Genomic DNA, 119,999 nt, shown 5'->3' with positions numbered 1-119,999 from the left:
ATTGGGAAGGGAGGCATGACGTGGAGGGGTCGGGCTGCAGGGAGGAAGGAAGGTGTGCTCTCGTGGCAGCGGCTCAGCCTTTCCTCTGTCGTCGTCGTGAAGAATTCCGCTCTGTCTCTAACAGTGCAGACCAACTCACCAAACCAGAACCTCATGTGAGCCTCCCCCACACTCAGGAAGGCCATCTAGAAGCGAGACTGGGGGGCAGCAGAGATATAATTCTGCCCACCTCCAGCAGCCCATCAACCAGTATTCCTTACACCTATTTACTCTACTTCTCCCCACAAGAAGTGCTGGGAATAGAACATTCTCCATCTCACATTTCCAGGAAGGTATGGGTACTCTATGGAGACTGATGTCTAGGCAACTACAACGGCCCTGCCTTTGATTCAGCCCTTCAGGGAGCTGCTGTGGGACCATTTAGCCAATCCACAATAGGAATATTGGAAAAACCATGCCATTTAACCTGATTCTCAGTTCCAAAATCTTCAAAATTCGGTATGATAGTGCCCACCAGCAGGGCTGTTTTGAGGGCTAAGTGAGATACAGTGCCAGGCTTACGGTAGGTGCTCAGTAAACATTGGTTCCTTCCTACTTCCATCCCACATCCCTTAAAAAAAGATGAGTTGGTAAGTTTATTTCCTCCAGACTACTTGGCCAGCAACCAAGATATACTGCCCCATGTGGGCAGGGCCAACTTGGTTCAGGCCTGCTGACCCATCTGTCACTCCCCATTCTGTTAGATTTGTGACAAAATGTGGCACAGCTGCTTTGATGTAGGAGCATTTTGATATGGCTTGAAACACCATCATTTTTTTTTTTAACCATAAGAAACATTACTAAATACTGTGAGGAGCAGTTTTAGGTGCAGAGGGAAAGGCTGAATCTCATTTCTGAATCCTGGACACAGGGCCCTTACAGAGTGAGCTAAACCAGTGGTCGGCAAACTGCGGCTCACGAGCCACATGCGGCTCTCGAGCCGCGGTTTGCCGCTCTGTTGACTAATGAGTTTGCCGACCACTGAGCTAAACCAATGGTGGAGGCAGAGGCTAGAAACAGGAATTCACGGACAGGCATTCACACCAATTTTACTTGGATCCTCACCCAAGGATATTTTTACCCATTGATTTTTAGAGTGAAAGGGAGGGAAGGAGAGAGGAAGAGAGAGGCGGGGGGGGGGGGCGGTTTGGGGGATGAGAGAGAATGAGAGAGATTGGTTGCCTCCCACATGCACCTTGTCCAAAGCCAGGGATCGAACCTGCAACCCAGGTACATGCCCTTGACCGGGAATCCAACCGGTGACTGGTAGGTCCTAAGGCCACACTCTAATCACTGAGCCAAAACAGACAGGGCTTATCTGGATCTTAAGGGCGGAATTATGCCAGGATTTTTAGACCAAAGATTCCAAATCCCAAGTACTCAGGAGCAGTTTTATATTTCAAATAGAATCTCTGCCACAAAAGAGAGATGTCTGAGGAAATATGTGAGGGTGGAGAGCCCATGAAAGAGAAGGAAGGACTAGTGGTCAATAGACTCAGGGGCTCTTGTCTGGGGAAGGAGTGAAGGGTTGAAATCGAGACCGGATGAAAACGTATGAGGGTGGAGAGAGTATGTGGGACAGAGAGGGTAGGAGAGAGGGTGGGAAGACATGATGGTGAAGAGAAACCTAAGGAGGATGAAGGTTGAAGAAAGGGGAGAGTGTTTGGGGGCAGAGAAATGGAGAAAACAGGTGGAACGTGAAATGAAGGAGAAGAGATTTTAGTTTATGGCATAAAAACTGTCCTTAGACAAGCACAAGAGGCTCCCTCAACTTGGGTTATCACTTAATCTCTGAATGTCAAGGTAACATTTTGCAAATGGCTGTAGGTAAGAAGGGAAATGCTTCACCAGAGACCATGCCCCTGGGGCACAGGTTTCTCTTTTTTCTCCCCACATGCACTGAACACAGTGATAGTGCAAGTACTCGGCTAGTGATACAGGTGCCGATACATACCACACAAGAGCCATTCTCAGATTTAACATCTGACTCTGTGAGCTGCCCTTGGGGATCATTCTGGACAGGGATGATCAGTCCCTTCATCAGAGGGTAATTGTTAAGAATAGATAAGATTGCTATTACTCTATATGCCCTTATTTACTTGCCTATAAACTTCGGAAGCAAATCTCTTAAGTATTGAACTGATGATCTATAAAACTATATCTCAAATGAAGCTGTGAATTGAGAATTTGTGAAGCTTTTGGAATATATTTCTCTTGAATTGGTGATTACAGCTCCTGTGCAAAGCAAAATATGGCTATTTCTTTCATGTAGGATTGAAATACTGTTTCTGTTTTTAAAGAGGTGTTATGATGTAGTGTTTAAGGGCATAGATTTTGGAGCCAGCTGCAAAATTCTAATCCTAGCTCTACCAATACTAAGGGTGTAACCCTAGGAAATTTACCTAATCTTCCCCTACCCCGCCCCCATCATCTGTGGAATGGAGATGATAATATAATTGTGAGGATTAAATTAGTTGATAAGTTCCAAGCATTTAGCACAGTGCCTAGCATATATTACATAATTTTTTAAAGTTCAGAATTTATGAAATTAAGTATTAGTGGAACAAAACTTTCATACAGTTCAAGTTTAAAAAATTAAACACATACCACCATCAAGTAGTGTGTGTGTGTGTGTGTGTGTGTGTGTATATGTGTGTATGTATGCATTTTATTATCTGATAATAAAGATAAAAATAATTATGAAAATTTGAACATGAAATAATATAATTTCAGCTTTAAAAACAGGAAACATTAAAAAACAAAATGCTCCACTAGTATCATTGTTCACTTATTTTGTGCAAAGTTTCCCATTGCTGAAAAGGATTTTACTCTATACTGCTTGGGGAACAGTAAAAAAAAAAAAATAGTTATAAGCTATTTCCAAACATTTTCCTCTGAATCCATCTTCAAATTATACAATTTTTAGTTGTCTTATATCTTTTTAAAAAATATTTTAAGGAAAAAGTCTTTGTGTACTTTTTCAGTGTCTTCAATCACTTTATTGACTCTGAGTTACATTTTTTGTCTGAATTGTTTTTATCTTCATTGCTTTTTTCAAGTATAGCTGGAGATTTTAACACGACGTTATCTATATCAATTTTAATAGTGTAATGCTCACATTCTGCTTGTTCAAAAGTCTTGAATACTAAGACTCATTCTTGCAAGCGAGTCTTTATCAATTATTTTTTCTCTTCTTGAACATTACAGAATATATAGAAGAAGGTTTATTTACCCAATTTGTTAAGCAACGTAGTGTCTAACTTTCTAAATACTTCTCAAGATGTCAATGCTTCAGATTTAAAAACACTATGATGGCCCACCCACCCTCCCCTGCCTTCCCTCTGAGATTCCACAGTCTATTCCATGCTTCTATGTCTCTGGATCTATTTTGTTCATCAGTTTATTTGGTTCACTAGATTCCACATATGGGTGAGATCACGTGATTTGTCTTTCTCTGACTGGCTTATTTTGCTTACCATAATACTCTCCAGGTCCCTCCATGCTGTCTCAAAGGATATCAGTTTTTCTTGCAGGTGAAGCAAGATGTCCTTCAGGGCCGGTTGCCCTGCCCTGTCAACACTGCTGCTCAGCTGGGAGCATATGCCATCCTGTCTGAACTTGGAGATTATGATCCATATAGACATACTGCAGGATATGTGTCAGAATACCAGTTTGTTCCTGATCAGAAGCCATAGAAAGAATTCATAAAACTCTAATGGGTCAGGCTCCTTCTGAAGCAGAGCTGAATTACTTGAGGACTGCAAAATCCCTGGAGATGTGCGGTGTTGACCATCATCCCGTCTACGGAGAAAACAAACCTGAGTATTTCTTAGGATTAACTCCAGTTGGTGTTGTTGTCTACAGGAATAAAAAGCAAGTCGGGGAGTATTTCTGGCCTGGGATTACAAAGGTTCACTTCAAGGAGACACGGTTTGAACTCAGAGTACTGGGAAAAGAGTGCAATGCAACGTCATTCTTTTTTGAAGCGCGGAGTAAAACTGCTTGCAAGCATCTTAGGAAGTGTATAAACATCATACATATTTTTGAATGCCAGAGAATGAATCAAACTCATTGTTAAGAAAACTCAGCAAGTTTGGATCCATGAGTTATAAGCACCAGTGGAGTGGCAGGACAGCATTGCAAATGAGTCGAGATCTTTCTATTTGACTTTGCCGGCCAGATCAGAAGGTGGCAAGAAGCTGAAGCAAGACTTCTCCTAAGAGAATAGGCACAGACACAGCCAGCTGGATCTAACAGCATAAATGGGGTAACTGCAAACATGGGAAATGGGGGAAATGAAGGAACAACTAAAATCACTGCACCTTCACCAATAAAAAGCTTTAAGAAAGCAAAGAATGAAAATAGCCCTGATACCCAAAGAAGCAAACCTCATGCGCCACGGGAAGAAAATGGCCCCCAGAGTGGACACTCCATCTCTCCCAATGACCGCACGAAGTCCCCAAGGTTCCCCTGCGCCCGACAGCGACTCTGTACAGCCAACAAGGAGAAGGAAAGCCCGTAACAGTGGTGAAGACTTAGATCTAAAAGGGGAGGAGGTCACGCCCGCGCTGTCACACAAACCGTGGTAGTGAATCAGAAACCTCAAATAGAGAACACCGGAAAACGAGAAGCAGAATACGGCCGGAGAAGGATGTGGTGCAGTGGTCGGCAAACTCATTAGTCAACAGAGCCAAATATCAACAGTACAACGATTGAAATTTCTTTTGAGAGCCGAAAACCGACTTCTGCGCATGGGCCACGAACTTTCAATTGCACTGTACGTGTGCGCCTGCACGTGGTATTTTGTGGAAGAGCCACACTCAAGGGGCCAAAGAGCCGCATGTGGCTCACGAGCCGCAGTTTGCCAACCACTGATGTGGTGGATTCAGCGCCTCAGTGGGAAGCTGTGTTAAGGAGACGAAAGGAAAAAACAACAACAGGCGATCCAGACACAGATCTCGCTGGAGAAGCCCTGATAGCCAAGCAAAAGAAGAGCTAGGGAAGCATATTCAGAAGGAACGTGTGAATCCGTCTAGGAGGTTGTCAGGAGAACAATGAAGAGATTCCACACACTAAAATAGAGACTCAAGGTGACCCGATCCCGTCAGACACTCTCATTCTCCGAGGAGTTACCGCCGCCGCAGGTCCCAGTGTTCAGATGGAGAGAGAGCGGTCCGTTCTGTCGGAAGTGAACTCAAAAACGGATTTTGTACCCCCACTCCCTGTGACCCACTCTTCAGATGCTTAGGGTTCTGGTGGCTCCACAGTTCGTCAGAGAAGAAATGGGTCAAAAGATAGCCTGATTGAAGAAAAATCTCAGACAAGCAATCTGGCTGGAAAACATAGCAAAAACAATTAAAAACTATCCAAGCTTTCCTGCCTCAAGATAGAGACTTGATCCCAGTGAAGGGCTCGGGATGCGGGTTCAGAGGGGGTGTGCTGCCTTTACTTTGAAACTGTGAATTGTAATTATTCAAGTATCTTGGACCTGCAAGTGTTTCTTCAGAAGAAAATAATTGAGTCTGTTGCTTCTTTTAAAGGTTCCACTACAGTGTATTTGTGCTGAAGGGCCTTTTTATTTGGTAACTGGAAGGAAAGTCGTCTTGTAAAAACTCGTTCTTTGGATGCCATATCCACCACCCAAACCAGATGCTTCTGGACATCTGGACTGCAGCTGGCCAGCTGTGCAATAGTACAAGTGGGATGAAGCGTTCTCCCCTTCTAGGTGACCTCCACCTGTGCAGATGCATAATGGAGGCCACATCACTTTCACACTGTAGATACTTTTATTCATATACGTGTTCTTTGTAATGCTGTATTTTGTGGCATGAAGTGCCACTATTATTTACAAATGTAAAGTTTTGTTTGAAAGCGTTGCTTTTAATTTCTAGTGTCCTTGCCTTGTTTTCAGGGCGGGTGGGGGAGAGAGGCTATATGTGGATTTCAGTCTATAAATTCATGACCACCCTAAAAAAATAAAAATGAAATAAAAAAAACTATGATGGCAGCATTGTGCCAACAAAAATCCTGGAATGTTAGTACATCAGAACATCAATACATGGGATTGCAATCTATACTCTTGAGTGTCAAAGATCTGCTCTACTTGTTGAGATCAGTAAAGGAGAGTCTCGCATGGCTCAGATGGCTGTCAGACCTTCCTCTTTGTTTCTGCCTCTCTGCAGCCAGCTGTTCTGACAGCCCTGCAAGCTGCTGAAAATGAATCCTGTTCACGGATTCAAATTTCATTAGGTTTCCTGCTTTTCAGCTTACTCTCCTCATGCACGCAGTATGCCACCCCAAAATGTGACACTAGGGAGAGCAATTATGCTCCAGATGTCTAACTAGACCAAGGTCAGTAAACTACGTTCTCACTCACAGTTGTGGGTTCGTAGAGGCAAAAATCAACGATCACAGATAAGTTGAAAAGTAGCCCAAAACTACCCGTCATGAAATTTTTTTTTAGAGTGAAATATAAAATATCCAACTTAGGGTGTTTTTAAACCTTTATTTACTGAACACTGTTCAACACGTGACAATTATTAGTATTCAGTTTCATAGTATGGCCAGTTTTCAGAAAGAAAGTAGCACAGGACAAAAAACCAAAGAGAAGGGAAAAGAGAGACGGCATGAGAGAAGACGTGGGAAAGACATCGGCTGGGGGAGGAAGGTGGTAATACAATAGTCAGAATCTGAGAGGGGAAAAGGGAGGCAACGTCAAGAATGGTTCTTCACTTTTTTCTCATCACACCCTCTTTGAGAAAATGAGAAACTACAGGGCTTTCCCCATAAAGTGGACATGTTTTTATTATATTCAAGGGATCCATGAACTACAGGTTAAGAACGCCTGGTCCAAGCAGGGCTACAGAAAAGTGGAAGCAAAGGGAAAGATGCAGAGAAACAGAAAGGAAGAGAGATGGATAGAAAGAGCCACAGGGAAGAAAGGGGGCAGCAGAGAGAAGGGCTGACATCAGTTCCCACCCCTTCTCACCCAGGCTAACTCTGGGCTAAACTTTGAAGATGAGCATTCCTCAGTGCTGTTTAATCTCCCCTCCCATCTTTTCTCTCATCCAAATGTACTCCACTCATTAAAAGGGAGCAGTATGGTCTTAAAACTTATTGATACGAACCATTCTAGAGTAACATCAAGAGGAAATCCACGCAGCTGAGCAGTGTTATCTTAACAGGTCCTTCCCTTCTCAAGGCTCCTGACTCTCCTTAGTTCAATGAAGGGATCCACATAGATGAAAACATTTTTCAGTCAGTACAGTGCCAGCTCAGAAGTTGTCCAGGGGTCAGGGGAAGTCCCAGGTGTCATGGATAGTAGCAGGAGCAAAGGTTGCCACACAAGCTGAGGGTTTTCTCCCTTCCAGTACCTGTGGGCTATAGGAGCAGGGAAGGAATGAAAGGGACCTCCCTTTTCTGGGGGAGGGAGGAATCTCCCTTTCTGCACTTGTGTATAATGTGGTTTGCAACCATCAACCTAAAGCAGTGGTCGGCAAACTGCGGCTCTCGAGCCACATGCGGTTCGCGAGCCGCGGTTTGCCGCTGTTGACTAATGAGTTTGCTGACCACTGGATAGGGGCTTAATCACAAGGAACAACAACAGCCTGTAATTATTGGAATCGAGAGTCTAGGTCAGTGGTCAGCGAGCCGCGGTTTGCCGACCACTGACCTAAAGTATCTAAATCTGATCTTTGCTCTAGGCCTCTTCCCTTTCTTTGGAGTGTCAGTTGGGGACAGCCTAGGAAAACATTTTAAAGTTCAGCTCTATAAATTCCTACTTATTTTCCAACTTAAGTTTTAACTCCAAGTATATACACTTGACTCTAGGGCTTTCATTCTAGAGTTCTTACCAAGAGATGAAGAGCTACAAGATTTCTCTTGTACTGTAGGGGGTTTGAAGCGGGGATAATAAAAGAAATGAAGTTTCTGGATTAGGCCAGCCCCTTTACAGGAATAGTGATTCCTGTGACATAATATTCTCAACCTCGTGCTGTTTTCTTAGGGGTTATATTTCCTAAGCGTCTGGGGGCTGGGGGTAAGAATTGCTCAAAAGAACAGAAGCTTTCATTTGGATGACTTAGAGCAAACAATGACCCCATTCAAGGGATCAGGGTGGGATGGGCAGGAGTAATGCAATTGAGGAAGAAAGGAATAGATCAAGTGTGAAAATTCTGTGCCCAACAGCCTCCACAAGCTTCCTTCCAGCTAATCTGACCCTTTTCAACGAGAAGCATGAACTAAATTGTTGCTTTGATGATCTTTCCCACTTTTTTCCACTGAGGTGAACATGGAAGCCGTATGGCATCTATTCATTTGCAGCCCTACAAGAGCAGGCTCTGGGCCAAACGTGAATAATGAGCTCCTCCCCTGGAGTCAGTCAACAAGTGATGCTCGTTAGTAAAGCTGACTCAAAACTGGCCGTCACCTCCCTAGAGTTGTACTGCGCCCACGAGGGTAGCTGGCAGGTGTCTGCATACTTCCCATGTGCCCACCCCATGGCACAGGCAAGCAGCTGCTGAGCAAGGCATTCTGGGGCAAAGGGGAAGGGAAAACAACTAGAAAAGTATTCAAAATAACTCATCATCCCCTGCTTATTTGTCCATCTGTCATACAGAGGATTTACTGTTGCCTAGGGCCGGGTCGGCAAACTGAGGCTCTCGAGCCACATGCGGCTCTTTGGCCTCTTGAGTGTGGCTCTTCCACAAAGTACCACGGCCTGGGCGTCTATTTTGAAGAAGTGGTGTTAGAAGAAGTTTAAATTTTAAAAATTTGGCTCTCAAAAGAAATTTCAATCGTTGTACTGTTGATATTTGGCTCTGTTGATTAATGAGTTTGCCGACCACTGGCCTAGGGCAGTAAGATGTTTTTCCAAGTGTGGTCCTTGGACCACAGGCATGAGAATCACGTGTGCTTTTAAATTCAGATTCCTGGGTCCTACCTCACACCTACTGAATCTAAATCTCTGAGGAGTGGGCCTGAGAATCGTTTTTTCCATACTATCCTTCCCTCTCCACCCCCAGGTGATTTTTATACAAAAGAAAATTTGAGAATCTCTGTTCTAGAGAATACACTCTTCTCTGAAAGTCAGGGGAATTAGCTTCCTAGTCCCAACTTTCCTTTCAGCTTAGCGAGCTTCCTTTTTATCATGTCTTGGGTTGGATCAGGAGTCATCAAAATATTTTAAGATAATTATAGATTTACATGCAGTTTTAAGAAATAATACCCATACTCAGTTTCCCTCAATGGTAACAAATTTTGTAACTAGAGTAAAATATCAAATCCAAGAAAGAAATTGGCATAGATACAATCCATCTATTTTATTCAGATTTCACCAGTTTTACACTCCTTCATTTGTGTGTGTGTAGTTCTGTGCAATTTTATCACTTATAGATTTGTGTGACCATCACAATTAAGATATAGAATGATTCAGTAATTTCCTTTCTTTCCTCTTTTCTACCTTCCTTTTCTCTTTTCTTTTTTTCTACTTTACTTTTCTCCTTTCTCTTTCTTTTCTCATCCATTGATTTTCCATTGATTTTTAGAGAGAGTGGGAGGGAGGGAAGAGAGATGTCCATTGGTCGCCTCCTGCACCCCTAGGGATGAAACCCAAAACCCAGGTATGTGCCCTTGACCAGGAATCAAACCTATGACCCTTCTGTGCATGGGTGGATGCTCTATCCACTGCGCAACACCAGCCAGGGCTGATTTAGTAATTTTAAAAATGGGAGTTCAACCTAGGTGCTTCAAGAGATGCTATAGTGAAGAGAGAAAGAGAAGGGTAAGTGGGATTTTAGGCACTTTCTCTTTAAACAGTCTGTCTTTATCTGTTTATATTCTGAGACTTACTATACTGATGAAAGAATCCCATAGCTAAAAAGCCTTTGGTTTAGTCCAATATTTTCATTTATAGATGAAGAAACTGTATGCACGTGTATCTATATGCTCCAGCGCATACACTGATTTATTACTCAATCTGCTAATGATCAACATTGATCTACAAAGTTAGCTAATGATCAACATAACATAAACCACTCAGAAATTCCCCCCTTCCCTTCAAATGTAAACTCCTTAAATTTAGCAACATATAACAATAAGTTAGGACCTTTTCCCACCTTAATTGTTAGGAGATACTTTGAGGTTCATTGCCTGGCACATAGTCATCAATCAGTGCCTCCAGGAAATACTGGACTTTCATTGGCAAACAGAGTTTGAATAATTGATGAAAATGTATATATACATCTCTTCATTTCCTTTTAATGATTAAAGAGATTGTTGTAAAAAAAAAGTGTCCCATTCTTCTATGATAAACATAACAGAAGTGTAATGTACAGAATATAGTGTACACTGTATTCTTCACTGGTTTTATAGCATCTGGAGAAACATATTCAGTTCTGTGGAAAATTTTAATAGGAATATTCGCAACTGGAGTCTTTGGAAGGTAACTACTGGGTCTAAAAGGAAGTCATGAGAGAATAGAAAAATAAGACAGGAATTGGAGAATGGGACATATTTTGCCCATAGAAAAAATTTGGATGAAATAGCATAGTTTTTCTCAAATGTTTAGAAAATAATACTGTGAAGGAATTACTGTATATCTGTGGGGCAATACCAATGGGTGAAGGTAACAAAGAAATACATTTGCCACTCAATATATGAAAAGCGTTTATATAATCAGCTGCCTCAAAATGGAATGGAAGGCCTTACAGAGCAGTGAGCTTCCTATTACTGAAATCATTCAAGCAGAGGCTTATAAAAGATGGTTCCGAAGAATTTTTATACTGGGTTAAAGATTGAACCATATGATTTCTAAGGTATCTTCCGACTAAAAACTGCATGATCCAGGCAAGAAACTCTAATAGTTTAAATCCTGGTCTGCCTTCTTATGTAAACAAAACAAGAAAAACAAAAACACCCAAAACTGATTTGCTTATGTGAGTAGGCTTTCCTTTTGAGAAATTGATATACTTTAATGTATTCTTTTTTTTTTTCCTTTCATGCTTAAAGGCGAATGTATTCAGTTCCTTTTCATGCAGCACATAGTCAAGTATCTATGTGCTTGTTATTCCTTTTCCAAATCAAGTTTGGGACAAACTTGAGGATCCACTCATCCTCCAAGGTGAGCCATCTTGCACTATGTTTTAGGAAATATCTTATATAGGGAGAAAGGAACATTCTTGCTGACCTACGTATTAGTCAGGTGGGGAGTGTACAGGGAGGAGAGCTAATGCCTACTATCTCTTCCGGTGTTGTTGGAGGCTCACAGTAGGGCCGTTATCAGTTTGTACCAACAAACGCCTTATAGAAGCCATTCAGATACGCCACAGCAGGGAGGAAGGCACAGAAGAGGAGGAAGAGGAGACTTGATGTCCTAAGATGAAGAGGCTAGTAGGTGGAAAGCCCAGGAATAACGGAAACGAAGTTGTCCTCCTTAGGATGACATGCCAAGCAGAAAGCCTCCGAGAAATCCACCAGCCAACAGAATGTTCGTCTTCACAAACAACGCGATCTCCTCAGCTTTGCTTTTCACCTCCATAGGTATGTGGGTGCTCCTTTGGGCCTTCAGATGTTCCTTGGCTTTCTTCATGTCCTTCTCTACTTGTTGCCAGTCAATTTTGATGTACTCAGCATGGTTTGCAAGCTGAAGGAGAAAAAACCCTCCTCCCACAGCTGTTGCAGCCAACTTTCCAACTTTCTGGAATATGAAGCCGGTGCACCATCCAGTGACACCTCCGATTAGCAGCTGGGTTGCCACGCTGCACTTTTCAGCCGAGAGCCCAGATTCATGCTCGAAAAGCTTGTGCCACCATCGCTGCTTTTTAGCCAGCTCTGCAAGGTCCAGTGAGTCAAAATGTCCCTGACTGGACGCGGATATTTCAGCGAGCTGGTCTTGCGATGACACCCGCGAAGGCTGGGCGCTGGCCTGTGGGTCAGATGTTTCCATTCCCACGGCCGCAGTGGAAGAGGGCGGACTGCGCTGGCGGCAGCCACTTCCCCCCGCCCCTACCCATGCGTGCAACTGCGTCACAAGGCTCCCGGGGCTGTATCCAATGGAGTCATGTTTTGCAGCAGATATTCACGGAGCCCCTATTATGTGTCTAGTACTGAGGATACGTGTTATGTACAGAGGATGTGACAACGTACAGAGAAGGGTCTTAACCTATATTGACAAAGTAAGTGTGAAAGAGCCATGATACAAGATGGTGTGTGTTTGTATACTATGTTCCAGATTAATGTGAATCCTATGTTATGAATCAAGTGATTATTACAAGAATATCCTAATTTAAAAGTAGCAGTCTAATATATTAAAGTCTAGAAGGTGATTTTAAAAAGTTTTTTTTTATTGATTTCAGAGAGGAAGGGAGAAGGAGAGAGAGAGAAACATCAAGGATGAGAGAGAATAATTGATTGGCTGCCTCTTGCACACCCCTACTGGGGATGGAACCTGCAACATGGGCATGTGCCCCAACCTGAATCCAACCATGACCTCCTGGTTCATAGGTCAAGGCTCAACCACTGAGCAACACTGGTCCAGGTAGAAGATGATTTAAAAAATTATATTCAATCAGGTACTAATGACAAAACAGAGAACAAATTATTTTATTTTATTAAAAATTTCCAGTTTATAACCAAAATATACAACAACTACATTTAAAATCAGTTTTTACACTCACAGTTAAAGTGCTAAGTAAAAACATTTACAAAAACCGACAGTAGTCTACTGTAAACAAAATAAATCTACAAGAGCAGAGTGCAAAGCACATCCAGCTAATGTAAAAATACAGTTCATGCTCTAATCAAGTGCACTTGCCCTATACACATCTCAACAATAGTAACTTTCCCACTCACTTGGAAATGAATGAACAATTTTCAATACACAAAAGAGAAACATGAAGAACTAATGCCACAAAATACAAGTCTTTAGCATAAACACGTTCTAACTAGATGTTTATATAAAGCAAGATTAAAATTTTAGAATCAATTTTAGAATTGCCTTGTCAATTTAATTCAAAACAGGTTTGGAAACTAAATTGCTAACTGCCAGCTATTTAAAAATAATAGTTTTAAAAGGAAAATAATGAAAAAAGGAATAACTTTTCTACCTTTATATCTCTTGAAAAAAGAGAAGGTGGTAGTCATTCTTGATGACAGTAAAATGAAGACTTTTTTTTTTACGAGAATGGACAGTGTTCACCTGTAAACTTAATATCAATGAGTAGAGCTGGAAGACAGGCCAAGCTGGAAGGTTGGCTAAGACTGAAACACAGGCCATCTCAGGAGAATAGTGTGGATGATGGATACCTAGGATGCTCTGGACACAACCTTAAACTGAAAAAAAAACAGGATCAGCATGGCACTGACTTCATAGAACCCATAATTACAAGTGACTAGCTCCCTTCCTCAAGATCACTGAAAACATACAGCACTTTCAGACATTGCATGGGTTTGGGGAAGAGGGGCAGATTCCTAAGTTAGGTCATTTAATATCTCTTGCCTCACAATAGTCCCATCCACACTAGTGAGACTATTTCCACTTTTGTCTTAAAGCTTAATATTCTATTAACTGATAGTAATTTGCACTGGCACTAATGTATTTGTTCTATTTATTTATTTATTTTAAATCTTTATTGTTGAATAATGTGTTTGTTCTTAAATGCAGATTTCTCTTTAAGACAGAAGTAAAAGGGCTATAGTCACCAACACTTTAATATTAATAAGTTAAAGCAAATTTCCTTCTTCCTAACACTTTGAGATAAGTTATACTTTGGAAGTATTGATAAGGAATACTGGAAATAAAAGGCAGCCCTGTCCGTGTGGCTCAGTGGTTGAGCGTTAACCAGGAGGTCACGGTTCGACTCCCGGTCAGGGCACATGCCTGGGTTGTGGGCTTGATCCCCAATAGGGGCCGTGCAGGAGGCAGCCAATCGATTATTTCACATCATTGATGTTTCTATCCCTCTCTCCATCTCCCTTCCTATCTCTGAAATCAATAAAAACATTTTTTTAAAAAGGCAGATAGTAATATCTTGGGGACTGCAAAAGGAGCAGGTATGTACCTGGGAACTACGAAGAAGTGTACCAAGCAGTTATTGAGAGATCAAAATAAGCTTTCTCCACTATAAAAGTTTATCCAAAACTAAGACACCAGATTAATACTGGAATGTACTAGATCAACTCTTGTTAGCTAACCTGTTACCCTTATTATTCATAATATTATTTATATGAGGAGCTGTAACAACATCTGAATTTGGAAAAACTCAATTTACAACCTTTTAGATCATAGCTGTAACTAAAATTGGAGATTTCATGTGTAGAAGTTTCATATTTTTATACGTTTTTATACTCACTTTTATTCTTATCACCTGAACTCTCTCTATATAAAAGCCTAAGCAACTGTTTGACTGGTAGCTAGATGTGCACTGACCACCAGGGGGCAGATGCTCCAACCGGTAGGTTAGCTTGCTGCTGGGGTCCAGCCGTACTGGGCAAGATGAGCCAGACACGCCCTGGAGCCCTCCCACTGTCCCTCCACGGCCCTGATTGTGCACAGGTGGGGTCCCTCGGCCTGGCCTGTGCCCTCTTGCAATCTGGGACCCCTCGGGGATGTCGGAGAGCCAGTTTCAGCCCGATCCCCGCAGGCCAGGCCAAAGGATCCCACTGGTGCACTGGGCCTCTAGTATAGGTATAAAAATCTTTAAATGGCATTTTGAGGGAAACTTGTTGGCTATGTAACACAGTAGTTTTATCTTCAAACGCCTACCAAGAAGATAAAATTCTATAATTAGCAAAATTTGAGTCCATATTAGATATGAGGTGGGGGAGTCTTTTTGCCTTTAAATGATATTTACAGACTAATCCTTTATATATGACAATATCTAGGTTATGAAAGAACTACACATTGACTTAATGAAAGCTTATGCAATTTAAGTATTCCCAAAAGATATTTGCTTCAATTACTGAAGTCTTTTTAGTAAAATATCTTTGAAAACTGGACAATTTAACAACAAAACAAAGCTTTTCTTGGTAGCCCTGCGGTTATCTGTAGTTTGAGAGTCTCCTTCATAAAGCCTCTGATAGGCTGATAAGAAGAGTTGGGATGGGAAGTCAATATATCTGTTCTAAAAGATCTTTTGTTTGGTTCTTCCTTAAATATCTATAATAATAAAAGAATATGCAAAATGACCAAATGACCAAACAGCAGAATGACCATCTGGACGACCATGCTATGACACGCACTGGCGCCAGGCCAGCCAAGGCGGGTGCGATGTGATTGGCCCCATGATTGTCCCGCAGAGGGAGGCCCAGGCCACTGGCCGGCGGGGCAATCGATCAGGGACGGGGGGGGGGGGGCGGGGGGCTCTGCAATTGCCCCAAAGAGGGAGGTCCAGGCCACCCTCTGTGCAGTGATTGACCACGGAGCCCCAGCCGGGTGGGCAGGGCCTCTCTCTGATGGGTGATCAATCACAGAGCCCCGTGATCGCCCCAAAGAGGGAGGCCCAGGCTACCCAGCTGGAAGTGCTATGGCAGGTCCTTCCTCTGCAGGGTGATCGATCTGGAGGCCCTGCTATTGATCACCCCACAGAGGGAGGCCCAGGCCAGCCAAGTGATTGCACCCCATGCCTGTTGCCTGCAGAGGGAGGCGACTGGTGGCGAGGAGGGGGACCAGCGCCACACAGATGGCAAGCAGTGGCAGCGGTGGGGGCAGGGCCAGCTACCGGCAGCTACGGGAAGGAAAGCCCCAATAGGCCCTGATTGCCAGCCAGGCCTAAGGACCCTACATGAGGGGTCTCAGATTGTGAGAGGGTGCAGGCTGGGCTGAGGGACTGGGCCTCCTATATAACAAAAGGCTAATATGCAAATCGACCGAATGTTGGAATGACCGGTCGCTATGACGCACACTGACCACCAGGGGGCAGACAATGCAGGAGCTGCCTCCTAGTGGTCAGTGCGCTCCCACAGGGGGAGCGCTGCTCAGCCAGAAGCCGGGCTCACAGCTGGTGAGTGCAGGGGCGATGGCCTCTCCCACTTCCACGGCAGCTCTAAGGATGTCCGACTGCCAGCTTAGGCCCATGGGGAATGGGCCTAAGCTGGCAGTCGGACATCTCCTGAGGGCTCCTGGACTGTGAGAGGTCGTAGGCCAGGCTGAGGGTGCCCCCTCCAGTGCACAAATTTCGTGCACCGGGCCTCTAGTATATTATAAAATGCTAACATTTGATCACTTTTGACCAACAAAACTGGCAATTTCATATAGTTCAGAATAACATTATCCAACTATGACCACACAGTAAAAATCAGCTTGGCCTGATTCTCAGAAAACACAACAAAACAGTTTATGTACAGGAATTATCTGTTGAGATGACCATGATAACTTAACATATACAACACTGTATAAATGTTAAGACAAAGCAAAACAAAAAAGGCTTAAAAAATAGAGTAGAAAAGTATGGCAGGCATTTAATTAATACACATATAATGCTTTTTAGATTTTGTGACATTTGTGATTTTATCAGCTTTTAAAATTTTGTTATATTCTCTAAATAAATATCCATGTTTCTATCTTTAAAAAAAGCTCACATTATGTAAATGTGAGCTTTGGGTCTTGCATATTACAGAAAGTGAAATAACTGATAACTATTAACTGTAGAGACATAAATTTATATAAATAATCTCCCAATTTCACTATCAGATTAAAGTACAGCAAAATAAGTATTTTTTAATTAAAAATGTTTAAATGAGAAGAAACAGCTTCTATAGCTTTTTCAATTAACAAAAAATAAGACAATTTAATAGATTTTCAGTGTCAAATTAACTTTTCTTTTTATGGCTGGGGGAGGGTGGTGATATCTTTATCATGCCAAAATAAACTTCAATGAAAAAAAAGAAAACTCTCAAAAATAAATTTCGGCATCTATATAATAAAAGTCTAAAAGACCATTAAGGCCGGTCGCTATGATGCACACTGACCACCAGAGGGCAGATGCTCAATACAGGAGCTGGGGAAGCACCACTCAGCCAGAAGCTGGGCTCACAGCTGGCAAGCACAGCGGCAGTGGTGGGAGCCTCTCCCACCTCCGCAGCAGCGCTAAGGAAGGAGCAGCAAAACAAGTGGTAAGAAACAGCGAGCAGGCGGGCAGTAAGAAGCAAGGGGTCCCAGACTGCGAGAGGGTTCAGGCCAGGCTGAGGTACATGAATTTCATGCACCAGGCCTCTAGTTTGAAAATAAAAGCATAGAAGTTGTTTGAAGTTGGTATTAAAGATGTGTGAAATGGGATTATTCTAGTGAAGTAAAAAAAAAAAAAAAAGATAAAGAATTCAATTTACTCTGATAACTCACAGCTAAGGTAGAAATAGCATCTGATAACAAGAGAACTTCCAGACTAGTATTTTTATATCAAGAGTCCTTTTTATGATAAAAAAAATAATTTTAAGCTCACATATAAATAAAATACATTATTTTCAAGTACATCATTTTCACTTCAACTCAATGTAAAGAACTACTGTGTTGTTCTTTCATTTCCTATTAAATGTTTCTGCTCATCAGTGTAGTTTGGGGGGAAGTTATCTGAGGCAGGAATAAGGGAGTGAAGGAAGACATTTATAAATTTTCTTTTCAAAACTGGGGAGGGGAAAAGTATAGAAATAGAAAAATTGTGGATGGCCAATATAAATTAAAACATTCTGGGATTATCTGCTTTATCTTATAGAATATCCCATTATCAAAACCCAGAAAATATTCAAAGAAATGTTTGGACATCAGGTTCAAGTTTAACAAATGTAATAAAACATGCAGAGCCAGATAATTGAAAATAAAGATTAATTTTTAAACAGGCAATCAAAATAACATTGTAATATAGGCATGTAACATAGGCATGAGAGCACCTGGGAAATCTGATTTAATTTCTGGAAGCCAGGAGAGCTGCCTGATTCAGTGATCTGACCAAGGCACAGAATTATATAACCAAAGAAATCACACCAGAAAACAGTTCACCTTCCTATATCAACTTTCCATTATTCTTTTCTACCCATCAGACCACAAACCCAATAATCAGACTCAATAACTAGCAAATATATAGACCAAAGTGTTCAAGAGATTGAGATGAGCTAATGCAGACAATTAGAACAAAGACAATGATCTTTAAAAGTAACAGAAACCTCCTTGGCCTGGTTCTCAGAAAACACAAATCTAAAAAAGAGAATTCTGCAGAGAGCTAAAGAGGCTTTATGGAAACATCTGCACAGCCAGAAAAAAATTAAAAATAACAAATCACAATTATCTCTAATAATATTTTAAAGCAGGATATATACGTGTTCATGGCAATTCAGCAACTGTATTCACTCAATGAATCTAAGAATACAGCTTAAGAATAATTATCGAACAGAAAAGTTTCAATCTACTCTGAAATTCCTTTTACATTTTATATTTTAATGTTTGTAAACCCGATAGCTTTTTTCTTTTGTTAATCCTCACCTAAGGATATTTTTTCCATTAATTAAAAAAAATACTTTTAGTGATTTCAGAGAAGGGAGAGGGAGAGATAGAAACATCAATGATGAGAGAAAATCTTTGATTGGCTGCCTCCTTCACACCCTATACTTCACAGCCTGAACTGTGATCTCCTGGTTCATAGATTGACACTTAATCACTAATCCAAACTGGCAAGGGCACTGATAGCTTTTTAATTGGCTATATGGGCCAGTATTATCACTGTGTGGTTTATTCAAAGTTTAGGCTAACTAGCTAGAGATTTATATTTAAGAGAACAAAAACCACAACATTATATATGTCACTTTTTTCTGTATGTAAGTTTGAGGTGCTTATATTGGTGCTTTAGGAGAATTTTTACATAAAGCTTACATGTAAGCTTTCTTTCACTTTTATTATCTGTAATACAATTTTCCTCCTTTAAAATTACTTAAAATCATGAATGGGAAAGAAAGTTAATAACATATCTGAATCCTATCAATTTAAGAATAAATTGCATTAACAGTACAGGTTAATCCAGTAAATATAGTTCATGGAAAGAAAAAAAGCAAGCCCAGATAATGATTATAAAATGGTCAAGAAACAACCATATTAGAGACGGGTGGAATTTGAGACTACCTAATCTAATGGCCTTGTTTCTTTCATTTACAAATGAGAAAACCAAAGTTCCAAGAGGTAAAAATCCAAAGTTACACAGTTCATTTAGAAGAGAGACAAACCTAAAAATCAAGTTGCCTGACTCAAAATTCAGTGGTACTCAAAAATAACATAATGCCTTTTTACTAAGCATTTAAAAAACTGCCAATTTAGAAAACAGAAATTATTTAACTATATAGTTTTATTCTTTTAAGTCAGTAAGTACAACACACACACAAAAAATAGTTGCAAGTTAGTAATATAAACAAGCTGACTTATATAACAAAAACCCCAGGTCAATAGTAAAAATAATAATAATATAGTTCACCCTATTGCAGAAAATATAAAATAAAGAGCTTGAAAAATATCAGTCTTATAAATACTAACTAGGGGCCCAGTGCACAAATTCGTGCACCTTGAAAGGAACTGTGGGCCTAGAGGCTGCAGTGGGCACAGGGGCAATCTCGGCCCATCCTCTGTGCCCCCGCCAGTCCCTCCCACCACAGCCCCCTAGTCCCCTGTCTGCTGACAGCCCTGCTCCTGCCGCCACTGCTCCCATGCGCTAACGGCACCAGCCCCAGTTGTTCTGCACCATCAGCGGGTGCGAGTGGCAGCTGCTGCCCCAATCATCCCTCAGGAGCAGGGGGAGGTGGAGAAGCCCTCAGGTGCGATCGGGGCCAGCAGCCGTTGCTTGCACCTGATGACAGTGCCGAGTGATCGGGGCTGGCGCTGGGCACTGGCAGCAGGTACAAGCAGTGGCTCTAACCCTGGCAGCAGGTGCAAGCGCTTGACAGGACCATGGCACATGGGAGCAAAGAATTTTCAGTAACCACCACAGGCTCGCCCCAATGACAGTGACCAGTGCCCCAACTTGTCTGGCGCCCCTGCTCATCTGCTCCACCATCCCGCTGCAGCTGATGCCCGCCATGTTCCACACACGCCCCCTGGTGGTCAGCGCATGTCAGAGCGACTGGTTGTTCAGTTGTTCGGTTGTTCCACTGTTTGGTCTATTTGCATATTAGGGTTTTATATATATAGATGTTACTAGTGAATGGTAATTACCAAAATTATGGAACTCTGAGTTCTCAAAATCTAAATTACAATATAAAAAAACCTTGTTTTTGTATTAAGTTAAACTGGTGACAGTGGCCAATAGAATAGGAATAAATTATGAGCAATGTTATCATACCTTGAAAAATGTCTAAGAAAGGACACAATAAATTTCTAAGATAGGTGATTCTTTAAAAAAACAATAATCTGCCCTAACCGGTTCAGCTCAGTGGATAGAGCATCGGCCTGTGGACTGAAGGGTCCCAGGTTCGATTCCGGTCAAGGGCATGTACCTTGGTTGCGGGCACATTCCCAGTAGAGGGTGTGCAGGAAGCAGCTGATCGATGTTTCTCTCTCATCAATGTTTCTAACTCTCTATCCCTCTCCCTTCCTCTCTGTAAAAAAAAAAAAATCAATAAAGTATATTTAAAAAATAATAATCTGAAGACACTTATCCTTCAATGTGTTTAAATAGATTGAACTACTCTTAAAGGAAGTAATGTACTGGTATAGTATCTGGCTAAAACATAAGTGAAACTTTCTTTTATCTTTATAGCAACAAAATTTTACTAATTAGAGAGAAATCAGAGAATAAGAAATAGGCTTATTAACTAATTATATTAAATTTTTATGTATCAACAAAAATAGTAATGTCTACAAAGATGGCTAGGCAGACCTTAACATTTCCCCCTAGATTTTGAATCCTGAGAGAAAATTATAATCCTATATGAATTTGGCTATAAAAGAAATCAAGGATTAAAGTTAAATTAGGAAAAAACTCTAGGAAACTGATTATAGTTATATGGGAGGTAAAGGATGCTTGATCTTCCTATTCCTTTCCCAAAACTCATATAACTGGAACAAAAGAGAAGGGTAGAGAATTAAATTATGAGATGTCACCATTATTTTTTCATATAAAATAAGAATAAGAATAATGTATAAAATTATACAGCTACTAAGAAACATAGCTGAATTAAATGTAAACACTTTATCTCATTTTAATCAGTTGTAAAAAGGGATAAAAGAAATGTAAAAGAATCATGAGTTCCTTTGTAAGTCTTGATTTTATAAAGTTATCTTTTGTCTGCTTATGAGGAAAAAAATGGAGAAATTCTTACCTTTTATGCAGGTTTAAAAAATTATGTATACAAACATAGAAACAATTAAGACAATACCTTACAATTTAAAGTTTTGCAGTGATGAAAACCAATAACTTAATCACTTTTAAAAACTTGTTCTTAATCAGAAAGAAAGGCACATGAAAGTCCTCAAAGAAAACAAGTTATAAGGCTTACACTTCTTATATTTTTCTTACAATTTCAGTGAAGCCAAGCAACTTTATATAATTCCATATCAAAGATAACATATACTGGAGATCGCTAATTTCTGTTGGAAGGGACTTACAAATTCATCATATAAAATTTGAGAGCATACTGTAGTATTTTAGAGAGCCAACACAATTTAAGGACAGAGCTACTCTTGAAAAAGAATCTCATTTTTAAAAGGATAATTGGATTGCTGATTTAAACACTGTACCGAATGAATACTGGTCTAATTGCCTACTTTGTTGTTACTGCTATATACCACTGAAAACCATATCCTTATTTTCTACAACCCCTAAATTCTAACAGAAACATATAAGTAGATCAATTTATAGATTACAGAGCATTATAATACATGTTATCTCATTTGATCCTCACACATTCTGTGAGGTAAGTTGGGACCAAAAATTGCCTTATCCTCATTTTACACTGAAGACATTGAGACTAAGAGAAGTTAAATGACCTGTGCACTTCACACCATAATTATGGGTCTTTGAATTCCAAGGCCAGTGGAATTTTCATTACACTATACTATGTAATTCATCCAAGTATGATAATATATATAAATGTACCTTTGGCATGTCAAAAGCGGTATAAATATCACCAGAGTGAAATTTTGGTATATTAATGTTTTCTAAGTTTTAGCCAATGATCCTCTATTTTATAAAAAAAATTTAAGTCGTTCATTTTATTTCATGGGGCTATAGCCTAAATCAAGATAGTTACAATTTCAGTTATTTCCAACTATTATCACAAAGAAACTAATGAGGTAGGTTAAAATGTTGAAAAAATTTTCTAATTTGATGAGATTTTTAAAATGTTGAAAAAATTTTCTAATTTGAAGAGATTCTTAGATTTCTAAATCTGCTTTAAGAAGAAGCAGAAAGAGAAAATTATTACTAATAAAGGTTTGCTTAAGTATTTATCACCCAACTAATACACAAAGATCTAATTTCACATAAAACCAAAAAGAACCTAAATACTTCTAAGAATAGCTCTCACCATTAAAAATGAATATAAAGTGTTGGTACAGGTTTGTATATATATATTTCTTTAGGTTAAGTAGTAATATGAACTGTTACTATAGGGGAAATATGCTTCATTTGGTATAATTTTCTTGTTTTTTATTACTTGCTACATGTTATTTTGGTAAAGTAGACTTAATTTCACTTAGTTTAAGTTCAGATCCTTCAAGTTTTTTTTGAAGTGAGACTCACTGTTAGAGTAAAAGTAAGTTGTATGACATGTTATTCATTTATTAAAAAATTTACTCTGTACTAATCCCTGTGCTAGTTATTGAATTATTAATCAATTATTCTTTGAAGCTATTATTTTGAGCTTAATATTGTCTTAGATCTGTTAATTACTGAATAAATTAAATACAATATTGGTGAAATCAAAGTACTTTTTGAAAACCTTTTGATTATATTTAACATTTGAGAGAGTACTATTATTTTCTCAGCTGTCAACTGAACGAACAAAACATTAAACATTATCATGTGCCAATCACAACACAAATTAAACATATGGTAAGAAAGCTGTCCAGACTTGCTCAAATTGGTTTAAACTAGTTGAAACTTGAAATGCTGTTTGCTACATATAGTTCTTCAACTGTCTTTGAAAAACAAATTAATTTGGAGCACTAGTTTGATAAACAACATGGCCCAAACTAAATATTGTTATCCAAACAATGAGTTAACAATATTAAATACATTTTGTGGTGCAAAATTAAGATATTGGAAGTATCTTAATGTCAATAGAAGCCAAGCTTCTTTGGAGTTTAGAATATTTTTCTGAACTGAAATGTCAACATAGCATTTACATATATATCAACAGTTTAATAGAGAAGATATAAATGAATACATAAAATCAAGAAGCAAAAACTAATATTTTCATAGTGTTCAATTAACTGTCTATACTTGGCCATTTGTACAAGAAAACCAATTAACATTTTGGCAATTGATAATATAATGCAGATGGCGATGACTGACAACATCTTTGAGCTCAAACTGGTAACTTCTATTTAACTTCTTATTTTTGTTTCTGAATGCTTGTGTTGGTCCTCTCATGCTGTTCTCAGGAGAGATTCTCAGACAAAAGCCTCATGAATTGTTCATTTATTTATAAATAAGTTGTAAATTTGGCCTTCAAAGAAGTTTACTAGATGTCAGTTATGAGGGAATTTACACTGTCTTGAGCACTTACTCCAATTCCAAGGAGAAAGACAATGAAGACAAAGGGGAAAAAATTACATTTTGGGCCAAATGTTCAAATATATCTTGTGAAGAATTAATAATAAAAATATTAACATGTACTTTGGAAAAAAACATGATATATAAATTATTACCAGAAAACTGACTTTTGTGTCTGATAAAAGCTACTTTTTCAACACCTAATTCTTTGTTACTTTTTGTTTTTAAAAAAAGAGTAAAAGTACACATGAACCAAACACATGTCAAGCAATGTATGATAGGAGCCCTCAAATAAATCTCTTAAGTCCTCAATAATCTTAATCCCTTATATTTTAGTTTTCAAAGAGTTTTCATATGATTTTTCATTTGATCCCCTATTTGACAACTTTGTGAGGTAGGTATTTATCTTTTATCTTCATTTACAAACAAGGGAACTAAAGCTCAGAGAAGTTGACTTTTTAAAGGTCAAAAGCCAGTAAATGACAAAGCCAAGCCTCTCTGGAGTTTAGAATATTTTCTAAGGTGTCATTCTTGGATTACCTGCATAAGAATCACCAATGGTATATTTATAACTACAGATTTTAAATTCTTATCATCTTTGAGTTACAGAATGAGAATTTTTGGGAGTGGGGTCAGCATTCCACATTTTATAATGAACAAATAAAGTGGAAAACAATTTTGTATCAGATAATGATGTAAAATATTGAGTCCACCTAGATTTTCACGTGATATAATGAGACGCCATCAGATCATCATCAGGGGCAAATCAGTTTAAAACAGCCTGCAGCCTGGCTACAGATTAGAATCACCTGGAAAACTTATTTAAAAACCTATCAATTCTCATCTGAATGAGAGGAATGCTTGGGCATCAGAGGTTCCCCAAATGATTCTTACCTCTAGTTGGGGTTGAAGACATGCTTATTTAAAATGTTTTTCTATACAATACACCTAGCATTTTCCAAAAATTTTCTTTCCCTTCTGATCAATTTCAAGCCTAATACAGTTACCAGTTTTTATTGTAAATTATTTAAACGTTACAAGACAAAATGTCAAAAAATTTTGAGTTGATATTTTTAAGATTACAAGGTACTTCACAGCAAGACTAATCATGCTTCATTTAGTTACAGTGATTTTTCAGATATCCCATATAAATCACCACTTTGGACCTAGGTTATATATATTTCAGCTGTAAACAAGACTTATCCAGAATCTGAATACAAGGGAGGGGGCAAAGCTGTAGCCTATTTGCTACTGGGCAATGCAAGTACAGACAATCAACTCATTGATAGGAGGGGCTGGATGCCAAGATCTGGTGGCTTTGGCAAGATCACATCTCAGTGCAGAAAAATACAACAATGAATACAGAGAAAACATTTTGTCATTTTATAATTGTGGTTACCACATAAAAACCTTATAATGTGTGATGCTTATCTTATTACATGCCTCCATGGAACAGATCTGAACATAAAGTTCTCTACGAATTAATATTACTACATGGGAAAATATGGCTACAAATTATTTTTTCCATCATGCATATGGATAAGTTATAAAAACACTGCAAGTAAAAGGAATATTTACAAAAGTAATAAAAACAATTCACTTATAGGGAAAAAAATGGCCAGTGATACTCCTAATCCTGTATCTCTCTGGATGAAATTTATTTTGATAGAATTTTGAAAGAGCCTTCAATACTCTAATCAGATTCTTCTGTTGATCTTATATTCTATTAGTTAAAATACCCTTGCTGATTTATCAAATTCTCTTACAGTTTAAAACCACAGTTCTTTTTCACTTATGGAAATAAAACTACAAAATCCTACCATTCATCCGAGAAATAAACCTTGCATAGAAAATTCTTTAATTCTGAAATTTTGTTTTATTAACAGAATGACCAGAATGTTATCTCACAACTAGTTGATATTATATATGAAAGTTCACTACAAAGCAGTCACCACACATTTAGGATTTTTTGTAAATATAAAATAGTGGGTTTATAAAAATGCTTACCAGACAAATAATTCTCTCTTCATTACCTAGAAATAAGAATTATTTATGTGACAATATATTTAAGACGCCTGGATATTACAAGTTTGATGCAATATAAAAAGCAAAAATTTACTTTTCCAATGGACACAATCTGCACCTGACTGAACGCATGATAACAGTGAGTTACAGCAGTCAGTCATGCTAAAGGCAAAGAATAAAATCTGCTTTATAAACGGCACAAAATTTCCACCTTAGACAGGATAAATTAAGCACTGGTTCCATCTTCTTCAATAACTCGGTTCATGCTGGTGCCATGTGTGATGTGAGTCATAGGATTATTACTGAGATCCCGGATGCTGCTATGTCGTGACTGTTCATTGAGACGATGAGAACTACTGTGCCTGGAGTGATCTGTTAGTCGTGACATGCTGCCATGAGGTAGTCTCTCTTCCATTCCTCTGTAACTGCAGGGAGTATACCTAGTACAGGAGAGTTTATTTTGAAGCAAGTAATAGAACACACTAGAAAAATAACACTAAATTTTGCATGAAAATGCTGCACTAAATGAAATAATTAGGAAACCAACAAGTGAAAAAGTAACAACCACCTTTGATGATTTACAGCAATTTCATTAACACTAGAATTATTCATATGGCTAACCAAAAAAAAAGGAAGAAAATATACTCATTAGATTCAGAATTAAGGTCCTATTCTTTGCAAAAGGACAGAAGTTAAGGTTAATTTTTCCCATTCAAATAAGTTATGGGTTATGGGGTGAGTTCAGGAAGAGGAGAAAAACAATGGAGGAAAGATGGCACTGATCTCGGGAGTGCAGAAAATTGGCTATAATAAGAAGTACAGCAACTCAAATTTACTAAAAGATTAGGAAGAGGGAGCATATGAAATTATAGGAGAAATTAGTGTAACCAAAAAGGAAAAAAAAAAAAAGATGAATGAACTGGCAAGCAACAATGACAGTATGTGCTGACAGCTTCTTTCCAGATAGCCCAGTTAACAATTAAATTAACTACTGTAAATGGTGTTAATCATTTTTCCTCGGAGCTGTGAGGATACTACGCTATTTCATAGAAGGTACATCTACTTAAATATACATAACAACATCCTAATACACTATGACTTATATTCCTGCTAAAGCAAATTCTCTCAGTACCCTGAACAAAGATGCAGCTTTTGAATATGCCAACTGGGCTACACTGCTTATGGTGGACAGTCTTCTCTTCCATCATTGTCCTTATCTTGAAAGCAGCAATGGGGAGCTGTTAAATTTTCTTTCGTTCCAATCCTGACTCACTGAGCCCCCATCAGAGATAAGAATACTCACACTCAGATGTACACCTTTTTGTAAAAAGTATTTAATTTAGGATAACAAATCTCAAAGAAAACTTAACTGAATATAATTTATAACTTTAACATACTAAATTTTAAGTAATGTTTCTAAAAATAAAAAAGAATATAGCAGGCCATTTCTTTTTTAAATAGTCATCAAAATAACTAATCATATGCAGCTGAAGACCTACTGGGTGTCAAAGCATTCATTTATCATTCCTTCATAATTATAACAAATTTCATGACTCAATATGAACCATTTATAAAATTTAAAGATTTTTAAAACTATGACTTTACTGATTTTAGAAAGAGGAAAAGAGAGATAGAAACATCAATGATGAGAGGCTCATCAGTTGGCTGCTTCTTGTACACCCCCCCACTGGGTATCAAGCCCACAACCCAGACATGTGCCCTGACCAGTAATCCAATAGAGACGTGGTTCATGGGTTGATGCTGAAACACTGAAGCACATTGTCTAGACTAAAATGTAAAGATTTTAAAGACTGATTCATGAACTTCTGAGGAGATCTAGTTTGACAGCGTGCTTATTAAATAGTTTTCATTAGATCACAGATTTTGAAAATTGAAAAGTCCTTTTAAAATTATAAAAGAAAGTATATCTTTTGTTTCCAGTTTTAAATTTGACTTGCATGTTTTGATAAAATAATTAGTGTTAATTGAAAATATTTCAGAATGAGCTTGTTATTCTATTATTATTTTGCAAAACAATTATTGCCCTAAACTGAATGAAAGATTTTTCCAAATTTGATCTGCCAGCTAATTTGAAGCTCTTTCACCTCTCATAACGTCATAAGTATTGTTTAAAATAAACATGGCAAATAAATCAAATGAAAAAAAAATCTGCTTCAGTTCAAGGAATGATATCAGAGTAATTAAAAAAACACCAAATCACTACTTAAAAATATGAATTGGATATGTTCTTAAATGAAACCTAAGTATTTTAGTTATGAATATGAATCAAAGAATATATTTTTCATAGGAAAAGTTACTATATTGAGTTATCATGTCTATTTATTGAAGTAAAATATATGGCTATCCACAAAATTCTATAATATAAACAACCCACCCATGGATAATTAGAAATCAACTACACAGAAAAATAAATTTAATTATAGTATTTAATCTCAATTGTATATGTGGGACTTACCAAGTTTATTTATATTTTGTCAATTATTTAAACCACGGTGACCATCTAACGTACAATATGAAAATGTACATTAATCTTAATATAAGCATAGGCAAAAACAATTAGGATGGTTAATTTGCTGAAAAGATAATATGGTGTAGTCCAAAGTCAAAATGAAAAAAAACTTGAAGATGATTTACTCTCTTTGATTCTCTATACCAGGGGTCCTCAAACTTTTTAAACAGGGGGCCAGTTCACTGTCCCTCAGACGGTCGGAGGGCCGGACTATAGTTTAAAAAAAACTATGAACAAATTCCTATGCACACTGCACATATCTTATTTTGAAGTAAAAAAACAAAATGGCAAAAACACCCGCATGTGGCCCGCGGGCTGTAGTTTGAGGACGCCTGCTCTATACAATGAATAATTCAATTCATTGTAATTTCACTAGCATCTCATTATGCATTCCCTAACTATCCCTTGTAGTCACCTACTACTCACTCATTATAATTCAAATAAATATGGCAAATGAATCAAATGGAAAAAAATTTTTACCTACCTACTCATCCACTTGCTTTTTTACCCATCTTCTCATCTAATCACCTATTACTTATTCTTTGAAGTTGATTTACATGTGTAAGGTATTTGCCTCAGTGTATTTATTTTGCATAGCACTGAGATCAATTATCCATCAAGGAGTCTGGACTAGAGTGAGTATTGTGAAGTGTGTGTGTGTTTGTTTATGTGTGTGTTATTTCATAACCAAGAAACCACAAGATGATGAGAAAAAGATGACCAAAAGATAATGTTAACAAGTAAACTTAAATGCTGACTGATGGCCCTAGACTCTCGATTCCAATAATTACAGGCTGTTGTTCTTTGTGATTAAGCCCCTATCCCAGTGGTCGGCAAACTCATTAGTCAACAGAGCGGCAAACGGCGGCTCACAAGCCGCATGTGGCTCGCAAGCCGCATGTGGCTCGTGAGCCGCAGTTTGCCGACCACTGCCCTAGCCGGTTTGGCTCAGTGGATAAGAGTATCGGCCTGCAGACTGAAGGGTCCCAAGTTCAATTCCAGTCAAGGGCACATGCCTGGGTTGTGGGCTGGATCCCCAGTAGGGAGCGTGCAGGAGGCAGCCGATCAATGATTCTCTCTCATCACTGATGTTTCTATCTTTCCCTCTCCCTTCCTCTCTGAAATCAATAAAAAATATATTTAAAAAAAAAAAACCTGATTGATGCAAAAAGAAATTTCCATGAAATGGCTTTTGGAATTATGATAATCCCTGTTTAGAGTTTTAGGTTTAATGTGGTCTGAGGTGCTAGGTATGCAGAGAGGCTCACAATATGAGTGTTCTTGCACCACATTATAGAACAACCTTAGTAGGCCACCATTATAGTTTTGGGCCCCAAATTTCTGGTAAATGCTCACAGTATTTCTAAAATCATTTGTCTCAATATACTTGTGTGTGTATGCGTGTACAGCTGAGGAAAGACAATTGTATTGAAATAGGTCATGCCAAAAGAATTATTAAAAAGTAATTAACTGGCCGAAACCGGTTTGGCTCAGTGGATAGAGCGTCAGCCTGCGGACTCAAAGGTCCCGGGTTCAATTCCGGTCAAGGGCATGTACCTTGGTTGCGGGCACATCCCCAGTAGGGGGTGTGCAAGAGGCAGCTGATCGATATATCTCTCACTGATGTTTCTAACTCTCTATCCCTCTCTCTTCCTCTCTGTAAAGAATCAATAAAATAAAAATAAATAAATAAATAAATAAATAAATAAATAAGTAATTAACTGCCATGGTGATTCCATGACACTATATTTTTATGGATTCCCTCATATGTGTATAGTATAAGCACTTTCTCTGAATCATATGCTGGCTATTCTTATATTATTACTAGAGGCCCGGTGCATGAAATTCGTGCGCGAAGGGAGGGGGGTGTCCCTCAGCCCAGCCTGCACCCTCTCCAATATGGGACCACTTGAGGGATGTCCGAATGCCCGTTTAGGCCTGGGATCGGGCCTAAATGGGCAGTCGGACATCCCTCTCACAATCCAGGACTGCTGGCTCCCAACTGCTCACCTGCCTGCCTTCCTGATTGCCCCTAACCGCTTCTGCCTGCCAGTCTGTTCACCCCCTAACCACTCCAGCCTGTTTGATGCCTAACTGCTCCCCTGCCAGCCTGTTTGCCCCTAACTGCCCTCCCCTGCAGGCCTGATAACCCCTAACTGCCCTCCCCTGCAGGCCTGGTCCCCCCCAACTGCTCTCCCCTGCAGGCCTGGTCGCCTCCAACTTCCCTCCTCTGCCGGCTTGGTCACCCCTAACTGCCCTCACTTGCAGGCTTGATCGCCCCCAACTACCCTCCCTTGCAGGCCTGGTCCCTCCTAACTGCCCTCTCCTGCTGGCCATCTTGTGGTGGCCATCTTGTGTCCACATGGGGGCAGGATCTTTGACCACATGGGGGCGGCCATCTTGTGTGTTGGAGTGATGGTCAATCTGCATATTACTCTTTCATCAGATAGGATAGAGGCCTGGTGCATGGGTGGGGGCCAGCTGGTTTGCCCTGAAGGATGTCCCAGATCAGGGTGGGAGTTCCCTTGGGGCGTGGGGCGGCCTGGGTGAGGGGCCTGTGGTGGTTTGCAGGCCGGCCATGCTCCCTGGCGGCCCAAGCGGAGGCCCTGGAATCTGGGGTTTATTTATCTTCTACAATTGAAACTTTGTAGCCTGGAGCGGAGCCAAGCCTTCTGCTTACTCCATGGCGGCAGCCATTTCTGTTGGAATTTATGTATCTTCTATAATTGAAACTTTGTAGCCTTAAGCAGAGGCCTGGGCCGGCAAGGTGTGTGAAACGCTTGGCTTCCTCCATCGCCAGGGGCAACCCTAGCCTCCTGCTCTTTCACGCTCCGTGGCTGCCGCCATTTCTGTTTGGATTTATGTATCTTCTATCATTGAAACTTTGTAGCCTTGAGTGGAGGCCTAGGCAGGCAAGGGCAGGTGGAAAGCTTGGCTTCCTCCACTGCCGGGGAAACCCAAGCCTCCCTCCTGCTCTTTGTGGCCGTAGCCACCTTGGTTGGGTTTATTTGCCTATTCGCTCCTGATTGGCTGGTGGGCGTGGCTTGTGTGTAGCAGAGTGATGGTTAATTTGCATATTATTCTTTTATTAGATAGGATTACTGTAAGATCTTGTTCTTGATCTGTTCTTTTTTAAATTATGACTTAAGGGCTTCTCACAATTTTAATTACCAATTCCTTATATTAATGATTATAAACTTCCTTATCGAAGCTTCAGTTCCACTCAGATTACAGAGGCTGAAATTCCCTATGCTTAATTACCTTCAGAAATTCTCTATTCAGTATGAACTTATCTTTTGTTACCATTCATTCACTCTATTTATCTCCTCTAAGATACTTTCATGGGCCAATCTGATCTTTCCCTTTTCTGAAGTTCTACAACATCAATCATCTATAGCATTCACTGTTTTAATAATATGCTGGCTTGCACTATTACTTAATTGGTTCTTATGTATATATCTTATCTTCCCTAAAAGGTCATATGCTCCTAGAATGCAGAAATTATACTTTAACTTTCTTCTATATATCTCTATATACGGAATACCACATGCATATGCATAAGCACTGTACTAAAAATAACTGTCCAATCCTTATTGAAAAGGAGGAGGCTAGCCGAAACCGGTTTGGCTCAGTGGATAGAGCGTCGGCCTGCAGACTGAAAGGTCCCAGGTTCGATTCCGGTCAAGGGCATGTACCAGTAGGGGGTGTGCAGGAGGCAGCTGATCGATGTTTCTCTCTCATCGATGTTTCTAACTCTCTATCCCTCTCTCCCTTCCTCTCTGTAAAAAAAAATCAATAAAATATATTTTAAAAAAAGAAAAGAAAAGGAGGAGGCTAATAATATCAAATGTTATATAATGCTGACAGTTATTTCATGGAGGATGGTGTTGACAAAATGTATTCTAATTCCCTCCCTCTTTATGAGTGTCTATACATTTTGACAACACCTATACACACACCCGTATATCTTAAGATAGGACCCCTAAATTACTGTAGAAAATTCCCAACTGAGCTTACTTAAAATCTTCTCGCCTAGGTGCTGCCAAAGTGATCATTCTCAAATACAAAGCTGATTTTATCACCACAGTTACCCACACATGCATACTATGCAGTAGCCATACTCCAGTACCTAACTCCTTCTGTTCTCCTTGCCTCTGCATATATATTCTTTCCCTGTCTTTAATTTCCAAGTGCTTCCCCTGAATCATATTCAAAGTAGCAGTACAATGTTGTTTGTGAAGTTTCCTCTGACTCCCCATGATAATTTGATGGTTTTCTTCTCTGGGATCCTAAAGCACCTTGTATATAATTTTTTAAAATATATTTTATTGATTTTTTTTTTTTACAAAGAGGAAGGGAGAGGGATAGAGATTTAGAAACATAAAGGACAGAGAAACATCGATCAGCTGCCTCCTGCACACCCCCTACTGGGGATGTGCCCGAAACCAAGGTACATGCCCTTGACCTGAATTGAACCTGGGACCCTTCAGTCTGCAGGCTGTCGCTCTATCCTCTGAGCCAAACCGGTCAAGGCTATAATTTCATTATACACAAGGAAAAAATAGATAAAATATAGAAAATATATCATAGTCAAAAAAAGACTGCTGCTTTTTAAAAACAGAGTAGCTGACCCTTAGAAGGCAAAAGATCTTCTGAGAAGTCTCAATCTAAAAAGAAAATATAGAAATTATATCCTACACTAGAACAGAGAAGACTGAGAGAAAGGCTAAGGTAAGATCGAAAAGATATTAGACAGTTATAAAAACAGATGTTTTAAAGTTACCATAGAATGCTTTCCATTTTAGGCATAAGAATTTTCATTCTTTCAGTTTCCCAAACTAGAAATTGTTAAAAAAAAAAAAAAAAAAACCAACAAAACACAAACATTTGATATAGTTCTCTCTAGTTGCTATTAATCCATCATCATTCCTATTTTATAATTTCTTCTTTCTAAATATTTTTCAGATCAGTTCTTTCTCTCTTTCCACTGCCACTACTTTCCCATTAATCTTCATCATCTCTTAACTGAATTATTGCAAAGCTCCTTACAAGTGTCTACTCATTGGCAAATTTAACAAGAAAATACATCCCCTTCTCTCATTCTCTCTGTGAAGTTTCTCTGATTCTGTGCCCTTCTTATTTTTGTAAGTAAAAATTGACTGGAATATAGTCATTCCCATCTTGACTACATATTATATATGGCTGCTTTCATGCTACAATAGCACAAATGAATAGTTACAACAGAGATTGGATAACCCACGAAGCCTAAAATATTTACTATGTGGCTCTTTATAGAAAAAGTTTGAGAACCTCTGGACTATACAGTCTTCCCTTGGTATCCACCCAGGATTAGTTCTAGGACCCCTGCAGATACTGAAATCCATGGATGCTTATCTTTATATAAAACTAGAGGCCCGGTGCACGCATTCGTGCACCGGTGGGGTCCCTCGGCCTGGCCTGTGGGGATCGGGCCGAAACTGGCAGCCCAACATCCCCCAAGGGGTCCTGGAGTGCGAGAAGTCGCAAGCCAGGCCGAGGGACCCCACTGGTGTCCGTGCACAGGGCCTCCAACATCCCGAGGGGTCCCAGATTGCAAGGGGGCCAAGGCCAGGCCGAGGGACCCCATCGGTGCACGAATCTGTGCACCAGGCCTCTAGTATGCATATAAGATCTTTGGTCAATCTCTTTCTGCCTTCCCCCTCCCCCCTTTCCTCTGAGATTCATCAGTCTGTTCCATGTTTCCATGCCTGTGGTTTCCACTCCTGCATTGAGCATCTGCCCCCTGGTGGTCAGTGCATATCATAGCTACCAGCCAGTCAGCCAGTTGGCCGGTTGCTTAGGCTTTTATATATATAGATGGTATATTTGCATATAGCCTATACACACACCCCTATATATTTTAAATCACCCTTATATACTTTAAATCAGGGGTCACCAAAAGGTGGTCTGCAGACCACTGGTGGTCCGTTAGGTCTGAAAGGTTGGCGACTGCTGCTTTAAATCATCTCTAGATTACTTATAATATCTAACACAATGTAAATGCAATGTAAGTAGTTTTTTACTGTACTGTTTAGGAAATAATGACAAGAAGAAAAGTCTGTACATTTTTAAGACAGACACAACCACCATAAGTCAAACTACATTGTACACATCAGCAACAAAGTAACACTTTCCCCCCAATATTTTCCATACCCATTTGGTTGAATTTCTGAATGCAAAACCCATAGATATGAAGGGCCAACTGTACCATCATACTTATATTTTACTTTAATTGTTCACTTACAATAATAACAGAAGTTAATATCAGGCACTTACTAAGACAGGCACTGTTCTAAGCAATTGGATATATTATTTCATTAATTTTTTTTACAACAGTCCTAAAGGATATTATTATTATTTCCATTTTACAGATGTGAAAACTGAAGTTTATCATTCCAGATCCCATGTTGTAAACCACAACACTAATAGTGACTATACTATTATTCTTAAAAACTGTGAGCTTATTAAAAACATAGATTATGCCTATATCATCTTTGTATTCCCAGAACAGTAGCTGATATAGTAGGTATTCCACAACTGTTTGCTAAATTAATCTTACGAACATAACCACTTTCATCCTGCCTTCTCCCTACTCAATACCCTTTGATGATTCCATATTTTTTACTGCAGCAAGTCTAAGCTTTAAACTCCTCTGACTGGCTTTATATTGGACCATAATATTGGACAACTGTTCCTAGCAAAGTTCAAAAAAATTAACAATGTTCAACTTCTATTTCAGAATTGGCTACTCTTTCTTAAGCTGTGTAACTCAACTCTAATTCAGCACATGAAATAAACTAAGCTAGCAATAAACTCACCTGCCATCACGAGATCTGTGGAGGCTGCCGTGATAGCTGCTCACTTTGCTGTGGACACTCCCTGCTTTGCTTCTCTGATCATCCACCATAGCCAGCTGAGTTGAAGAAGCATGTGTGGATGTTCCTTGAGTGGACGTCCCTCTTGATTTCCTTATAATAGGAGTATTTGGATCCCTCAGAAGGGATTGAGCAAAATCAGGTTCTTGGAGTACTTGTCGGCTCTCATTCACTATCCTAGACAACAAAATACTAAGTTTAAGATAAACATTCCTATAGAGTAACAAACAATACTTTTGTGACGCACTGACGTTATTCTTTAAATTAATTGATGTCCACATAATGTCTTTAGAACAGATATAACATTGTTAACAGAGGAAAGAGTATAACAAAAATTCATGTGAATCAGCCCAACTGGCATGGCTCAGTGGTTGAGCAACGACCTATGAAACAGGAGATCACGGTTCAATTCCAGGTCAAGGCACATGCCTGGGTTGTGGGCTCGAGCCCCAGTGTGAGGTGTGTAGGAGGCAGCCAATTAATGGTGCTCTCTCATCACTGATGTTTCTGTCTCTCTCTCCCTCTCCCTTCCTCTTTGAAATCAATAAAAATACATTAAAAAAAAATTTGTGTCAATCTGTTCACAAAAGTGATAGAAAGAGATCTGTGCTAAATAAGAAAATAAAAATTTTAGTTTCAACTCTATCAATAAATATGTGATCTTAGGCAAGTCACTACCTCCTTTCCTTTTCCTCATCTATAAAATGAAGTTATATTAATCATTTCTAAAAAGTCTCTTTCAGCTAAAGAATTTTATGATTTGCAAGGGCACTGAAATATTACAAAGATATTACTATAAAATAGAGGAATTGTTTTATTGCATTGTTTATGGAAGTAATGGAGGCTTCAGATACATTTTTTAATTTGTAAGAGCAGTTGTTTTAAGGCTACAACTTAATTTCCTGATAGAAGCAGTTGTCTAATGCTGGAATAAACGTGAGTGGTCATAATTAGAACAAAAACGTGAAAAATTACTTTAAGTAAATTTTGACTGGAATATAGTCATTCCCAAACTAGAAATTGTTAAAAAAAAAAACAACTTTTTTTTTATATATACAAACATATAATTCTCAGATATATTAAAGGCTTAAGGAAAAAAACTAAGGAGATAAATTATTGTCAAGAGCAAAAGTTTTTAAAACTTTTGAAAGTGGTAAAAGCAAATGTTTATGATGATGAACAAAGCAGTATTTAAATTAATAAAAGAGCCAATTAAATTGTTGCAAAGATCTGTGTCTCAGTTTATGTAAATCAGTGACTTGAGAGTCAGGATTCAAGTTAAAATTAGGTTAAAATTTTCATTAAAAAACAACCTCAAATATGTAAAGATTGGATCATACAGTGAGAAAGTGCATATATTCTCTTTTCAAATTACAAAAGCATTGTTGTTGTTTTTAGAACTTGGATAGAAGGGCTAAAGGAAAACTGACATTTGATAAGTACCTGCATTGTGCCAAGTATTTTAAATACATCCTTCTTTGAGCCTTTAAAATTTTTTTATTTAAAATTGATTTTTAGAGAGAAAGGAGGAGAGAGAGAAACATCAATGTGAGAGCGAAACATCAGTAGCTTCCTCCTATATGCCCCTGCCCCAGGGATCGAGGCATGAAACCAGGGCATGTACCTTGACCAGGAATCAAACCTGCAGCAACCTTTTGGTGCATGGGACAACGCCCAACCAACTGAGCCACAATGGCCAGGACTACCTTTTTTTCCTCAATATATTTTTATTGATTTCAGAGAGGAAGGGAGAGGAAGATAAAGACAGAAACATCAATGATGAGGGAGAATCATTGACTGGCTGCCTCCTGCACACCCCTGGGGATGTGCCCTGACTGGGAATCGAACTGTGACCTCCTGGTTCATAGGCTGATGCTCAACCACTGAGCCATGCCGACTGGGCGAGGGCTATCCTTCTTAATAATGTTTTTGTTATGGAGACAAATGTCCTGAGAGAATATTTCTAAGAGGATATTAGATATCTATTAAGAATAAACATTGTGGTCCCCATTTTATAGATGAAAAACTGAGGTTTGAAGGGATCAATGGACTTTTCACAACAAAACCAGTAGTCAGGGATCAAACTTAAGTTTAAGTGGCTTAGAAACCAATCATAAAGTAATGATAAAACAATAGTTACATAATCCTGAAAACAGAATGTCAAAAACTAAATAGAAGAGTAAGTCAAAAATAGCACTGTCCTAGCTTGGAGGATCACAATGACTTTGTTGAGGAGGTATCCATGATTGCAGAAAACCAAGTAAAAGGATCCTTGGGTACTTTTATCAGTTTGAAAAAGATTCTGGCCCAACCAGGATCTCCCAATAACTAGAATGATTCCTCATAAGGGCAGGTTGGGTGTAGCTCTATGTGGAATTTCCAATACAACTCCATACAGAATTATTTGTCTACTAGAGGCCTGGTGCACAAATTCGTGCAAGGGTGGGGTCAGGCTGGCTTGCCCCGATAGAGGCCAACTGGGCCAGGCCAGCTGGGGGGATGGGACAGGGGAGGTTAGCTGGCCAGCCCTGCCCCTGATCAGGGTGTATGGGGCCAATCAGGGGCGTGGCTGGCCAGGTGGAGGGGCCCCAGGTGGTTGGTGGGCCAGCCCCACCCCCTGGTGGAGGGGACAATTTGCATATTACCCTTTTTTTTATTTTTTTATTTTATTGATTTTTTTACAGAGAGGAAGGGAGAGAGATAGAGAGCCAGAAACATCGATGAGAGAGAAACATCGACCAGCTGCCTCCTGCACACCCCCTACTGGGGATGTGCCCGCAACCAATGTACATGCCCTTGACCGGAATCGAACCTGTGACCTTTCAGTCCGCAGACCGACGCTCTATCCACTGAGCCAAACCGGTTTCGGCGCATATTACCCTTTTATTATATAGGATGATCCAGAGGTGACCAGGAATGTTTCATTCAAGCCCCTTCCTCAGCTTTATGTTGTACTGTGATTAAAATATATTTAAAATGTTCAATACACAGATAAATCACAGTAAATCCTACAAAGAAGACTCCATGAAAGCAGGAACTTGTCCTCTTTTGTTTCCTATTGAATCCCTGGCATCCCAAAATAGTTCATGGCACATAGTAAGCATTTAATAAAGACTTCTTAAAGAATGAATTAATGCCTAGAAAATATATTTTTATAGTTGTTGTTGAATGCATCTTTCCCCTTCTTCCCCTCTCTATCCTATGAAACTGTATTTAAAGTAGAAATACATTATCTGATATCACTAGTATCAGTCTCAGAATGATAAGAAAAAAATATATTTTAAATGTGATTATTTTATTTCAATTTAAACTGTTTAAGATAAACTACTAATTACTAATATTTTAGAAAATACAGATTTTTGTTATTGAGGCACTTTAAGTTGCATAGTGAAAGTACATTAGCCCATACAATGCACAACATTTTAAATACAATCTTAAGAGTATCTCCCAAAACCCACTTTCCATGGACCCTATCCATAAATTATTCTACTAATTTAGAATTCAGATATGATATTCATATAAGATTCTGAGTAAAAAATTTAAAATAATTTGTTCCTTTGTGAATACTGAAGAAACTTGTTTTATTTAATGAACTAAAGGCTCAAAAAAATTAAAGATTCTTTAAATATGCCCTCAAAAGACTGCTTCGGCAAGTCTTACCATTACCATGATATTCTAATATGCAGTGTGGCCAAGTATGAATTGAATTAAAATACTTTCTTAAACATATTTTATGTTATCTAATGATATATTTTTTTTCTATATTGGCTTTAATGTGTACTATATCAGAATGGAATAGCATGCTATCTCTTTAAATCATTTATGGTTTACTTGGAAGAACAATTTGAAATGGAAACCTAATCTAATACCTGTGTGACTTAGGCCAAGGCACTTAACCTCTCTGTGTCTGTTTTCTCATCTGTAACACAAAGATTATAATACATACCAACCTTCAAAGGATATCAAGAGCATAAAATAAGGATGTATGTAAAAGCATTAATTTGTTTTTAATTTTAAGAAAAATTATAATTTGGATTTTTAAAAATAAAGATTGACCTTCCCTCATATCTTAGTAAGGAAGAGAAGATTTTAGCTTTTTTGAAAAATTGATTTGAGAGAGAAGGAGGGAGAGGGAAAGAGAGAAACATAAATTTATTGTTCTACTTATTTATGTATTCACTGATTGATTCTTGTATGTATCCTGACTGGAGATTGAACATGCAACCTTGGTGTACTGGGATGACACCCTACTCAATTGAGCTACCCAGCCAGGGCCACATTTTTAGCTTTTTATATTATTTTTTAAATGTTTTTTTTATTGATTTTAGAGAGAGAGAGAAACATCAGTTGGCTGCCTCCTGCATGCCCCCTCCCCTCCGCCCCGCACCCCCAACTGGGGAGAGAGCCCATACCTGGGCATGTGTCTTGATCGGAAATCCAACCCCTGACTGGGAATTTAACCAGCGACTTTTTGGTGCACAGGACAATGCTCAATCAACTGAGCCACACCAAGTTTTTAGTTTTTAATTAAGACATGCTACTATGCCAGTCTTAACTGATGGCAGCTGAAGTTATAATCCAAATTATTTTAATATAAGCAATACAAAAAAATTTACATGAATGTGAACATTGTGATAATTTACTTCAACTTACTCTTTTTTTCTACGACCATGAAAAAAACTGGCCCATTCAAAGCATGTCTTTTTGCTTCCAACCCAAAATATGGAGGGAATACCAACTATGAGAGCCATCAGGTATTTCATCAGAAAGAGAATCAGGTCTGGACGACTCATTTGAGTGACCTACAAGAAGGGAAAGAAAAATATCTTAAATAAATAAAAAGAATTATTTATTAAAGGCCATTATAAAAATATTTAAAATAAACAACAGTTAAAATAATTCTACATTTTGATGTTTTCACTTATATAATTCTATACTTAATTTTCTGGTTATATGGAAAGATACACTCCCAAAAATTTGACAATAAATTTATAATATATATTTTGAGTCCTATATTTTTCTAATTAGCTCACACTGGCTATCTTCTAAAGAAAAATAGTATTAATGTCCAAATAAACCCTGAATAGGAATAGAGGCTCAAGTAAAACCCATACTGGCCAATTTTACTAGTCTTATCATTGGCCATCACAATATAAAACAATATGATCTTTAATATGCTCTTCCATCTACCTACTTCATTCTTTATTCTGTTCTTTTCAAGCTTCCTCTTTAACCTATGAGTTACTTATAAGTGCATTTTCTAGTTTCTAGTCAGATTAGTTTTTCAAAAATTTATTTTTATTGCTGGTTTCAAGTTTAATTATTATGGTAAGAGAATCTGGTCTATAGATTCTGGTTACCTTAAATTTTGGAGACTTCTTTTATGATTTAGGATACAGTTTTCTAAGTATTCCTTGTGTGGTAAAAAATAACACATATTCTCTATTTGCTGGGCACACAATTTTCTACATGTATTAGATCAACTTAATCAGTTGTGTTCAAATTTTCCCTATATTCTTGACCAATTTTCTGTTTACCTACCCATTTTAATACATGTATGCTAAAATCTCTCACATAACTGTGAACTCATCAGTTTTCCTTCTAATCTTGTCAAGTTTTTATTTTCAAGCCTATGTGAGGTGTTAGGTAAATTCAATAATGCTCTAGCTGCTTATTTTGCTTTATGAATACTCTTCACTTTACACTGTATTTTATCTGACATTAATACTGTCACATCAGCTTTTCTTCCATGTTCAAATAGCTCTAGCTTTCTGCCTATCTGTCCTAGTTCTGTCCTCTGGAGCTAAGAAGAATAGAGCAATCACTCCAGAAGACCAAGTCGAGTCAATGAGATACACTGTCAGAAGCAAAACTTAAAAACACAGGGTAAGTACTGGGAACAAAGAGACAACAAGACTATCCAAAAAATCCAAGAGAATCAACTGAAAAAAACAAACAGAAACAATCAAAAGGTTCAGTAACTTAAGTTGTACAAGATTAATATAGAAAAATAAAAATTTTCCATATATAAATAACCAGGTAAGAAAAATAATGAAAACCATTTAATTTATAATCTTAACAAAAACTATAAGACACCTTGGAATAAACCTAATAAGAAAATGATAAAACCTTATTGAAGGACACAGAAAAACTGAAGTAAACAGAGAAATATTCCAAATTTCTACATGTAAAGACTCAATGTTTTAAAGATGTCAATTTAATTATCCCCCCAAATAATCCTATAAACTTGATATTAATCTGAAAAGATCAATAGGATTTTTCACAAGATGTAAAAAGTTAGCAGAAAGAGTAAAAGGGTGGGTAGCCACCCACAAGCCAAGAAGAGAGGCCTCAGAGAAATCAACCATGCTGGCACCTTGATCTTGTGCTGGCACCTTGATCTTGGAGTTCCAACCTCCATAACTGTTGTTTAAGCTACCCAGTCTATGGTATCTTGTTTTGGCAGTCCTAGCAAACTAATACTTCCATAGTAACAACAAAAGGTATAAAACACCTAGGAATAAATTTAATAAGAATAATGAGTGGTGTATTAGAAAAAGCTTTAAAATGCTTATAAAAAATGTTTGTGGATAACTAGAATCAACATAAAAAAATGCAAATTCAATCCTAACCAGTTTGGCTCAGTGGATAGAGCGTCGGCCTGTGGACTGAAAGGTCCTAGGTTTGGTTCCGGTCAAGGGCATGTACCTTGGTTGTGGGCATATCCCGAGTAGGAGGTGTGCTGAGGCAGCTGATCGATGTTTCTCTCTCATCGATGTTTCTAACTCTCTCTCTTTCTCCCTTCCTCTCTGTAAAAAGTCAATAAAATATTTAAAAAATGCAAATTGTCCTTGATTTAGTCATTAAATTTAACACAATTCCAATAAAAATGCCAACAGTCATCTGGGAATTAAACAAGATGATTCTAAAGTTCATATAGAAAAACAAACATTACTACAGAAAAATGCTGAAAGAGAAGAGAAATATATCAATAAGCTATAATAAAACTGTATAATTCTGGGGCATAGAAGTCTTAGTATTGTATGTGATATTTCAAACTATTAAAAAAATGAATTATTCAATAAATAGATTCTAGATAGGCATCTAGAAAAAAAAAATTTTTCCCCTTTCCAAGGTAATTTTATTTTTGAGGAACTTCATACTGCACATTTTCAAAGAGTCACATAAGAAAGCAAAAATGTTATCCTCCCCTATCTATACTAATAAAAGGGTAATATGCTAATTAGACCAGATAGACCTGACATCTTCTGGATGTCCTTCCTGACAAAGCCAGGGCCCAGGTGCCTGCGGCTGGCAGGGTCCTGGGTGCCTGCCCGGGCGAAGCTGCCCAGGGTTCCCGGGTGCCTGCAGCCAGCCAAAGGGAAGCCTGGGTCCTGGGTGTGGGGGCCAAGGCAGAGGCAGTTAGGGGCAATCAGGAAGGCAGGGGAGCAGTTAGGGGCCATCAGACAGGCAGGTGAGTGGTTAGGGGCGATCAGGCAGGCAGGCAGAGGTGGTTAGGGGTGATCAGGCAGGCAGGTGAGTGGTTAGGGGCGATCAGGCAGGCAGGTGAGCAGTTAGGGGCATCAGGCAGGCAGGCAGAGTGGTTAGGGGCAACAGGCAGGCAGGCGAGCGGTTAGGGATGATCAGGCAGGCAGGCAGGCAGAAGGGTTAGGGGCAACCAAGCAGAGGGGTTAGGGGCGATCAGGCAGGCAGGCGTGTGGTTAGGGGTGATCAGGAAGGCAGGCAGGCAGAGGCGGGAAGGGGCGATCAGGCAGGCAGGCGAACAGTTAGGGGTATCAGGCAGGCAGAGTGGTTAGAGGTCATCAGACAGGCAGGCAGAGGCAGTTAGGGGTGATCAGGCAAGCAGTTAGGGGTATCAGGCAGAGTGGTTAGAGGTCATCAGACAGGCAGGCAGGGATGGTTAGGGGCGATCAGGCAGGCAGGCACATAGTTAGGGGTGACCAGGCAGGCAGGCGAGCGGTTAGGGGTGATCAGGCAGGCAGGCGAGCGGTTAGGGGCGATCAGGCAGGCAGGCGAGCGGTTAGGGGCGACCAAGCAGGCAGGTGAGAAGTTAGGGGCAACCAGGCAGGCAGGCAGGCAGAGGGGTTAGGGGCGATCAGGCAGGCGAGTGGTTAGGAGCCAGTGGTCCTGGATTGCGAGAGGGTGTAGGCTAGGCTAAGGGACACCCCCTACCCATGCACAAATTTCGTGCACTGGGCCTCTAGTTCCAGAAATAAGAGCATAAAATTTCTTTTTAAATCATGATACTTAGAAGTTTAGCATCTAAATGAACAAAACAAAAAAAAGGGGGCGGGAGGCATTTACTGTATATTTCAGATTGCTTTTGTTAGGTTTCTCCTCAGGTGGGATTAATATTTCTTCTTTCAATTCATATTACCAAAACAGTAAAAACCTGGGAAAAAATATAAACCTATTGATCACATACCATATTTCACACTAAGATGAATTCCTACCAGATAAAAAATTCAAATGTAAAAAAAACACACACCCACAAACAAAAAGAAGCCATGAAGTTCAAGATGAAAGCTTCTCTCAGGGTAGAGAATAATTGTCTAGCTATGACACAAAATCTAAAAGCCATAAAAGTAGAGATAAATAAATCTATCATAAAAGTGAAGATACAAAAATAAAATACCAACATTTCATATGGCCATAATTTCCATAACAACCAAAAGACAATAAAAAAGCAGGCATAAAGTTGTTGCAAACATTATGACAGATAAAGGGCTAATTTTAATAAAGAACTACAAATAAGAAAAAATCCACCATCTACAGAACAATAGGTTAAAGTATATGGATAGTTTATAGAAATTTAAATACAAATATGAGCTCAACTTCACTCAGTCTTTAAAAAATTATAATTACATAATAATTTTATTTTTTAGCCTATCAGATAGGTAAGATCCAAAAGTCTGATAGCACACTGTATTAGCAAATGTGTGGAGAAATAGACTCTTGCATATTGCAGATGAAAATACAAATTCATGCAACCTTTATAAAAGATAATTTGGCAATATTTATCAAAATTTTGCCATTTGTGAAATTATTTTATGTCAATTATATCTTAATAAAAGTCATACCCTTTGATCAAGCAACTATTTTTAAGGATTTATGCTATAGTTATATATTCATATATATAGGTGAAATGATGTATGTACACAGATTGTTTGCAATAATAGTAAAATATCAGAAACAATGTGGTTTATCCAATCAGTATCATAAAAAATACTGAGGAAGTCTTTTCTCTTTAGATACTGATTTACAAGATAAATTATTAAATGACAAAAAAAGGGGGAGAAGTATGTATAGTAACTACCATTTGAGTAAAAAAGAGGGGGGAAAGGAATATACTTGCTTATATATGCATAAGCATTGTTCTCTCCTTCCCACCCTCCTTTCATGCAGCCTGTCCATGTAGCGTGGGATTGCACACATCTTGTGGTTTCAGAGCAGTATGACTTCATACTAGAGGCTGGCTTCTCCCAGAGCAAGCATTCTAAGAAAATTTGGCAAAAGCTGCAAAACTTCTTAAGACTTAGCCTCAGTCTTAAGACAGCCTTAGAAGAATCACTTCTGCTCACTGTACTAATCAAAAGTCATTGAGCCAGCCCTAGCTGGTTTGGCTCAGTGGATAGAGCATCCGCCTGCAGACTAAAGGGTCCTGGGTTAGATTCCAGTCAGGGGCACATGCCCAGGTTGTGGGCTCTATCCCAGTAGGGGGCGTGCAGGCGGCAGCTAATTGGTGATGCTCTCTCATCATTGATGTTTCTATCTCTCCCCTCTCCCTTCCTCTCTCAAATGAATAAAAAATATATATATTTTTAAAAAGTCATTGAGCCAGACCAATTCAAGGAAAGGTACTACATAAGACCAAGAAACGTGATTCATTGGCTAGAGGCAGGAGGGTGCATGTTTCCAGAGTAGCTACCAAAATACTACAAAAATATACAGAAAAATGTAAATAGTGTGATGGGAGGTATGTTTTTCTTCTGAGCATGCTTTACAGTAACATTTTCCTGACATTTAGGAATATTTTAAAGTAGAGAAAATTATATGTATACTAGAGGCCTCGTGCACTGGGGGGTAGGGGGGTCCCTCAGCGCGGCCTGCGCCCTCTTGCAGTCTGCGAGCCCTCGGGTGAAGTCCGACTGATGGCTTAGGGGAAGTGGGCCTAAGCCATTAGTTGGACATCCTTAGTGCTGCCGAGGAGGTGAGAGAGGCTCCTGCCACCAATGAATGCTGCGCTCGCCAGCCGTGAGCTGGCTTCTGGCTGAGCAGCGCTCCCCCGCTCCCCCGGTGGTTGTGCCACTATTCGGTTGATTTGCATATTTCCCTTTTATTATATAGGATAATCAACATTTACAAAACATTTAACCAGGAAAACTTTTACTGTATTAATGGAATGACAAAAGTTTGTGTGATATGTGATACAATGTAAATGGATTATAGCAGGTACCAATAAATGTTCTACAAATGAATTGCTCCAATAAGTTAACAAAAATTATACTGAGTGGGTGTGTGACTCAATGGTTGAGTGTTGACCCAGGAACCAAGAGGTCACGGTTCAATTCCAGGTCAGGGCACATGCCCGGGTTGCCAGCTTGATCCTCCCTGCAGGCAGCAGCCGATCAATAATTCACATCATTGATCTTTCTGTCTCTCCCTCTCCCTTCCTCTCTAAAATAATTACAAAGATATTTTTTAAAAACTAAAACAATTATATTGCTATTTAATATATAGTATACAGTGAATATCATAAGTATCTAAAGCAAGCTAAATAAATGATCAACTAGGTAAAAGAACATTATGATAAATTATAAATGAATCAATGCCCAGGACTTATATTCTGCATTTACACACACACACACACACACACACACACACACACACACACACACACACACACAATCTTGTGACTACCTTACAATCTCTGTTATGGCACATTAGTTCTTAAGGCAGATTTTCACATTAAGTTAAGAAAGAACAAATAGCCCTGGGCGGTGTGGCTCAATTGGTTATTGCGTTGTCCCGTAAGCCAAAAGATCATGGGTTTGATCCCAACTGGGGGTGGGGGGGGAGGGAGGAGTGTGGAGGCAACCGATAGATGTTTCTCTCTCCCCCTCCATGTGCATCCTCCTGCCTCTAGCAGACAGAAATGGATGATTCTTTCCCTCTCCCTCTCTCTAAAGTCAGTAAAAAACATAAAAACGAAAAATGCAAAAAAATATATGCAGCATATCTAATGGGTTGAAACATATAAAGTACTTAGAACTGTGCCTGACACCTAACAAATACTCAAACATGTGGTGCATGGAGCTACTGTCCCAAAAGATACTATTAAAAGATAATCCATAATAAGATATTGTTGTAAAATAAAATTTTAATATTATAATCCTTCCTTGGAGATTCACATGCACATTCATAAATGAAAGGCTCTGAGAAGTCCTGAAATATGGAACTGTTTATCTTTGTTTATCCCACTGTTTGCTATGCTGCTATATACTTAAATTTCCCCATCTGAAAATTAAGGGGTTAGAACAGTGGTTCCCAACGTGGGGCACACGCCCCATAGGGGGGCAATTTGATTTTTAAAGGGGGCGATTCAAGAATGAGTTACTAACACAGTGAATTTTTTGCATTTCTTATGGTTCTAGGGGCCGCATATACAGTATATAAATATATATTGTGACATATTTATGCATTTCAGTTCTCTATTATGTTTTTAAACTTTATAATTTCTTAGTGATTTCTTCCTCAGTACTTCAACTGTTCTTTTATTTTTCTCTTTCATGGATGCCATGTTCTTTGGAAGCTTGTTTAGACCAAGTTAATGGCCTTTTAGGCTTCCTCCATGTGAATAGGAGTCCACTTTTTGAATAATAAGAATTCTATGTCATGGGGGTGGAGGGGCATCAAGATTTTAGAGATGCTTAGGTGGGGCATGGCCAAAAAAAGGTTGTGAACCACTGCGTTAGAATATTTAAATTCTAAGGTATATCCTAATAGCCTATGACCCTAATAATCTTGAAACATTTTCTAGGGGAATTAGAGATGAGTTTTTATTATATCAAATTTTGTTCCAAAAGTTCTTCTATTTTCCATGATTTTAAAATCCATCTTACCAGTTAAAGTACACGTTAACCATGATTGTACACATTATTTTTGGCTCACAAAAAAACAACAACACACAACAAAAATCCACAGTAAGTTCCTATAAAAGTGGATGGAGATAAGGGGAAGAATGTGACCATTGAGAAGCATGCTTCAAATCATGTCTGCTTATCCTACCTAATAAAAGGGAAGTATGCAAATAACCATCACTCCGCTATGCCCACGATTGGGCCGGTGGGAGGCTGGGGGCGGGACTCGGGGTGGCTGATTGGGCTGGCGGGAGGAGCCGGGGGCGGGGACTCACGAGGCCCCGCCTCTGTTCCTCTCGCCGGCCCCAATGGCCGGCGCTGCGGGAGGAGCCATGGGGCCAGCAGAAGGCGCCAGTGGTGGAACTCGGGGTGGCCGATTGCGTGGCTGCCGGCACCAGTTTTCCGCCAGCACCAGTTTTCCTCTGGCCACCCGCTGATCAGAGCGCTAGCGGGAGGCGCTCCGATCGGCGGTGGCCAGAGGAAAACTGGTGCTGGCGGAAAACTGGTGCCAGCAGCCAGGTGAAGGAAGGTCTATTGCATGAAACTTCGTGCAATGGGCTTCTAGTACTCAATAAATAGTGTTAACACAATGACTGAAGAAAATTATTTGTAAATATAAAGACATAGCTTACATAAACTTAGATAATGTAGCTTAATGAAGACAAGAGGCCAAGAACCTAAAAATTAAAACTAGTAAAACTATAATCAAAGAAGTATAGTGGGTGATTTAACTAGAGTTGAGCAAAGAATTAGAGGTATTGTGTGATGTGAAAAGAGCATTGGCCTAAAAATAAACAATGTTACCTTAGTCAAATCACATATAAAACAGGGGGCTTGAATTTAGTGACCTTGGGGCTGCGGTCAGTTGACTAATCATCTACAGTCTAAAATACTCTTCTTCAGAGATATTACACAATCTAACCCCCTTATTTACATATGTGGAATCAGTCTGGGGAAAACAGTTTGCTCAAGGTCACATAGCTAATTAATTCAGTCACTTAAATAGTGCCTATATGTCCTGATATAAGAGCTATACCAGTAAATAAGTCAAAAAATTCCCTGCCCATTTGTGCTTACATTCTAGGGAGGGGTAAGGAAAGGAATCAGTATGGAATGCTGTCAATAAACAAGGAAATAAAGAAATCTTGTAATTTCAGGTAGTAATAAACTCAGAACTAAAGCAGGCTAGGGCATAGCGTTTAGTATGTGGTATGGTGTATGGGGCATGTATTTCAGGTCAAAGTAGTTAAAAAAGGCCTCTCCAAAGACATGACATTTAAGCAGAAATTTGGAGTATATTCCGTGGTAAGAGTACTTCAAGTGGAAGGAACAGAAACAACCATTGTTATCTCTGAAGAAGAATAATAAGGAGACAAGGATGGCTAGAGCTGAGTACAAAAGGAGGAGAATTGTTGAAAATAAGCCAAAGTAGACAGGGGCCAAATTTTACAGAGGTGGGCAAAAGTAGGTTTATAGTTATTCATATGAAAAAAACATGCAGTTATGATTATTACAGCTTTATTTACTCAAAGGAATGTCATAATGCAACTGTAAACCTACTTTTGCTCATCCCTATATATGACCCTGCAGGCAATAGTAAAAATTATGTTTTTTTATTCTAAAGGTAGTAGGGATCTGTTAGAGGGTTTTGTTTGAAGAAGCAACATGATCTCATTTTTTTTTTTAAGATCACCCTGGCTACTGTGTTAAAAATAAATTGTAAAGGAACACAAATAGAAAAGCAAGCAGATGAACTGGAAGGCCACAGCTTGAACTAAGGTAGAAATAGAGATGGTGAGAAGTTGATGAATTATGTGTAATGAGACATGTGAGAAAGAAGACTCATGGATGGCTCCAAATTTGGATCTGAGCCAACTTGTGAATGATGGTGTTTACATAATGGGGAAGAACGGGAGACAGGATGTAGGAAGAAGGTTTAAGGAGAAAAATGAAGTTCTATTTTAGATTTTAAGTTGGAAATGCCTTGTAGACTTCCAAATTAAAATACCATGTAAATAAATAATGTCTGGAACTCAGAAACAAAGCTGTGCTATTTAGTCTAAAACATGGGAATAAAAGATTATCCGGGGGGGGGGGGGGGGAAGAGAGCCTAGGTGAGAAACCATATCTTGTTGCTTCTATAGTGTTTTAAACTGCATTGCATTTTCTTTCATAAATTAGAAATACTGCCTATATAACAGAAGTGCTTGAATTAAAGAGGAGTGCTTAAAACAAGATCAGCAATAATACCAACAATCAAAGCCTTCTATTTGGCAAGAGTGTAAAAAGAATTAGAAAACAGAGGGATGGAACAGTTTGTATTATAAAGTTCTGGTCAAAGCCAAAATTCCAGGGTAACCAAGTCAGCACCTGCCCGTGGTAGAGATACAGTGAGAAAGCAACTCACGCAACACCTGTTTTGTGAACATGCCATTTAGGCAAAGAGTACTGGAGCAGAGGACTAAGCCACTGGGGAAAAACAGTCAACCTTGCTATAAGAAAAGGTTTCCCTTATAAATGAAGGAAAAAAAGAGGAAGGAGAATGAATTATCTATTTATAAATTATATAAGAACCCCCCCACCCCCGCAAACAAATTCAGTCAGTTCTGATTTAAAACAGGATATATACTAGGTATAAAGGCAAAGCTCACTAAAGGAAAATATTTAAATAAAGGAATACGATGTTCAGTTTTTATTTTACAATAACCTTATAATGAACTAAAAGCCTATATTTTTTGAGGAACCCCCCCCACACACACACTAAATATCTTAGGTCTTTGTATAATTAAAATGGACAAGTGAGAAACTTTAAAACTCTTATAATTATCCTTTACAAACACTATATTCCTATTAATGTTAAAATATATCACAGTAACAATGGAAAAATCTCACCTGATATAGTTCTCTGATCTATTTACTGGGAACTGTAGGGAACCCAGGCAGAGAAGGGAGACTACCAGTACTCACTGTAAGCCCTACGTCTTACTGTCGTTCCCTACAATGGTCGGGCTAGCTGTGAACAGCCTACATTCACCATCTTCTAAACAACTGATCTCCACTAACATCACTAATTTTATTCAACAGAATTTTGCAATATGACTTTATTCAACCACAATATGGAAAATATTTCTCATGTTTTACTCTTCCAATTTAGATCCAGAATTCATCAAAGACCCTGGGGTTTGAAAATTCTTTTTAATTAAATAGAAAAATTATTCATGCTAAAAGAGAAAAAGCATTGTGAAAAAAGAAACCCACCAAGGGCATATTTATGGTTATTGTGGTGGCCTACATTTAATTCTTGTTTCTGAGACTTTGGCTTTGAATCAGGTTGGCAGAGTTCTTGGCTTCTTTCCCTATCAAGTAGAATCTATACTTTACTAATGGAGACACATATTGCATTAGGTTTACTTTCATTTTAAAAGATAGATTCATTACAAAATGTTAGCTTATACTGAGCCTGTGGTCATCAAAGTCACATAAAAATAATTGATCAGTCTGTGACAGTAGTTCTAGAATGGAGGTCTGTCATGTTGGTAAGTAACAGTAGTTCTAGAATGGAGGTCTTCTGATTCCATATTTTGTGCACTTATTTCACTACAATGCTTTATTTGCCTTTACTTTTATTCTCTTTTGAAAAGTCCTACTTGACCTACTATAATGCTATTATAATTATAAGACAATGATAGGAGATTAAGCAAAGACAGAAAACAGACCATAGAAAAGAACAGCAAAATAAGTTCACATATGGAAACTTGATATATGAGGCAGCATTATAGTTCACTGGAAAAAGGAAAGTCTAGTCTTTAAATAATGCTAACTATATAGCTACATATTTTAAAAATAGTATCTCATCCTCACACCAGACATAATAAATTATATAGATTAAAAACCCACACCTGAAAAGCAAAACTTTAAAACTGCAAAAGAGTATTTTTTTATGACCCTGGGGTACATATTTCTTAAATAACATATAATTTATAAAAATAAGAAAAAGATGGGTAAATAATATATATTAAAATTTTAAACTTCTGCGGATTAAAGGGCATGATTTAAAAAGTGAAAAGCCAAGCTAAATATCTATAATGCATAAAACAAAGAATTATAATCCAGAATATGTGTCTGTAAATAAGCAATTTACAGAAATTGAAATAGCTAATAAACATAAGAAGTTCAATCTCACCAGTAATCAGGAAAATACAAATTTATATAGCAATGAGGACTGCGAATACAATTGGCAAAAATTAAAAAATCTGATGACACCAACTGATGATGAGGATGTAGAACAATGAGAACTCTCTGTTCGTTCATATGGGGTTCTAAATTGGTTAAACAACTTGCAATTTGGCAACATCTAGTAAAGTTGAAGATTCACATGTTATGACCCAACATTTCCTTTCCGTTTTTACGCATATATTATAGAGAAACTCATGTTGACACACAAAAGTATTCATAGCAGCATTATTTCTAAGAGAGGAAAAAAAAGGTATAATCTAAATATCCATTGAGAGTAAAACAAACAAATGTGATATATCCATACAATACTGAACAGCAGAGAAAGCAAATAAACTTTACACATATTACCACAGACAAATCTCACAAACATAATAAATGACAAAAGCAAGCTGCAAAAATATATATATAACTTTGACACTATAAAGTTTTAAAATACTTAAACTAACATATATTATTTAGGAAAATATATGAATAAATATATAAACATACAAAAACAACAAATCCGGGATGATAGTTTAGAAGGCAAATTAGATCACAAAGGAGGAACTGGTGTTTTGTGTGTTTTCTTTATTAAATGGATGGTACATCTATTGATGTTCAATGTACAGCATCATTCTTTATTCATATCTATATGTCAGAAATATTTATAATCTTTTAAAAAGAAAGGACAAAAAGAAAGTGAAGGCTCCTATAATTACAATATAGTTTGTTCCTCTCAGGGAGGCAACAGTTTTGGAAATAAAGCAAAAAAGTAATTTGCTTCTTTAACTAGATATAATTCATTCCTAGTTCTATATCTGTCTATTTTCCTTTTGCTAAGTTTATCGTCTTTCATCATTGGTCCACTAATTTATTTGCAACCCTGTAAAAAGAAGTATAGTAAACAGGGATTTCAATTCCCACACTTTTCTTTATTGTTAGAGGAAATCATAAAATAAGAACTCCACATTTGCAAATAATCTCATTTTCTTTTCCAAACACATAGAGATTACCTTCTTACAATAATTCTTTTTTTCTTTTTTTTTTTATTAAGGTATTATATGTGTACATATCTTACCATTGAATTCTTTTTTAAATTCAAGAATGGCAATGAGGCTCCCCAGGGTGACTTAGTAGTTGAGCATTGACTTATGAACCAGGAGGTCATGGTTCAACTCCCAGTCAGAGCACATGCCCAGGTTGCAGGCCCTATCCCCAGTAGGGGGCAGGTGGGAGGCAGCTGGTGAATGATTCTCATAATTGATATTACCATTTCTCCCACTCCCTTCCTCTCTGAAATCAATAAAAATATATTTTATAAAGACAAACTAGAAAAACCATTAAAAAAAAAAAAGAATGGCATGAGGAATGTTAAGCAATTTAGATTCTAATTAACATTACCAATGACTGGTTTGCTCATTTGTTGATTATAGCCATTCTGAGAGGTATGAGATGGTATCTCATTGTTGTTTTGATTTGCATCTCTCAGATGATCAGTGACTTTGAGCACGTTTTTATATGTCTCTTGGCCTTCTGTATGTCCACTTTCGAAAAGTGTCTATTTACGTCCTTTGCCCATTTTTGATTGGATTGTTTATCTTCCTTTTGTTAAGATGTATGAGTTCCCTATAAATTTTGGAGATTAGGCCCTTATCGGATATAACATTGGCAGATATGTTCTCCCATGCAGTGGGCTTTCTTGCTTTGTTAATGACTTCTTTTGCTGTGCAGAAGCTTTTTTTTCTGATGTAGTCCCATTTTCTCCTTAGTTTCATTGCCCTAGGAGCTGTATCAGTGAAGATATTACTACCTTATATGTCTGATATTTTGATGCCTAGGGATTCTTAAAAGATTTTTATGGTTTCCCATCTTACATTTAAGTCCTTTAAGCATTTTGAGTTTATTTTTGTGTATAAGTGTAAGTTGGTGGTCTAGTTTCATTTTTTTGCATGTATCTGTCCAATTTTCCCAGCACCATTTATTGAAGAGACTGTCTTGACTCCATTGTATGCTCTTGCCTCCTTTGTCAAATATTAATTGAGTATAATGGCTTGGGTCAATTTCTGGATTCTCTGTTCTGTTCCATTGGTCTATATGTCTGTTCTTGTGCCAGTACTAGGCAGTTTTGAGAACAGTGGCTTTGTAATATAGCTTGATATCTGTTATTGTGATTCCTCCAACTTTGTTCTTCTTTCTCAAGATTGCTATGGCTACTAAGGGTATTTTTTTATTCTATATGAATTTTTGGAGAGTTTGTTCCAGGTCTGTGAAATTGCATTAAATCTATAGATTGCTTTAGGTAGTATGGACATTTTAATGATGTTGATTCTACTAATCCACGAACATGGTATATTCTTCCATTTGTTTAGGTCTTCCTCTATTTCTTTTTTCAATGTCCTATAGTTTTCCAAGTATAGGTCTTTTACCTCCTTAGTTTATTCCTAGGTATCTTATTTTTTTTTTTTTGTGCAATGGTAAATGGGATTGCATTTTTTATGTTTCTCTTTCTGAGAGTTCATTATCTATCTATATAAAAGCCTAAGCAACAGAATCACCGAACAATTGGTCGACTGGTCACTATGATGCACATTGACTACCAAGGGGCAGACGCTTCATGCAGGAGCTGCCCCCTGGTGGTCAGTCAGCTGACCAACGGGAGCCAGGTGCAGCAGGATTGGGATGAGTGGGAGCAGCAGGCAGGACCAGCAGTCTGATATCCCCCGAGGGGTCAGAGATTGCAAGAGGGCGCAGGCCAGGCCAAGGGACCTCACCAGTGCATGAATCCGTGCACCTGGCCTCTAGTTGGTGTATAAAAAAGCCATAAATTTCTGGGTGTTAATTTTGTATTCTGCTTCATGGCCGAATTCATTTATTAAATCTAGTTTTTTTTTTTTTTTATGGAGTCTTTAGGGTTTCCTATGTACAATATCATGTCATCTGTGAATAATGATAGTTTTACTACTTTTCCAATTTGGATGCCATTTCTTCTTCTTGTCTGAGTGATATGGCTAGCACTTCCAGTACTATGTTGAACAGAAGTGGTGAGAGTGGGCATCCCTGTCTTGTTCCTGTTCTTAGGGGAAATGGTTTTAGTGTTTGCCCATTCAGTAGGTTTGTCATATAAGACTTTCATTATGTTGATGTATGATCCCTCTATTCCCACTTTGCTGAGGGTTTTTATCAAGAAAGGGTGTTGGATTTTGTCAAATGTTTTTTCTGCATCAATTAATATGATTATGTGGTTTTTACCTCTCAATTTGTTTATGTGATATATCACGTTCATTGGTTTATGGATATTGTACCATTTCTGCATCCCTGGAATAAATCCCACTTGGTCTTGGTGTATGATCTTTCTAATGTAATGCTAGATCCAATTTGCTAGAATTTTGTTGAGGATTTTAGCATCTATATTCATCAGAGATACTGGCCTGTAATTCTCTTTCTTTGTAGTGTCTTTATCTGGTTTTGGGATTAGGGTAATGCTGGCTTCATACAAAGAACTTGGACATGTTCCTTCCTCTTGAATTTTTTGGACTAGTCTGAGGAGGATAGGTTTTTGTTCTTTGAATTTTGATAAAACTCCCCCATGAGGCCGCTTGGCCCAGGGCTTTTGTTTGCTGACTTTTTTTTTTATTACTGCTTCAATTTCCTCCATAGTTATTGGTCTATTCATATTTTTTTTATTCTTCCTGATTGAGTTTTGGAAGGTCGTATTTTTCTAGGAATATGTCCATTTCTTCTAGGTTGACCAGTTTGTTGGAATAGTTGTTCATAGTATTTTTTAGCAATCCTTTGTATTTCGGTGGGGTCTGTTGTTATTTCTCCTCTTTCATTTCTGATTTTGTTTATTTGTGTCCTCTCTCTCTGCTTCTTGGTGAGCCTGGCTAGAGGTTCCTCAATCTTATTTATCCTTTCAAAGAACCAGCTCTTGGTTTTATTGATCTTTTGTATTGTTTTTTGGGTCTCTATGTCATTTATTTCCACTCTGATCTTTATTATTTCCTTCCTTTTGCTCACACTGGGCTTTTCTTGTTGCTCTCTTTCTAATTCTTTAAGTTGTAGAGTCAGATAATTTATTACTAGTTTTTTTGTGTGTTTTTTTGAGATAGGCCTGTAATGAACTTCCCTCTCAGGGCTGCTTTCACTGTGTCCCATAGATTTTGGATTGTTGTGTTTTCATTGTCATTTGTTTCCAGGATGTTTTTTTAATTTATTCTTTGATCTCTTTGGCAACCCAATCATTGTTTAATAACAGCTATTTAGCCTCCAAGTGTTTGAATTTTTTTGATTTTTATTGTAGTTTATTTCTATTATGCCATTGTGATCTGAGAAGAATCTTAATATGATTTCAATATTCTTGAATTTGAAGAGACTTTGCCTATGTCCCAATATGTGGTCTATCTTTTAAAGTGTCCATGTGCACTTGAGAATGTATATTCTGTAGCTTTGAAATGTTCTGAAGATGTCAATTAAGTCCATCTGATCTAGTGAGTTGTTTAGGATTGCTGTTTCTTTGCTGATTTTTTGTCTAGAGGATTTATCCAGTGATGTCAATGGGGTATTAAAGTCCCCTACTATAATTGTATTGCTGTCAATTTCTCCCTTGATTTCTTCCACAAGTTTTTTTTATGTATTTGGTCGCTCCTGCATTGGATGCATATATGTTTACCAGAGTTATATTCTCTTGTATCTATCCTTTTAGTATTAAGTGGCCTTTCTTCTCTCTTGTTATGGCCTTCACTTTGAGGTCTATTTTGTAAGATATAAGTATTGCTACCCCAGTTTTTTTTTTTTTTTCATTTCCATTTTTCTGAAAAATATTTTTCCATCCCTTCACTTACAGACTGTTTGAGTCCCTTGTTCTGAGGTGGGTCTCTTGTAGACAGCATAAAAATGGGTCATTTTTTAAAATCCATTCAGCCACTCTATGTCTTTTGATTGGAACATTTAGTCCATTTACGTTTTAGGTTATTGATAGGTACTTTTGTTTGTAGCCATTTTTATTCTTTATGCCTGTGTTCCTTCTTACCTTTCTATTTCTTTTTACAATAGCTTCTCTAGCATTTCTTGCATTGCTGGCTTGGTAGTGATAAATCCCCTTAGTTTTTTGTTTGTTTGCAAAGCTCCTGATTTCTCCTTCAATTTTGAATGATAGCCTTGCTGGATAGAGTATACTTGGATTCAGTCCCTTGCTTTGCATCACTTTGTATACTTCATTCCATTCCCTTCTGGCCTGATGTGTTTCTGTTGAGAAATCATTTATTATTTCTAATGGGAGATCCTTAGTAGGTAACTCTCTCTCTCTCTTGCAGTCTTTAAGATTCTCTCTTAGTCATTTATGTTTGCCATTGTAATTACGACGTGCCTTGGTCTGGGTCTTTTTGGGTTCATCTTGTTTGGGACTCTGTGCCTATGTGACTTTTTCTTCCCCAAATCAGTAAGTTTTCTGTCATTATTTCTTCAAATAGATTTTATAATCCTTGGTCCTCTTCTTGTCCTTCTGGCACCCTTATTATACATGTTACTTTGTTTCATGTTGTCCCAATGATCCCTTAGGCTCTCCTCTTGCTTTCTAATTTTTTTCTCCAATTGCTGTTCAGATTGGGTGTGTTTTTCTGCCCTGTCTTCAACTCACTAATTCGGCCCTCCGCTTCTTCTAGTCTACTGTTCAACCTCCCATTGTGTTTTTTATTGTAGCTATATCATTCTTGATTTCCGCTTGATTCTTACATAAGTTGATTTTCTCAGCCATTCGGTTTATGAACTCTATGACCCTTCCTCTGAATTATTTTTTCTGACATATTGCACGCCGCCATTTCATTTAGTTCCTTTTCTGGCGATACCTCCTTCTTTGAGGGTTGCCTCCCCATTTTTGCTCTCACCGAAGGGTCCAGGTGCTGGGTCACACAGGGCCTGTGGCTACAACGGTGGGTCAGTGGGAGGGTTGCACACCCTGAGAGTCACCGGAGAGCCCAGGCACTGAAGGCTAACCTTCTTACATCACCTAATAATCTCTCATTGCAGGCAGCCCCAGGAAGGACATGACCTCAGACAAGGAAGCTCTCTGTGGCTGAAAGATGTCTGCTGGATACACCTCAGCAGCTGAGCAGCAAGTCTTTCTTTGTTGGAGTTCTGGCAGTGCATCACCATGTCTACCACAAGTTTCACACGGTATAGATTTCTGGTTGAAGAGTGTGGTTTTTTTCCTCAGTATTTTAAAGATACTATCATACTGTCTTCTGGTTTTCATAGTTGTTGTTGAAGACTCTGCTGTCATTGTAACTGTTGGTCTTTTATAATGATCTGTCCTCTCTTTGAGACTGATTTCAAGACTTTTGTCCTTGGCATTATACAGTTTCATCGAAGTGTACATTTCTGTTTATTTATCCTGCTAGGTGTATATAATGCCTCCTTGATCTGCAGATTCAAGTGTCTAGCAGTTTTGGAAAATTTGTGGCCATTATGTCTTTAAATACTGTCTCTCCTACATAATAAACACCATTATAATAACTACTGGTATAGAAGGGAACTATGCAGCTATTCCAGAAAATAGCCTCTAGCCCAAGCATCCAACATGAACTGGCCATCAGTTTATTTTTTTATTAGTCCTAGGAAGTTAACTTCTAACCTAGTAAGCCAGCTAATCTTAAAGTCAGTTATTTTGAGCATAACTGGTATGTTATTGCACTCTCTAATATCTCAAGGCACTTAAGTCTCACCTCCTGGTTCTACCTCTGGTAGAAAGGTATTTCAATTGGGCCAAGAACAAATTAGAGTCCTCAGAAATGATAAATAAGCCATTGTCCAATAGATGGACATTTTGTAGTAGGAAAAGGATTGGGTGAAAACTCTAATAATCCTCTTCCTCTTTTTTCCCTTGCTAATGTGTCCCTTGCATTGGAAGGGCTAGTAGAATTAGGAAGAGGCCTGGAAGAAAAGAAGCATGGAAAAGGCTGCCTTATGAAGGCTCAGTTTTAAGCCTTAGGGGAGAAAAGTAATTTTCAGATCATCACTCACTATCTCCGATTATGGTGCAATTAAGGCTCAGATAGGGCCAAGACCAGAAGTAGACCTAGGACAAAAATTTATAAAGCAGACAATCTGGCCTTTCTCTTGCTAAAAGGGGCAAGAGGAACTCCTCTAGACAGACAGATACACAGACACACACCTTTGAAATAAATAGCACTGTATGCAGCTAGTCAAGGATTTGGACTTCACAATTTTAGCTACCATTCTCTTTCCATCAGATATGCAAAATATACTATAATGTTCACATAGGAACATGTATTTGCATGCAATGCTATACATGCTTTATTTGTGGCAAATTTAAGACCTCACTTATTTTTATTTTTCCATAGTTACCCTTAGGGATTAATGTGCTATATTTTATTTGAGGATAAAGATGATACAACATTTAAGAAATTGTTAAAGTAATTGTCTGGTCACTTTTTATTATTTATTTATTTTATTATTATTATTTTTTAGTCTGGTCACTTTTAAACCTTAGGACTTCAGCAAATTTTTTTTCTACCCAATTTAAAAAGACATACTTTAAGTTGGCAATGAAGAATATTCTTTGGGCCTGTGTGGTGTGGCTCAGTGGTTGAACGACAACCCAGGAACCAAAAGGTCCCCAGTTCAATTCCCAGTCAGAGCACATGCCCAGGCTGCAAGCTTGATCCCCAGAGTGGGGGGCAAGCAGGAGGCAGCTGATCGATGTTTCCACCTCTCTATCCCTTCCTCTTGCTCTCAAATCAATAAAAACATATTTTAAAAAAGAATATTAATTAGAAGTGCTGGAAAAATAAATGTACTCTCCAAAATTAATCTTTGTATACTTACTAAATAACTTTGTAGTTTTAGCTGTAGTATAACCAATATCATATTCTTTAAGGTGTTTTTACTAGGTTTCTCCATATTTTTTAAAGAAACAGAGGTAAAACCCCATAAAATAATTGTGCTTTAGTCACAGAATAAATAAACTTCCATATTTATTTTCTTCTACTAGACTATAAACTCCTGTAGGATAGGAGCTGTATCTTATTCACTCCTGCTTTCTCAGCAATTGTCAATATTCCATAATGGTAGATATATAATAAATGGCTGTTGCATTAATAGATTAATTTTATAAAGAAAGAAAAAAATCTGTTTGAGAAAAGTTTCTAGATTCATTTGATATTAGACCTGAGAAGAACCTTAGAGATTATTCAGTTCAACCCCCTAATTTTAGAGATAAATAAACTTTAGAGTGACTAGTCTAAAGACAAAGCTAGTTAGGGATACAGCCAGGACTAGGTTGCATCTCCCAAATACTCCTCCTATGTTTTTTGGGTAAGAGGTGTAAAGTGGTGGTAAGAATGTAAGCTTTGGAATCAGAAAGATAATTCATATCCCAGCTCTCACTTAATGTTTGAATTTGAATAAGTTGTATAATTAAGAGACTCCATTTCTACATTTGAAAAATTGAGTACAATTTAACTTACTAGGCTATAGTGAAAATTAAGGGAGATAATGTATATAAATTTGCTGAGTACAGAACATGGTACATAGTAAATACTTAATAACTAGAAGCCTCTATGATTATTACATTATTTTGCTTCTATTTTACTATTCCCATAAACTACTGAAATTATTTCCTTTAATTTGTGCAGTAATGACTACAAAACAATTGGAAAAAAGATTTATTGGCAAATTTTTATTATAGTGATGTACTAGAATTTATTTTTATTTTTTATTGTAGCAATATAATAGTACTAGACTGTACTGAATATTTTTAATACCATTATGCAAATAGTGTAAAACAATGATCCTCAAAAATAGTAGTAAGAATGAAACTGACAATTCATATGGGACAGAAAAAAATGGCACAGACAGGCCATCAACTATTAAATTTTCAAAGATTATATAGAATAATGCCTGCTGTAGATCAGGATTGACAAACTACAGCATGTAGACCAAATCTGATGCAATTGTTTTTGTAAAATCAAACTTTATTGGAACAATTCCATTTGTTTACATATTGTTTATGATTACTTCTGTATTATATCAGCAGAGTTGAATAGCTACAGCAAAAACCATATGCAGGCAAAGCCTAAAATATTTACTATATGACCTTTGACAAACTTTTCTGTGCCCTGCTGCAGATCATGGCAAGTACATTGAAAATATTTTTTCTAAAATGTGTAAACCATTTGTACACCCCAGATACATTTGCAACTAAGATTTAAAATTCAACTTATAACTTAGGCTTTTCTGTTAAACAGAGGTCAGAATAATAGTAACTTGTATGTTTTAATGTATTTATCCAACAGTGCCATTTCACAGCATTTTACAACCTGTACATAATGGTATTAATAGTTTTCTATAAATTTCTTTAATGTTCTTTTATAATACAATATTTTCCTATAAAATGAGATTTAGAATATTTTTTCAGGGATTTCTTACTCTTTTTCCCTATTATAGACACTAAACAATTTTGAGGAAAAATTAATTTGGTACTAGGAAGTCACAGGCAGGATATTTACCATTTAAATATTAGTAGTGCTACATATTTATACAGAAATATTCACTGTCCCTAATGTTGGAAGTGTAAAATATACCTATTTCCCCCAGGGTCCTTACATAAACAATGATGATTCCTTTTGAAATTGCCTGGTAAAGAGAAACATCATTACCAGAAGTTGAAGCTAATATCACGGTTAAATTTGACGTTATTCTGCTAGTTTTGTATTTTTCTGAATCAAGACTCGATAAACAACAGATGGGTTGCCTTGTGTGGCTGAAAGACTACAAATAATGATTTTTGTTTGTTTTCTATAAAAATATATATTTTTTAGAATTCTCCAAATGGTTCTAATGTGAACTCCATAGTCTTAGCTAAGTTGCTTGTATTACAGTAACACATTTCTACTACTGAAACATAGGGTCTAGTATCAAAATTTATTGGGATATATAGCATTGCATTAGATGTATGAAAGAGGTGAAAAAAATGAAGGGGCACTTTAGGAAAGAATATGTGCACTTTTGAAAGTAAATATTTAAACAAAAAAATTATGATTCTAGTTCAGAATATAGGGTTAATATATTCCTTCCTCAAGCTTCAAGAAATATGTAGTTATGGCAATAAAATACTGAAATTTTCCTTTCTGTAAGGCACTCTAGTAAGAGGTTTAAATTTATTATCTCCTTTAATCTTCATAGCCACCCAAGAGGTAACAATTTCAAATGTTACAAATTACTATATGTAACATATAATTTCCTGCATTTTACATGAGGAAACCAGGCTCAGAATGTTAGAGACAGGACATAAACCTAGCCTGTCTGCCTTTGAATACCATGTATGTATGTATGTATGTATGTATGTATGTATGTGTATTTTAGAGAGGGAGGGAAGAAGGGAGGGAGGGAGGGAGGAAGGGAGGGAGGGAGAGAGAAGGAGGGAGGGAGAAGAAGGGAGGGAGGGAGAAGGAGGGAGGGAGAGAGGGGGTAAGAGAAAAGGAGGGAGAGAAACATTGATGTGAGAGAGAAACATCCATCAACCGTCTCCTGTACACACCCCAACAGGGGATTGAACCTGAAACCCAGGCATGTGCCCTGACTGGGAATAAAACCCACGACCCTTTGGTGTAAGGGATGATGCTCCAACAAACTGTGCCACAGTGACCAGGGCTAAAGCCCATGTTTTTTTTTAACCAATACTATGTATATTATATTGAAATGCTTTTCTAGAAATAACAACCTTTGAGGCTTGTAACTTTCATAAAATGCTTTGAGCCTCTTAAAAGGCAATAAATAGAGGAAATTATTTTTAAAGAAAAAACTGCAACAAAACACCGAAGTACCTAGAAAATTACTAATGTTAAAATAGTATATCAGATGGAAGTATATTCTAGGAATAAACTGTACTGATTTTAAATAGTAAAATAGATATTCTGATAACTAGGGCTAATTTCATAATTCTGGGTTTAGGCATTAAATATTGCTTGTTCAAGTATTATTTAATACACATTTTAAAAAAGTGTTCTTGCTAGAATTAGTTAGTATAAAGTATTTTTAAAATATTTTTATTGATTTTAGAGAGGAAGGGAGAGGGAGAGAATCATCAATGATGAGAGAGAATCATTGATCCGCTGCCTCCTGTACGCTCCCCACTGGGGATCAAGCCTGCAACCCGGGCATATGCCCTTGACCGGAATCTAATCTGGGACCCTTCAGTCCGCAGGCCATTGCTCTATCCACTGAGCCAAACCAGCCAGAGCTAGTATAAGTATTTTAAAATCTAAGCAATAAATTTCTATTTATAGCAAGGATATTATTTTAAATATTTTTAACTCCTTTATACAATCCCATTTTTCTTCAAATTATGGACTTAAATTCATGCCATTTGCATTAAACACAACTGACATTTTGAAACATGTGATCAACTACTTCCCAAACTGATTTTTCAAATATTTGAAACCTGCAGTAATATAAGAAATGACTATAAAGCAACCTCTATAAGCAAAATATTCAAATATTATTCTTTAAGTCACCTAGCAGGCTACTCTAAAGAAAACATCATTGCTCAATACATTTTAAAACATCTCAGAGCCTGCTAAGTATTCTTTTAGGCAAGCTCAGAGATAGTAAGTCTGTTCAATTATGTGTGGATATTATTTCAAATAGGAATTTAATACCTCTGGTACTCAATTCACAAGTCTATGTAAGATTCTTCTCAGTGAAATTGTGAATGAAAACTAGTACTAAAATTCTAATATCAAAATGTTAAAAAACCAAAGTAGGACAAATATATGATATCACTTAAATGAGGTACCCAGAGTAGTACAGGCATACCTCATTTTATTGCACTGCTTTATTGCACTTTACAGATAATGCGTTTTTCACAAATGGAAGGAAAGACCCTTCACCTGCAAAAAGATTATTACTATTTGAAGGCCCAGGTTAGCATTTTTTTGCAATAAATAAATAAATTTTTCATTAAGGTATGTATATATTTTTTATACACAATGCTACTGCACACTTTATAGTATAGTGTAAAAGTAATTTTTATATGCACAGGTAAACCAAAAAATTCCTGTGATACTTGCAGTGGTCTGGTCTGGAAATGAACCTGCAATATCTCCGAGGTATGCCTGTAGTCAAATTCATAGACACATTAAGTAATGATGGCTGCCAGGGGCTGGGAGGCAGGTAGGAAAGGGGAGTTATTGATTAATGGGTAAAGTTTCAGTTTAGAAATATGAAAAAATTTCTGGAGATGGATGGTGCTGATAGCTGCACAAAATGTAAATGTACTTTATGCCACAGAACTGTACACTTAAAAATGATAAATTTTGTTACTATTTCTGGGGGGATATTTTACCACAGTTCAAAAGAAAAAGAAAAAGAACCCTAGATGACTGGCTCTATAATTTGTCAGTAGGCTCTAGTTTGGGTGGGCTATACTTAGCTGACCCCTCAGTTAATGTTACTCTATGGCATGTCATATTTCTTTCTGCTTTAACTTCCTCCCTTTAGAGTGGCAAGAATGAAGCCATACTATCAATATCATAAGGTTGTTGTAGGTATCAAATAAAATCACAGATTTACTCACAATGAACTTTATACAAATAAGAACAGTTCATATTTACAACACTATCTTTTTTGAACAAGTCAGATTTAACTCAATATCTGTTACTTAAGAAGGAAAAGCAAGAGTCACAAGGGAGTTCATGGAATTCATACACAGAATAAAGCTTTAATCATACTTGCACTAATCTTCCAAAACAACCTCTGAACTTTTATGCTGAAGAAAAAGTTAATACTAATTCTGGGAAAGAAAAATACTGCAGGGAATAAAAATGCAAGTATGGAATATCAATCTATGAGGTGTTAATGTGAAAAGCACCCTCTTCCATTAGGATTGGGAAAACTTTTCTATGAAGGAAGAAAGGCCAGAGATTTTCCCAACTTGAATGAATAAAAGGTTCTACAAAATAGAACCAGAGTCATAGAAGCATCAAACAGACCGTCCAACCTATGAAGGAACGTGGGGAGTGAGGGGGTAAGAGATCAACCAAAGGACTTGTGTGCATGCATATGAGCAAAACCAATGGACACAGAAATGGGGAGGAGGAGGGCACATGCTAGGGGATGGAAGCAGCTGAGGAGAGGTCAATGGGGGTAAAAGGAGACTTAAGAAGTACTTTAAACAATAAAGAATTTAAATTTTAAAAAATACACAAATTGTAAATAACTTAGCTACAGATAATCTTTAAAAAAATAAATAAAATAAATAAAGTTGTTTGGAGCTACCAGGTAAGTATGAAAAACTGAATGAGTGACCAACATCCTATCTAATAATAGACAAATATGCAAATTGACCATACCTCCGACACACCCACAAGCCACACCCACCATCCAATCAGAGCGAGTATGCAAATTAACCCAAACCAAGATGGCTACAGCCACAGAGAGCAAGGTTTCCTAGGTAACAGAGGAAGCCAAGCTTTCCGCCTGCCCTTGCCAGGCCTAAGCCTCCACTCAAGCTACAAAGTTTCAATTATAGAAGGTAAACAAATTTAAACAAATGGCGGCAGAATGGAGCTTGAGAGAGCAGGCCAGGGTTGCCGCCAGCAACAGGGGAAGCAAAGCTTTCTGCACACCCTGGCCGGGCTCACCCGCTTAAGGCAACAAAGTTTCAATTATAACCCCAACACAAATGGCTGCCGGCCTCGGAGGGCCCCAGGCTTGGCTCTGCTCCAGGCTACAAAGTTTCAATTGTAGAAGGAAAATAAATTCCAGCTACCAGGGCCTCTGCTTGGGTTGTCAGGGGGCGTGGCTGGCCTGCAAACCACCACAGGCCCCTTGCTCAGGCCACCCCACACCCCAAGGGAACCCCCACCTGATCCGGGACGCCCTTCAGGGCAAACCAGCTGGCCCCCACCCCTATACCAGGCCTCTATCCTATCTAATAAAAGAGTAATATGCAGATTGCTCATCACTGCAACACACAATATAGCTGCCCCCATGTGGTCAAAGATCCTGCCCCCATGTGGACACAAGATGGCCACCACAGATGGCCAGCAGGAGAGGGCAGTTGGGAGGCACCCGGCCTGCAAGGGAGGGCAGTTGAGAAGGATCAGGCCTGCAAGGGAGGGCAGTTGAGAGGGACCAGGCCTGCAAGGGAGGGCAGTTGGAGGTGATCAACCCTGAAGGAGAGGGCAGTTAGGAGTGACCAGGCCGGCAGAGGAGGGAAGTTGGGGGCAAACAGGCTGGCAGCAGAGTGGTTAGGGGGTGATCAGGCTGGCAGGCAGAAGCGGTTAGGGGCAATCAGGAAGGCAGGCAAGCAAGCAGTTGGGAGCCAGCAGTCCTGGATTGTGAGAGGGATGTCCCATATTGGAGAGGGTGCAGACTGGCTGAGGGACAACCCCCCTCCGTGCACGAATTTCGTGCACTGGGCCTCTAGTGGTTAATAATAGTTTCTTGGCCATAGCTGGTTTGGCTCAGTGGATAGAGCATCGGCCTGAGGACAAAAGGGTCCCGAGTTTGATTCTAGGTTAGGGCATATGCCCGGGTTGTGGGCTTGATCCCCAGTGGGGGACGTGAAGGAGGCAGCCAATCAATGATTCTCTCTCATCATTGATTTTTCTATCTTTCCCTCTCCCTTCCTCTCTGAAATCAATAAAAAAATATATATTTTAAGAAATAATATTTTTTGGTTAAATTTTAAATAATAAAAACACTTAAAAAACCAGGAAATAGTTACAATGCATGAGTTGAATTTTCAAGTATCTAGAAAAACAAAGTATAGTTTACCACTGAACAACACAGGTTTGAACTGAGTGGGTCCATTTATATGCAGATTTCTTACAATAAATATACAGCCAGCCCTCTGTATCCCTGAGTTTCACAACTGAGTTTTATAACCGTAGACTTAACCAACTGCTAACTGTATGTATGCATTGTTTTGGGGGAGTCAAAAGTCATATGAAGGTTTTCAACTGTGTGGGGGCTGGCACCCCTAACCTCCACATTGTTCAAGCGTCAACTGTAATTCTAAAGAAAAGCAGCAGGCAGAAAGTAAGGTAAGAACAGAAATAACTGAATTAAAATTATAATCCTCTGGTAAGATTGATCAAGGGAGAAAAAAATTAGAACATACATTAGGAACCAAAATAGGAAATAGTAACAATTTTCAAAATTGAAACATGTGAATAACCTAATACCAATTTATTTGAAATATTTTTCTAGAAAACTATAAATTCTCAAAAATGCCTCAAGAAGAAATAAGACCTGAATAAAACATTACTATTAAAGAAATTGAAATGGTAGTTTAAAAAACCTAGTGATTCCCAAAACGTCTCTCACCTTACTTCTACAATACTATGACAGAATTTTTACAGGATATACTAACCCTTTCAAAGAGCAGAGAACCCTAGTTATTATGGAAACTGTTTCAGAGAAACAAACCTCACTTTATGAAGCTATTATAATCTCAACACCCAAACTAGACAGGGACAGTACAGAAAAGTAACAATTATCATCATCTATCTCATTTATGAGTGTACAGTTGTCTCCCCTTATCTGTGGTTTCACTTACCTGTAGAGCCACAGTCCAAAAATATGAAATAGAAAATTCCAGAAATAAACAATTTATAAATTTTAAATGACACACTGTTCTGAGTAGCATGATAAAATCTAGCACTGTCCTGCTCCTGCCTGCCCAGGACATGAATCATTCTTTTGTCCAGCATCTCCACACTATATAATACCTGCCCTTTAGTCACTCAATAGCCATCTTGGTTATCAGATCAACTATCTCAGTATCACAGTGTTTGTGTTCAAGTAGCTCTTATTTTACTTAATAATGGCCCCAATGGGCCAGAGTAGTGATGCTGACAATTCAGATGTGCCTAAGAGAAGATGTAAAGTACTTTCTTTCCATGAAAAGTTGAATAATTGTTATAATTATTCTATTTTATTAGTAGTTATTATCATTAATCTCTTACTGATACCAACTTATAAATTAAACTTTATCATAGACTAGAGGCCCGGTGCACAAATTTGTGCATGGGTGGGGGTTCCTTGGCCTGGCCTGCGATCGGGGCCGATCAGGGCTGATCGGGGCGGCCTGGGGAGGCTGGCTGTGGGAGCACACTGACCACCAGGGGGAAGCTCCTGCATTGAGCGTCTGCCCTCTGGTGGTCAGTGCGCATCATGGCAACCGGTCATAAAGGTCACTTAGGCTTTTATATATATAGATGTGTATTTAGAGGGGAAAACATAGTATATACAGGGTTCAGAACTATCTGTGGTTTCAAACCTCCACTGGAGTCTTGGAATGTATCCCCTGTGGATAATGGGGGACTACTATAGATGCAAAAATTTTAAATAAAACATAAGAACTGGAAAACAAGTAAGAGACAAAGCTATCCTTATTTTCAAACAATAGAATTTCTACAAAGAATATCTAAGAGAATCTAAACACAATTAGAACTAATAAAAGTTCACAGGGATGCTCAATATAAGATCAACACACAAAAATCAATCAATGGCATTCTTGTACACCAGCGATAACCAATTTAAAATGTAACAGAGAAAATATCTTATTCACAACTGCAACAAAAACAAGGTACCCAGAAATGAATGAACATATAAACAAAAAGATATGAAAAACTCAGTATACAAAAATGGCAATTTCCCCCGGATTCATTTAAAATAAAAAACAAGTTCAATCCCAACAGTGTTTTTTTATGAATAAATTGCTGGTAAAAATCACACAGAAAAGTGCCAAGATGGCTACAATAATTTTGAAGAAGAAGGTAGGGGTAATGTGGAACTGACACAAGGTCATAAAAACCAATAAAACGAAAGAGTCTAAAAATGAGACTTGTATATGACAGAGGTTGCATTACAATTCAGAAGGGCTATGTGATAAATGGTGCAGAAAGCATATTGCTTATTCATATGGAAAAATAAAATCATGTTACAACACAAAAACAAACATATTTCAAGGGATTAGAGATATAATAAAAAATTCAAATTTTAGCCCTAGCTGGTTTGGCTCAGTGGATAGAGCATCAACATGTGGACTGAAGGGTGGTAGGTTCGATTCTGGTCAAGGACATGTACCTTGGTTGCAAGCTTAATCCCCAGTCCTGTTCAGGGCACATGTAGAAGGCAACTAATCTCTCACATAGATGTTTCTTTCTCTCTGTCTCTCTCCCTCCCTACCACTCTCTCTAAAGATCCATGGAAAAATATCCTTAGGTGAAGAATAACAAAACAGAAAAAATTTCAAATTTTAAAACTGCTAGAAAAAATATAGCAGACCACATTTATGACTTTAGAAACAGGAAAGGATTTTTTTAAAACACAAAATGCAAAGAAAACACAAGTTAAAAGACAAGCTACAGAGCAGGATAAGATATCTGCAATAAAAATAAATGGCAAAGAATTAATGTCAAGAATATTTAAACTATAACAACAAAAGGCAAATACCCAACAGAGCTATGGACAAAGGTTACAAATAGGCAAATCACAGAAGAGAAACCCAATAAACATACAAAAACACGCTCAACCTCATCAAACTCATACTGTACTGAGTGTAAAATTAAAATAACTACTTGAGTTGAAGATGTCTTATAATGCAACAATTTCACATTTTGGTGTATATCCCATGGAAATTCTTATTCATGTACAAGGAAGACAGGTATTACAAAAATATTCATTGCAAAATGGATAACAAAAAATCCCAAAAAACAAAAAAACCTGGAAACTATATGCCCAGAATATAGTTTCAGAATAATGAGTGAATAAATTGCAGTATATTTCTACATTAGACTACTAGAGTTAAAATAAACACATATCAACATTTATATTCTTAAAAAGATAAAGTTGAGTGAAAAAGCAACCTACAGATTTACCTCATTCATATGAATTTTTAAAACTTGCAAAACAGCAAGTTTTATAGATACATATCCAGCCACAATATAAAAATATTAGGAAGAGCCCTAGCTGTTTTTTTTCTCAGTGATTAGAGCATCAGCCCGAGCACTGAAGGGTCCTGGGTTCGATTCCGGTCAAGGGCATGTACCTTGGTTGCAGGCTTGATCCCTGGTCCCATTCAGGGCACGTGCAGGAGGCAACCACTCTCACATCTATATTTCTCTCTGTCTCTCCCCCTCTCTTCCACATTCTCTAAAAGTCAATGAAAAAAAAAATCTTCAAGTGAGGATTAATAAATATATATATTTACATATATATATTAGGAAAAATGATAAATATCACATTTATGAGAAGGGTTACCTCTGGGAAGGGAGAAGGAAGGGGAATGGGAATATGAAAGGGAACGGAAAGGTTCATCAATTTTGTCTTTAATAATAGCCAGCCAGCCAGCCAGATAGATAAAATGTAATATTAAATTTCAACATTATGAGTACATGGGTGTTTGTTATTTTCTATACCTCTATATAGTTAAAATATTAACATAATCTTCCTTAAAAGGAAACATTAAAGAAAAATAAACTACAATATTAACATAAATACGTATCAAAAACAGATGTATAGCATAATATTTACATACTATCCTATATAATGAAAGCCTAATATGCTAAGTGCCCAGTCATCCGTTCAACCAATCAAAGCATAATATGCTAATGATACGCTAAGGCTGCTCAACCGCTCGCACTGACCACAGAGGCAGGAAGTCGATCCGTTGACTAGTTGCTATGATGTGCACTGACCACCAGGGGGCAGACAGTCATTGGGACATTCCCTGAGGGCTCCCGGACTGCGAGAGGGTGCAGGCCGAGCTGAGGGGACCTCCCCACGCCCCCAAGTGCACAAATTTTGTGCACCGGGCCTCTAGTATAGTATAAAACAAAAGTTTTTCATAGCTACATTCACATTGGTAATTGTATAGACTTTCATGGGAATGACACTCCAAATTCAGGATGATGGTTAAGTCTGGGCAGGGAATAAGAGACATAGGACTGGGTAAAGGTACCCAGGAAGTTTCAGTCAAATTTGTAGTATGATTTCTCTGAAAAGTCTAAAGCAAATATGGTTTGCTAAAGCTTAGTACTGGATGGCTTAAAAAACCTATTATTTATATATATGAATGTATGTAAATAGCAAGAGCAGCAACAAAAAATGAAGAAAATGAACAATAAAACTAACATTTGAGCACTTATATAGTAGGTACTTTTCTAAGTGTCTGCATGTATGTTAAAAACAAACCTAGGAGATAAATTCTATTACTATTTATATCTAATACTATTACTATTAGATTCTATTATTCATTTTACAGATGGGGAACTGAAGCAGAGAGGAGTGAAGCTGGTCTAAGGTTATAAAGCTAATAAATAATGAAAGTAACCAAGAAGTCAGGATTCCTGCTTCAGAGTTTACAGCTTAATAACTATGCTATTGTTATTATATCATTCTCTATTCTTTTCAGTATGTTGGAAATACAACATTTCTGTAAGTTGGAAAAAGAATTTTAACCTATGACTACAAAGGAATGTACTGTATGTGCGCGCACATACACACACATATATCTGTGTAGCTTAAACTGTTTCTGAAGATGCTAAAAGAATTCTAGAAATGTCTTAAAAATAGCAGCATCCCAACTACTCTAATTTACATATTTGAGGTTTGGGTTTTTAAAAAATATATATTTTTACTGATTTCAGAGAGCAAGGGAGAGCAAAAGAGAGATAGAAACATCAATGATGAGAGAGAATCATTGATTGGCTGCCTCCTGCACGATCCCCACTGGGGATCGAGCCTGCAACCTGAGCATGTGCCCTTGACCGAAATTGAACCTGGGACCCTTCATTCTGCAGGCCAGCACTCTATCCACTAAGCCATACCGGCCAGGGCAAGGTTTGGTATTTTTTAGATCATTTTTTCATAGTTAAACTTTGTTTTTTTAATAACCCTAAGATAATATATATTTGGAATCTTAGATAACTTATATGGGGAAGCATATGATGTAATTCGATCACCTTCTTCTCTCATTGGGGGCAAAATTAGATTATTTTCAGGACTGAAAATTCATATTAAGAGTTGTTAAGTAATTCTGTTAAGAAATATAATACAATTTCAATTAGTCATTCTTTCGGTCTCTTTGAGTTTTTTAAAAGCTAGTAGCTAATATTTATACAATAAAAATGTAATTTTGTATAGAACTATTTACACAACAAAATAAAAGGGGAATTGGCATTTTAATTCATCAAATATTTATGAGCTTTGACTATGTACTAATCACACATTCCTTATTCCCAGTACCACTGTTACCATTTTTGTTGTTGTTGTTGTTAATCCTCACCCAAGGATATCTTACCATTGACTTTTAGAGAGAGTGCAGGGGAGTGGGAGAGATAGAAACATCAATGTGAGAGAGACACATAGACTGATTGCCTCCTGCGCGTGTACTGACTGAGACCAAGGATCAAGCCTAAAACCAAGGTACATACCCTTGACCAGACTCAAACCCGGGACTCTTCAGTACAAGGGCCAACATGCTATCCACTGAGCCAAACTGGTTAGGACCGTTACTATTTCTTATGTCTCTTCTCAATCTATACACCCACATTCTCAATGGTATTATCTACTAACCTACAGAATATGCATTAAAAATATGATAACACAAAAAATATGAAAGCAAAAGAATTTCTTGCTTTCAAAGAGTTCACCATCTAGCAGGAGAAATAGACAAGTAAAATACGTAAGTACTTTAAGAAAGACATTTAAAAGGTATTAGAGAAACATAAGGGTTGGGATAGATTGAAAGGTGGCTGGTGCACTTCTGAGAATAGGAAACCTGGAACATGATGAACAGGAGATAACTTTCAAGAAAACTTGTCTTAAAAGGAAGAAGAGAGGGTAATAGCTAGTGGCATAGTTCCAGAGAAGGTTTTAAGATGAGAGAAATACTTAGCATCAACTCCTCTGAATTACTTTCCTTGTTCCACTTCTCTCCTAGGACCTAAAACCCAGATGAGTGTGAGCAAGTTACTATACATTTCTAAGCCTCAAAGGAGACAGATGCTTAAGAACTTTATAGAGGGAACCTGAAAATGATCTCTAAAATTCTATGATTCTATTATTATGATTATCTAATCTCTTTAAACTAAAAAGTAAATCACAAAATATTCAGTATGCAAAAGAGAAAACAGACCAACTAAGAAATGAACTGGTTTGTACAACTGAATTCTAAAAAACAATTAATTCCTATTTTGAACATCAGTAAAATTTCTACAAAAAGACGGTACCTTTTTACCAGAGTTGGTAAAGTGCTTCTTCCCCTCAAACCTGCAGTTTTAAAGAATCAACAAGCAACTATTTTGTAATAACAGACGTAAATTGCTTCAAAGCCCATACCTTAAAGTGGTAAAAGTCATATTTCAAAAGGAAGATGTTTATAGAAACACATGTATGCCATTCTTATTACAATATATTTGTTCATTATGTTCTGCTTTAAAACTTTAATATACAAGTTGAAGGTTCATGAAGTTTTTTAAAGCCCCAGCTAAGATTAGCTCTTCATAGTAATATGCCTTCTTTTCACTATTACACAAAATTTAGAACAAGGTTTCCCTTACCTGATATGGACATGGAATGTGATATTCTCTGCAGCGTTCTTGTATCCATGTTGTTTCCCAGATGCCACGGTAAGCTTGCTCATAAAAATAGCATCCAATTACAACCAAGAGTGGTACCAGATAAAGAATGCTGAAAACACCAATCCGGATCATAAACTTCACCAATTTATCTTGGTTCTCCTTTTCTAATGGAATCTCAATTCGAACTCTGTTTAGGGATATAATGCCAGCTAAAAGGAGTGAAACCCCAACTACCACATATAGGCAGAGGGGTGCAAGAACAAAGTATCTCAATGCATCAACATCGTAGAGGCCAACAAAACACACGCCACTGATATTGTCACCTTCAATTTTATTCATCGCTAAAAGGATGATAGTTAGAGTTCCAGGGATGCCCCATGCACTGGCGTGAAACAGCAATGCTTTCTTCTCAATAGCTTCACTACCCCACTTTGGCACAGCTGCCAAGAACCATGTGATGGTAAGAATTACCCACCAAACGCTGCCAGCCATAGTAAAAAAATAAAGTACCATAAAAAGCATGGTACAAGCTTTATTATGAGATCCTTGTGTCACTGTGGAAGCCTTATACTGTGCAGGGCTAGATGCATTGCAGGCTACTCGGTCCTCAAGCAAAAACCCAATGAAGAAAATTAATGATACCATCATGTAGCAGACTGCATAAAATATAATAGGTCTTTCAGGATAACGAAATCTTGTGACATCAATCAAAAAAGTTAAAAAAGTAAACAACGTGGCAGAGAGGCAAATGATTGAGATCAATCCTATGAAATATCGAGCAAATGAAAGTTCTTCTCTCCTAAAGTACATATTTGGACAAGGAGGTGAACAATCACGCACGTGCAAAAAAGAATAACCAAGATCAGGATCAATTTTCAACTCCCGGGGACACCAAAAACCATAGTCCCTCTGCACTGCCACTGGGGCTCCTTCAGTAGGATCTCCAGCTAAATTCAGATCCACAAGTCGAGGGTATGGCTCATCACAATCTGGGAACCTATAAAATACAAGATGAGAACCATTTTACTTACTGGGAAATCACTGCCACTTAACAATTTGGATTTCCAAAATTAGCACCTGTGACCTTACTATTTATCCTTATGTACGTAGAGCACATTACAATAAGTAGAAATAAACGGTAACATATTCTGTTTGGTTCACAGAACTAGATTTTCCATAGTTGACCAAAAATGATAATGTTTCACACTTAATTTTGTCTTGGCTTTAAAAACAGTACTCTTGCCGGTTTCATGGGTTCGATTCCCAGTCAAGGGCATATACTAAGGTTGCAAGTTCCTTAGCCCTGGTAGGGGCTTGAACAGGAGGCAGCCAATTGATGTGTCTCTCTTGTGTCGATATGTCTGTCTGTCTGTCTGTCTGTCTGTCTCTCTCTCTCTCTCTCCCTGCCATCTCCCTCTCAGTCTCTCTAGAATTCTTGGGTGAGGATTAAAACAACAACGAAAACAGTATTCTTTCTTAAAATGGTCAAGCATAGCCATCCAAAAAAGGTATATGCCCAGCCAACATGGCTCAGTGGTTTAGTATTACTGGTTAATTCCTGATCTGGGCACATGCCTGGGTTGCAGGCTCAATCCCCAGTGTGGGGCGTGCAGTGGGCAACTGATCGATGACTTTCTCTCATCACTGATGTTTCTCTCTCTCTCTTCCTCTCCCTTCCTCTCTGAAATCAATAAAAAAGATATATATTTTAAAAGGTATATATAAAAACTATTTAGAACACAGTTTAGAGCATTTAAAAATATAAACATATATATAAAACAAGTAAAATAAATAAATATAAGTATATAGTTCCAACAGAATAGAAGCTAGAAGTTAGTTTGGTCTAACTACAGTATAGTCTTCAATTTACCCTATATTCACATAGAACTTACTTAAACATAAGAGTTAAAAATATTCCCTAAATGCATGTTCCAAGGTATTTTGAGTTAGATTAACATTAAAAATCCTTATAAGTGGCTTATATACTAGTTTATATGCATCAAATAGTTTCCAAGGAACTATCACTTATATTTGCCAAATGCATGCATAACCTTATGCTGTAGTGGATTAATCTTTTATTTTTTGATACAAACCATTTTCTTCACAGGGGTTGGAATTAGAAAGCTAAAGATTTTAGTGTTTTCCCCTCATTTTACAGTCATTCTCTGCTTATCATATTGGTTAATTAAAGGCCTCCTAAGGTCTCTAATTTCAACTATTTCCTTCCTACCATCCCTAATTTCTCTCCAATCCATTGCATTCTCTAATCCAGTTATTCTCAAACTTTAAAGTGCATGAGAAAACTTAAGATCCTTTTAAAATGTAAATTCTGTCCCCACCACCACAAATCATATTACAATATACTCTTTTGTTAGGGCCCAAGAAATCTGCATTTTAACAATTTTCCAGATCCACAAACTTGAGAGTGTCATAGCCTCAGGACAGAGAAAATAGGGCAGACATACATACATGACTAACAGTACCATTCTTATGACCTTCCTGCATCTTCAATTTTCTTGCCAGTAGCAGTTGCTAAGTCCTCAGACTCTTACTAACTAAATGTTTACTAGTTTATATGCATCAAATAGTTTCCAAGGAACTATCATTTATATTGTTTGACAAATGCATGCATAACCTTATGCTGTAGTGTATTAATCTTTTATTTTTTGATACAAACCATTTTCTTCACAGGGCTTGGAATTATAAAGACAGAAACTTACTGCATTCAGGCATTTATTGGAATCCTGAAGTATGCCAGGGGTTTAACATAAACAGACAAAAGAACAGGATCTCTATCCTTCAGTCTAAAAGGAGCTACATACTGGTAAAGACAACACAAAAGACAGCAGTGTGATACATGAAGCAATCAAAATCTATATAAAGTATAAAATGATATAGAGAAGGATTAATTAGGAGAAGAGGTTATAAAAGACTTCACAGGGTAAGTCTCTGAACATAAAATTTTGAATCAGTATTTGCCAGTATTGGAAGTAAGCCAAACAGTGTTCTAGCAAGAAATGCAAACAAAAGCATACAGATGTGAACAGGGTGTGTTTAGTACTACTGGAGCATGAGGTGTGCATGACTTGTGACAGGGATGAGATTGGAGAGGTAAGCATGTTGCAGAAGAGTGTGTGTGTGTGTGTGTGTGTGTGTGTGTGTGTGTGTGTACGAAACTGATAAAATTTAAAACCATGTAAAGTAATACTATGTATTTTTATGGATGTATTTGTATATATCTAACTGCCAATTCAACACATACCTGCCCTTCACTCAAAACCAAACTCTTGATTTTCACTCCTTAGATTTCTCCATCTCCATAAACGATAATTTCATTCTAGCTGCCTAGGCCAAAAGCTTTGGGGTCATCTTCTCTCTCATTTACACTTCAGAATCTACCAGCAAATCCTGTCATTCTACTTAGTGATATTCCAGAATCTGACCACTTCTCTTTTTCTCCACTGCTGCCCCCCAGTTTGACATCAGTGCCTCATCCCTGGACTTCCAATTAATCTCCACTTCCACACAGCAGCCACTCCTGTGCTCATGATCATGTTTCTTCTGTTCAAAATCCTCTAATGGCTTCCCTTCTCAGAGACAAATTCAAATTCCTATTAGAGCTACAAAACTACCTCCCCAGTACTTTTTTGATCTTATTTAATCTTTCCGTTCTTCCTCCCTCACTTAGCTCCAGCCTCTTTGATCTCTTTGTTCTCTGAATATGCCAAGCATTCTTTCACTTCAGAACCTTTGAACTTGTTCCTCTGTTTCTTCTGCCTGGAGTATTCTTTCCTAGATATCTGTATTTGTTCTCGCACTTTACTTAGGTCCCTGTTCCAATGCCTCCTTATCAAAAAGGCCTTCCCCAATGCCTCCACAGACAACAGAGCTTCTACTTCCCTGTATCGTATCACTATCACCTAACTCCACTCTTTTTTAAAATTTATCTTTATTGTTGAAAGTATTTTTCCCCCATTGACCCTCATCAACTTGTGCCCCCACCCCCAGGCCTTCACCACCACACTACTGTCTATATCCATGGGTTATGCATATATGCATATAAATTCTTTGGTTAATCTGTTCTCACCCACCCAACCACCCTGCCTTCCCTCTGAGATTCATCAGTCTGTTCCATACTTCTATGTCTCTGATCTCTACTCTTTCTTAATAGCATTTGTTGACATTATCTATTTATCTCCCACCACTAGAATTTTAGCTCCATAAGAAAAGAGATGTTTTGTTTACTGTTCATCTTCAACACAGAATAGTGCCCACACACAGAGCACATCCACTTACTATTTGTTAAATTAATTATTGTTGAATAAATATATTCATATAACCCTACCCCAAGTAATTAGAAAGGTGACTAAGAGCAGTGTGGAAGACAGAAGGAGCTGGGCAAAAATGGGGACAGAGATACCAGTTGAGCCAGAACTGAAACAATTTAAGGCAGTGAGAATGTGACAGCTATGAAATTAGTTAGATACAGCAATGGGATTTATAACTGATTAAATGTGGAAGTTAAGGTCAATAAAGTTGGAAGATGACTTCTAGGCAATAAAAAAATAATCTAGGAATAAAGTAAATTTGGACATGTTGAAACTGAGTTATCTGAGACAAAATCAGGCCAGCATTTCCAATGGCTCTGGATATGCAGACCTAGAATTTTGTAGGAAGACATCAAAGCTACAAGATTTAGATTTAATAGTCATCAGTATATGAATAAAAGTTCAAATCAGTAAGATGATATTATCTGGGAAAAGCACGTAGAATCAAAGAGAAAAGGAAAAGAACTCTGAGAAGCACCAGTATTTAATAGTCAGAAAGCAGTAAAGGATCCAATAAAGAAAATTGAGAAGGATTGGTCCGAGATGTAACAGACTACAGCAGTACACATATAATGGCCTAACTGGTTTTCAGGAGAGGACAGGTTGAGGTTAAGGGGAATAAGGGTCAAATACAGAATAAAAGTGAAATACGGGTTTGAAATGAATTATATAGATTTAGCTTAGGTGCTTAGGGGGATGAACACAAATTTCCCTACTAGCCAAAGACAAACAGCAAATAGAATTGCTATGGTTTGAATCATTAAATAATAGCACAGGTGCCCTAACCGGTTTGGCTCAGTGGATAGAGCATCGGCCTGCGGACTGAAGGGTCCCAGGTTTGATTCCAGTCAAAGGCATGTACCTTGATTGCGGGCACATCCCCAGTAGATGGTGTGTAGGAGGCAGCTGATCAATGTTTCTCTCTCATTGATGTTTCTAACTCTCTATTCCTCTCCCTTCCTCTCTGTAAAAAATCAATAAAATATATTTAAAAAAATAATAGCACAGGTAATTTATAAGACATTGGTTGAATCAATCAGTTTGGGGATCTGAGCAAATATAGTGGAAGAAATAAACTAAAAATGCTAGCAAACGTGTTATTTCAAGTGATGGACCACAAAGCTTAAACTAAGTAAGGAAATAATTACGATCAGGAATGGGTCTATTGGGAGAGTAAAAAAAAAAACCACAAAAGTCTAGGGGTGTCCATGAAGCAAAGATGGGTACAGTAGAAACAAAAATATGAGAGATGTGGAAGAATGAAGAGTTGTTATGAAAGATCAGCCTGCCAGGATTTAAGCTTTCAGAGTTAGGCAATCCCAGGCAATAGTGAGGACATAAAATAGATTTAATCTTATCAAAATAAAGAAATAAAGATCATGATGAGATTTCTATACTTGTATATAAATTTTTAACATAAAAAGACCACTAAACAATGAGAGTTAGATACAAAAAACAAAATAGGATTCTGGTCCAGTCAAAAAATTTACAAACTTCTAAAGAGGGACTATAAACACAATCAGGTATTTGAGGAGAGAGTGGATAAGAAAGCAAAATGTCAGTGAATTGACTACAAGAAATTAATGTTTTATTTCTTACATTTTCCATCTCTCAAATGAGAATAAACCACCTGCTTTTTACCTACCTCCAAGGACTACTGTCAGATGATAAACAAATTTAATTTTAAATATGAAGGTGACAATGTTCACTGTAGCATTGCTCATAATAGCAAAATCCTGGAAATAACCCAAATGACCATCCTTTGGAGATGACTAAATAACTATAGGATATTAATACAACTGGCCATTATATAGCAACTAAAGGGAATGAACCAGACCTAAAGATATAAAAATAGGTACATGTAAAAAAATATAATGTTGCTTATGGATATGTATATATGTAGTAAGAGTATAAAAACAAAACATAGGAATGATTAACAACAAATTTAACATGATTACTTCATCTCTGGGGAGGAAAGAAGGTAATGAAATCAAGGCAGGTACCAAGGAAGGAATTTTCAACTTCATTTAACTCGTTTTTTTGTGTGTTTTTTTCTTAAAAAGAAAAAATCAGCCCAGCCGGTGTGGCTCAGTGATTGACCTATAAACCAGGAGATCATGGTTCGATTCCCAGTCAGGACACATGCCCGGGTTGTGGGCTCGATCCCCAGTGTGGGGCATGTAGAAGGCAGCCGACCAATGATTCTCTCTCATCACTGATGTTTCTATCTCTCCCTCTCCCTTCTTTTCTGAAATTAAAAAAAAAAAGTATATATTTTTAAATTAAGACTAATATATATGTACTTAAAAAAGTTTTTAAAAACTGATGAACAAGACAAGTAATTTTTAAATATATTGCAACATAAGTAATGATCCATAAAAATATGATTTTCGCACCTACTGCATTCCATATCTTCAGGCCAAGGAACACCAAACATCTCCATAAGCTTTGAACATTCGCTGTAAGCCCGCTGACACAGTCTACGACAGGGAAGTGTGACACGTCCATATTCCATACAAATAGGAGCATAGAGTGCACAAAGAAATGGCCGGAAATCCCGAGAACAATCCAGGTTCACCATAGGGTGGAATGGCTAGGAAAAAGTTAAAATTGAACCATTAGAGAAAGATCTATATATAAATTAAAGTTTTCTATATATAATATTGCAATATTCAATTTTTTGTTTAAAAAAATTCTGAAAGTTATTAAATTTTTTGAAGGAGGATTTTTGTTTTTTTTGAACAAACCAGCTTAGCCCTACCCCTAGAGATTCTGATTTGGTTAAGTCTAAGATGTATTCCAGAATCTATATGAATATTTTAATTGCTATTGGTGATATTAATGTAGAGACAATCCTGAGAACCAATAATAACAATATGCTCCATTTTATAAAGAAAAAAAACACAAAAAAAGATATATGTTAAATGCTCAAAAGAGTGGTTATTACTTGGTGATGAGATTACAAGAAATGTTAATATTCTTCCTTTTATGTATTTCAATTTCTATATTTTCTTCAATTAATGTGTATCAACAGGAGAGAAGACAAGAAGTGCAAAGGAAGGAGAGAGGAGGAAGAGAAGTAAACTAGTTATTTTGAGGGAGAGAAGTAGGGAAAAGATCTCTCACGTTTTCTCATACTTCCTTGTTCTTTTTACATTAAAAATTAAATATAAAACAAAAGAGAGTTCTTCAAACTCTGAAATCACTTGATGTAAACAGAGCTAACTATAAGCTGATATTAAGAAAGCAAAAAGGAATAAATAGTGGCTCCAAACAGAAAACCATATTAAATCATCATTATAACCACAGGAATAGATCAAATATCCCAAGAAGTGTACATCTGGGCTTTTTTTCTTAATATATATATTTCTATTGATTTCAGAGAGGGAGGGAGAGAAAGATAGAAACATCAATGATGAGAGAGAATCACTGATCGGCTGTCTCCTGCATGCCCCACACTGGTGATGGAGCCTGCCACCCGGGCATGTGCCCTGACCGGAATCGAACCAACCTCCTGGTTCATAGGTCGATATGCTCAACCACTGAGACACGCTGGTTGGGCTGGGCTTTTTTTAAAGATATATTTTTATTGATTTCAGAGAGGAAGGGAGGAGAGATAGAAACATCAATGCTGAGAATCTTTGATTGGCTACCTTCTGCACACTCCACTCTGGGGATAGAGACTGAAACTCGGGCATGTGCCCTTGACCGGAATGGAACCCGGGACCCTTCAGTCAGCAGAATGCCACTCTAGCCACTGAACCTAACTAGCTAGGGCACAAATGGACTTTTGAAAAATATTTTTTCACTTGTTTACATAATAGTTTAAGAGTCATTATTGATTTTGAATTAATAACAAATATTCTAACTATCAGGCCTATTGAGTAAGAATCAATTTATTACACTGATAAATATTTACAAGAGATCTTCTATACACAATACAGTCAGAAAAGCAAGAATAACTTAAAGAAACTGATGTCAAAGAAGTTAACTGTAGAACAGTAGACAGGGATGTTGGCTTTCATTACTCTTATTCAACACTAGTGGCCCGGTGCACGAAATTTGTGCACATTAAAAGGGAATTAATTAGAGGAAATATTTTAATATTGCTATTTGCCCTTTCTCTATAATAGAAGTGTCCGGCCGGCCCCACCCCCATTGGGCAACACCAAGACTTGGCCGGCCCCACCGCCATCAAGCCCTGCCGGGCGGGGGACACAGCCTCATGTCCTGGCGCTAAGGGTGCAACCTCAGGTCCCCTGGCCCTGGCCGGCACCACACAGCCTCACCCAGACCCACCGCGCCACGGGACCCATCAATGCACCTACTGGTGACCAGTCGTTTGGTCGTTACAGATGAAAATAAAGTCATGCACTTAAGCATGCAGATTCATTTTCAAAGCCTTATTTGTCTACGTTCTCTAAATTGCAAAATAAATAAGATCTTCAGCCAGACAGCATCATAATGCCAACTTCTTTATATAATGACACTTACCATTCTCTCCACGCAGTATGCTCCATTTGAATGGATTAAATGTAAGTGACTCATATGAAAGCACTGCTGCTTGTTCTTAATAGAGGAAGCATTAGCTCATTACCTAAGGCCATAAAGTGGTTTAAATGGCATATAATGACTTGAAGAACAGAAGGAAAAATAACAACAACAAAAACACACACACAAAAAACAACATTCAGTGCTGTGGACAGCAGAATCATCTCCCTTTCCCTTTGTGTTTTCTGCTTTTCCCATGAACCTATTTGTGCTCTGCCTCAAAATTAACATAGAAGACAAAATCAGATGCTGTAATCTGCATTTTATAGTGCCATTTGAGTACAAAGAGGTGTTTTTCAATTTTTACTTTTTTTTTTTTTTTTTTTAAATCAATGCAGCTCAAACCTGCTCCCAACATTCCAGGAGCCAGGCCAACATGGCTGTGTGGACAAACCTTTGCTAGGTGCTGGGACAGGGAACACGCCAGGTGTTGCTGGAAACAAATCAGCTTTCCTCTCTACATAGGAGTCTTTTCATTATAAAATGCAAAGCAGCAGCCATTTTCCATTACCCCCATCCCCAGCCCTCCTCGCCCAGGGGTGGCGTAGGAAGGGGCTGGAAGGATATTTACTCTCAGCTCTTTGATTTCTCTTATTTAACTGAGCTCAGTGACAACTGCTTCTCTAAGCGCAATGCCAGCCACCTCAGGGCTAGCCGCACCTGGAAGGCAAGTGGCAGAGCTGACCGGGAGCTTTGACCAAGCCCAAGTGTGAGGGTCACAAGCAACCTCGGCAGGCGGGCTGCTCCTGAAGACTCTAGGCCCCTCCCAGATCCGACCCCAGCTCCCTCCTCTCCCCTTTTCAACCACAGGCGCCACCGCCATGGTCTGCCCCAAGGCTTGGTGTGCAGACGGTCAGGGTTGCAGGTTCAAGACGCTCCGCCTCCTCCTGGCACTTTGAGCCATAAGCGCTGGCAGGGACCTTTCCACACAGTCTTGGTCTTTGGTCACTGCTGAGGTTTTCTGGACTCTCTAGACCAGGGACAGCCAGGACCTTTGCCTCTGACCAACACCGTGCCTGCAGCCTGCCTGGGGTACCCCCAGCCCCGGGAAAGCGTGGGGGCGTGGTCGGCCTGGGTGAGGGGCTGTGGGGGAGTGGGAGGTTGGCTAGCCGCCCCACTCTCAATTGGGGTGGGAGAGGCTGATCAGGGGTGGGGTCAGGGGAGGGGCTGGGCAGGGCAGCCATCTTGTGATGGTGTTGCAGTGTGAGGGTAAATTTGCATATTACCTCTTTATTATATAGGATAGTACTGGAAGTCCTAGCCACAATGATCAGACAAGAAGAAAAAAGTAAAAGGCATCCAAATTGGAAAGGAGGAAGTAAAACTCTCATTATTCGCAGAAGATATGATATTGTTCATAGAAAATCCTAAGATTCCACCAAAAACTGGTAGATTTAATAAATGAATTCGGCAATGTAGTAGAATACAAAATTAACACCCAAAAATCGATGGCTTTTTTACACACCAATAATGAATTCTCAGAAAGAGAATCTAAACAAACAATCCCATTTACCATTGCAAAAAAATAAAAATTAAAAAAAATAAGATACTTAGGCATAAACTTAACCAAGGAGGTAAAAGATTGTACTCGGCAAACTACAGGACATTGAAAAAAGAGCTAGAGAAAAATAATAACAAGTGGAAGAATATACCACGTTCATGGATTGGTAGAATTAACATCATAAACATCATTTACTACCCAAAGTAATCTACAGATTCAATGCAATTCCTATTAAACTACCAACGGCATATTTCACAGATCTAGAACAAATACTCGAGATCCAAAAAAGACCCCGAATAGCCCAGCAATCTTGAAAAAGAACAACAAAGTTGAAGGAATCACAATACAGATATCAAGTTATACTATAAAGCCACTGTAATCAAACAGCCTAGGACTGACACAAAAACATACATATAGATCAATGGAACAGAACAGAGACCCCAGAAATCAACCCAAGCCATTATGCTCAATTAATATTTGACAAAGAAGGCAAGAACATGCATTGAGTCAAAAAAGTCTCTTCAATAAATGGTCTCTTCAATAAAATTGGACAGATACATGCAAAAAAAATGAAACTAGACCACCAACTTACACCATACACAAGAATAAACTCAAAATGGATAAAGAACTTAAATAAAAGTTGTGAAACTATAAAAATCCTAAAATAAACCATAGGCAGCAAAATCTCAGATATCTCTCATAGCAATATGTTTACAGATACATCTCCTAAGGCAAAGGAAACTAAGGAGAAAATAAGCAAATGGGACTACACCGAAATAAAAAGCTTCTGCACAGCAAAAGAAACCATCAACAAAATTAAAAGGGAGCCCACTGTATGGGAGAACGTATTTACCAATGATACATCTGATAAAGGGTTAATATCCAAAATATATAAGGAACTCATACAATTTAACAAAAGGAAGACAAACAACCCAATTAAAAAATGGGCAAAGGAACTAAATAGACACTTATCCAAAGTGGACATACAGATGACCAAGAGACATGAAAAAATGCTCAAAGTCACTGATCATCAGAGAGATGCAAATAAAAACAACAATGAGGTATCACTTCACACTTGTCAGAATGGCTACCATAAACAAATCAACAAATAACAAGTGCTGGTGAGGATATGAAGACTGCTGATGGGAATGCAGAATGGTGCAGCCATTATGGAAAACAGTATGGAATTTCCTCAAAAAATGAAATATGGAACTTCCATTTGACCCAGTGATCCCACACCTAGGAATATATCCTAAGAAATCTGAAACACCAATCAGAAAGAATGTATGCACCCCTACGTTCTTAGCAGCACAATTTATAATAACTAAGATCTGGAAATAGACCAAGTGCCCAACAGTAGATGAGTGGATTAAAAAACTGTGGTACATGTATATCACGGAATACTATGCAGCAATAAAAAAGAAGGCTTTTACCCTTTGAAACAGCATGGAGGGACCTGGAGAATATTATGCTAAGTGAAATAAGCCAGTCAGAGAAAGACAAATATCACTCATATGTGGAATCTGATGAACAAAACAGATCCAGAGACATAGAAGCATAGAACAAAGTGCAGAATCTCGGAGGGAAGGCGGGGGAGGGTGAGTGGGTGAGAAGAGATCAACCAAAGAATTTGTATGGATATATGCATAACCAATGGACACAGACAATAGGATGGTGAAGGCCTGGGGTGGGGTGGGGGGGGCAGGAGCAGGCTAAAAGGGATCAATGGGGGGGAAAAGGGGATATATATAATACTTTCAACAATAAAGATTTAATTTTTAAAAAAAGAAGTTAACTGGATAATGGATGTGATAACCAATATGTAACAGTAAACTATTTGTGGCAATAAACTATGTAACTATCACTTCCAGGAATGAAGTAGAAGTTTGTGTTAAACCAATGCATCCATCAAGAACAGATTTAGCTGGGCTGGTGTGGCTCAGTGGTTGAGCATCAAGTTATGAACCAGGAGGTCATGGTTTGTAACCAGTCAGGACACATGCCTGGGTTGCAGACTTGATCCCCAGTGTGGGGTGTGCAGGAGGCAGCCAATCAATGATTCTCTCTCATCATTGATGTTTCCATCTCTCCCTCCCTCTTCCTTCCTCTCTGAAATAAAAAATAAATATATATATATATATATATATATATATATATATATATATATATATATATATAAAGAAACTCTACTTCTTTCAGAGAAAACTTAAAAATAAAAAAAAGAACAGCTTTAAAATACAGGGGGAAAAAGTTTTAAAATATATTTTTAAAGCTACTGGGCCCTAGCCAGTTTGGCTCAGTGGATAGAGTGTTGGCCTGCAGACCTAAGCATCCCAGGTTTAATTCTGGTCAAGGGAACATATCTCAGTTGCAGGCTCCACCCTGGCGCAGGCCCTGGTTGGGGTGTGTGCAGGAGGCAACCAATCGATGTGCTTCTCTTACATCCGATATTTTTGTCTTTCCCTCTCTCTTCCACTCTCTCTAAAAAATCAATGGAAAAATATCCTCGGGTGAGGACTAAAAAAAAAAAAAAAAAAAAAGCTATTAGAGAACTACTGAAGGAAAAGAACTAGAGAGACCAAGAATCAAGAGAGCAGGGAAGTATAGTGAGGTGGCCTGATTCGTGCAACCACATTTCCAAGGAGGCATTTGTTGAATCTGGGCATAAGGCAAGAAGCTGAGAATCAAATCTGCCTAGGCCAGTGGTCAGCAAACTGCGGCTCGCGAGCCACATGCGGCTCTTTGGCCCTTTGAGTGTGGCTCTTCCACAAAATACCACTTGCGGGAGCGCACGTACAGTGAGATTGAAACTTCGTGGCCCATGCGCAGAAGTCGGTTTTCGGCTCTCAGAAATTTCAATCGTTGTACTGTTGATATTTGGCTCTGTTGACTAATGAGTTTGCCGACCACTGGCCTAGGCTAATACTAGAAAACTGATAAACCATCAGAACTTTGGTGGTCTTATGAGGCTATAGACAAAATTCACATGCAAAAGAATGAAGTTGGATCCTTGTGCTTTACACCATATAAAAAAATTAATTCTAAATGCATCAAAGGCCTAAATATAAGAGCAAAATCTATGAAACTTTGTTTCATGACCCTGGATTTGGCAATGGTTTCTTATATAGGACACCAAAAGCACAAAAGAAAAATCAGATAAATTGGACTTCATCAAAATCAAATTCAAAATTAAAAGCTTTTGTGTATTAAAGGGCACTATCAAGAGAGTGAACAGACAAACCTCAAAATGGAATAAAATATTTGTAAGTCAGTTATCTGATAAGGGTCTAGTTTCCAGAATACATGAAGAATTCCTATAATTCGAACCAAAAAGACAACCCAATTTTTTAAATGAGCCAAAAACATGAACAGACATTTCTATAAATAAGTTATACAATGACCAATAAACACATAAAAAGATGTTCAATATTATTAGTCATTGGGAAATTTAAATCAAAACCACAATGAGATACCATATCACACCCAGTAGGATAGCTATAATTAAAAAGAAAAAAAAGTGTTGAAAGGCTGTGGAGAAACTGAAAACTTTATACATTGTTTATGGGAATGTAAAATGAGGCATCCACTATGGAAAAGAGTTTGGTGATTCTTCAAGAAGTTAAACATAGAACTGCCAAATGATTCAACAACTCCACTCCTATGTGCATACCCAAAAGAATTAAAAATGGTATTCAAGCAAATATTTGTATATGAATGCTCATAGCAGAGCAGCATTATTCATAATAGCCAAAAGGAGCAAAATAAATGAAAAGCAAGCTAATAGGAAGAAAATAATAATAAAAAGAAATAAATGAAACTAAAAACAAAAACAATAGAAAAAAATCACTTTGAAAATATCAATAAAATTTATAAGCTTTTAGCAAGACTGATAAGGAAAAATGAGAAACACAAATTACCAATATTAAGAATGAAAGAAAGGATGTCATTGGAGTCTCTGCAGACATTAAAAAGATAAGGAAATATTATAAATAACTGTATATACCTAAACTAGACAATTTAAATGAAGTGGGTCAGTTCCTCAAAAGCCACAAACTATCAAAACTCACCTAAGATGAAACTGGTAATTTGAGTAGTCCTATAACTATTAAAGAAATTGAATTTGTAGATTAAAATCTCTTGAAAAAGAAGTGCACAGGCCAGATGATTTCATTGGTAAAATCTAACCAACATTCAAAGAAGGATTAATACTAATTCTCAACAGTCTTTTCCAGAAAATAGCAGAGAATTAATCTCAACTAATTTAATGAAGCCAGGATTATTATTAAAGCCAAACAAAGATAGTACAAAAGAAGAAAACTACAAACCAATAACCCACATGAACATAGATGGAAAAATCCTTAACAAAATAGTAGCAAATCAAATTCAAAAATATATTAAAAGCATTATATATCCCAACCTAGTAGGGTTTGTTCTACAAAGTCAAGGCTGACTCAATATTCAAAGTCAATCAATGTAATCCACCAAATTAGCAGGCTGACAAAAATCACATAATCATACCAAATGATGCAGAAATAGCATTCATGATTTTAAAAGTTTTCAGCAAACTAGAATTAGAAGGTAACTTTCTCAAATTGATAAAGTGCATCTACAAAAACACTATTGTTAACATCATACTTAATAGTGACACACTGGATTCTTACCCATAAGATTGGAAACAAGGGATAGACAGATGCCTGCTCTCAATGATCTTATTCAATACTAGAGGCCCGGTGCACAGATTTGTGCACTGGAGGGGTCCCTCGGCCTGGCCTGCACCCTCTTGCAATCCAGGACCTCTTGGGGATGCTGGACTGCCGGTTTCAGCACGATCCCCGCAGGCCAGATCCATCAGTCTATTCCATGTTTCCATACCTGTGCATTGAGTGTCTGCCCCCTTGTGGTCAGTGTGTGTCATAGCTACTGGTCGAAGGGTTGCTTAGGCTTTTATATATATAGACTAGAGGCCCAGTGCACAAAATTCGTGCACTGGAAGGGGGGGGTCCCCCTCAGCCCAGCCTGCGCCCTCTCGCAGACTGAGAGCCCTCGGGGGATGTCCAACTGTTGGCTTAAGCCTGATCCCACAGGCAAAGCACTGCCGTGAGCCCGGCTTCTGGCTGAGTGGCACTCGCCCTGTGGGAGCACATTGACCACCAGGGAGCAGCTCCTGTGTTGAGTGTCTGCACCCTGTTGGTCAGTGCATGTCATAGTGACTGGTCGTTCTGCCATTCAGTCCATTTGCATATTAGCCTTTTATTATATAGGATGGTACTGGAAATCCTACCAGCAGAACTAAAGCAAGAAAACGAAATAACAGGTGTAGAGACTGGAAAAAGAGAACTATCTCTACTTGTAGATGATATTACTGTCTACACAGAACATCCCAAATAACCTACCAAAAAACACCTAGAACTAACAATTAAGTTCAGCAAGGTTGTAGGATATAAATTTTTGTATATAATGAGTATTTGGGATGTAAATTAAACAATACATTTAAAACCACTAAAAACACTCAAACACAGTATAAATCCAACAAAACAAGTATAGAACTTGTATAAAACACTGATGAAAGAAGTCAAGGAAGATAGAAATAAATGGATATACACTTTATTAGTTTGCTGAGGCTTCGATAACAAAGTATCACACAAACTGACTTAAAACAACATAAATTCATTATTTCATATTTCTGGAAGCTAGAAGTTCAAGATCAAAGTGTTGGTAGAAAAGTTATGTCTACTCAAAAAGCTGTAAATGAATTTTCACAACAGCTTTATTTGTAATCACAAAGAACTGGAAACAACCCAATTTCCTTCAATAGGTGGCTGGGTAAGCAAATTGTGGTGCATTTCTATATTGGAATACTACTCAGTAATTAAAAATAATGACTACTGATATCTGTAACAACTTGGATGGAACGCAAGGGTATTATGCTAAATGAAAAAAGCTAATCTCAAAAGATTACATATTGTATAACCCTATTTATATGACATTCTTGAAATGACAAAAATTACAGAAATAGGAACAAATGAGTGGCTGCTTGGGATTAGGAAGGGAGAGGAGAAGGAATTCCTTGGTGGTGATAAAACAGTTGTTTCTTAACTGTAGCAGTGGCTACATCAATTTATACATGTGATAAAATTGCAAAGACTACACACATATGTACATTTGTATATACACACAAATAAAAATGAACACATGTAAAAACTGGTGAACTATACGGTCTGTTGATTGTATCAATGTTAATTTCCAGGTTTTGATACTGTAAAATAGTTATATAAGCTAGTAAGATGGGGGAAACTAGGTAGAGTACACAGAATCTCCTGTACTATTTTGCAATGTCCCATGAGTCTGTAATTATTTTAAAATCAAAAGTTAAAAAATATATTATAGTCACATGCTGTTGTATGTGTATATATCACATATATATGCATATGTATGTTTTAAGCAAGTCTCAAACTTGCTTGGTACTAAGTAATACATAAAATACTAACTAATGCAATATTGATAACCTCCATCTGTGAGCTCCATCATTAACTATAAAATTGATTTGAGTGACATTTTGCACTGAGTCTAAAGCTAGTAAGTTTATTCTATCTATCACTTATTAAATACAAGTACCTTGTGCCATATCTCAGCTAGCATTTACTGACAGTTAGTATAGGTCAGGCAGTGTTTAAGTGCCTTACACATATTATCTCATTAACAACCTCATAAAGTAGGTACTATGGCCCTGGCCAGTGATGCTTGCAGCGGTTAGAGGATCAACCCATGCACAGAAGGATCTAGAGTTTGATTCCCAGTCAAGGCACATACCTGGGTAGCAGGTTTGATCCCTGGCCCCAGTTGGGGCATGTGTCGGAGGCATGTGTGGGGGCATGTGTGTCTCTTTCACATCCATGCTCCTCTCTCTCTCTCTCTCCCTCTCCCCCTCCCTTCTTCCCTCACTTTCACTCATTCTAAAAATCAATGGAAAAAATATCCTCTGGTGAGGGTTAATTAAAAAAAAATAGGTACTATAATTATTAATCCCATTTTATAATACCTGTGAAGAAAATGAGGCATAGAAAGTTAAGTCATTTACCCAAGATCATACAGCTGCAAAGAGCCAAGAGTCAAACCGTGGCATTCTTGTCCAAAGCCCTTGAGCTTAACCAATCTGTTCTACACAACCTCTCTAAACTTTAGTTTTCTCCTCTGTAAAATAGTTTTAATAATATGTAAATAATACATAAAATAGCATACAAAACCCAGTAAATTATAACTTTCAAGGGGATTACTGAAGAGTTGCAAATTAATAGAACTGAAGAAGGCATATTTGATGAACATGAAGAAACCTGTTCAAGTCCCTATTCTCAAATGCCAACTGAGAAAGAAAGTCAATGGAAATTATGTTTTAAAAAGCAAAACAAAACATGGATAAATCTCAAGATCATTATGCTGGGTGAGAGAAATCAGACATAAAAAAAGCAGATACTATATGACTACATTTATATAAAACTCTAAAAAATTAAAGTAATCCATAGTGACAGAAAGCAGATCTGTTGTTTGGAGCAGGGAGTCAACAGGGTGTGGACTACAAAGGGACACAAGGAGAATTTTGAGGTGATGGAAATATTCTGTATCTTGATGGTTTCATGGGGATATATATATATATATATATATATCAAAAGTCATTGAATTGAACACTGTAAATGGGTGCAGTTTATTGTATACAAATTATACCTCAATAAAGCTTATATAAAAACAAAAATATTAATATTTTTCAAACAAGCAAATTGCCTTCACTTTAACCCTAACAATTTTTAATCTCAACAAAATAAAAATGTAATGAGGTAGCCTGAATACTGTAGAGTTGGGTATAAGTATATAAAATAAGTTATACTATTAAAGCACTATGAAGTAGAAAAAGGATCTTTATCTGATTAAATTTTAAGATTCTTACCGAGTACTTCCTTAAACAGTAATACTTCTGTTCACTAAATTAAGACCAAGTATAGGAAGTTTACAAACTGAAAAGTAACTTTCTAAAATTAAATTTCTGGTTTCTACAACAAAGGTACACAACGTGGAACCTACCATTCTTTGTTCAAATTCAAATCAACCAAGCCTCTGTGCTCCCCATCTCTTTCTTCTTTCAAATTTCCATTCCTGTTACCATAGGAACCTGCTAGCTGACAAGCCTTCAAGCATAGCAACAGCAGAAGCTTAGCAAGGGATGTGAGAAAGGGACAGAGTCAAAGGCCAAAATTTGACTCACGAGAATCAGAATTCCAATCTCAGTCATTCTACAAAGGTCTGGTAACCATAGAAATAGTATCCTACTGGGTTTGGGAATATTATGTGACTAAATTCACTAAATGTGAAGCCAAATGTGTAATGGCCTTGAAAATTCAAAAATAGTATTCAATTCTATTTCAGATCCAAATTAGAAAAAGAAATTAAAAAACAACCGTTTAGAATAAGTTTAAGTGATTAAATATACCTTTAAAATTATTTTTGTAACAATAAAATTCCTAATGATAAAAGATCTAAAACTTTAATAATTACTTTGTATATAAAAAATCTAGGTTGTAAAACACCTTTAAGCCCAATAGATTTCCTTTTACAAATCCTAATATTTTAAAATACCTCATAAAGCATATTAAATGCTTTCCAATAGTCTCTTAGTGAGTTGGTTTGCAGAAATATGCCATTATCACAGGAATATATTTATCTTCTTAAGTCAAAGGGGAGTCCCCAAAGCAGACCTTTAGGAGGTAAACTTTAATACTTCAAATATCATAAAAAATTGTTAAGTATGGTCTGTCTCAAAAAGTGAAACTTTAAAAATCAAATCCCACCACACTTAATAAGTTAATTGAATACAAGTTTTTAAAAGGTATTCCTTTAAAGTGATGTTGCACAAGAAAATTAATTAAAAATTTTAAAAGCTGCTATTTTCCCCCTAAGGTCAGAAGTAACTAAATGCAATTAATTCTCCACTACTCGTGTGTACATTTTTCAATTTAGAAGCTTCTTAATTTCTGGCTGGTTTCCTTGTCACACAATACGCTTTTAAGACAACTCACTAAATTGTTTGCTTAGGGAAAAACCACCTTATTAACCTAAACAAAAGACAATAAGAGAAGTAAATCTGCTGGATAATGTATGTATTCTAAAGATATAAATCATGAATTTCAAGCATATAATCAAAGAAATTTCGTTTCCAAAAAGACTGTCCATAAAATGTTAATAATTACTGGTACATAGGTGTATATTATGCCATTCACTAAACACACACACACACACACACACACACACACACACAAAACTGTCTTTTAAGGCCAATTCACATATCATCTGCAATTGATGAGCCTTCTCTTTTGAATCCCCTGAGCACTTTATGCCTTTATGGCATTTACCAAATTCTTCCTTAAGTTTCAGTCATTCAATCAAAATATCTGTAATAAATACTTAAGTCTTAGTTAGGCGCTGCAATTGAGTGCTAACCAAAAAAGGACCCTTGAGCTTTTAACAATAAAGTTTCTATATTAATTATATTATTTTAAAAGTACAATGTGTTTCTTACAGAAAAAAGAACATTAAATGAAGAACACAGAAAACACAAATAAACTGTACTAATTCAGGAACAACCACTGTAGACTTGGGGAAAAGCCTTCCAGATGAACATACTTTTTTTTTTTTCAACCAAAGCAGGATGATATCATACATAATGTTTTGTTAACTACCCCTACTTTTTTTCTACTCATTAATCTATTAAGTACAACTTAGAATTTTGACAGGCAAAGATGGAGAAGAGAGTATAAAGGCAGAAGGAACATGAAAGGTCTAAGGATGTGAAAATTTGGTTATTTTATTCCTAAGCTTAATTACACCACTTATAAGTGTATGTTGAAAGCATCAAGTAAAGACCCAAAAATGGGCAGGGGGGCAAAGTAAAACACTAGTGCTCACAGGTTAAATGCTAAGTGGTATCCTTCGTGTTAGGATTACCTTTACTACCATCCTAACCAAGAACACTACTATTTATCACCCCTGGAGATTAAGTGGTTAGGTACAGCATCATAACCATAACCATGAATACTACCACCTCTTATGAAATTCAGTTTATAAAGTTCATTAATTCATTAAAATATATATCTAGCAGTTACTATGTGTGAGGTACTGTTAGGTACAGGGTACACAAAGATGAATAGGACAGGCTCTGCTTTCAATAGCAAAAAAGCAGCAAACAATCCTTCAGTAAGAACTAAATTTTAAAAAATGAAGAAAACCTCACACCTATTAGGATAACTATTATCCAGGAAAAAAACAACAACACATAACTAGTGTTGGTGAGGATATGGAGAAATTGGAACTCTTTGCACTGCTGGCAGGTATATAAAATAGAGCAACTGTAGAAAGAAAAAAGAAAAAAATGGGGCAGTTGCTATGGAAAACTCCCTCCTCCCCCGACCAAATTAAATAAAATCATATGATATAGCAATTTCACTTTTGGATATATAACCCCAAAAATTGAAAGCAGAGATTGGAACTGGTATTTGTACAACCACGTTCATGGCATCATTATTTACAACAGCCAAATGGTACAAGCAACCCAAGTGTCTGACAGATGAATGGATAAACTAAATGTGTGGTATATACATACAATGGAGTATTATTCAGCCTTAAAAATAAAGAAAATTCTGACACATGCTACATGGATGACCCTTTGAAGACATTACACTAAGTGAAAAGAGCCAGTCACAAAAATACAAATATTGAATGATACCACTTATATGAGGTACCTACAGCAGTCTAATTAAGAAAAAAAGTAGAGGAAAGAAACCAAGATGGCGGCATAAGGTAAACACCTAATTGTTGCCTGCCACAACAATTTTGAAACTACAACTGGAAAACAGAGCACACACCGTCCAGAACCACCGGAAAGCTGGCAGAGTGGAAAACCTACAACAAGAGAAAAAAAGAGAGGGAGACGCTGAGCCTCAGGAGCTGTGGAGGTGCGGAGATGCGGAGATCCATGAGCGCGGAAAGGGTGGGCAGCTGAATACTCGGCAGGCTTGCTCTCAGCGCTCAGAGAGGGAGGGCAGCAGACGCTGCGTGGCTAGCTTTCTCGTTTGGGAGAAAAACAAAACCTCCCGACTGCACTGAAATCCAGCTGTGGTCGGGGAGAAACTGGTCTATTTGGCAGCAGGCGAGGCTCGAAAGCTGCCTTCTCTCAGAGGCGCGCAGCCATTGATTAGGGCACGGAGAAACCTGCCCTCTTAGGGCGGCGCGGACGGAAACCAAGTTTGTCTGCGCCATTCTGAGACTCTGCCCCATCCAAGCTGAGCACAGCCCTCCCAGTGACTGGATTTCTCATTTGGGAGAAAAACAAAACCTCTGGTCTGCACTGAAATCCAGCCCCAGCTGGGGAGAAACTGGTCTGTTAGGCAGCGGGAGAGGCTCGAAAGCTGCCTTCTCTCAGAGGTGCGCAGCCATTAATTCGGGCACGGAGAAACCGCCCCTCTTAGGGCGGAGCAGATGGGGAAACCAAAGCTTGTCTGCGCCACTCTGAGACTCCGCCCCATCCAAGCTGAGCATAGAAGCTCTCCCAGCGGAGACACTGCTGATCCTCACAGCCAACTGGCTTGGAGATCAACTCCTGCCAGTGATACCAACAATCCCAACCACTCTGAACTCCAGTTTCTGGGGACACGCGGGGGACCCAGACGCCTACGGGACTCTCGGCCATCGGTCGGAGAGAAGAGTGACTTTTCTGTCGGTGTGGACGACACCAGATTTCAACCACTCTCATAAGGGACACATTCAAGAGGCAGACTCAGTGAGCACCAAAGCCCTACTGTGTCTCCAGCACAGCAATTCTTCCGTTATAGACACAGCAGGCCCTCATAACCAATTGGACCAGAGGTCAATTCCTCCCAGTGTACCAACAGCAATCAGGGCTTTTAACTACACCAAGACTTTCCACTCAGCCCACAAAGGGGAGTACCAAGAGCGACCACCTAGGGTGATTGGGGAAGCTGAGCTACCGGCCCCTATAGGTCACCGACCATACAAAGCCACTCCATCAACACAGGGAGGCAGCCAAAATGTGGAGACATCGAAGTATGTCACAAGTAGGAGAGATAGATGAAAGCAAACTAATGGACGACACAGTGTTCAGAACCATATTTATAAGGTTACTCAAGAATCTTCTAAAAACCGCTGAGAAACTTGAAGAGACCTTCAAGGACCTAAATGAGAATACCAAAAAAATGGGAAAGGACCAGTCAGAAATTATGCATACACTGTCTGAAATAAAGAATATACAGAGTAGACCACCGCACCCGAAGAGTCAAACCAAAGATCTGGAATATGAGGAAGAAAAAAACACCCAACCAGAGAGGCGGAAAAAGAAAGAAGAATCCAAAAGTGTGAGGATAGCATAAGGAGCCTCCGGGATGGCTTTAAGCATACCAACATCCGAATTTTTGGGGTGCCAGAAGAGAGAGAGCAAGATACTGAAAACCTATTTGAAGAAATAATGACAGAAAACTTCCCCCACCTGGTGAAAGAAATAGACTTACAGGTTCAGGAAGCGCATAGAACCCCAAACAAGAGGAATCCAAAGAGGACCACACCAAGACACATCATAATTAAAATGCCAAGGGCAAAAGACAAAGAGAGAATCTTACAAGCAGCAAGAGAAAAACAGTTAGTTACCTACAAGGGAGCACCCATACGACTGTCAGCTGATTTCTCAACAGAAACTATGCAGGCCAGAGGGGAATGGCAAGAAATATTCAAAGTGATGAAGAGCAAGAACCTACAACCAAGACTACTCTACCCAGCAAAGTTATCATTCAGAATTGAAGGGCAGATCAAGAGCTTCACAGATAAGAAAAAGCTAAAGGAGTTCATCACCACCAAACCAGTATTATATGAAATGCTGAAAGGTATTCTTTAAAAAGAGGAAAAAGAAGAAAAAAGTAAAGATAAAAATTATGAACAACAAATACATATCTATCAATAAGTGATTCTAAAAATCAAGTGAATTAAAAATCTGAGGAACAGAATAAACTGGTGAACATAATAGAATCAGAGGCATAGAATGGGAGTGGATTGATAATTCTCAGGGGGAAAGGGGTGTCTGTGTGGGGGGTATGGGAAGAGACTGGACAAAAATCATACACCTATGGATGAGGACAATGGGGGGGAGGGAACCGGGTGATGGGGAGATATGGAGGGGGGGGGGAGGAGAAACAATTGTAATAATCTGAACAATAAAGATTTATTTAAAAAAAAAGAAAGAAAGTAGAATGGTGGTTGTCAGGAACTTGGAGGACAGAATAATGAAAGATTATTGTTTAATGGGTACAGAGTTTCAGTTCTGGAAAATGAAAAAGTACTGGAGAAGGTTATTTGTGATGATTACATTAACAGGTGAATGTACTTAATGCCACTGAACTACACATTTAAAAATGGTTGAAATGGTAAGTTTTATGTCATGTAAATTTTGCCACAATTATAAAGTATTTTTTGAGTAATATTTGTAAATACTACTATGGGATATCTACTATATATTGTTAAGTGAAAAAGTAAAGTAGTAAAAACAAACAGTATGACACTATATCAAAGAAAGGTGAAAGAATATATAGATATAGACAAATATTATAAAAACATTTACAAAATAAATATATTTACATTTTTAAAGGAAGTATAAACAAAAAACATTTTTAAATGACAGGGTCAGAGACTGGACTTCTCTGAATGTACTTTGTTCTAAAGTTTTAAAACATAATTATAAAATAAATTTAAAACAAAAAAATTGTTAGGTTGTTCCTCAAAATCAAATGAAACATTAATCTGTGTATTGAGTTTAACCACAAAGAGAAGAAGTATTTAAGTAACTTTAAAATACAGTATTTGACTGTACATCCTTGGTGAAAATATCCTTAAGCAAAAAGAAACACACAAAAATATTAAAACTGCTTTCAGTAGTCATAGTATAATAATAATGAAATTATTCTGAAATACTACAATGTATGTCTATAATGTTTCAGTATAAAAAACAAAATTAAATTTAAATAAAAACTCTGCAATGTTGTTTCAATTGCTAGTATCTGCATAAACTTACAATGTACTTCCTTAAAAAAAGTTATTTCCTAGCTCTGTCCAGGAAAAGGCCTAAAAATGATTAAACTATTATCAATAGGGTTAGCACCCACATAGTGGTCTCTAAATATCATTTCCAACTAAAAGGAATCAGTACTCCTTATATAAACTGATGATTCACGGTGTGAAAATTAATAAAGGAAACCTCAATTAAAATCGGGGCTGGGAAGATCTGTTAGAGGGAACTCTCAAGCTATTATCACTCACTGCTGCCAATTATCCAAACAGGAAGACTCAATTACAGAGTCAATTAATTCAGTTATAGATCCCAACCAATCAGAAAAAGGGTACTTGTACAGGAAGTACGTCTACTTTACTATTCCAGCAGGAGGTTATCTTCTCGCCCAGCCAATGGAAATACTGAAACTCAACCAATAAGAAGCCATAATCACCTATGAACTCTTACTTTCCTCCAATGAACTTCCATTTTTCCTTGCTGATAACTTCCTTGCTTTGCCCTCCTTACTATAAAAGCCTTCCATCTTGTATAACCCCTGGGACTATCTCTCTGCCTGCTAGATAAGATGATGCCCTATTCATGAATTGTTTAATAAAACCAACTAAGTCATTAAATTTACTTAAAATTTATTTATTAACAAAGATTTGAGGCAGAATTTTATGAAGTGGATTTGAATCATAGCAAGGAAGTTATTAGAAACCACTAAAGTACTGTAAAAAACACTCAGGAGCTACCTTAAAGAGGCTCCCACTACCAAAGATGGAATAGGTTGAGCCCCAATAATAATAATAACTGCAATGGATTGAAATATATCAAATATGTTAAAAATACATGAGTTCATAATGATGCTTTAAAAAAAAATCACCTTTGGAGATTGCTTGGGATTCAACTTATCCTAAAAACTAATAAAGTATGATCAGGTATTATTTATCCTGTCTTTCTTATATAAACTGTACATCTAATAGTAATAGGGAGGAAGTTTCTGTTTATAAAGTATTCCAGCTGAGAAATGAAGATGATAGATTAGAATATCATAATTTTGTAAACCCCTAATAAAATTGTTGATCTAGGAAATCAACAGCTGCTAAAATTACAGAATGACAACTAGATATTATGTGCCTATGAAATATTCTCCACCACCATCCCACCAAAAAAAAAAAAAAAAAAGTAAAAAAAGGAGATAGAGGAACATGGTAAATAATACCACAGGGATGAAATCAGTAAACTAAAGACTATGGAAAACTCTACAGAGCAAACATATTATAAGAAAAAAGGGAAAAGGAAAAGGAAAGGAGAAATCACAAATTAAGAGAGACTTTAAAAGACATTAATTGAATGCAATGCATGAACCCTGATTTGAAAAGTCAACTATTAAAAAAATGTGAAGTGCTCAGAGTAATTTGAACATAATTGGGTATTTGATGATACTGAGGAAGTGATAAAGGTATGGAGTTTATATATTTTCAGAGTCCTTACTTTATAGATATATATAAATGGAAATATTTATGGATGAAATTATGGTGCTTGTGACTTTCTTCAAAGTAAGACAGTTGGGTGTGAGGTCATGAATGAAACAAGACTAGCTACAAGTTAATAATTTTAAAAATTAGATGATGGGTATATGGCGTTCATTATACTATTCTATCTATATTTCTATATAACTGAAATTTTCCATAATAAGAAATAGAGGGGAAAAAGCTAAAATTTGAGTTTGGATGACTGGGAGACTGGTTCAAACATGCTTTATTCTTAATGAACCATAAAGGATATCACGGATGTTTACGCAGGCTTTTAGGCTCTATGTTCTCACTAGATCTATACCACTGCCAACTTCCTATGCTATAGAAAATCTTTAATGAGAATGACAAAAGAAAACAAGAAATGGAAGCAAACACAAACCATCCCAGGAGTTTTTCCTCTAATTTTCCTACAGAGGTTTAATTTCAAAGTAAGAAAAAAAGGGCAGACATGCAATCAACCTCCCAAAGAGATTAGGGTGACAGGCAACAAAGAATAATGCTCTGCACTTTAACTTTTTAAAGATCTTTAATATATATGTCACTATATAATTTGATCTTAACAATAACCTTGTAAAATGGACAGGGATAACTTCATTTCTTAGAGAAAAACAACACAAAGAAGTCACAAAACTAATTAGTAGCAAAAAACAAGTCTTCTAAACCCATACTAGTGCTTTTTCCACTAAACAGTCTCCTTCCTATTCAATTTAATTATTCAAAATGGGAGAAAAGGCTGCTCATATCTCTTTTATTATCATTAAAGTCACAAATACCTGGTAATGTGTGGGTTGGTATATATAGTTACTGACAATTTGTTATCCATGCTGTACAGCTTCCAAAAATTTACTTAGCAATCTGGACAGCTCAAAATGGTTTGAGAAACTCTTTTCTATCAAAAGCCACTGATACTCAAGGGGAAAAGAAAGACATCAAGTTAAAAAGTTACAAATATTTAGTGTGTTTGTGTACACATGTGCACGTTTTGGAAAGTAGGGTAGAGAAATAAACATACCAGCAAAGGATCTTCTTTTCCAACTTAATAAAGTGATACTTATCCTATTATTTAAACATTTCCCAATTTCAATGAAAGAATAGACTTGAAATCCTCTATATACAATGAAAGAATATCCAACTTGTTGATCGTAAATAATCAAGTTCGAGATAACCCAGATCCTGTACTTTCTCTCATCTGTGTATCCCTAACTCACTGTCATTTACTATTCTATTGCAAGCACTTATTTTGACTCACCAAACATCAGAACAGAAATAAGCCAGGCAGGTGTGAAGCCTGGGCCTGCTGAAAGATGCTACACCTAAGAACTCATCTTTCAATCCAAGTCCCACAGTGAACACTCAAGAATGTGCTGGCATTACCTGCTCCCATTACTTGCTCCTGGTAAAAGCTGGCAGACATATATCCAAAGTTCCTAGATGAAGGGTGTCATCAGCAGATATAAGTCCTTGTAAGGACCCAAGAATCCTTACTTCCTTCTGGAAGTATGTTGTGTTGACTGCTCAGTACCTTTTACTATTATAGAAACTTCACCCTCTCAAACCATCAGACGACTATATGTGAGTGTAGTAGCACTGTCCTGATATGACAACCATACTACTAGTACAGGCAAACTATCCCCAATATTAATCACTTCAAATCACTAGAGCCTTCTCTTAGAAAGTATAACCCACTTAGGTGCTTTCCCTAGAATATGTGAAACTCCAACCGAGGCAACCTCATTGCCAAAAATATCTAGACTACATGGGCTTATTTGTGAAGAGGGTAGAAACAGCTTAACATGCCATCATTATGAATGTTCCATGAGCCTACAAGTTCACTTGGAACACATACATCATCTTTCTAGTATTTTCTCTGTAGGATTATTTAGAAATGGAATTTGGAATAAAATCAACTTTTGCGAATCACCTATTGTGTGCCATGAATTGTGCTATCTACTTTATAAATCTTTCATTTAAGCCTAACAGCCCTTTGAGATATTTTCATTATTAATGTCTTTTCACAAATGAAGAAACCAAGACTCAGGGATGGTAAGTGATTTAACTCCAAAGTCTTAAAGTTACATGGCACAGCCGAAAAGTGAACCCAAATCAGTACAAAAATCTTTATAACCAGCTTCTTACCACTCTAATTGCTTCCCAAAGAAGTTGTACTAACCTGTAATGATACTAGAAACAAGGGTACTCCTACTTCAATTTATTTTTTGTGAGAAAACTGATGGCTTTAACGCACAGCAGAGATTACCATGCCTGGAAACAAATTACTGTATTAAAACCAATACCCATTTTCATATATCCTAATCTATCAATCAGTATCAAATCTCTCTTTACTAGTTAGACCTTGTGTAGTCAGAGGAAAAGCAGAACATGTTTTGTTTAATCTCTATAACATCTTCAAGTATTTGGAATATATAAGATGCTCTCCACATTTTAAAATCTATGAATAGTAATCTTTTTACAAATTTTCCTAGATAGATTTATGTTAGTCTATTTGGAAGTAAGAACCTTTGAATCTATATTAATAAAAGGGAAATATGCTAATTAGGCCAGATAGATCTGACGTCTTTTGGACAAAGCTGCAGCAGCTGTGAGGGCCAAGGAGGGCTGACAGCCGCGGCGGCCGGCAGTGGCAGCAGCAGCGGGTTGATGGGGGTGGCACCTTCTCCTGATCAGCCTGGTCGCCTCCAGCAGAGAGAGGCCAGACTGCGCCTTAGGCTCGCTCCCTAGGGCGGGAGCGGGCCTAAGCCACCAGTAGGACATCCCCTGAGGGCTCCTGGACTGGACTGTGAGAGAGGACAGGCCAGGCTGGGGGATCCTCCCCTCCCCCAGTGCACGAATTTTCGTGCATCAGGCCTCTAGTTTTGTTATAAAACTAAGAGTTCCAAAACATGTAGGCTTCAATTTGCTGAAATCACTGTAACAACGGATTCAAGACTAAAGTAGAGGCGAAACCGGTTTGGCTCAGTGGATAGAGCGTCGGTCTGCGGACCGAAGGGTCCCGGGTTCGATTCCGGTCAAGGGCATGTACATTGGTTGTGGGCACATCCCCGGTGGGGGGGTGTGCAGGAGGCAGCTGGTCGATGTTTCTCTCTCATCGATGTTTCTAGCTCTCTATCCCTCTCCCTTCCTCTCTGTAAAATATCAATAAAATATATTAAAAAAAAAAAAAGACTAAAGTAGAAAACATCCTCTGTAAATTATATGTATTATATAGCCACATTAATATGAGGAAATGGGTAAATGGTAAAAGCTATCACTTTTAGAGTACTTACTATGTGCCAACTACTTTGTACATGTGGTTTCATTTGGTACTTTACAAAAGCTTGTATGATTATTAACTCCATTTTACAAGCAAAGAAACTATGATAAGAAAAGTTCACATAACCTGCTCAAAGTAATATAGCAAGAAAGTGATAGAGCTAGAATTCAAAGCCAGGTCTGTCCAAATCCAAAACCTATGCTCCTTATTGCCACCATTTACTGCCTCCTTGTTCTTATCTGGTAAACATATCCTTGTCCACAACTCTAAAAACAGTATAGAAACACATGCTTATTTAAACCTATTATTAATTACACCCATTAATTTGTCATAGTTTCTTTGTTGCCTGTCACCCTAAAATCAGCCCTAGCTGGTTTGGCTCAGTGGACAGAGTGTCAGCCTGTAGACTGAAGGGTCCTGGTTCGATTTCGGTCAAGGGCACATGCCCCGTGTGTGGGGTCTTGCAGGAGACAGCCAATCAATGATTTTCTCTCATCATTGATGTTTCTCTCTCTCTCCCCCTCTCCCTTCCTCTCTGAAATCAATAAAAAATATTAAAATAAATTAATAAAGTAAAATCATTAAAAGTGCCTAAAAATTACCATTAGAAAAATTCAAGTAAATTTTCATAAAATCTTGAGGGGTCAAGAACAGATAAATTCAGACAGCAAAAAATTTTTGTTGCTTCAGAGTTATTGTTGTTAAAAAACACACAAAACTGATGTTAACATGGTAGGCCAGAACATCATTTTAAGCATTTAAAAAATTTCAAATACTGTAAACCACTAGCCTAAAGGCTGAACAAAAGAACTTTTTGCAAAATCAAATTACCATCAATACTTAATGAATGAATTATGGATATTATTATATTGTCTTTATCTAAAGTTTTATTATCAGCCAAATAACAGAAAAATATAATCATAACTTGGGCAATTTTAAACTTCTACTAGTAAATGGCTATTATCTTCCATGTTCCAATGTTTCAAATTTCTTTATAAAGTATGTCTAAAAAATAAGTAACATTCCCCACAAATCAATTCTTCTAACAGTTTAAAGAACTGATAGTTTGAAGAATCTAAATAAAGAACTAATAGTTTGAAGAACCTAAATCAAGAACTTTTTAATGTACAAGATGTAGTTTAAAATAACATTCTTTCCCTTTGTTTATCAGTCACATTCATTAGATAAGTTAACAGGGCAAAATAAGAATCATTTTCTAAGATATGTCAAAGAATATATTAAGTCTTACCTCCATTGCTAAAGCTGCTGTCTGTTGGTCATAATGATTCAGAAGATTAGGCATGAAGGTAGTATTGTAAGGCAAATCTTGGCACATCCTCAAGGTAATAGGTTCACAAGAAAACAAACTGTGCCCACCTATATGCCCCACAAACATAGTCAAGGGCCAAAGATAGAAGACGATCCAACTCATAGCCATCCTTCTTGGATCTGAATGAGATTTGGACGATCAGGCCTATGATATGTATTTTAGATCTTTGTACACCTGCAGGTCCCAGCTTGAAGAAGTACTCTTCTATATTTTACTATTAAGTTCTTCAAACAGTTAAATACTCTTCGCACTGTCAGAGGTTTGTTAGCTTGATCTCACAAAAGGCATTTGTTTTTGGTTTCACAATACAGGAAAATGACATCATCTTGTCTCTTCTTTTCATTTTATTACATAGGGCACATCTGGCCAACATATCAAGGTGATCAACCACATTCCCAAACAACAGATTCCATCTTAGAAGAGCTATTTTTTCCTTTGATTGGAATACCTGAAAAGTATTTTTTTAAATGCGAGAAATTAGTCATTTCATTTCAAAACCTTTGATAAACTTAATGTTGTAGGATTGAAAATCACTATACAAAAATAGTTGCATTTTTATACTATAACAACAAACTATCAGAAAAAGAAGCAACATTTGATGAGAGATATTATACTGACCTAATAGATAAAATACATAAGTATTTCATAAAGATATAGTATAGTTTTTCTACCTTATCATTTATGCTATAGATATACTAAAACAGTCCTTACACAATGCTTCAGATATAAAATATTAAATGTCAACTATAACTGGAAAATAGTATTTAAAGGTAAAATTTCTTCCCTTTTAGTTGTTTATATAACATATGGTTTAATTTGTCTATATTGATAGCAATTTTCATTTACCACAGCTGTAATTGACTCATTTTGAACAAATTTCATGCTATTGTCCTAAATTTTATTTAAATAGCTGTCATACTTATAACCTAAGCTATTGAATTTAAAATTTATTGTATGTGTTTTAATCATTAATAGTGCATTTTTACATTAAATGATTTGGCAGAAGGTATCCAAAGAGATGAAATATAGCCCTAGCCGATTTGGCTCAGTGGATAGACTGTCAGCCTTCGGACCAAAGGATCCAGGGTTCTATTTCTTATCAAGGGCACGTACCTTTTGGTTGCAGGCTCCTCCCCGGCCCCGGGCCTTGATCGGGGTGTGCGAAGGAGGCAACCAATTGATGTGTTTCTCTCACATCAACCAATTGATGTGTTTCTCTCACATCGATGTTTGTCTCTATCTTTCCCTCTCTCTTCCACTCTCTCTGAAAGATCAATGGAAAAATATCCTCGGGTGAGGATTAACAACAACAATAAAAAACACAAACAAACAAAATAAAACAAACCCAAAGAGATGAAATATAAATAAACCAAAAATATATGGATTCAGCCCTGACCAGGTGGCTCAGCTGGTAGAAGCATCCTCCTGTACACCAAAAGGCTGCAGGTTTGATTCCCAGTCAGGGCACATACCTAAGTTTCAGGTTCAATCCCCGGTAGGGGCGTGTATGGGAGGCAACCAATCAATATTTCTCTCTCCCTTCCTCCCTCTCTAAGAATCAATAAAAAATATCCTTGGGTGAGGATTAAAAGAAAAGATAATGGATTCAAGCTTCTTAGTAGTTGTGTGAATGGGAAACATAGCATAACTTCTCTATCTCAGAATTTTTTTTCCTGAAAATACCACCTCTCTAATAAAGATTATATAGATAATCCAAGGACACAGACAATAGGGTGAAGGCCTGGGGTGGGGGGAAAGCAGGGGGGGTTAGAAGAGGTCAATGCAGGGGGGAAAAAGGAGATATATGTAACACTTCCAACAATAAATATTTTTTAAAAAGAGATAAGGTATGTAAAAGTATTCTATAAATGATATGTAAAAGTATTCTATAAATGATAAAGCAGCATCAAAGATTAGGTAGTTTCTTTTAACCCACTGTACGCCATAAGTGTCTGTAGACGCAAGTGGTGTGGACCTTCCCCACACTCCACGCGCATCTATTAAAAAAAAAATGTTTTCCCTAAGTGGCAGCCCTGACCAATTTTAAAATTATTTCTCATGAGAATTTTCAGCTGAAAATATTCAAGAATACCCGAATTGTGAGTAATATATTTATTTTTATAATATTCATTGCAAATTGATTTTTTAAATTAAATTCAAAATATTGTGGCGTGTGGGGGTGGTTTCCATTTGGACGCGTGGCAATTAAGTGAATTACAGTTGATATATAGGCTACCTTTTCAACCAATATTGAATTGGCAAATAGAAGTCTCTAAAAATAATATCAGAAAAATTTCCCAACATCGCATATCTTTTCAGATAGCACAAAAATTTAGTGCCACACACAGATGCAGAAATATTTGATCACGAAATCTTTTATTACACAGCCAGGCTGAAGAGAATAGAAATTATCCTTAGAAAGTCAAAGCATGAATAGGAATAATTCTCAGTTAATTTACACTAAGTTTTAGAATCTTTGACTTGCCTCTACTTTTCTATTGGCAAAAATACTTATTTCATTTGGGGGTGAGAGGGTGTGGGTGGATTGGAAGGCAAGTTTGGTAGGAAAAAGCATATTCTAAGTTAAAATACTTTCATTTGGTTTAGTGATGATTTTAAATTTGCTTTCATTGCATTTTGTTTCATATGCATGGGACATTTCTGTGTTTGTTGTAGAAAGCCTAGTTTGGGAAAACATGAAAATATCAGGTTCAGAAATTCTCAGAGACCAAAGTTAATTAAACAGCTTAAATACTAGGGCTCATGACAGCTTAAGACCTTGAGACCTAGAACTGATTTGGTTTAAGCAGGGCATGAAACTGTCCTTTGTGTACTATCAGTGATTGGGACCTCTGCATCCCAACTTCTAGTTACTAGGCAGAAAAAAATATTTGGAGAAAGTAAAGGAATGGCCAAATCTTCGCACTTTCTCCCTCTAGTATATGGTCATGAGTAGTGGAAAAAAAAGGGGAAGTGTGTGGCCTCTTAGAATTAGTAGGACTAAAGTTATGAGCACTCCCTGCCCCAAACGCCTAATCTCTCTATACCAAAATCTCTAAGTCAGAAATCTTTGTAAAAGCTTCTTGGCCTGCCATATCTTTTTTCCTCCTTCAAGCTGGCCCCAGAAATGTGAAGTCTGGTCATAGGAAACTGACATTAAACAGCCATTTATATTTAAGCTTAATGACCATGCAACACAGTAATAATTATGCATATCATTAAATATGTGTCAAATAACTGCTGAAAGCTTTATTTGGTTACAGCATTATAACATCCATATAAGTTCAGTCTGTAGTTTGTTGCTTAATAGCATGTTCATCTGCTCGCAACTAAAAAGAAAATTTTAAGGGAACATTGTTCCATATTAAATATGCATGTAATAATCCGAATTTCAAATATTTCACTGGATAAAACTATTTTTTCAAGAAGTGATGGGTTTCAAATTTATGGCTCAAAGACTACCATATAAAACTTGAGGAAAAGCCTGGCTAGTGTGGCTTAAAGGTTGAGCATCGACCCATGAACCAGGAGATCTCTGGCTCGATTCCCAGTCAAGGCACATGCCTGGGTTGCAGGCTTGATACCCCCGGTAGGGGGCATGCAGGAGGCAGACAATTGATGTTTTTCTATCTCTCTCTAAAAATTAATAAAAACATACTTTAAAAAAAAAAACTTGCCTTGGCCGGTTTGGCTCAGTGGATAGAGAGTTGGCCTGCGGACTCAAGGGTCCCAGGTTCAATTCCGGTCAGGGGCATGTACCTTGGTTGCGGGCACATCCCAAGTAGGGGGTGTGCAGGAGGCAGCTAATTGATGTTTCTCTCTCATCGATGTTTCTAACTCTCTCTCCTTCTCCCTTCCTCTCTGTAAAAAAATCAATAAAATATATTTAATAATAAAAAAAAACTTGAAGAAGAAACTGGGCAATAACTCACTGGATCTTTAAAACTAGATGAAATTTGGCAGCAAAGCTGCCCACCATCTTATAAGCTTCCTTTATACCCTATGACATCCATATTACCACATATCAAAACTTTTGTAAAATCTATTATGTTTGGGCTAGGAAAATATGTTAATATATCAAGATTATAATTTATAATTATTAAAATAAATAAGAAAAAAAAGTCGAATGCAGTGAGACAAAATAAGAATAGTAAAAATATTAAAGAATTGTCTGGCCAGTGTAGCTCAGTGGTTGAGCATCAACCCATGAACCAAAAGTTGATTCCCGGACAGGGCACATGCCTGGGTGGCAGGCTCGATCTCCAGTAGAGGGTATTTAGGAGGCAGCTGATCGATGTTTCTCTCTCATCAATATTTCTATCTCTCTATCTCTCTCCCTTTCTCTGTTTCTAAAAAAATCAATATAAACATGGTTTTAAAAAAATGTACATGCCCCCCAAGTCAGAGGTTCTCTAATTTTAATGTGTAGCAGATTCACGGATTCCCCTCACAGGTCTAAGAAATCTGAATTTCTGTAGAATGACATGCATTCTAACAATTATCTCAGGTACTGTTACAAGTGCTCCATAAGTCATGTTTTGAGAAATGCTGTCCTGAAATAGAATAATTTAAAAGAGTATAAATATACCTGAGTCTGATTATGTGCTTATCAAACATAATATATAAAATGAATTTAAAAAAATAAAAGCAGATAAAGAATAATGCTTTATAACAGAAAGATGGGAAAAGGATATTAATTTACAAAAGACATACAAATAATCAACACATGAAAAGATATTCAACTTGAATAACAAAAAATGCAAATATGAGATATATCAACTGATTTTCAATACTGAAAATATCGTATCACCTATCAGATGAATCAAAGGATATACACATTTTTTAAAAATATATTTTATTGATTTTTTTACAGAGAGGAAGGAAGAGGGAGAGAGAGTTAGAAACATCGATGAGAGAGAAACATCAATCAGCTGCCTCTGCACACCCCCCACTGGGGATGTGCCCGCAACCAAGGTACATGCCCCCGACCAGAATCGAACCTGGGACCCTTGAGTCTGCAGGCCGATGCTCTATCCACTGAGCCAAACCGGTTAGGGCTATACACATTAAAAAAAAAACTTTTGATATGGCCCTGCTTGGCTCAGTGGATAGAGCTTCAGCCTGCGGACTCAAGGGTCCCGGGTTCGATTCTGATCAAGGGCATGTGCCTTGGATGCGGGCACCTCCCCGGTGGGGGGGGTGCAGAAGGCAGCTGATTGATGTTTCTCTCTCATCGATGTTTCTAACTCTCTTTCCCTCTCCCTTCCTCTCTGTAAAAAACCAATAAAATACATATTAAAAAAAAAACTTTTGATATGTATTTCAAATGATTCTTCAATAACATAATGAAATATCTGCTTCCAGTCAGGATCATGTGTGTGTGGGTGGCAAAAGTCATTTTTTCCAAAGGTAGGATCATCCATAGAAAAGCTCTAAGTTGAAGTTTTATACATGCAGGCCACAGAGAAGATACTGGGCCCGAAGAGATACTATCAAAATACAGCAACCCATTAAATAAAGGTTAACAGTTGTTTTGGCATTCTTATTGATATTTTTTACTAAAAGGAATCTGCAGGCCTGGCGGTGTGACTCAGTGGTTGAGCATCAACCTAAGAACCAGGAGGTAATGGTTCGCTTCCAGTCAAGGGACATGCCCAAGTTGAGGGCTTAATCCCCCAATAGGGGGCGCATGCATGAAGCAGCTGAACTATGATTCTCTCTCATCATTGATGTTTCTCTCTCTCCCTTTCCCTCTCCCATCCTCTCTCTGAAATCAATAAAAACATATTTCTAAAAAAGGAATCTGCAGAATTTCAGCTAAATAAAGGGACCTGCTGGGTTAACATAACTGGAGTGAACAGCTTCAGGGCCAGAGACCAGCAAAAAGTGAGTGATATGGCAAGAATTTATTCATGCCATACCTATGGGAAAACAAGCACATTCACTTTTCCATAGAGCAATACAAGATATTTAAAAAACTAATTTCTGATTAAGTTACTTTATTATTATTCCATCAGAAAACAAAACCAACTAGATACATTTAAACCTACATTTTAATTTTTATGAATGTATAACACTGGGAATCTGATATTCCCAATTACTAGTTTTCTTTTGATGATAATAAGTAAAAACCCTTAAAATATCTGATATTTGTCCTAAAGGACAGCCATAAAGGGGAAGGTGATACAATCTTAGAAAGCTGTCTTCCCAAGCTGGCTGCAAAGCCGACCAAAAGAACAGGAGGTGGCAACTGTGAAGAGGAAAGCAGGCTGAATCCCCAGAAGAAACAATGACAAAAGTAGGCCCTGAGGGCTTGTCAAGAAGGTCCTGAAACATAAGATTATGTTCAGCAATTCGATTCCAATTTACACTCTCAGTACAGAAAGTGATCCCTTTCATCATTCTCAGTTTAGATTTAATTTTCTTGACACCCTTTAAATGTAGACAACATTTTGCATTTCCAGTTCAGAAAGACCATCAAAAAGTTGGCTCACACACAGTGGCTCTACAGTAGAAACAGGAGGAATATTCTTTGTCTTCTTTCAGAGTTTTCTAAGAATGCACTGCAAGAATTAACAATGACTACCTCTGAGTTTCTTCTCTCAAGGACATTGTCTTGTTAAAGAGACAAAATATACTCTTAGAGCATACTCACTGCTCTAAGTGCTATAGTCCTTTTCCTAAAATCCATGTGACCCATGTGGTCTTTGGCCTTTTGTTTTCCACATCCTATTCTTTAAAAAATAAATTCATTCTCAAAATTTGCCTCCTTGTTGCTACAAGTTTTTATAACTTCATATTTAACTCATAGGGCTTACATTCCTACTAATCTCAATGTATCTTTTTTTATCTTTCTCACTTTATCTAATTTTTAAAGTCCATTTGTCATCTACTGATAAAACAAATAAATTAATCTTCCTATATGCTGAGTGATAGAGCTTAAAGAAAAAACAAACAAACAAACAAACAAAAAACCCACGGGAAAACAAATACATCTATGATCAAAATTAAAATGGAGGGCATCAAAAAAATCCAGTCCATTTTACAAATTATTTTAAGATTAAAGAAAAGCAGAATATCTTTTAAAACCAACCTGAAAATAAAAGTGGAAAGTTGAAAGCCAGACTCTAGACTAAAAAAAAAAAAGAAAGAAAGAAAAGAAAAATCAGGCTGCAATTCTGACCCAGTTTCCCTGTCAAGTAAAATCTGTTCATCAGAAAATTCTCTAATATCAAGTCCCTGACTTCCCCTTAGCAAGGTTGTATGGTTTATATGCTTTGACTATAAAATTATTTCAGTAAGATAAAATTTAGGGACCAGTATTTGTTCTTTAAAGCCCACTAGCCAAATAATATTCATCTAAAACTTCATTTGCAACACACTCCTTGGATTCATCTAAACTGTCAATACTTTTCAACATAATGAATTGGAAAGCAGAGAGAGAAGTAATTTTGACATCGTCAGTAAAACTCCATCCCTAGCCAGTGAAGAGTTCTTACTCCTCAAACATTTACTCCTGGCCCTATGGAAATGTCACTATTAAAAGTCTTCATTTCTTCAAACCCTGCCACATATCTTTTCAAAAATCTAAACTGAATAATTTCTCTAGTATGTATTTTCCAAACCATTTTTTTTATTTGTGTTATTGCTCTTTTTGTGGGCAGCTTCAGTTTTAAGCAACTACAATTCTACAGTTTTAGGGATTAAAAAAACACACACACACAAAACTTGAGGCCAATACCACTCTCCCCTGACAGGTGATAGGAGCTGTTTCCTACCACCTGTCTCATAAAGAAAATAAAATCAATAGCATTCTAACATCAACAAACTAATATGATCAGAATAAGTTCTGAATATAATATCGTATGGCTTTACTAACAAACTAATACAAAATTTAAGTAGGTTAGAGAAATTTTTTTTCCTGTCAAGAGGGAAACAGAATTTATTGAGTTAAAAACTTGTCTCTCCTTCCCCAGTGATAAAGCTTTCACACTGTACTATGCAAAAAAAGAATGTGAACTTTACTATTAAATTCCCTCCCTACTTCAAATATCTCAATCATGGAACTCCCCCCGGCCCCCCTCCCCCCAAAAAAATCCACCTAAGTGTTCAAAGCACAAAATAAAGCTCAAGGGAATATAGTAGCTAAGATGAGAAAAGGAGTCTATAGTCCTTTCTTTTTCTATTAATGGGGCAGTGTTATAAATTTAGGAGAGATGGGGAGGTAGAGAATATTAGTAGTGAATGAGAAAAAACAGTAGGAGGAAAGAGAAGGCAGGATGGGAGGACTTATGAATTGCTTGTTTTCAAGATAGTTTCAAAGCATTTCGTGGGTACAGGAGGCACATGTTCTTTCACTAAATAAAAGGCAACGTGGTAAGAGAAGCACTGTTTAGTCATTATATTTTACCTTCAGCTCTATCCTTCCAAGCCCGCCCAGTTAAGCTTTTACACCTCTTTCCTACTCTCCTAACCCTGCATCTTTTCACCTTTATGTTGTGGTTTGGTAGTTCAAGTAAAAACATTTTTTTTTTTCTAGAGGAAAAAAGATAGTATTGATTTGCTGAAAAGTACAGATGGAAAGCATTATCTTGAGGAGTAAGTGCTTCTTAATAGCAGAACTAAGGATTTATTCCTTAGACTGTCACACACCACTAAAGGCTAAAAGAAGGCTGAAGAGGGAGGGAACACCCCCAGTGTCAGGCAGGTCTTTGTTTCCTTGCTCCTGTTCTATTGGCTTTGCAAAGGGGCTCAATTCCCATACACGAACATTGCAGGTCTAATCAAAACTTTTACAGAATGAGATTTTGTTTGGATACTTCTATGTAGCAGACATTTATAGAACTGCCATTCTGCTCTGCTGCATCTGCCCAAATTCAGCAGGGAACCGAAATTCAAATTTTCATTTGTACTGGGCAAGAAACTGGACCTCCTTTATAGGGTGGATATATCTCCACTTCAATTAACGGCATGTGCTTTTGTTGGGGCGGGGGAGGGGGGCGGACAATTTCTTTTTTTTGTGGGGGGGGAGGTAACTTTTTATTTATTTTATATTGTTTAAAGTATTACACATAGTAGTACATATATCTCCTTTTTTCCCCCCATTGACTTTCCCCCAGCATCCCCTACCCCCGGTCGCATGCCCTCGCCCCCACCCCCACCCCCCGCCCCAGTGTCTAGTGCGGACTCTTTCTCTTACAGAGCAGGTACCTAACCCAAGACTCCTGACACTTAAGCCTCTCGGAAGATGTTAAGATGATTTTAAATAGTGTAACAGCGCCTTTATGTCAGAGGCCATCTGCTAATTACCCAGGAGTACTCACACCATGGGAAACCCAGAGCATAAAAAGGGTGCAAGCTGGGGGAGGCATTTGGGAAGGGAGAGCGGACTTTTGCTCCCGGACGGGATGGAGGGGGCAACTTTTAGGGGTTGGGAAATAAGAGGTCAGCCAATGCTAAAACGGGGGGTCCGGGCAGGGGAAAAGTCTCCCGCCGGCCCCAAGGGCCCGGGGCGCTGAAGCCCGCGCGGTGCATTGTCCGCCCCCGGCTGCGGCCGCGTCCTCCACCCACGCTCCCGGCGGGCGGGGAGCGCCACACACCTCCGCGGCGCCGACCCCGGGGCAGCGGGCTCCGTCCCGCACCTTCTCCCGAGAGGGGCTCGGGCCGGGGTGGCGGCGAGGGAGCCTCGGGTCTACACTCGCACAGGTTGTCTAGCGCGGGCTGAGGACAGAGAAGGTTAATAACCTCCCCGGGCACCTGCCCCCCTCAGCCCTCAGCCCCCAACTCGGCTCCTCCGTATCCCCCAGAACCGCCGCCGACCTCCCGAAGCCCTCCGACCCCCCGCCTCAGCCCGGCGCGGAAAGCTTTTGTTTTGGCCGCGACGAGAATCGCGATCCCAGAGGAGGAGGCGGAGGAGGTGGCGGGGCCGCTGGTGGCTCCTCAGCAAAAGGGTAAGAGAGGAGCGGGCAACCGCGGCGGCACCTCCTCGCTCCCTACACTCCCCGCGCCCTCGGCCCGCTAACCCCGCCGGGAGACCGCACGCCTCCGTGCTCACCTCACACCGCGGGGCCCGGGCTCCGAGGCGAGGGCTGCAGCGCCGGCCGCGTACGGCCGCCGGTCCCTCAGGTAAAGCGAGAAAGCGAGCGAGCGAGCGAGCGAGGACCGCCGGCGCGCGCCCCGGAGCGGCCGCGAGCTTGCCCGAGCGTCGGGGCGCGCGGCCCGGGGGAACGCGCACGCGCGCGCACGCACGGCGCAGGCGCAGGCGCGCTGGGCACGCTCGGCCGAGCGCTCCCATTTTGAGCCCAGCCGCGCGGGGCCGACTCCACGCGCTGGGTTGTTGCCCGCCTGGCGCCCTCTCACTGGGAATAGCCCCCGCGGAGTCGTTCACAGCTCTGCGAGCGTTGTCATTGAATGCGCTCAGCCCTCTTTGCAAAGCTCTCCTCCCCGCTCCGGCTGAGACAGCGCGGAGACTCTCATCAGCCTATGATGCTGGTACGAGACCGCCAAAACCTGTTCCGAGAACGCACGTGGGACCGTGGGACCCGGGCATGGGCGGTGGTCGAGAGGCGGGTCACCGAGTGCTCGGGGGTGGCACTGAGTGCAGGGAGAGGTCGGCAACGGGCATGGTGCAGAGCTCCACGCTAACACAGCAGCTGGCAGGGCACCTGGAACAGGACCGAGCCTCTTTGCCAAGACCTTGGGAAACAGGTGGAGATGGTGGTTAATTGATCGCATTCCCCATCTTTTTGCTCCTTAGAAAATGTTTCCCCTCTCTTTTTCTACATAAACAGTTTTAGGACTAAAAATGTCCTTAGAGATCATCTAAACCCAACCTCGTTTTTCAGACGGGGAATAACGCCCAGGAAGATTAAAGGGACTCGCCCAAAGCCACGCAGCGTCTGGGTCTAAATTCATTCCAGGCTAAAGCTGTTCTTTTACCTACCATTCTTGCTCTTCCTTTTCGTCCCTTTCAACCCAGACTTCAGAGGCATCATTTTGTTCTGTTGGTAACACAGGAATGCGAATGTCCTTAACACTACCCAACCGCACACTTAAAAATGGTTAAAATGGTAAATGGTATCTTATGTATATTTTACCACAAGTCAATAAATGTTAAACAAATATTGATTACGAAGCTTAGACAGCCATAAGTATAGTTTAACATCAAAAGATGAGCTATGGGCTCTAACCGGCTTGGCTCAGTGGACAGAGCGTTGGCCTGCGGACTGAAGGGTCCCGGGATCGATTCAGGCCAAGGGCACATGCCTTGGTTGCAGGCTCAATCTCAATCCCGGCCCTGCAGTGCCTGCAATGTTTCTCTCTCTCTGTCTCTCCCCTCCCTTCCACTCCCTCTAAAAATCACTGGGAAAATATCCTCTGGTGAAGATTAAAAAAACAAAACAAAAAACCTAAAAATGTGAACTTTGGGAAAAAGCATAATAAATGAGATATAAATGACATTTTCAATTTTTCTAATAAACATATTCTTGTGCAATACCATTTAAAATAATGTTGATTCTTAGGCTGATTATAAGCAAGCCAATGTGTCTTTTTAATATATATATATATATATATATATATATATATATATATATATTTTATTGATTTCAGAGAGAGGAAGGGAGAGGGAGAGAGAAACATCAATGATGAGAGAGAATCATTGATTGGCTGCCTCCTGCACGCCCTGCACTGGGGATCTAGCTCAAAACCCAGGCATGAGCCCTTAACCGGGATCAAACCTGGGACCCTTTAGTCCGAAGGCCAACATTCTATCCACTGAGCCAAACCAGCCAGGAGCCAACACTGCCTTTACTAAGGGTCATTAGGAAGCAAATATCATATGTGAAAAACTGTGTGCCTACTTTATATACAGGGTATGCCCCCAAAATGTACACACACGTTAACAGCTAATAGCTAAATTTTGAAAATGAAATGTATTTTAATAAAACACTGCATTTATTATTATTCAAAGTGTGTGTATATATTTTTTGGGACACCCTATATTTCAAGATTCCTTGTATTTGCAGAGCCTGTGGAGATGTGCAGCTATATGAATTTTTATGTAATTTACACAGTGTCCTTTGAAAACTGTCAGGGGTGGGACATATCATAGTTCACAAGGGGAGGTAGAAAATATGTAGAAATTATCACTGAATGTATCAACATGACTAAATCTCAGAAATATAACAGTGAAACAAGCAAATTACAAGATATGTAAGTTATTATACCTGTTTATATTACACCTAGCCATATTGTTTATGAGGATATATATGTATGTATATAGTATTAAAAAATGGACAAGTAGGTTACACACCAATTTCTCAGTGTTGCCTCTAGGCAAGTCAGGAGGGGAATGAGATCTGGAAAGTGTACAAAAAGGTTTCAACTATTAATCACACACAGGAAACAAAAATGTTAATATTTTTTTAAAATCTTGGTGGGACTACAAGGGTTTTTCTTATGCAAATCTCTAAACTTTATGTTTGAAATGTTCATTTAAGAGTAATGTTGAAGTATTGTGGACCTTGAGCTGGTGTGCTTATATGAGCACAGGGTGAATGGTGTCCTTCAGGCTGTGGTGGGGTTGGGGGGGCGGGCGGCTTATGGGGGAGATCAAGAGTCAGACTGATGAAATGCTGGACAAGGGGAGGCTCAGAGGGTACTAGTTGAGAGGTTAGACTAAAATACCTTATTTTCAGGGATAAAAATCTTAAAATCCAACAGGGATAAAGTGCGATGCTCTCTTTTATCCCATCTTTCTTTCATTCCATGTTGTAACCAGCAATAGAAGGGCTTTAATGAGCGGGCACTTCACAGAGAGACAGCTCTCTTACAGTATGTTGTTAAAACTGGTCTCTTTCTGGATGAACTAGTTTTGAAACCATAAATGTTAACTGGTAATTTAGTACTGCATTTGCATACCTCCCCTAGGCCACCCTCCATCTCACCTAACGCTTTGTTTATTCATATACATACAACCTGGTCATGTGAAAAAAACCACTAGTCTGGAATTCAGACAATCTAGGTTCTAATTTCAGTTTGGCCACATACAGGTCCTTAGTTAACTTAAGGAAATCCATCCTTATGAGCTTCGTTTTTGTTTGTTTCTGTTTAAATTGGAGATATACAAATACTGCCTATTTTAAAACTGTGAAACACAATACAAACATAGGGTTTACATTTGAGGAGAGTATATTCTTATCTATTTTAGTGAGGAAAGTCTCTTTTGCTTGAGGAGGGGGAGATGTTTTTGTTTTGTTTTTGTTAGCTGCTGTGCATACGAATTGCTTTACATTTACTAAGGAGCTCCGTCCCGAAATTTTGAATTTTGGGTGATTCTCCAGCACTTTATAGTTCTATCACAGCAGTTATCACTGAGGGCCTTCCGTTATTTACACATTGTATTTTCCAGTCTTCCTCATTAGGTTCTTTTTTTATCCTTGCATTCTCACGCCTCCCCTGATTACATGGTGGATGCTCAATACATTTAATTAAATTAAACCGAGTGGTAAAATTTCCCACGTTTGGAATTATTCTTATTAAGGCATGCCATCTGCTGGTTCCGGGATGTATCTGTCAGTCAGCCTGAATTCCTTAATAATCCGATCAATTAACATTCATGCTGAAGCATTTGTGAGTTTGTGTGTTAGGCAATTTTCCCACGTCCTTCCACTTCCTGTCGTGGGTGCCATTCTTTATTGAGCCAGTCATTGGAATCATTTTCCTCCAGCCCTCTTTTACCTGTTGGCCACTCTTAAAACCCGGAAAAACGGAGTTTATATTTCGGAGGCTCGGAGTGACCAGAGCAACATAATTGGGCATGCTCAGCAGGTTGGCCTGATTTGGAAAACAAAGGTGTCTTGAATGAGGGCTTTCAATGCTGCTTGTTTCCGGAATTGGATGCATCTGCCTTCTCTGCATTATATTGGGAGATTGCACCCCCTCCCACCTCCTTGGCACTCTCACTTTTTCGTTACATCCGTGTGCCTAATTTTGGAGCCAGCCCGCCTGGATCTCCTGGCCAATCAAGAGACCACACATTGTTGCCTAAGAGACCCCGGATGCCAGCGAAAGGATTTATAGATGATGATTGGACTAATGGAAGCTAGAGGGTGGGGGCTGGGCAGAGTCAAAGAAAAAGCAGCTATGGCAACACCAGCGCTTGAGGCTTGAAGAGGGAGTCCAGCTAAAAGAGGTGAGGCAGTGGGCAGTGCATGGAAAAGATGGAGACTCTCTTTCCGGAGCTCCACTCGCAGATCCTCCTGGGCCTCTCACAAGCCTTGTCAGTGCTCCTGGGGATTACATTTTGCTCCGTTTCAGCTGCAGTTTAAGTGCCAGATGCTTCATACTTAGAAAATTAACAACAAATAATTATTTCTATGCCCATCAAGGACCAGCTCTTTTTTTTTATTTTATTGTATTACAGTTTTTGCTTTCTAATTAGTTGACTATAAGATGAATTAGTATTTAAATCTAACCATACCCTATTGCCTGATACTTTCCTGATAATATCTGAGATTCCCTTCTCTAATGATACTGCGGTGTACAATGAGTGACTTGTGTGTTAGCAGAGAAACGCAATTCTATTCTGCTCTGTCAACTCCAAATAAAAAATTGATAACCCTGAGTATAATCCCAGTGCTCAATTCATAATGTTCTGAGTATCACCCTACATTTCCACTAGTTTTAATCCTTAAACTGCCCTCTCCACTGTTGCATTCATTCACTCAGCTGATTTAACAAATACTTATTGAGCATCTATTATGTACTATGAGATTAAGATTCAAGTGGGCAGTCTCAGAGAAACACATAAGCAAAGAAGCATCAAAGTTTTACATTGTTTTCTCAGAGGGATTGGAAGTTCGTGCATCTGGGCAGATAGTGCATGAAGGGAGAGAGGAGAATGAGGCTCAAAAGGTAGATTGAGGTAAATTCATAGCGAATCTAGACTTGCATGCTAAGGAGTCTGGATATTCTGTATCCATTAGCAAGCCCTGAAGATTTTTGAGCTGAAAAGGGACATGATCAAATAACTTGTCTTTAAAAAAACAAAAACCTCTCTAAGTAGAATGGTGGTCACCAGAGGTGGAATGGGGTGTGGGGGGGGGAGGGGGAGAGGAAATATTGATCAAAGGGTACAAACTTTCGGTTATAAGATGAATAAGTTCTGGAGACCTAATGTACAGCATGGTGACTATAGGTAATAATATAATGTATGTTTGAAATTTACTAAGAGTAGATCTTAAGTGTTCTCACCACACACACACACACACACACACACACCTACAAATGGTAACTATAGGGGGTGATGGAATAATTAAATAGTTTGAGGGTTCATTTCACATTGTATACATATATCAAAACATCACCTTGTACACTTCAAATATATATAATTTTTATTTGTCAAAGAAGAAACTCTCTTAATAGTGGACTATAAGCTCCATTAAAGTAGAAACTCTTACCTTTGTACCTCTAATACAGGCCTAACAGGTCCTAAGCAAAGTTGAGTAATGGTGACAGTATGAAAAATGGCTGGGAAGATGGAATTAGCGCTGTGTGGCCCCTGGAACTTTACAGGAGGACCCATCCTTGCTGTTAAACATGCAAATAGAACCATACGTTGGGGGCTAAGGCCATAGGTCCTCTTTCTTCCTTTTTTTCCAAAGAAAAACTAAAGATAAACATTCAGGAACAGCCATTAAGGAGGAAAGAGGTCACAAAAATAGCACCAGCAAGCTTTAGACGTGGAAGGAGGGGAAAACCACTTGCTTTGTCTTATTGATGGAGTGGGGCAATTATTTTTGTGTATGTTATCTAAAAGTGTCTGTCTTTATAACAGCCCTGAGTGGTCTATACCGTGAACATGTGTGTGCATGCAGATATGCACACTGCCTATTTTCTGGTATGAAGAGAGGAGGAAAAATTGTAAAAGAATGATGACAAAAGACAGGGTAGGACACCCCATTTTCATGCTTCAGCAGGACTATATTACCAAGAGGGCTGTTTCTCCCAGCCAGCCCCATCTCCTGAATACCAATTTCCCTCAAGTTGATTTGAAGAAAGCCTTGTTCAAATAATTTCTAGCTTTGAGGAACCAGGGGAAAAAAATAATCAGTGCGGGGCCTTGGGGAGGTCCTAGAAAAGCTCCTTTGTCCTAATTCAAATTTTTTGCCTAGCTTTTTTCCTATACAAAGTGGGAAGAGAGAG

General features: G+C 38.1%; 2 protein-coding genes, 1 long non-coding RNA gene and 1 pseudogene across 7 annotated transcripts; 2 read left to right on the top strand and 2 right to left on the bottom strand.

Annotated features, from left to right (window-relative positions):
* Positions 1 to 3,542: 3,542 nt before the first annotated feature.
* On the top strand, positions 3,543 to 5,398 carry LOC103294455 (band 4.1-like protein 4A; annotated as a pseudogene).
* Positions 5,399 to 11,028: 5,630 nt separating this feature from the next.
* Positions 11,029 to 12,099, bottom strand: LOC103294454 (FUN14 domain-containing protein 2-like). Its single transcript, XM_054718372.1, has 2 exons — positions 12,068 to 12,099; positions 11,029 to 12,011 (listed from the first exon to the last, which is right to left on the bottom strand). The coding sequence occupies exons 1-2, from the start codon at positions 12,097 to 12,099 to the stop codon at positions 11,471 to 11,473; spliced, it is 573 nt and encodes a 190-aa protein (XP_054574347.1). The 3' UTR covers positions 11,029 to 11,470.
* Positions 12,100 to 12,158: 59 nt separating this feature from the next.
* LOC114234832 (uncharacterized) lies at positions 12,159 to 81,856 on the top strand. Its single transcript, XR_003621022.2, has 4 exons — positions 12,159 to 12,212; positions 40,981 to 41,078; positions 57,593 to 57,739; positions 81,641 to 81,856. It is a non-coding gene; the product is annotated as an uncharacterized LOC114234832 (long non-coding RNA).
* FZD3 (frizzled class receptor 3) lies at positions 25,621 to 105,028 on the bottom strand. 5 transcript variants are annotated; one of them, XM_008150746.3, is made up of 7 exons: positions 104,907 to 105,028; positions 103,713 to 104,241; positions 79,904 to 80,100; positions 73,159 to 74,176; positions 39,846 to 39,994; positions 35,136 to 35,369; positions 25,621 to 26,188 (listed from the first exon to the last, which is right to left on the bottom strand). In XM_008150746.3, the coding sequence occupies exons 2-7, from the start codon at positions 103,899 to 103,901 to the stop codon at positions 25,975 to 25,977; spliced, it is 2,001 nt and encodes a 666-aa protein (XP_008148968.1). In that variant the 5' UTR covers positions 103,902 to 104,241; positions 104,907 to 105,028; the 3' UTR covers positions 25,621 to 25,974. The 5 variants fall into 5 exon arrangements, with proteins under 5 accessions (XP_008148968.1, XP_054573583.1, XP_054573584.1 ...); XM_054717608.1 differs by lacking the exons at positions 103,713 to 104,241; positions 104,907 to 105,028 and adding an exon at positions 91,633 to 91,728; XM_054717609.1 differs by lacking the exons at positions 103,713 to 104,241; positions 104,907 to 105,028 and adding an exon at positions 90,175 to 90,185.
* Positions 105,029 to 119,999: the final 14,971 nt, after the last annotated feature.

Source organism: Eptesicus fuscus, chromosome 6, assembly GCF_027574615.1.
Source record: "Eptesicus fuscus isolate TK198812 chromosome 6, DD_ASM_mEF_20220401, whole genome shotgun sequence".
Classification (NCBI taxonomy): domain Eukaryota; kingdom Metazoa; phylum Chordata; class Mammalia; order Chiroptera; family Vespertilionidae; genus Eptesicus; species Eptesicus fuscus.
Note: the sequence above shows the minus strand (reverse complement) of the source record. Positions and strands in the feature narration are given on the sequence as shown.

What these genes read in the sequence shown, in the direction of transcription:
- FZD3 (XM_008150746.3), bottom strand. Translation starts at nt 103,901, where the DNA reads ATGGCTATGAGTTGGATCGTCTTCTATCTTTGGCCCTTGACTATGTTT. An exon ending in CAGCAGCTTTAGCAATGGAG is followed by an intron (nt 80,101 to 103,712) that starts GTAAGACTTAAT and finishes ACTTTTTCCTAG; the next exon opens with CCATTCCACCCTATGGTGAA. An exon ending in CACAGATCTCGTGATGGCAG is followed by an intron (nt 26,189 to 35,135) that starts GTGAGTTTATTG and finishes CTCCTGTACTAG; the next exon opens with GTATACTCCCTGCAGTTACA.
- LOC103294454 (XM_054718372.1), bottom strand. Translation starts at nt 12,099, where the DNA reads ATGACTCCATTGGATACAGCCCCGGGAGCCTT. An exon ending in GATACAGCCCCGGGAGCCTT is followed by an intron (nt 12,012 to 12,067) that starts GTGACGCAGTTG and finishes CCGCCAGCGCAG; the next exon opens with TCCGCCCTCTTCCACTGCGG.